General features: G+C 40.2%; 7 protein-coding genes across 8 annotated transcripts; all 7 read right to left on the bottom strand.

Moving 5' to 3' along the window:
- Positions 1-8,339: 8,339 nt before the first annotated feature.
- On the bottom strand, positions 8,340-14,180 carry LOC139166015 (proto-oncogene Mas-like). The gene is made up of 4 exons (XM_070749276.1): positions 14,109-14,180; positions 12,842-12,930; positions 12,347-12,407; positions 8,340-9,358 (listed from the first exon to the last, which is right to left on the bottom strand). Exons 2-4 carry the CDS (start codon positions 12,867-12,869, stop codon positions 8,359-8,361), a joined length of 1,089 nt encoding a protein of 362 aa, XP_070605377.1. The 5' UTR covers positions 12,870-12,930; positions 14,109-14,180; the 3' UTR covers positions 8,340-8,358.
- An 8,285-nt stretch (positions 14,181-22,465) lies between these two features.
- LOC139165235 (proto-oncogene Mas-like) lies at positions 22,466-33,090 on the bottom strand. Its single transcript, XM_070748337.1, has 4 exons — positions 33,010-33,090; positions 28,525-28,624; positions 27,527-27,587; positions 22,466-23,601 (listed from the first exon to the last, which is right to left on the bottom strand). Exons 2-4 carry the CDS (start codon positions 28,580-28,582, stop codon positions 22,599-22,601), a joined length of 1,122 nt encoding a protein of 373 aa, XP_070604438.1. The 5' UTR covers positions 28,583-28,624; positions 33,010-33,090; the 3' UTR covers positions 22,466-22,598.
- Positions 33,091-35,698: 2,608 nt separating this feature from the next.
- LOC139165237 (proto-oncogene Mas-like) lies at positions 35,699-43,835 on the bottom strand. The gene is made up of 4 exons (XM_070748341.1): positions 43,671-43,835; positions 41,865-41,934; positions 40,943-41,003; positions 35,699-37,056 (listed from the first exon to the last, which is right to left on the bottom strand). Exons 2-4 carry the CDS (start codon positions 41,890-41,892, stop codon positions 36,054-36,056), a joined length of 1,092 nt encoding a protein of 363 aa, XP_070604442.1. The 5' UTR covers positions 41,893-41,934; positions 43,671-43,835; the 3' UTR covers positions 35,699-36,053.
- A 2,457-nt stretch (positions 43,836-46,292) lies between these two features.
- Positions 46,293-68,760, bottom strand: LOC139165234 (proto-oncogene Mas-like). The gene is made up of 7 exons (XM_070748336.1): positions 68,686-68,760; positions 66,315-66,384; positions 64,501-64,552; positions 53,850-53,943; positions 51,978-52,047; positions 49,732-49,792; positions 46,293-47,650 (listed from the first exon to the last, which is right to left on the bottom strand). The coding sequence occupies exons 2-7, from the start codon at positions 66,379-66,381 to the stop codon at positions 46,648-46,650; spliced, it is 1,347 nt and encodes a 448-aa protein (XP_070604437.1). The 5' UTR covers positions 66,382-66,384; positions 68,686-68,760; the 3' UTR covers positions 46,293-46,647.
- Positions 68,761-70,522: 1,762 nt separating this feature from the next.
- LOC139165236 (proto-oncogene Mas-like) lies at positions 70,523-77,621 on the bottom strand. 2 transcript variants are annotated; one of them, XM_070748339.1, is made up of 4 exons: positions 77,457-77,621; positions 75,628-75,697; positions 73,009-73,069; positions 70,523-71,880 (listed from the first exon to the last, which is right to left on the bottom strand). In XM_070748339.1, exons 2-4 carry the CDS (start codon positions 75,653-75,655, stop codon positions 70,878-70,880), a joined length of 1,092 nt encoding a protein of 363 aa, XP_070604440.1. In that variant the 5' UTR covers positions 75,656-75,697; positions 77,457-77,621; the 3' UTR covers positions 70,523-70,877. The 2 variants fall into 2 exon arrangements, with proteins under 2 accessions (XP_070604440.1, XP_070604441.1); XM_070748340.1 differs by lacking the exon at positions 73,009-73,069 and adding an exon at positions 72,842-72,972 and having other exon boundaries at positions 77,457-77,532.
- Positions 77,622-79,742: 2,121 nt separating this feature from the next.
- Positions 79,743-88,365, bottom strand: LOC139166014 (proto-oncogene Mas-like). Its single transcript, XM_070749275.1, has 4 exons — positions 88,288-88,365; positions 85,533-85,638; positions 83,091-83,148; positions 79,743-81,047 (listed from the first exon to the last, which is right to left on the bottom strand). The coding sequence occupies exons 2-4, from the start codon at positions 85,588-85,590 to the stop codon at positions 80,045-80,047; spliced, it is 1,119 nt and encodes a 372-aa protein (XP_070605376.1). The 5' UTR covers positions 85,591-85,638; positions 88,288-88,365; the 3' UTR covers positions 79,743-80,044.
- Positions 88,366-97,257: 8,892 nt separating this feature from the next.
- LOC139165492 (mas-related G-protein coupled receptor member H-like) lies at positions 97,258-112,939 on the bottom strand. Its single transcript, XM_070748667.1, has 3 exons — positions 112,088-112,939; positions 110,659-110,739; positions 97,258-97,359 (listed from the first exon to the last, which is right to left on the bottom strand). Exons 1-3 carry the CDS (start codon positions 112,937-112,939, stop codon positions 97,258-97,260), a joined length of 1,035 nt encoding a protein of 344 aa, XP_070604768.1.
- Positions 112,940-115,436: the final 2,497 nt, after the last annotated feature.

The raw sequence follows: 115,436 nt of genomic DNA, 5'->3' as shown, positions 1-115,436 counted from the left end.
ATTTTTATTTTTATTTATTTTTATTTTTATTTTTATTTTTTATTGGATTTGTATGCCGCCCCTCTCCGCAGACTCGCGGCGGCTAACAACAATGATAAATACAACATGTAACAATCCAATTTAATAAAACAACTAAAAAACCCTTATTATATATATAAAAAAACATACACACAAACATACCATACATAACTTGTAATGGCCTAGGGGAAGGAATATCTTAACTCCCCCATGCCTGGCGACAAAGGTGGGTCTTGAGTAATTTGCAAAAGACAAGGAGGGTGGGGGACATTCTAATCTCTGGGGGAGTTGATTCCAGAGGGCCGGGGCTGCCAAAGAGAAGGCTCTTCCCCTGGGGCCCGCCAAATGACATTGTTTGGTCGACGGGACCCGGAGAAGGCCAACTTTGTGGGACCTTATCGGCCGCTGGGATTTGTGTGGTAGAAGGCGGTTCCGGATGTATTCTGGCCCAATGCCATGTAGGGCTCTAAAGGACATTACCAACACTTTGAATTGTGACCGGAAACCGATCGGCAGCCAGTGCAGGTCGCGGAGTGTTGCAGAAACCTGGGCGAATCTTGGAAGCCCCACGATAGCTCTCGCCACCGCATTCTGCATGATCTGAAGTTTCTGAACACTTTTCAAGGGTAGCCCCTTGTAGAGAGCGTTGCAGTGATCGAGCCTCGAGGTGATGAGGGCATGAGTGACTCTGAGCAATGACTCCCGGTCCAAATAGGGCCGCAACTGGTGCACCAGGCAAACCTGTGCAAACACCCTCCTTGCCACAGCCGAAAGATGATGTTCCAATGTCAGCTGTGTATTTATTGCATTTATTTATTTCATCAAGTACGTATTGGTAGTATACAAAGAAATAACGCTGTTTACATAATATACATGATATTGGCACTAATAAGAGAGAAACATTAGGACAGGGATGGTAGGCACGCTGGTGCACTTATGTCATCATCACCACCCAGTAAGAGTCAACCAAGCCTGGGACTTAAAAGACAACCTACAAAGTTACCCCTGCATGGCCCCATGGGAGTCTGACAACCAATCAGAACACAAGCTCAGATTCAAAGCCCAACAGAGGGCAAAAAAGGGAAGAGAAGCTGGAAATCCCTGGCTTTTTTACCCTCTGTTGGGCTTTGAATCTTCCCTTCCCTTTTTTGCTCAGGATCTCAAACCATGTCATCCTGTTCATTAATAAACCATCTTTCCAATCAGCCTCCATGTTTTCAGTGTCTTTCTCCGCACTTGGAACTGAACCCAGGTGGATATTTCTTCCAAAAATATAAATAATATAATATCCAGTAGGGTTTTTTGCTCCTGTAATGATCATTAGCCAATAATCAGTTTGTGATCTTCTAAGCTGGCCCAGAATTATTAAACCTGACAATTAATTCAACATATTTTTTTTTTTAAAGTCCACTTTGAAAATGAAACTACCCCCCTCCCCATGCCCCACCCTGGTTTTTTCATTATATTCAGAATTACTTTTGGGCTTCTAATTGTTTCTTTTTCTAGTTAAATAAGAACACAAATATTGATTTTGTCTGTTGTGTCCTTCCAAAGGACCATTCAGGAATGAGGTTGCTTGCAGGAGTATCAGCATGTTGATATTCTTAAACTCTACATAAGACTTATTTTATGAAAAGTACCATCCTAAACCATTTTATGAATGTATTCACTGAAAGCTTCACAGATTTATAAATTAACAGAGTTGGAAGAGACCTTGTAGGATACATGGGGCTACCTTTGAAAAGTGTTCTGAAACTTCAGATCGTGCAGAATGCAGCTGCGAGAGCAGTCATGGGCTTTCCCAAATATGCCCATGTTACACCAACACTCCGCAGTTGATAGTTGCCGATCAATTTCCGGTCACAATTCAAAGTGTTGGTTATGACCTATAAAGCCCTTCATGGCATCGGACCAGAATATCTCTGAGACCGCCTTCTGTTGCACGAATCCCAGCGACCGATTAGGTCCCACAGAGTCGGCCTTCTCCGGGTCCCGTCAACTAAACAATGTTGGTAGGTGGGACCCAGGGTAAGAGCCTTCTCTGTGGGAGCCCCGACTCTCTGGAACCAGCTCCCCCCAGAGATTAGAATTGCCCCTACCCTCCTTGTCTTTCGTAAACTCCTCAAAACCCACCTTTGTTGTCAGGCATGGGGGAATTGAGATATCTCCCCTGGGCCTATATAATTTATGTATGGTATGTTTGTAGGTATGTCTGCTTAAAAATGGGGTTTTCTTAACTACTTTAAATTTTAAATTGTAAATTATTAGATTTGTTATGAATTGTTTTATTATGTTGTGAGCCGCCCCGAGTCTATGGAATGGGACGGCATACAAATCTAATAAATAAATAAATAAATAAATAAACAAACAAACAAATAAACAAATAAATAAATAAATAAATAAACAAACAAACAAACAAACAAACAAACAAACAAACAAACAAACAAACAAACAAACAAACAAACAAACAAATAAGAAGTAAGTAAGTAAGTAAGTAAGTAAGTAAGTAGGGGATCCTGCACCATTTCCGACAAATGGCAATCCAATCCAAGCTTCCAGTGATAAAATGCCAATGCAACCCCGAACCTCAGGATTTGTGGATAGAGTTTCAATTTTGGAATAAGGTCACAAAGCATTACAAAAGGTTTCTGTTAACAGTAGTTTCCACAAAGGAAAGGAAAGTTTATATATAATATAGTCTTCATTCTGCTCATACCTTTTGAGAATTTAAATCGCTGCAACATTGTATAAAAAGGGTTGTTTGCTTGCTTAGAAGAGTTCAAATCCGTGGACAGAGTGGACCACCTGGGGCACATTGTTTAAGGGGAAATACAATTATTAACAGAAAACAAACCTCTGATTGACAAAAGGGCTGAAAGGAATTGTGTTCTTGGGGAATCCAAAGTCATTCTTGGTTTGCTGTCCACAAAACATAGGTGTAGCCTTCCTACCTTTCAATCAAGTAATACATTTTATTTGTAATTCAAAACGAAGGAAATCCAAAGACCAAGAATACCATACCTGAACCTTAGCCCACTTAGTAAAGCACCATGTAGAGGTACAGTTTACCAGAGGCTTCTCCCTGCCTTTTCTGGCCCCGTTTCCTCCCAGGAGATTCCTAGAGAGGCCCCACAGAGGCCTCTTCCCACCTTTTCCAGCCGTCTTTCCTCCCAGGAGATTCCTAGAGAGGCCCCACGGAGGCCTCTTCCCACCTTTTCCAGCCGTCTTTCCTCCCAGGAGATTCCTAGAGAGGACCCACGGAGGCTTCTCCCCGCTTTTTCTGGTCCCGTTTTCTCCCAGGAGATTCCTAGGGAGGTCCCATGGAGGCTTCTCTCCGCCTTTTCTGGCCCAGTTTCCTCCCAGGAGATTCCTAGAGAGGCCCCACGGAGGCTTCTCCCTGCCTTTTCTGGCCCCGTTTTCTCCCAGGAGATTCCTAGAGAGGCCCCACGGAGGCTTCTCCCCGCCTTTTCTGGTCCCGTTTCCTCCCAGGAGATTCCTAGAGAGGTCCCACAGAGGCTTCTCTCCGCCTTTTCTGGCCCAGTTTCCTCCCAGGAGATTCCTAGAGAGGCCCCACGGAGGCTTCTCCCTGCCTTTTCCGGTTACAGTTTCTGAGGCTTGGGTTTGTAAGTGGAAAATGGTTCTTGAGAAGAGGCAAAAAAATATTGAACACCCGATTCTTATCTAGAAATGTTCGTAAGTAGAGGTGTTCTTAGGCAGAGGTACCACTGTATAAGTCTAAGTGCTATTGCTAAATTGCTGGCATCCAGGCCATTTAAAGGAGGAATATCTTATGGAAGCAATTGTTAACTGTGACAGCAATTTTCTTTTATTAACTTAATGGTGAAGATAGTTATGTGTCTCTTTCTTCTTGTTGTCTTTGACATCTTAAAACACGTGGTGTCGGGAGAAAAGACCGAAAAGTGACAAAGATATTTACTGAGAGCTGTTTCTTTATAGTTGCTCACCCAATGACAGGAATCTCACCACACTGGAGCACAATACACATAACTACAGTGTTCCCTCGATTTCCGCGGGGGATGTGTTCCGAGACCGCCCGCGAAAGTCAAATTTCCGCGAAGTAGAGATGCGGAAGTAAATACACCATTTTTGGCTATGTACAGTATCACAAGCCATCCCTTAACACTTTAAACCCCTAAATTACCATTTCCCATTCCCTAAACAACCATTTGCTCACCATTATTACTGGTACTCACCATTGAATAAGACACTTAGTGATCCTGATATTTATAAACATAATAATTTATTAAAAATAATTATTTTTTTTGTTATTTATTTGCAAAAATTATTAGTTTGGTGATGACATATGATGTCATTGGGTGGGAAAAACCGTGGTATAGGAAAAAAAACCGCGAAGTATTTTTTAATTAATATTTTTTAAAAAACCATGGTATAGGCTATTCGCGAAGTTCGAACCCGCGAAAATCGAGGGAACACTGTATTAAATATACTCCAAGAAAGAGTTCAGGTACGTTTACTCTTCCTTCATTCCAATTTGCCTTTTGCTCTTCAGCAAAGACCCCCTCCCTCCTACAGTAATGCACATTCCACCACATGTGATAAATCCATGAGAACTTTCCCTTATTCAATGAAGCATGATGGATAAATATTGACATGCATGAAAGTGTAGGAGAAGAGGAGGTGAAACTGGAGTGGGGGTGGGGGTGGAATAAAGTAAATAATAATAATAATAACAGAGTTGGAAGGGACCTTGGTGATCTTCTACTCCAACCCCTTAGTTGGGTATAACTATCAAGTGGTCAAGTGCAGGAAATGAAGACCAGTACAATAATTTGTTTAGAACAGCTTCTTTACTGCTGTTTGCATATATACAGGTCGTCTAGTCCAGTGATTTTCAACCTTTTTTGAGCCGCGGCACATTTTTTACATTTACAAAACCATGGGGCACATTGAGCGGGGGGGGGGGGAGTTTGGACAAAAAAATTATCTCTCTCTTCCTCCCTTTCGCTCTATTTCTCTCTCTCTCCCTCTTTCTCTCCCTTTCTTTTTTCTCTCTCCATCCCTTTCTTTCTCTTCCTTCCTTCCTTCCTCTTTTTTGCTCTCTTTCTCCCTCCCTCCCTCTGTCTTTCTCTCCCACCTTCTCTCCCTTTCTCTCTTTCTTTCTCTCTCTTGCTCTCTCTCTCATTCTCTTTCTTTTTCTTTCTTGCTCTTTCTCTTTCCCTTTCTCATTTTCTTTCTCTTTTTGTTGCTTTCTTTCTCTCTCTTTTGCATTCTTTCTCTCTTGCTTTCTCTCTCTTGCTTTTCTCTCTTTTTCTTTCTCTCTCTGAGCTTCGCGGCACACCTGACCATGTCTCACGGCACAGTAGTGTGCCGCCGCACACTGGTTGAAAAACACTGGTCTAGTCCAACCCTCTGCCGAAGCAGGAGACTCTTACACTTCCCTCTATCTAAGATCGACTTATCCTGAACCCAAAATGGAGCATTTTGGAAATAGCAAATTACCACAACACAAGCTTTGCCTTTATTACAGCCATACCTGGGAATGATAGGAAGAATCTCCAGAAGGAACAACAGGTCTTTCCCACAATCTAAGGACAAGATCTCTTTGGTGTGAGCCCCGTTGGTGTTCACTTGAAGCAAATACAGTCGAAAAGGAGAAGTGAGCCGGGTCAAGCCGCAAACTTTCTCAGTAAACTTGTGCAATATTCTAAATTCCGCATTTTTAAGTGTTATCGCACACAATATGCAAAAGACGTGGTTAAAGATGCAATCATATTTTGAAAGAAGAAACATCCAGAAGGGACCTGAAAGAAAAGCAGCCTATACTGGACCTCAATCAGGCTCTGTTCTGTTTGCTGCAAGGAGGTAAATTGCTGGGGGGCAGAGACCAAAGGGTGGGGGTGGCTGGGTGGGGCTAAATGCGGTGTATAAGACACACCCAAGTTTTCACTCTCTTTTGAGAGGTAAAAAGATGCATCTTACACTCCAAATCATACAGTAAGTTCTTGTGCAGTAACAATGATGGTGGCTCTACCATCCACCTGACTTTCAGCATCAAGAGCTGTTTCCAAGCTTGTAAGCCTTTCCCTTTGCCCGTAGAGTTCCCAAAAGAAAATAATCCATGATGCGATTGCTGGGTATAACTATCAAGGGGTCAAGTGCAGGAAATAAAGACCAATACTGTACAACAATTTGTTTAGAACAACTTCTTTATTGCTATTTGCATGCAGACAGGAATCTTTCCAGAGCAAAGCACCCTCTGTATATTTATCAGATAAATACTATGCAGATTTTAGAGAAAATCCCTTTTGAGCCTCTTTCTGCACTCCAATGACTCAAGGCTGATTTCACTTTTAGCTCCTTGAAAAAGAAGTCTTCCCTTCTACAAACATGTGTCCAAGTCCATAACCCCAACCAAATTAAATATTTATTTTGGTCATAGACCAGAATGAAAAAGCTAATATGCAAACAAAAGCTAAGAAATTATAAGATACATAAAGCACAAAAATATTTGGAAAAACTTAATATCTTCATGTATTATCTAACTACAGTAGATAGTAGTATCTACAGCTACAGGTATATATATGTATGTCTTTCTCTACCTCTACCATCTCTATCTCTATCATCTGTCTCTATCACTATCACTATCTTTATCATCTACAATGATATCTATGTCACTATATTTGTCTATTTATCATCTGTCACCTATCTCTATCCTGTGTCTATGTATCTATGTATCATCTCTCTCTTTCTCTCTCTCTCATTTGAATAATCTATATTTATACAGTTATACAATATTACTCATCATTAATTGGCTCCAATTGCTCAAAATTATTATTTTTTATTATTTATTAGATTTGTATGCTGCCCCTTTCCGTAGCAAACAAATGATGAGTAAAGGGACAAACTTTTTGCATCAAAATGTATTGAGCAACAAACTTGATGAGTTTTAAAGCAGTTGCATAACAAAATACCACTGTATGCCTCTATCTATCTATCTATCTATCTATCTATCTATCTATCTATCTATCTATCTATCTATCTATCTATCTATCAACCAGATAACACCAAGCTGGCAGGAATGGCCAACACTCCAGAGGATAGGCATAGGATACAGAAAGATCTAGACAGACTTGTACTGTGGGCCGGAATGAACAAAATGAAGTTCAATGTAGAGAAAAGTAAAATCCTGCACCTAGGCAAAAAAACAAAAAAAATGCATACAAATTAGGTGAAAACACACTCACCATAAGTGACTGTGAAAGGGATCTTGGAGTCTTGGTGGATAACCAGCTAAACATGGGCCAGCAATGTGCAGCAGCGGCTAAAAAAGCCAACACAATCCTAAGCTGCATGAACAGGAGGATACACTCCAAGACCAGAGAGGTAATATTACCACTCTATAAGGCCCTGGTCAGACCACACCTGGAGTATTGCAACCAGTTTTGGTCACCACACTTCAAAAGGGATATAGAGACTCTGGAAAGGGTGCAGAAAAGAGCAACTAAAATGATAAGGGGACTAGAGACCAGGCCATACGAGGAAAGGTTGCTGGAACTGGGCATGGACAGTCTAGTAAAAAGAAGGGCTAGGGGGGACATGATAGCTGTATACAGGTACTTAAGGGGTTGCCATGGAGAGGAGGGGGGTACACTATTTTCCAGGGCACCAGAGGGTCGGATGAGAAACAATGGTTGGAAGCTGACCAAGGAAATATTCAACCTGGAGATAAGGAAGAACTTCCTGATGGTGAGAGCGATCAACCAGTGGAATGGCCAGCGGAGGTTGTGAACTCTCCAACTTTGGACATTTTCAAGAGGAGATTGGACTGCCATTTGGCTGGAGTGCTGTAGGATTTCCTGCTCAAGCTGGGGGTTAAACTTGATGACCTGTAAGGTCCCTTTCAACTCTAATAATATCTATCTATCTATCTATCTATCTATCTATCTATCTATCTATCTATCTATTATCTATTATCTATTATCTATTATCTATTATCTATTATCTATTATCTATTATCTATTATCTATTATCTATTATCTATTATCTATTATCTATTATCTATTATCTATTATCTATTATCTATTATCTATTATCTATTATCTATTATCTATTATCTATTATCTATTATCTATTATCTATTATCTATTATCTATTATCTATTATCTATTATCTATTATCTATTATCTATTATCTATTATCTATTATCTATTATCTATTATCTATTATCTATTATCTATTATCTATTATCTATTATCTATTATCTATCTATCTATCTATCTATCTATCTATCTATCTATCTATCTATCTATCTACCTACCTAAATAACGTATGTTATGACTCTTCATAACTGGCTTTCCTTCATGGTTTCTGATTTTCCAGGCTTCCTTTCTCATCGTTGAAGACCCTTTGCAGAGCAACCTTATAAGATGTTCTGGGCTGGCCTTTCCCTCCCTTCTTCCTCCCCACTAAGAAATAAAGGAGTGGGTTGATGCTGCTGTTGAGAGTGGCACATGCTATTGCAATGGTCATGAGGAGGAGATTATAAGTATCAAAATATTCAATGACATAAAGGACAATCATTGGGAGAGAAAGCAGGAGGTAGAAGAAGAGAACCAGCAAGATGGTGGTGAGCAGTTTCCTTTGATTTTGTTGCATTTTAGATCTTATATATATCAAGAGAGTCACAGTAGACAGAACCACGAGGGGTGTGCAAAATAAACCATTCACAAAAAGCTGGTAAAGCACAGGTGAACTTCCAAAGCTTCTGGTCTGGTGGAAAATGAAGTGCACCGCAGAGAGCAGGAAGGAGAGGATCCAGATGAGGCTGCAAACAAGTGTGGACAAATATGCAGGACGATGGCAGCGATACCAGAATGGGAAGAGGACACCCACACATCTCTCCAGGCTGATGGCCGTCAGCAGAAACTGGCTGGCAGAATAGGTGAAGAAAAAGAACTCAAAGAGTAAGAAGTAAAAAGTATCGATTATGTATGTTCTGTGGGTCAGAGCAAACACTGTCACAAATATAGTTGCAGTGATCAGGGATGTGAGGACCCCAGAATCAGCGATGGAGAGGTTCAGGATGAAAGTGGTGAAAGGATTCCTCTTAATGGAAAAGGCCAGGAGGTAAATTGTCCTTCCATTTCCCACCAGGCCCAAAAGGCAAATGAGGGCAATGAAGCCATTGAGAACATTACGGGTTAAATTATCGAACAGATGATCATAAGGAGAAGAAAAATATTCTGGTGTTAGAGAAATGTTTGAAACAATTCCAGTAGCATTGAAGGGAAAGTCAACCGATTCAGAACCATTCCCAGGACTTTTAGGAATTTTTAATTCGCTCTGTATCCTAATAACACTAAGAGACAAAAAGAGAATCAGTCCTTGTTAGTGAAATACATACATATTGTAGAAAGGCCCACCCTCCTTCCCAGATTAAAATAGTATTTATTCTTAATATTAAAAAGAGGCAGAATATTATATTTCCCAAAAAGGAGAAATGGAGAGAAATCTTCTTAAGAGCCTTGGTGGTGCCATGGTTAGTGTGCAAGCTATTTCTGCTGATCTTTGGCTGCCAGCAGTTTGGCAGATCAAATATCAGTAGGCTCAAGGTTGACCCATCTTTTATTTATTTATTTATTAGATTTGTATGCCACCCCTTTCCGGAGACACGGGGTGGCTCACAACAACAATAAAACAATGTCCAACAAATCTAACAATTTAAAACACTAAAAAACCCTTATTAAAAGCAAACATACACACAAACATACCATGCATAAACTGTATAGGCCCAGGGGGGATGACTCAAATCCCCCATGCCTGACGGCAGAGGTGGGTTTTAAGGAGTTTACAAAAGGCAACGAGGGTGGGGGCAGTTCTAATCTCCGGAGGGAGCTGGTTCCAGAGGGTTGAGGCCGCCACAGAGAAGGCTCTTCCTCTGGGTCCCGCCAAATGACATTGTTTAGTTGACGGGACCCGGAGAAGGCCAAGTCTGTGGGACCTAACCGGTCACTGGGATTCATGTGGCAGAACGCGGTCCTGGAGATATTCTGGTCCGATGCCATGAAGGGCTTTATAGGTCATAACCAACACTTTGAATTGTGACCGGAAACTGATCGGCAACCAATGCAGACTGTGGAGTGTTGGTGTAACGTGGGCATACCTAGGGAAGCCTATGATTACTCTCGCAGCTGCATTCTGCACGATCTGAAGTTTCCGAACACTTTTCAAAGGTAGCCCCATGTAGAGAGCATTACAGTAGTCGAACCTCGAGGTGATGAGGGCATGAGTGAATGTGAGCAGTGAGTCACGGTCCAGATAGGGCCGCAACTGGTGAACCAGGCGAACCTGGGCAAAAGCCCCCCTCGCCACAGCTGAAAGATGGTTCTCTAATGTGAGCTGTGGATCGAGGAGGATGCCCAAGTTGCAGACCCTCTCTGAGGGGGTCAGTAATCTATGAAATTGTCCCTGGGAGGCAGAACCCATAGCCACTCCATCTTATCAGGGTTGAGTTTGAGTCTGTTGACACCCACCCAGACCCTAACAGCCTCCAGGCACTGGCTCATCACTTCCACTGCTTCGTTGACTGACTCCAAGGTTGGTAAAATGGGGACCCAGGTTTTTTGGGTAATATGTTTATTCTCTGTAAACCATTTAGAGAGGGCTGTAAAGCACTGTGAAGCGGTATATAAGTCTATCTCTGAGACCGCCTTCTGCCGCACGAATCCCAGTGATCGGTGAAGTCCTACAGAGTTGGTCTCCTTAGGCTCCCGTCGACCAAACACTGCCCCCACCCTCCTCGCCTTCCGAAATAGTTTAAAAACTCATCTTTGCCCCCAGGCTTGGGGCTTTTAGATCTTCCCCTTGACCAATGGATGTTTTAAGTATGATTGTTGAATGATTGGTTTGATAGGTTTTCTTTTAATTGAATTTAACTATTGTTTTTTAATGTATTATTAATTGGGTTCATATTATTGTCCTGTTTTTGTACATGCTGTTAGACACCCTGAGTCCTCGGAAAGAGGCGACATACAAATCCAATTAATTAAATAAATAAATGCCATTGTTATTGGTATTAAATGGAGAAAATGGCCCCAATGTTCCTGCCTAGAATAACAGTCTCAAGGAAAAGAGGTTGGTCTTTTGGTATGTGCCGTAAATTGTGCATCCATGCAGAATGACTGGGCCAGTCTATGCATAAACAAAACACCTTCAGCCACAGCTCTGGAGCTGATGGAATTAATCATGCCGCCTTGATTGCATCAGCAGAATTCTGCCCGGCCGCTCTGTTTAGGGTGACCCGCTCCCTTCTTAACCAGGGGGGAGTTGGGGAGCCCTTGCAGAGTAGTGCCGAGGATTTTAACTCATTTTTCGCTGATAAAATCGCTCGGATCTGGGCGGACTTCAACTCCAATTGGATATCAGAGTCGACTGACAATGACTCAGTCGAGGTGACTGGGGCACATACTTGTCCACCTGTCTGGGAAGAGTTTGATCTGGTGGCACCTGATGAAGTGGACAAGGCCATTGGAGCTGTGAGTTCTGCCACCTGCTTACTGGATCCATGTCCCTCCTGGCTGGTTTCGGCCAGCAGGGAGGTGACACGGAGCTGGGTCCAGGAGATTGTCAATGCCTCCTTGGGGAGGGGGTCCTGTCCAGCTCCTTATAAGGAGGCACTTGTGTGCCCCCTCCTCAAGAAGCCTTCCCTGGACCCAGCCGTGCTTAATAACTACCATCCAGTCTCCAACCTTCCCTTTATGGGGAATGTTGTCTAGAAGGTGGTGGCGCTCCAACTCCAGCGATCCTTCGAAGAAGCAAATAAATAAATAAATAAATAAATAAATAAATAAATAAATAAATAAATAAATAAATAAATAAATAAATAAATAAATAAATAAATAAATAAATAAATAAATAAATAAATAAATAAATAAACAAACAAACAAACAAACAAACAAACAAACAAACAAACAAACAAACAAACAAACAAACAAACAAACAAACAAACAAACAAACAAACAAACAAACAAACAAACAAATAAATAAATCTTTAGAGAGTAAGGGATTGCAAGTGTGCAACCAGACACACAATGGAAAATGCTGCTCAATTTTAGTTGGAGTTTGTTAACTAATATAGATAGGGTTTGTTAGAGAAAAGCTGCTTACTTCGATACCCAAAAAGTCAGACGATTTTAAACAACATTTGTTAGGTGGAGGAAATGAGGGCAACAAATAGCACATATCACCTTACGTAACCAAAGAGATTTTCCTTTTGGAATATTTTGAAACAACTGGAAGGCTGACTCCATTCTTGCAAAGAAAATAATGTGTGTCATAATATACTTACTCTTTCACTGCGTGCCAAATAGAAGGGATGTGTTGTGATGGTATTCGGATGGATCTATTACCTAAAGAAGCAATTATAGTAAATCCTTATTTTTGTCAATAACAGGAGGTGTCAAAAATACTAATGTGCTTTAGAAACTTCATCCACACAGTTTTGTTTCTTCCTGAATGGAAGTTTGTAAATATATTGTAGGAAGTTGTCACCTACCACTCTCCTAGAAAAATGAAATATTTTAGGAAATATTAAAAGGACAGAATATTTCCCCTAAAAGGGAGGCAGAAAGTCAATGTGCCATTATGGCATGGGACAGTCTATTCTACATAACAAAGATCTACCAGTGATAAAATGCCAATGCAACCCCCAACCTCAGGATTTGTGGATAGAGTTTCAATTTTAAAATAAGATCACAAAGCATTAGGAAATGTTTCTGTTAACAGCAGTACCCACAAAGAAAAGGAAAGTTTATATATAATGTAGTCTTATTTTTGTCCATACCTTGTAAGTAATTAAATTGCTGCGACATTGTCTAAAAAGTGTTGTTTGCTTGCTTAGAAGACTTCAAATCCGTGGACAGAGTGGACCACCTGGAGCACATTGTTTAAGGGGAAAATACAATCATTAACAGAAAACAAACCTCTGATTGACAAAATGGCAGAAAGGAATTGTGTTCTTGGGGAATCCAAAGTCATTCTTGGTTCACCGGCCACACAAAATAGGTACAGTAGTCCCTCGCTATACCGCGCTTCACCTACTGCGGCTTCACTTCATTGCGGGTTTTCAAGAAATATTAATGAGAAAAATCATTCACGGATCTTCGCTGGTTCGCGGGTTTCTGAGGAAGTCGATCGGCAGATTTAAACAGCCCGCCGAACTCGATCGGCAGGTTTTTCAAAAAAATATATATCTAAAATTGTAAATACTGTATTTAAATACTGTATCTAAAATAAATACTGTGTGGGAAGGGTTTATAAACACTTAAAACAATGAAAACTTACCAAACTATTACAATATAAATACTTAAATAAGTACTATCAGTCGATAAATTCCCCATCGCGGATTTCACCTATCGCGGCCACGTCTGGAACGTAACACCAGCGATAGGTGAGGGACTACTGTATAGCCTTTCCTACCTTTCAATCAAGCAATACATTTTATTTGTAATTCAAAACTAAGGGAATCAAAAGACCAAGAGTACAATTCGATAACCATAAAAATTATCCTTTTTGAAACCTTGGTAGGACTAGATAGATATATGAATGTAAATAAATAAATAAATAAGGGAGGGAGGGAGGGAGGGAGGGAAGAAGAAAGAAAGAAAGAAAGAAAGAAAGAAAGAGGGGAGGGGGATAGAGAGAGAAAGAAAGAAAGAAAGAAAGAAAGAAAGAAAGAAAGAAAGAAAGAAAGAAGTGTGATTGGACACACACAGAATTTGTGTTTGATGTATATGCTCTCTGTGTACATAAAAAGAAAAGATACATTCATCAAGAATCATAAGGTACAACACTGATACAATGATAGTCATAGGATACAAAGAAGCAATCAAATCATACTAGGCAACAATCAATATAAATTGTAAGGATACAATCAACAAGTTACAGTCATACAGTCATAAGTGGGAAGAGATGGGAGATTTGAATTATGAGAAGATTAATAGTAATAGCAATGCCGACTAGGAGCCCATACTAATGACTCCTATCCTGGTCTCAAAAAGGAAAGTTTTTTAGATAGTAAATGACCTTAACAGCTTTTACTGCAGACATACCTGGTGATGATAGGAAGAATCTCCAGATGGAACCAGCCGGTCTCCTTTGGAATCTAAAACTGAGATCTTTTTCTGATTAAGCCCATTAATCTTGTTAGCTTGTACTTGATGCAGTTACAGTCAGAAAGAGGAATGAGACCAAGCTACAAACTTTCCCACAATAATAAAAAGAATGCGTGGGACATTTTTCTCTGAATTTTGCAACTTCAAGTGCACATAATATGTGTTCTGGTTTCTGGTAGAACTTTATCTATTACAACTAACTCTTACTAAATGCAGTATTTCATAAACAAAGAAACTCCATTTTTATTTCTCTTCCCTTCCGTATTCACTACAGTTCACTCTGCCACATTCCTCTTCCTCCCCCTTATCTTTCTTAATTGCATTACTCATACATTGCTCCCAGTGTTCTCCGTTTAACAAGATTTATTTACTCACAACATGATTCACGAACATGATTCACGAATATGCAAAAGGAATAGTTAAAAATATGATATCTTAAAGAAGTAGTAACTGAAAGTTGTTAGACTGAGATGCAGCCTAACCTGAACCTCTACTTAGCCCACTTAGTAAAGCACCATGAAGAGGTATATAAATCAAAGTGCTATTGCTAAATTGCTGGTGTCCAGGCCACTTAAAGGAGGAATATCTTATGGCAGCAGTTATTAACTGTTACAGCAATTTTCTTTTAATTCAGTTTTTCTTTTAAGTTCAGTTTCTCTTAAGTTAAGGAGAGCTATACAGAAGAAAATATATTTATATAGTTCTGGGCTGAAATGTGAAGTTATTGATTGTGGGCTTCCAGAAATTTTCCCTGTATCACATCATTTTGTTATTTCTATGCTTCCTATATCATCATTAACCTGATTCTGATTGGCTTGTGAAGCAAATGACGCCAGGAAACAATGCGAACTTTCACACTTTTGCCCATTTAATCCCGTGCGCAAATGTTACTGGTTAGTGTGTCTTTGTGTGAGATTTCGGCAATTTCACTGATTTCTTTGCTTCCATGCATGCCTGGAAGCAAATTCTCATGCGGGTGTGTGTGTGCTCATTTCAGCCTCCGGGACCGATCCAGTAGAGAAAGGTAAATACAGCCCTTCAGTGATCAGAACAGAAGCTTATTTTAAAATAGGCGCTATCAGAATAGTTTCAATAATCAGATAGTGAAAATATGTCATTCAAACCCTCAGGGATTTGAGCACAGAATCAAGCAGAAAAGCTCAATGAGGCTTCTTGCAAAAACAGGGAGCAACTCCTTTAATTGAAGAGCTGGATGTAATTTGAGTTAAAGAGAGAGTGCTGACCAGTCCAGTTTCTGGATTGGAAGCAATTATCTCTTTCCCTGTCCTTGTGTTTCAGTACAATGTACCCTCTAATTTTTTTTCGGTGTGGGCGGAAAAGTATAGTGTCTGAGCGACAGTTCCTTTGGGACTGGGCGGTATAGAAGAATAAATAAATAAATAAATAAATAAGAAAAAAATCCCTTCTTTTTTATTAAAAGAAATTAATAATTAAAAAAAATCAAAATCCATTACTATTAAAACTAAATCAACCAGCAAAACCAAAAACATAACTATTAATAAAAACAGGTGAGGGCTGGGTTTTTTTCTTCTGTTTTTATTTTACCATATGTGCTTTTACCATATGATTTAAATCAAGAGTCACTTCTCTCTCTGTTTCTCTCTCTTTCCTGTCATTCTCTGCCTCAAACATTTTCTCATTTCTCTCTTCTCCCCTTTTTTCTATCATTTCTCTCTATCTCTTCCTTCCACTCTTCTCTCTCTCTTGCTTTTTTCCTCTCTCTCACTCTCTTCCTTCCTCTCTCATCTCTCTCTTTCTCTCCCCCTCTTTCTCTCTCTTTTTCTCACTTTCTCTCTCTTGTTTTCTTTTTCTCTCTCTTGTTTTCTTTCTCTCTCTCTCACTCTTTCTCTCTTGTTTTCTTTCTCACACTCTTTCTATCTCTTGTTCTCTCTCTCTTGCTATCTCTTTCTCTCCCCCCTTTCTCTCTCTCGCTCTTTCTCACTTTCTCTCTATCTTGCTGTCTGTTGCTCTCACTCACTCTCGTTCTCTCTCCGTTCTTCTCAGCGGAGGCTGGCAAAGGTGATATTCAATGTCGGGGGCGCGCGGGCAATTGTGCGCGCTCCCTATCCCCCTGGTAGCCGGCAAAAGCTTTTCTTATTTTGAATATTCCGAGCGGGCTAGCAGGGGGATAGGGTGCACGTGCAACTGCCCACGCGCCCCCGACATTGAATATCAACTTCGCCGGCCTCCGCTGAGAGAACGCCTGCCCCGCCTCTCCTGCAAGCCCCTTGCTGAGAGCCCGGGACGAAAGTGCTCTCGGCAAAGGTGAGACGGGCAGGGCGTGCATTCCGGGTGCGGGAGGAGCCGTGCCGAAAGGCAAGAGGTGGCGGAGGAGCAGAGGGGGCAGGCGGGGGGCAGCGCTGAAAGGCCGAGGGGGCCGGAGGCACTGTGGGGAGGTAGGGGCGGCAGTGGCTCCCTTCCCTTCTGCTGCTGGCGCCTCCACACCCCCGCCCCCCAGCGGGCTGGCAGGGGGATGGGGAGCGCGCAGCCGTGAAAAAGGGTGCGCACAGGGGTATTTTGGGGTGCGCACACGCGCGCAGCTTTCGGGTAACGGTGTTTCAGTATAGTGTATTTTTTGTGTAAGCCAACTCACCACCCCAACCGCCAAGAAATTCTGATCATTGGACTGGCTGGCAAATCTTGTTTGGCTCTCTGGATGATTTTGACTTCTGCTTTGTGTGTTCCTGTTGAAAGTGAAACTACCCAACACAGTATTTCTTTCCCAGAGACTTTGGTATTTAACATCCTTTTCTTCTTCTGCAGTTTCTTTATTCAGTAGCTAATTACAGTGGTCCCTTGACTTTCAAGGGTCTGACTGTTGCGGAAAGACTATACAACAGGTTTTCAAAAAATATTAATATTAATATCCGGGACCATCTTCTACCGCACGAATCCCAGCGACCGGTTAGGTCCCACAGTGTGGGCCTTCTCTGGGTCCCCTTGACGAAACAATGTCATCTGGCGGGATCCAGGGGAAGAGCCTTTTCTGTGGTGGCACTGACCCTCTGGAATCAACTCCGCCCAGAGATTAGGACTGCCCCACCCCCCTCGCCTTTCGCAAGCTCCTTAAATCCCATCTCTGCCTTCAGGCATGGGGAAATTGATTCCCCCGGGGCCGTTCCCGCTTCATGTATGATTTTTTTTTGTCTGGGATGTAAGACTTTTTTATATTAAGGGTTTTAAATGGCTTTTTAACTATTGGATAAATAAATAAATAAATAAATAAATAAATAAATAAATAAATAAATAAGTAAGTGAATGAATGAATGAATGAATGAATATAAAAAATAAAACAATTATAAATAATAAATAAATAAATAGATAGATAGATAAACAAACAAACAAACAAACAAACAATACCGTGCATATTAACTCCTCCCCTCCTCCTCCCCCTCCTGCTTCTTTAAATAAAAACTCCACTTCTGCCCCAGCCTCCCAATCCTTTCCCTTTAATTCTCGGAGCATTGGTACACTCCACTTGAAGCTGAGTCTTACTGCCACCCAAAGCCACACAGCAAAGCCCCCAGCTTGTCACCCTGTTGCCCCTGTGGCTTCTGGGGGTAAGTAAAACCAGGAATGGAAGAGGGAGGGGGAGGGAGGAATGAAGGGAGCATCTCTACTTTGCAGAAATTTGACTTTTGTGGGCGGTCTTGGAGCATAACCCCTGCGAAAGTCAAGGGACCACTTTACTTACTTTTAGCTAATAACAGCATGTGTATTATTTTGAAGTTGAAGCAGGACCATTAATATCTCAGGGAAAACTGTGTCTTTCAATGGAGATTCACAAAATCTAAGTTAATATGTCTATACAGAAGAAAATATATTTATATAGTTTTGGGATGAAATGTGGAGTTATTGGCTACTGGCTTGCAGAAACTTCCCCTGTATCACATCAGGTAAAATCAAGCAACAAAATAATTGCAATCCAGCAACCAATTTCCGATAGCACCAGAGACAGACTCCACGGGGTATATTATTATTTATTGGATTTGTATGCCGCCCCTCTCCGCAGACTCGGGCGGCTAACAACAGTGGTAAAACAACATGAACAATCCAATTAATTAAAACAACTAAAAAACCCTTATTATAAAAAACCAAACATACACACAAACATACCATGCATAACTTGTAATAGCCTAGAGGGAAAGGATAACTTAACTCCCCCATGCCTGGTGACAAAGGTGGGTCTTAAGTAATTTGTGAAAGACAAGGAGGGTGGGGGCCATTCTAATCTCTGGGGGGAGTTGGTTCCAGAGGGCCAGGGCCGCCACAGAGAAGGTTCTTCCCCTGGGGCCCACCAAATGCCATTGTTTGGTTGATGGAACCCGGAGAAGGCCAACTCTGTGGGACCTTATCGGCCGCTGGGATTCCTGCTGTAGAAGGCGGTTCTGGATGTATTCTGGCCCAATGCCATGTAGGGCTTTAAAGGTCATTACCAACACTTTGAATTGTGACCGGAAACCGATTGGTGGCCAGTGCAGGCCGTGGAGTGTTGCAGAAACGTGGGCGAATCTAGGAAGCCCCATGATGGCTCTCGCGGCTGCATTCTGCACGATCTGAAGTTTCCAAACACTTTTCAAAGGTAGCCCCATGTAGAGAGCATATATACAGTGTTCCCTTGACTTTCGCGGGTCCGACATTCACGAAAAGTCTATACAAGTGTTTTTCAAAAAATATTATTTAAAAAAATACTCTGGTTTTTTTGCATACCAAGGGTTTTCCGGGGACGCCCAATGTACAATACTGTGTGTTTTAACTCTCCTCCACCCCCCAAGCCATCCTGCTTCTTTAAATAAAAGCTCAGTTTCTTCCCCAGTCTCCCAATCCCTCTCCTTTAATTCTCGGAGCATTGGTACGTTTCACTTGAAACTGAGCCTTACTGCCGCCCGCCACCATCTCAGCGAGCGCAGCAAAGCCCCCAGCTTGCTTCCCCGTTGCCCCTGAGGGTTCTGGGGGTAAGTAAAACCAGTAATGGAGGAGGGAGGTGGAGGAAGGAAAGAAGGGAGCATCTCTACTTCATGGAAATTTGACTTTCGTGGGCAGTCTTGGAACATATCCCCCGCGAAAGTCAAGGGAACACAGTATCAATGTGTGATACTGAAATGGAATGAAAGCTTTACAGCTTGGGAAAATGTTACATAGATGGTGGTGTCTGTGTTATAATGCCCTTTGTTAATAATATTGGTTGACGCCAAGAAAATAGTTAAAATCGTATCCTATGAATCAAAAGTAGGCATTGCAGCTTTTATAAATCAAACCTTACCCAGTAATTCTCAGACATTTGGTGCAACCTTGTTAAAACAGGTCTATTGCAATCATACAAAATATGCATTTTGTGTATCAATATGTCCTTTAATGTAGTTTTTAAAAAATTAAGAATGAAATAAACTAAGAAAGGAGAAAAATTACACACAAAAAAAATAGATTGAAGAAATTCAAAATACCTGAAATTTGGTTATACATATGACTGAATAATAACCGTTGGTAGTAATCACCACATGATTACTCAATGAATTTAAATTAAGCTGTGAATGAGATAGCGGGGGTGGGGTGGGTTATGTAGAGTCTGTTTTTGTCCTGTCCATGGTTTTCTCTGTCACTTACCTTTTTATGTCTGTTTTGATGAATGTAAAGATGGTATGATTGAGAAAATGTCTTTTTAACTGTATATATTTGAAATAAAAAATATCTTTTAAAAAAACAAAAAGAAGGAAAGGAAAAAAAATTAAATTTTGTGCTCATCATTAGCGATTGGTTCACAATGAAATATAAATAATACAAGATCGCCAATGTGTTGACTAAGGGACCACATTTGAACCTAGAATTACAATTAATCTTTGTTAAAATTAAATGAGGCGCTTTGTAATTCCTTGTTCAACAACAAGAATCCTAGGAGTTTCAGATGTTGTTGTTAAATCATTTAACTATTGCTCAAGTCGTTCAATGGATAGAGTCCCAAATAAGAATCATTTCTTACTATGATCTCATTTCCATTTACCGTATTTGCCTCCTTGGAACTGGTTTAATTTTTAGTGCTAGCACGTGGCTTGCCTGTGTTGAATCAGCTATTAGTCAGGAGGTGGATATCAGTTGTTAGTGCTAATCAGGCTCTGTTCTGTTTGCTGCAAGAAGGAAATTGCTGGGAGGCAGAAGCCAAAGGGTGGGGGTGGCTAGGTGAGGCTACATTCGGTGTATAAGAAGCATACGAACTTTCACCCTCTTTGGGGAGGCAAAAAAATATGTCTTAACTCCAAAAAAGACAGTATGTTCTTGCATACTGACACTGATGGTGGAACTTGCAGGAACTCTACCACCCACCTGACTTTCAGCACCAAGAGCTGTTTCAAAGCTGGAAAACCTTTCCCTCTGCCCGTAGAGTTCCCAAAAGAAAATAATCCATGATGAGGCTGCTGGGTATAACAATCAAGTGGTCTAGTGCAGGAAATCAAGACCAATACAACAATTTGTTCAGAACAACTTCTTTATTGCTGTTTGCCTATAGACAGGAATCTTGCCAGAGTAAAGCACACTCTGCATATCTATCAGATAAAGACTACACAGGTTTTAGAGAAAATCTCCTTTGAGCCTCTTTCTGCACACCAACGAGTCACGGCTGATTTCACTTTTAGCTCCTTGAAAAAGAAGTCTTCCCTTCTGCAAACAGGCATCCAAGTCCATAACCCAAATCAAATTAAATATTTATTTTGGTCATACACCAGAATAAAAAGGCTAATATGTAAACAAAAGCTAAGAAATTATAAAATACATAAAGCACAAAAATATTTTGAAAAACTAATATCTTCATGTATATGTAACTACAGAATCTACAGCTACAACTATATGTCTGTATCTACTTCTCTACCTCCACCATCTCTACCATCTCTATCATCTTTAGCACTCTCACTATCTTTACCTCTATATCTATCATCTACAACTATATCTATGTCACTATACCATCTATATTTGTCTATTTATAAACTATTCTCTCTCTCTCTCCTCTCTCTCTCTCTCTCTGTCTGTCTGTCAGTCAATCTATCTATCTATCTATCTATCTATCTATCTATCTATCGTCTGTCTATCTATCTATCTATCTATCTATCTATCTATCTATCTATCTGTCGTCTGTCTATCTATTTATCTATCTATCTATCTATCTATCTATCTATCTATCTATCTATCTATCTATCTATCATCTGTCTGTCTGTCTGTCTGTCAGTCAATCTATCTATCTATCTATCTATCATCTATCTATCTATCTATCATCTGTCTATCTATCTATTTATCTATCTATCTATCATCATCGTTTGTCTGTCTGTCTGTCTGTCTGTCTATCTATCTATCTATCTATCTATCTATCTATCTATCTATCTATCTATCTATCTATCGATCGCTCCCTCCCTCTCTTTCCCCTCTGTCTGTCTGTCTCTCCCCCATCTGAATCATCTATATCTCTACAGTGATACCATGCTACTCATCATTTATTGCCTCCAAAAGGTGCAATTATTACTTAAAACAAATGTTTGCTGTAAGAAATAATATATTTCTTCAGTCATATATTATATTATATATTCCGTGAGTCACAAGGAAGCTGCCACCCACAAGTGCTGAGTAGCAAATAAAGGATGAATACTGGGACAAACTATTTTCATCAAAATGTATTGAGCAACAAACCTGATGAGTTTCAAGCCAGTTGCAAAGATTTAAAGTGCATTCTCTCTCTCTCTCTCTCTCTCTCTCTCTCTCTCTCTCTCTCTCTTTCCCTACCTCTCTCTTTTGACACCTATACATTCACAACAAACCCTTTAAAACCCTTCTATTCCAAAAGCAGCCATACCAAATGAAGAATACAAATCCAGAAGAAATTTGCAAATGAAAAGGAAAGTTTACAAAAGTTCTTCTTTTCCAGATTTCTGCCAGGTGAGTTTGGTGCCAGCTAGAAATAAAGTCTTAAAATCAACATAAAAGAGTGGCAGGGGGAAGGCTTATATTTATAAAGAATAGAATAGAGTAGATTAGTGCAGAATAGAATAGAATGGAATGGAGTAGAGGAGAGGAGAGGAGAGGAGAAGAGAAGAGAAGAGAAGAGAAGAGAAGAGAAGAGAAGAGAAGAGAATAAATTTTTTCTTGTCACTTTGAATGTACACTAATTGGCATACATTAAAAGGAAATTAAGTTGTATACAGCTCTCAAAAGGTAACAATGTCCAATATACACTATGGGAACATGACATTATTGCAAAAGCTACATATACTTAGTCAAAAAAGAAAGCCACTAATTAATGATTATTAAAAATAATAAACTGATTATAAAATATAATTGAATTATGTATGTTTTTAAAGAAAACACCTATGACATGCCAAATAAGCTTGTAGGTTAAAATCTAGTATTTGTAATATTTATGACTCTTCACAACTGGCTTTCCTCAGTGGTTTCATGGTCTTCTGGGCTGGTTTTCTCATTCCTGAAAACTCTTTGCAGAGCAACCTTGTAAGATGCTCTGGTCTGACCTTTTCCTCCCTTCTTCCTCCCCACTAAGAAATAAAGGAGTGGGTTGATGCTGCTGTTGACAGTGGCACATGCAATGGCAATGGTCATGAGGAGAAGATTAGGAGAATGAAAATGTTCGATGACATAAAAGACATTCATTGGGAGAGAAAGCAGGAGGAAGAAGAGGAGAGCCAGCAAGATGGTGGTAAGAAGTTTCCTTTGGTTGCGTTGAGACTTAGACCTCATATGAATCCAGAGAATCACAGTAGACACAACCATCAGAGGTGTACAAAGTAAGCCATTCACAATAAGCTGGTAAAGCACAGGTGAACTTCGAAAGGCCCTGGTCTGGTGGAGAATGAAGTGCAGCGCAGAGAGCAGGAAGGAGAGGAACCAGATGAGGCTGCAAACAAGTGTGGACAAATATGGAGGCCGATGACAACGATGCCAGAGGGGGAAGAGGACAGCTACGCACCTGTCCAGGCTGATGGCTGTCAGCAGAAACTGGCTGGCAGAATACGTGAAGGAAAAGAACTCAAAAAATAATAAGAAAAAGGCATTGACGACGTATGTTCTTTGGTTCAGAGTAAACACTGACACAAATATGGCTGAAATAATGAGGGATGTGATGACCCCAAAATCAGCGATGGAGAGGTTCAGGATGAATGTAGTGAAAGGATTCCTCTTAATGGAAAAGGCCAGGAGGTAAATGGTGGCTCCATTTCCCAGCAAGCCTAATAGGCAAATAAGGGCAATGAAGCCATTAAGAAGATTTCGTGTTACATTATCAAACAGATGATCGTAAGGAGAAAATTCTGGTATTATAGAAATATTTGAAGCAATTTCAGTAGCATTGAAGAGAAAGTCAATCGATTCAGGAACATGCTCAGGACTTACATAAATTACACGTTCGCTCCATATACTGAAAACACAAAGAGACAAAAAGAGAATCAGTCCTTGTTAGCGAAATACATACATATTGTAGAAAGGGCCACCCTCTTTCCCAGATTAAAATAATCTCTCTCTCTCTCTCAACTATCTATCTATCTATCTATCTATCTATCTATCTATCTATCTATCTATCTATCTATCTATCTATCTATCATCTATTTATCTAAGCCGAGGTGGCGCAGTGGGTAAAGTGCAGTACTGCAGGCCACTGAAGCTGATTGTAGATCTGTAGGTCAGCGGTTCAAATCTCATCACTGGCTCAAAGTTGACTCAGCCTTCCATACTTCCGGGCTGGGTAAAATGAGGACTCGGATTGTGGGGGCAATATGCTGGCTCTGATAAAAAGTGCTATTGCTAACATGCTGTTATGCCCTTTGTTAAAAGGACATTATAAATAAACATTATTATTATTGTTATTGTTGTTGTTGTTATTGTTGTTGTTGCTGTTGCTGTTGCTGCTGTTGCTGCTGTTGCTGCTGTTGCTGCTGTTGCTGCTGTTGTTGTTGATGATGATGTTTTGTTGTTTTGTTTTGTTGTTGTTATTATTATTATTATTGATTTGATCTGATCTGATCTGATCTGATCTGATCTGATTTGATTTGATTTGATTTGAATTGATTTGATTTTTATTTTCCTGCCCTTCTCCTTACACTCAGGGTGGATTACAACCTGCTGTGGCCAAGGAGGTTTCTGGAAATCAAATAAAAAGTGTCCTTCTTTCCCATCAGCCAGCCTCCATTTTATTTCCAGCGTCTTTCACCTGGCTTGGAACCAGACTTGATTTCTCTTCCCACAGTATGTATGTATATATGTATACATATATACATACATACATGCTTACACACATACATACAGTGAAGTCCTGGAGGCTGGCAGTTGGGGGCGCACACCTTCACATGAGAATTTGCTTCCGTGCATGTGCCAAAGCAGACAAAATGGTCAAAAATTGCCGAAATCTCACATGAGGATATTAGCGCATGTGCAGAAGCAAAGAAATGTCAAAGATCGCTGATTTTCATCGACTTCTTTGCTTCCGTACATGCGCTAAAGCAAAGTCCTTGGAGAGGGTCAGGATAGAAATCTAAATAATAATAATAATAATAATAATAATAATAATAATAATAATAATAATAAAAATAATAATAATAATAATGATAATAATAATAATAGTAGTAATAGTATGGGGAAGGTTGTTGAGAAGGTGGTGACGCTCCAACTCCAGTGGTCCTTGGAAGAAGCCGATTATCTGGGCCCTCAACAGTCAGGATTCAGACGCGGCTACAGCACGGAAACTGCTTTGGTCATGCTGATGGATGATCTCTGGTGGGCCCAGGACAAGGGCTTGTCCTTTGTCCTGGTGCTTTTTGACCACTCAGCGGCTTTCGATACCATCGACCATGGTATCCTTCTGCGCCGGCTGGAGGGGTTGGGAGTGGGAGGCACTGTTCTTCAGTGGTTCTCCTCCTACCTCTCCGGTCGGTCGCAGTCAGTGTTAGTGGGGGGTCAGAGATCGACCTCTAGGTTGCTCCCTTGTGGGGTGCCTCAGGGGTCGGTCCTTTCCCCCCTGCTATTTAATATCTACATGAAACCGCTGGGTGAGAGCATCCAAGGGCATGGGGTGAGGTATCATCAGTATGCTGATGATACCCAGTTATACATCTCCACCCCATGTCCACTCATTGAAGCAGTGGAAGTGATGTTCCAGTACCTGGAGGCTGTTGGGGTCTGGATGGGTGTCAACAAGCTCAAACTCAACCCGAACAAGATGGAGTGGCTGTGGCTTTTGCCTCCCAAGGACAATTCCATCTGTCCGTCCATTATCCTGGGGGGGGGGGATTACTGCCCCACTCATAGAGAGTCCGCAACTTGGGCATCCTCCTCGATCCATAGCTGACATTGGAACATCATCTTTCGGCTGCAGCGACGAGGGCGTTTGCCCAGGTTCGCCTGGTGCACCAGTTGCGGCCCTATTTGGAAAGGAAGTCATTGCTCACAGTCACTCATGCCCTCATCACCTTGAGTTTTGATTACTGCAATGCTCTCTACATGGGGCTACCTTTGAAGAGTGTTCAGAAACTTCTGATTGTGCAGAATGCATCCGTGAGAGCAATTGTGGGGTTACCTAGGTTTGTCCACGTTTCTTCAACCTTCCGTGGCTTGCACTGGCTGGCAATCAGTTTCCGGTCACAATTCAAAGTGTTGGTAATGACCTATAAAACCCTACATGGCATAGGACCAGAATATCTCCAGGATCGTCTTCTGCCGCATGAATCCCAGTGCCCAATAAGGTCCCACAGAGTTGGCCTTCTCCAGATCCCTTTGACTAAACAATGTCGTCTGGCGGGCCCCAGGGGATGAGCCTTCTCGATGGCGGACCTGGCCCTCTGGAACCAACTCCCCCAGAGATCAGAACTGCCCCCACCCTCCTTGCCTTTTGTAAATTGCTCAAGACCCACCTATATCGCCAGGCATGGGGGAATTGAGACATCTCTCCCGGGCTTATATAGTTTACGTATGGTATGTTTGTGTTGTATGATTTTTTTAATGATGGGTTTTTAGATAATTTTTAATATTAGATTTGTTACATTGTATACTGTTATTATTATTGTTGTGAGCTGCCCCGTGTCTTTGGAGAGGGGCGGCATACAAATCTAATAAATTATTATTATTATTATTATTATTATTATTATTATTATTATTATTATTATTATTATTATTATTCTATACCGCCTTTTTCCGCAGACTCAGGGCAGCTAACAAAAGTGAGAATAAAATACAATATAAATATAGTAAGAGAAAGCCAACCTAAAACTAATATTAAGACCTCCAAGATATAAAACAGACATTCATATTCACTCAACCACAATCACACAATCACATCTTTCCTGGAGCGAGGTGTTAAGCTCAATGGCTTCAAACCTGCCAGCAAAGGTAAGTTTTTTAAACATTGTGAAAGGCAAGTAAGGTGGGGGCGGTGTGGATCTCTGGAGGGAGTTGGTTCCAGAGGGCTGGGGCAGCTACAGAGAAGGCTCTTCCCCTAGGCCCCACCAGCCGGCATTGCTTAGCTGACTGGACTTGGAGGAGGTCAACTCTATGGGACTTAACTGGCCGCTAGGATACGTGAAGCAGAAGACGGTTCCATAAGTAAGAAAATATGTGATGGTTTATTTATTTATTTATTGTTAGAGTTGAAAGGGGTCATGAAGGCCATCGAGTTCAACCCCCTGCCCAAGCAGGAACCCTACAGTACACCAGTCAAGTGGCAGTTCAATCTTCTCTTAAAAACGTCCGCTGGTAGGTTGTTCCATTGGTTGATCGCTCTGACCGTCAGGAAGTTCCTCCTTATCTCCATGTTGAATCTCTCCTTGGTCAGCTTCCAGCCGTTGTTCCTCGTCCGGCCCTCTGGTGCCCTGAAGAATAAAGTGATCCCTTCCTTTCTGTGACATCCCCTCGTATACTTGTAGACTGCTATTATGTCCGCTCTGGCCCTCTTTTTCTCTAGGCTATCCATGCCCAGTTCCCTCAGTCTCTCTTCGTAAGTCTTGGTTTCCAATCCCTTAATCATCTTGGTTGCTCTTTTTTGCACCTTCTCCAGAGTTTCAATGTCTCTTTTGAAGTGTGGTGACCAGAACTGAATACAGTACTCCAGGTGTGGTTGTCATATGGTAAAGAAAGTCCCATGGATTTCAACAAAGACGAAATATTCTCCTGATTGTGTGGAGAGATTACATGGAGAATTGAGCAACCTCCATCACAGAAGATTCCGTTCAACAGAAAGAGACCCTGTTCAAAGTGAGCAGAGCACCAAAGCAAGTTTCTTTTTGGAATATTATGAAGCAACTGGAAGGCTAACTCCATTCCTGCAAAGAAAATATTTTGTTTCATAATATACTTACTCATTGTATACGCTCCAAACTTGAGGGATGCGTTTTCCTGATGCTTGGCTTGACCCACCACCTAAAGAAGCAATTATAGTAAATCCTTTATTTTGATCAATAACAGCAGGCGGCAAAACAATGCTCATGTGCTTTAACAACTTCATCCACACAGATTTGTTTCTTTCTGAATGGGCGTCTGTCACTATATTGTAGGAAGTTAGCACCTACCAGTCTACTAGAAAAAATAAAATGTTTTAGGAAATATTAAAAGGGAAGAATATTTCCCCTAAAAGGGAGGCAGAAACTCAGCACCCTTTTGTCAATGGGACATTAAGGCCTTGAAACAGTCTATTCTACATTAACAAAGATCTGCCTCCTTCAGGCCGAGTCATAGTAGGAATTGCCCAAAGCCCTTTCATTACATCATCACCCAGTAAGAGTCAACCAAACCTGAGACTTAAAAAAAAAACCCTACAAAGTTATCACTGCATGGCCCCATGGGACTCTGACAACCAATCAGAACTCAAGCTGAAATTCAAAGCGCAACAAAATGTATAAAACCCAGGTACTCCCAGCACAGCGGTGGGCTACAAGCCGGAATGCTAAATTGCACTCGCTGCCACGGCTTGTAAGTGCTTGTGGGGCCAGCGTAATTTTGCTTCTGCAATTTTTGTGGTAGTAAAATCATGCATGGTGCCGCAGGTGCACCCATGTTTCGGCATGCGGGGAAGCAAAAAAACCTAACCGAAACACGGGCGCACCTGCGGCTCCATGCATGATTTTGCTAACACTATATAATAAATAAATAAAGTAAATAAATAAATCGCACGAGAAGCCATTTTGTGAATGCACCCTCGGAACGTTTTCAAAATGGGCCTCAGGAGAGAGGGGGAGAAACAGGAAACTCGTGATTCTGTGAGAGACTTTCAATTTTGGAATCAGCTCAGAAAACATTTTCAACCCTTGAGGTTTTTTTGTTATCTGTAGTACCCACAAAGGAAAGAAAGTTTACATACTGCCTAGCATTGTTTCCAGGAAGTCCTCCTCTTCTGAGTAATTAAATTGCTGTTCCATTGTGCAAAATGTGTTGTTTGCTTGCTTAGAAGAGTTCACGTCCTGGAGTATTGTAATTTAAAGGGAAGTACAATTATTTTTTTAAAAGCAAAATTGACTGTTCTTCTGATTTTCAAAATGGCCGAAAGAAATTGTATTTTTGGAGAATTCCAAGTCATTATTGGGTTTGCCATCCACACAAAACAGGTGGGGGCCCCTCCTAAATTTCAATGGAGCAATAAAATATATTTACAGCTTGAGACCAAATGCAATCAAAAAAACAGGAATACATTACAGTAACCCTAAGAAAGAAGTTTTTAAAAAACAAGGAATTTTTTTCCCAAAAAAATGGCAGTTTTTCAATTAATATCAATTCAGAACATGAGAAAAGAACTCATAAAAATATATTAAGGTTTATTGGAGTCAGTGATCAGGAGACTGGGGTCATTCATACCAATCTGGAAAGAATTGGATGGGAAAATTGAGTTTAATTACTATGGAGATTCTAAATCATCCAAATCATGGTTGTCCCATAAGTCAACTGGGCTTCCCTTGAATTTTCTTTGAAAACATTCTGCTTTCTGTTAATCTCCATGTTCTATTGAGATTAATGACATATACTGTTGTGGTTAGCTCTGGCCCAGCTCCTGCCCCAAGGAATGTGGAGGTGGATGTAGGGGAGACATCCACATGCCGCAGGCCTGTTTTGCTCCCAGTAGAATCTGCCGACGAAGTCTCCTCTGACCAAGGAAGCGTGAGTGACAGGGAAGAGGGGAGTTTGGCAGACAGCCCAGGAGGAGATTAATCATCTGTATCATCCCTGGATTCTGAATAAGAATTAATGACACACCCACGCATGCGTAGAGTGATGCATAGGAGACAACAACTGAAGGATTATTACAAGAGAAAATGAGGCCACCTGTGGTCGGGTGGGGCTGCTGTAATTTGTGCTACAGATAAAAGTGCAGCTTGGTGTTTTAGCCTCATAGCAGTTTACCTGATTCATTGTTTAGTCCAAGATCGTGGTTTTTGCTGTTCAGGATTGTGTGTGTGGGACTCTCTGGACTTTAGAATTGGACTCAATTTCCCAGTTATTGGGTGAGCAATTGATTGCATTTAACCTGTGCCTTGTGTGGACCAGAAAATCCCTTTGACATTTAAAAAAGGGAGCTGTTTCTGTTTTTCTGTTTAGAAAAACTTTTGGGTTTTCCTTTTATCCTGTGGTGTGTGTCTTCCTGGACTAATTACCCCTGTAATTAAGGGCAGTTGAGACACACCGGCAGAACATATACCAAGAGTAACGGATGTGAAATTAACAAGTATTCATGATTATATTTAATAGAAGATACATGTTTATTCAGCTGTATTGAAGTATATGATAGGCTATGTATGTTTTCAGTGGGGAGAAAAATAATAATTAAAAATTAATACAGTGATCCCTCGATGTTCGTGATCTCGATCTTCGCGAAACGCTATATCACGATTTTTTCAAAAAATAATAAATTAAAAATACGTCCGCGGTTTTTCTCTCTTCCTTCCACTCTTCTCTCTCTCTCTTTCCTTCTCCCCCCCCTCCACTTGCCCCATGAGAAGAAAAAAAAGCAACCTCTGTCGGGCAGCTCCCCTTGTGCCCTCACTTTGTGCCTGCCTCTTGTCCCCTCTCTTTTGGGGATTTTTTTTTCTTTTCTTTTTTCCACCTTTGGTCTCCCATTACTGTAAACCTGCTGCTTGGGCTGCCGCCGAGGAGAAGCGCGGGGAGGGCGAGAGAGGGAGATCGTGGCATGCAAGGTCCCTGCAGAGCAGAGGGGGTGGCTGAGGCGGCGGAGGCGTAGCGGCGGCGGCGGCAGGCGAGCTTGGAGCCTTGCTTCAAGGGGGTCAGACTCAGCCTCGGCGAGCCGAAGGTTTCCGCGGCTCTGACCCCAGAGCAGGAAGGGGCTGGTGGGGGCAGCGAATCCACCTCCCCAGCCACCGGCTCCAACCATCTGCGCATGCACGGCCATGGGGAAAAAAAGGGCGCACATGCGCAGATGGTGTTTCCACTACATCGTGAAAAATCGATTATCGCGAGAGGTCTTGGAATGTAACCCTCGCGATAATTGAGAGATCACTGTAATTCGAATTATCCACTCAGGGAAGGATTTAGAAGGTGTAAGAGGAAATAGGAGAGAAGGAGAGAAAGGAGAAAGAGTAGAAGATGACATAGAGAAGCAAAAAGGAAAGAAGAGTAGATGGTGGTAGGAAAGGGGAGAGAAGGTATTAAGAACTAAGAAGAACCATGCTGAATCAGGCCAAAGCCCATGGAGTCCAGCATTCTGTGTCACACAGTGGCCCACCAATTGTACATGGGGATCTTGAACAGAAAGAGAAGGCAAAACTCTCCCTTTCCCTTGACCCCCAACAAACGCTACCCAAGGGAACCCTGCCTGCCTCAACTAACATAGAGGTGGGCACATGGACATCCGTTTCAATAACCGTCAATACACTTCCATGAATCTGTCTAATGTTGTGGGAGTGTCGGAGAGGGGCGGCATACAATTTCAATTAATAATAATAATAATAATAATAATAATAATAATAATAACAACAACAACAACAACAACAATAACAATGACAACAAACAAATAGAATAATAATAATAACATAATTTTGACACTACATCATGCAATCCTAGGTGCCTGGGAAGCGTCCGATTGGTGATGAAATGCAAAAATCCAGCATAGTGATCTTGTGTATTGTATTGTTGGATAATGATGATGATGATGATGATGATGATGATGATGATAATAATAATAATAATAATAATCACCATCATCATAACAACAACAATTACAATAACAATAATTAGTTGTTTAGCAGAGTGATGGCATCGTAGAAAAAACTGTCCTTATCTCTAGTTGTTCTGATGGGCACTGCCTCATAGCATTGTTTTGGGGGTAGAAATTGAAACAATTTATGTCCAACTTCTCAGGGGTCTGTAGATATTTTCACAGCGCTCTTTTTGACTCGTGCAGTATACATGTCATCAATGGAAGGCAGGCTGGTAGCCATTACTTTTTCTGCTGTTCTGTAGTAAAGCGAGTTCCACCTGTGGAATTATCTGATAACACCCCAATGTTCCCCAAGTAACAGACTAACAGAGTTGGAAAAGACTTTGCAGGTCATCTAGTCCAGTGATTTTCAACCTTTTTTCAGCCGCGGCACATTTTTTACATTTACAAAATCCAGGGGCACACTACCAACCAAAATGACACAAAATAACACTCTAAGACATTCTCCTCTCTTTTCCCATCCCTGCCTCCTCCCCCCTTGTGTGTGTGTGTGTGTGTATGTGTGTATACTCTTGAACCATTTCCCTTTCTCTCTTTCTTTCTCTCTCTCTCTCTTTCTTTCTCTCACTTTCTCATTCACTCTCTCTTGCTATGTCTCTCTCTCTCTCTTGCTTCTCTCACTCTCTTTCTCTATCTCTTTCTCTCTCTTGCTTTCTTTCTCTCTCTCTTTCTCTCTTGCTTTTTCTCTCTCTCTCTCTTGCTTTCTTTCTCTTTCTCTCTCTCTTGCTGTCTTTCTCTCTCTCTCTCTTGCTGTTTCTCTCTTTCTCTCTTGCTGTCTTTCTTTCACTTTCTCTCTCTCTCTCTTGCTGTCTTTCTCTCTTTCTTGCTTTCTCTCTCTATTTCTCTCTCCCCCTCTCTCCCTCTCACTTTCTCTCTCTTTCTCTCTCTCTTTCTCTCTCTCTTTCTTGTACACCACGCCACAGCAGCAGCATTGGGCAGTAGCCGTGGGGTGGCGGCAGGGCAGTCAGCTGTGAGGGGGAGCTCTGGAAGGGAGGTACCAACGGCGGCAGCTGGATGTGTTGCTAGATGCCGTACATGCTGGCCCTGGGCATGAGCATGGGGCTGGAGCCTCCGTCCCGGCCCAGCCAGCGGGCCAGTGCAAGCCCCGCAGTGCCAGCATGTACGGCATCTAAAAACACATCCAGCCACCGCCATCCTCACAGCTGCTGCTGTGGCGTGGTGTCCACTGTTGTTGATCGCTCGCAGCAGCCACTGCACAGCTACTGCCCGGTGCCGCTGCTGCTAGTGCTCTCCTGCCGGGCCCCAAAGCTCACCTGCTACCGCTGCCAAGGAAGCTCCAGCCGGGCGGAGCGCTGCAGCTGCCGGAAAGCTTAGAAGGCGCGAAGAAGGAAGCTCAGCTTCCAGTCTTGCAACTTTTTGCTCTTTGCATCCTCAGCAAAAAGTTGTGAGACCGGAAGCTGAGCTTCCTTCTTCGTGGCACACCTGACCATATCTCACGGAACACTGGTTGGGAAACACTGATCTAGTCCAACCCTCTGCCGAAGCAGGAGACTCTTACACTTGCCTCTATCTAGGATCGACTTAGCCTGAACCCAAAATGGAGTATTTTAGAAATAGCAAGTTACCACAACAAAAGCTTTGCCTTTATTATAACCATACCTGGGAATGATAGGAAGAATCTCCAGAAGGACCAACAGGTCTTTTCCCCAATCCAAGGACAAGGTCTCTTTGGTGTGAGTCCCGTTGGTATTCACTTGCAGCAAATACAGTCAAAAAGGAGAAGTGAGTCGGGACAAGCCTAAAAGTTTCTCAGTAAACTTGTGCAACATTTTTCTCTAAATTCAGCAGTTTTTAAGTGTTATCGCACACAATATGCATAAGAAGTGGTTAAAGATGCAATCAGATTATAAAAGAAGAAACAACCAGACGGGACTTGAGAGAAAAGCAGCTTATTTTGGACATCAGATTTTTGAATTCTTTGGTTTTTTTAAACAAAGAATTGTTTGTTAAACTTTGTTGTTTAACATTCTTTTCTTCTTTTGCAGTTTCTTTATTCAATAGCTAATTACTTACTTTTAGCTAATAACAGCATGTGTATTATTTTGAAGTTGAAGCAGGATCTTTAATATATCAGGTAAAACTTTGTTTTCAATGGAGATTCACAAAATCTAAGTTAAGGACAACATATGTCTATACAGAAAAAATATATATTTATTTAGTTTTGGGCTGAAATGTGGAGTATTTAGTTGCTGCTTGCAGAAATTTCCCCTGTATCACATCAGGTAAAATCAAGCAACAAAATGATTGCAAGCCAACAACCAAGTTCAGACAGCACCAGAGAGGGACTGGATATATATGATGTGTGATACTGCACTGGAATGAAAGCTTTACAGTGTGGAAAAATGTTGCATAGATGGTGGTGTCTATGTTATAATGACCTTTGTTAATAATATTGGTTGACGCCAAGAGAGTAGTTAACATCTTATCCTATGAATCAAAAATAGGCACTGCAGATTTTAGCAATCAAACCTTATCCAGTAAGTCTCAGCCATTTGGTGCAACCTTGTTAAAACCTGTCTATTGCAATCTTCCAAAATATGCATTTTGTATATCCCTTTTTTTCAAATAAAACCTTTATTTTTCATATAAAAATATCCTTTAATCTTGTTTAAAAACAGTTAAAGGTAATATAATAATAATAATAATAATAATAATAATAATAATAATTTATTAGATTTGTATGCCACCCCTCTCCATGGACTCAGAGCGGCTAAGAAAGGAGGAAAAATAAATTTTGTGCATATCATTAGTTATCGGTTCACAATGGAATATAAATAATGCAAGATATATTACAGCTAGCCATTGTCTTGACTTAAGGATCACATTTGAACCTAGAATTGAACTCGTTAATCATTGCTAAAATTAAATGAGGCACTTTGTGATTCCTTGTTCAACAACAAGAATCCTAGTACAGTAATACCTCGTCTTACGAACTTAATTGGTTCATAAGGTGAAATGTTCATAAGATGAAACAATGTTTCCAATAGGAATTAATGGAAAAGCCAATAATGTGTGCAAGCCCATTAGGAGAATCCAAAATATTAAGGCTTTAAAAAAAAAAAGCGGCGGCCAGATAAAGCTGAGGCGAACACCTTTCTCCTCCCTTGAGCTCCATGAGTCTCTTCTTCCTGTTTTTGTCTCTCTTACTCTGCCCACCAGAGCACCCGTTTTTGCGATCCTGGGATTCCCCTCCTGGGATTTCCCTACAGCATTGCAAAAACGCGGAAGTCAGGAGGTGGGGTTTCCCATGGAGGGGAGCCTCAGGGGATCCCAGGATCGCAAAAACCTGGGGTGGCTTCCAAGGAAAGTCCGGAGGCGGGGAAGCTCAGTGGTGGCTTGGCAGATTCGTAAGGTGAAAAATGTTTATAAGAAGAGGCAAAAAAATTCGGAACCCTGGGTTCGTATCTCGAAAAGTTCGTATGATGAGGGGTTCGTATCATGAGGTACCACTGTAGTTCCAGTCATTGTTAAATCATTTAACTATTGCTCAAGTCATTAAATGGATAGAGTCCCAAGTAAGAATAATTTCTTACAATCATCTCATTTCCATCTGCTGTATTAGTCAAAGTATAAGATGCACCAGAGAATAAGACACACCTTAGTTTTAGGGGAGGAAAAAAAGGGGGGATCTACCTCTGCCCCCCCAGCAATTTGCCTCCCAGCAAACAGCAAACAGTACAGATCATATACACTGTTTGCTTTGTATTTTTGTGTAGGTGTGTCTGACCCATAGAAATAGTAAAGAATTGGGGAAATGTACAATACGGCAGTATATTAATGCGAGAATGTTTTCTTAAATGGAGTCACACTAACTCCTCCCCATTACTTAAATAGATCTACTCCAAACATGACTAGGTCAGGATTTAACTCAGCTGCATTATATTATGTACGCATTATATCATGTACGCTTTTCTTTTATGTACACTCAGAGCATATGCACCAAGACAAATTCCTGTTCTGTTTGCTGCAAGGGGGTAAATTGCTGGGAGGCAGAGACCACAGGTTGAGGGTGATGCATCCAAGTTTTCACCCTCTTTGGGGAGGTAAAAAGGTGGGTCTTATACCCCTCCCCCCCCAAAAAAATACAGTATGTTCTTGCTCACTGACAATGATGTTGGCAGTTCCATATGCTCTACCACCTAGCTGACTTTCAGCACCAAGAGCTGTTTCCAAGCTGGTAAACCTTTACCTCTGGCCATAGAGTTCCTAAAAGAAAATAATCCACGATGCAGTTGCTGGGTATAACTATCAAGTGGTCAAATGCAGGAAATCAAGACCAATACAAACATTTGTTTAAAACAACTTCTTTATTGCAGTTTGCATGCAGACAGGAATCTTGCCAGAGTAAAGCACACACTGCATATCTATCAGATAAAGACTATTCAGGTTTTAGAGAGAATCCCCTTCGAACCTCTTTCTCCACACCAATGACTCAAGGCTCATTTCAAGTTTAGCTCCTTGAAAAAGAAGTCTTCCCTTCTACTAACAGGTGTCCAAATCCATAACCCAAATCAAATTAAACATTTATTTTGGTCATAGACCAGGATAAAGGCTAAAATGCAAAGAAAAGCTAAGAAAAACACATATGCTATGCCAAATAAAAGTGTTGGATAATACATTTATTATGCAATATTTATGACTCTTCACAACTGGCTTTTGTTCGTGGTTTTGTGGTCTTCTGGGATGGTTTTCTCATTCTTGAAAACTCTTTGCAGAGCAACCTTGTAAGATGCTCTGGTCTGACCTTTTCCTCCCTTCTTCCTCCCCACTAAGAAATAAAGGAGTGGGTTGATGCTGCTGTTGAGAGTGGCACATCCTATCCCAAAGATCATGAGGAGGAGATTAGGAGAATAAAAACGTTCGATGACATAAAAGACATTCATTGGGAGAGAAAGCAGGAGGAAGAAGAGGAGGGCCAGCAAGATGGTGGTGAGTAGTTTCCTTTGGTTGCGTTGAGACTTAGACCTCATATGAATCCAGAGAACCACAGTAGACACAACCATGAGAGGCGTACAAAGAAAGCCATTCACAATAAGCTGGTAAAGCACAGGTGAACTTCCATAGGTTCTGGTCTGGTGGAGAATGAAGTGCAGCGCAGAGAGCAGGAACGAGAGGATCCAGATGAGGCTGCAAACAAGTGTGGACAAATATGGAGGCCGATGACAACGATGCCAGAGGGGGAAGAGGACAGCTACGCACCTGTCCAGGCTGATGGCTGTCAGCAGAAACTGGCTGGCAGAATACGTGAAGGAAAAGAACTCAAAAAATAAGAAGAAAAAGGCATTGACGACGTATGTTCTGCGGCTCAGAGTAAACACTGACACAAATATGGCTGAAACAACGAGGGATGTGATGACCCCAAAATCAGCGATGGAGAGGTTCAGGATGAAAGTGGTGAATGGATTCCTCTTAATGGAAAAGGCCAGGAGGTAAATGGTGGCTCCATTTCCCACCAGGCCAAAAATGCAAATAAGGGCAATGAAGCCATTGAGAAGATTTCGTGTTACATTATCAAACAGATGATCGTAAGGAAAAAATTCTGTTATTATAGAAACATTTGAAACAATTTCAGTAGCATTGAAGGGAAAGTCAATCAATTCAGGAACATGCTCATAACTTACAGGAATTAGAAATTCGCTCCGTATCCTGAAAACACAAAGAGACAAAAAGAGAATCAGTCCTTGTTAGCAAAATACATACATATTGTAGAAAGGGCCACCCTCTTTCCCAGATTAAAATGGTATTTATTTATTTGTTTGTTTGTTTGTTTGTTTGCTTGCTTGCCTGCCTGCCTGCCTGCCTGCCTGACTTTCTTTCTTTCTTTCTTTCTTTCTTTCTTTCTTTCTTTCTTTCTTTCTATCTATCTATCTATCTATCTATCTATCTATCTATTTAACTTAGCTGAGGTGGTGCAGTGCGTAGAGTGCAGTACTGTAGGCCGCTGAAGCTGACTGCTAAGATCTGCAGGTCAGCAGTTCAAATCTCATCACTGGCTCAAGGTTGATTCAGCCCTCCATCCTTCCGGGGTCTGTAAAATGAGGACTCGGATTGTGGGGGCAATATACTGGCTCTGTTAAAAAGTGCTATTGGCAGCATGCTGTTATGCCCTTTGTTAAAAGGGCATTATAAATAATAATAATAATAATAATAATAATAATAATAATAATAATAATAATAGTTGTTGTTGTTGTTGTTGTTGTTGTTTTGTTGTTTTGTTGTTTTGTTGTTTTGTTGTTTTGTTGTTTTGGTGTTTTGGTGTTTTGGTGTTTTGGTGTTCTGATGTTCTGGTGTTCTGGTGTTCTGGTGTTCTGGTGTTCTGGTGTTCTGGTGTTCTGGTGTTCTGGTGTTCTGGTGTTCTGGTGTTCTGGTGTTCTGGTGTTCTGGTGTTCTGGTGTTCTGGTGTTCTGGTGTTCTGGTGTTCTGGTGTTCTGGTGTTCTGGTGTTCTGGTGTTCTGGTGTTCTGGTGTTCTGGTGTTTTGGTGTTATTGATTTGATTTGAATTGATTTGATTTTTATTTTCCTGCCCTTCTCCTTAGACTCAGGGTGGATTACAACCTCCTGTGGCCAAGGAAGTTTCTAGAAATCAAATAAAAAGTGTCCTTCTTTCCCATCAGCCAGGCTCCATTTTATTTCTTTCTCCTGGCTTGGAACCAGACTCGATTTCTCTTCCCACAGTACATAAGTATGTACGTTATTTACATATATACATACATACATACATACATACATACATACATACATACATACATACATACATGCTTACACACATACATACAGTGAAGGGCCGCACTTACCTTTCCCTACCAGATCAGTCCTGGAGGCCGGCAGTTGGGGGCGCACACCTTCACATGAGAATTTGCTTCCGTGCATGCACCGAAGCAGAATAATGGTCAAAAATTGCCAAAATCTCACACGAGGATATTAGCTCATGTGCAGAAGCAAAGAAATGTCAAAGATCGCTGATTTTATCGACTTCTTTCCTTCCGCACATGCGCTAAAGCAAAGTCCTTGGAGAGGGGCGGCATAGAAATCTAAATAATAACAATAATAGTAGTAGTAGTAGTAGTAGTAGTAGTAGTAGTAGTAATAATAATAATAATAATAATAATAATAATAATAATAATTATTATTATTATTATTATTATTATTATTATTATTATTGTTATTATTATTATTTATAATACCCTGTTAACAAAGGGCATAACAGCATGTTGGCAATAGCACTTTTTAACAGAGCCAGCATATTGCCCCCACAATCTGAGTCCTCATTTTACCCACCCTGGAAAGATGGAAGGCTGAATCAACCTTGAGCCGGTGATGAGAATTGAACCGCTGACCTACAGATCTACAATCAGCTTCAGTGGCCTGCAGTACAGCACTCTACCCACTGCGCCACCTCGGCTCAGTTAAATAGGTAGGTAGGTAGGTAGGTAGGTAGATAATAATAATAATAATAACAGCAACAACAACAACAACAAAACTACAACAATTATAATTATAATTAGCTGACTGGACTTGGAGGAGGCCAACTCTGTGGGACCTAAGCAACCGCTGCGATACGTGAGGCAGGAGATCGTCCCGTATGTAAGTAAATTATTATAATTAATAATTATTATTATTATAATAATTAATAATATTATATATATTAATATAGGCTAGCTGATGAGGCCAGAACAAGGCCGAAATGGGACCATCCTAGTCTCCCTTAATTTTAAAATTCCAGCTAAAAAAAACCCAAAACATTTGACACATACAGAATATAGTTGTCGGCTATAAATAAAAATTAACTGCCTTGTAATGGTCCTGGGTTGGACCTAGAGGCAAAAAGGAGCTGTGACGTTCCTTCAATATACCAGGGTGATCCAACATAAAAAAACCCACATATATACTGTATATAATTATATATATATATATATATTATATAATTATTATATAATTATATAATTATAATATATATTAAATAATAATAATAATAATAATAATAATAATAATAATAATAATAATAATAATAATATTTGTTATTGAGCAGGGGCATGGTGAGGATGAGCGGATGTGCACGCATCGCCATTTCTGTTAATGGATTAGGGGTTTCCCGCTGTACTGGGGGCAGCCCAATACTGAATACATACACACATCAATATGCATAGACACACACTTTTTTCACTTACACATATCAACACATACCCCTTTTTGACTGCCTGATGGTAAATACAGCCACAAAAGTTTCTTGCAAAATTGGAGAATTGCTACACCCAATAGGAGTGAGGTGGCATAGTGGTTAGAGTGCAGCAGTGCAGGCTACTTCAGCTGATGACAAGCTGCAGTTTGGCAGTTCAAATTCACTTGTTCGAGGTTTGACTCAGCACTCCATCCTTCTGAGGTGGGTCAAATGAGGACCCAGATGGTTGGGGGTAATATGCTGATTTTGTAAACTGATTAGAGGGGGCTGTAAAAGCATTATGAAGCTGTATATAAGTCCAACTGCTATGGCTATTGCTAATAGTGACAAAGACTTATAGAGATTCAGTATATATCTTTGACTGGAGCAAGGTGTTAAGCTCAACGGCTGCAGGCCTGCCAGCAAAGGTAAGTTTTTAAAACTTTGTGAAAGGCAAGTAGGGTGGGGGTGGTGTGGATCTCTGGAGGGAGTTGGTTCAAGAGGGCTGGGGCCAGTGTTCCCTCTAATTTTTTGGGGGGGTGGGCGGAAAAGTATAGTGTCTGAGCAGCAGTCACTTCAGGACTGGGCGGCACAGAAATAATAAACAAACAAACAAACAAATAAAAAACCCACCCTGTTTTGCCTCAGAGAATTTCAAAATAAAATACTGTACTGTGTGTCTATAACAGTGAGCTCATAATAGGGCAACTCTATCAATATCAAAATGCCACTTAAATAGTTGAGGTAGTTTCAAACTAGATTTTGATTTTCTTTCTCTCTTCCTTACTCCCATTCTTTTTCTTTCTCTTTTCCTTCCTCTCTTTTTTCTATCTGTTTCTCTCTCTTCCTCTCTCTCTCCTTCCCTCTCACTCTTTCCCTCTCGGCTTCTGAGCAGGTTTGGAAAACTCTGAGTTGATGATGATTTTTAAGTGAGCGATTGCTCACTGCTCAGCTTAGAGGGAACTATGGCTGGGGCAGCTACACAAAAGGCTCTTCCCCTAGGCCCTCCAGCCAGCATTGTTTAGCTGACTGGACTTGGAGGAGGCCAACTCTGTGGGACCTAAGCAACCGCTGCGATACGTGAGGCAGGAGATCGTCCCGTAAGTAAGTAAATATGTGACAGTTGTCCTATGATCAAGAAAATCCCATGGATTTAATCAAAGACTAACAAAGCCGAAATGTTCTCCTGATTGTGTGGAGAGATTACATGGAGAATTGAGCAACCTCCATCACAGAAGATTCCGTTCAAAAGAAAGAGACCCTGTTCAAAATGGGCAGAGCACCAAAGCAAGTTTCTTTTTGGAATATTATGAAGCAACTGGAAGGCTAACTCCATTCCTGCAAAGAAAAAAAATTGTTTCATAATATACTTACTCATTGTATCCGATCCAAACTTCAGGGAAGTCGTGTGCTATGATTTGGATGGATCTATTACCTAAAGAAGCAATTATAGTAAATCCTTATTTTGATCAATAACAGCAGGCGGCAAAAAATGCTCATGTGCTTTAACAACTTCAACCACACAGATTTGTTTATTTCTGAATGGGCGTCTGTCACTATATTATAAGACGTTAGCACCTACCAGTCCCCTAGAAAAAAACCTTTGTGTTTCTCAATATGTTGTAAACCGTCCTGAGTGCTCAGCACATAAATCAAATCAAATCAATCAATCAAACAATCAAACAATCAATCAATCAATTCCCTCAGAAGCCATTTTGTGAATGCACCTTTTGAACGGTTTCAAAATGGCCTCAGGAGAGTGTGGACATCTCATGATTCTGTGATAGATTTTCAATTTTGGAATAAGCTCACAAAGCATTTTCAACCCTTGAGGCAGGGGTGGGCTTCTGCCCGGATGGGGGGGGACATAGAGGGGTAGCAAAAATGGAGCTCCATCCCAGAGCACCCAACTTGCACTGAAATATGTTGAAGGAAAATGCATAAGCCACGCCCACAATGTAGTAGTAAAATTTTTGGTAGCCCTTCACTGGCTTGAGGTTTTTGTTATCTGTATGTTGTAAGCTGACCTGAGTCCTCGGAGAGGGGTGGCATATGAACCCAATAGATGAATAAATAAATTCCATGAGAAGCCATTTTGTGAATGCACCCTCTGAACATTTTCAAAATGGTCTCAGGAGAGAGAGGACAACAGGAACTCGTAATTCTGTGAGAGACTTTCAATTTTGGAATAAGCTCACAAAGCATTTTCAACCCTTCAGGTTTTTAATTATCTGTAGTACCCACAAAAGAAAGTAAGTTTACATACTGTGTAACATAGTTTCCATGAAGTCCATACCTTCTGAGTTATTAAATGGCGGTTCCATTGTACAAAATGTGCTGTTTGCTTGCTTAGAAGAGTTCACGTCCTGGAGCATTGTAATTGAAAGAAAAGTACAACTATTTTAAAAGAAGCAAAATTGACTGTTCTTTTGATTGTCCAAATAACTGAAAGAAATTGTATTCTTGGAGAATTCCAAGTCATTATTGGATTTGCCTTCCACACAAAACAGGTGTGGCCCCTCCTAGCTTTCAATAGAGCAATAAAATATATTTACAGTCTGAGACCAAATGCAATCAAAAATCAGGAATACATTACAGTAATCATAAAAAAGAGATCTTTAAAAAAGGAGAAAAAACCTTCAAAAAATGGGGCACTTTTTCAATTAATATCAAGTCAGTGATCAGAAGACTGGTGTCATTCATAGCAATCTGGAAAGAATTGGATGGGAAATTGAGTTTAATGACTCAATTCTAAATCATCCAAATCATGGTTGTCCCAAAAGTCCACTGGACTTCCTTTGAATTTTCATTGAAAATGTTCTGCTTTCTGTTAATCTCCATGTTCTATTGAGATTAATGGCATATACCAAGAGTAGCAGGTATGAAATTAACAAGTATTCATGATTATATTTAATAGATGATACATGTTTATTAAGCTTTATTGAAGTATATGATAGGCTATGTATGTTTTCAGTGGAGAGAAAAATAATAATTAAAAAAATTAATTAGAATTATTCACTCAGGGAAGAATTTAGAAGGTGTAAGAGGAAATGGCAGAGAAGGAGAGAAAGGAGAAAGAGTAGAAGAGGACGTAGAGAAGCAAGAAGGAAAGAAGAGTAGATGGTGGTAGGAAAGGGGAGAGAAGGTATTAAGAACCTAAGAATAACCATGCTAAATCAGGCCAAAGCCAATCGAGTCCAGCATTCTGTGGCCCACCAATTGTCCATGGGGATCTTGAGCAGAAAGAGAAGGCAAAACTCTCCCTTTCCCTTGACCCCCAACAAATGGGACCCAAGGGAATCCTGCCTGCCTCAAGCAACATAGAAGCGGCACTTGGACATCCGTTTCAATAACCACCGATACACTTGGCATCCATGAATCTGTCTAATGAATCTACACTCTGTTGTGTGAATGTCGGAGAGGGGCGGCATACAAATCCCAATAATAATAATAATAATAATAATAATAATAATAATAATAACAACAACAACAACAACAACAACATAATTCGATACTACATCATGCAATACTAGGTGCATGGGAATGACATGTGAAATCCATCATAGTGATCTCGTGTGTTGTATTGTTGGATAACAACAACAACAATAATAATCACAAAAACAACAACAGAAACAACAACAATAATTAGTTGTTTAGAAGAGTGATGGCATTGTAGAAAAAACTGTCCTTGTCTCTAGTTGTTCTGATGGGCACTGCCTTATAGCATTGTTTTGAGGCTAGAAGTTGAAATAATTTATGTCCAAGTTGTCAGGGGTGTGTAGTTATTTTCACAGCGCTCTTTTTGACTTGTGTAGTATTCATGTCCTCAATTGAAGGCTGATTGGTAGCAATTGTTTTTTCTGCTGTTCTGTAGTAAAGCGAGTTCCACCTGTGGAATTATCTGATAACACCCCAATGTTCCCCAAGTAACAGACTAGCTGAGTTGGAAGGGACTTTGCAGGTCATCTAGTCCAACCCTCTGCCGAAGCAGGAGACTCTTACACTTGCCTATATCTAGGATCAACTGAGCCTGAACCCAAAATGGAGTGTTTTAGAAATAGCAAGTTACCACAACAAAAGCTTTGCCTTATTATAGCCATACCTGGTAATGATAGGAAGAATCTCCAGAAGGAGCAACAGGTCTTTCCCCCAATCTCAGGACAAGATCTCTTTGGTGTGAGTCCCGTTGGCCTTCACTTGAAGCAAGTACACTCGAAAAGGAGAAGTGAGCCGGGTCAAGCCGCAAACTTTCTCAGTAAACTTGTGCAATATTCTTCTCTAAATTCTGCACTTTTAAGTGTTATCGCACACAATATGCAAAAGAAGTGGTTAGAGATGCAATCAGATTATGTAAGAAGAAAAAAACAGAAGGCACCTGAAAGAAAAGCAGCCTATTTTGGACATTAGATTCTTGAATTCTTTGGGTTTTTTAAACAAAGAATTGTTTGTTAAACTTTGTTGTTTAACATTCTTTTCTTCTTTTGCAGTTTCTTTATTCAATAGCTAATTACTTACTTTTAGCTAATAACAGCATGTGTATTATTTTTGAAGTTGAAGCAGGACCATTAATATCTCAGGGGAAATTGTGTCTTTCAATGGAGATTCACAAAATCTAAGTCAAGGACAACATATGTCTATGCAGAAGAAAATATATTTATTTAGTTTTGGGCTGAAATGTGGAGTTATTGGTTGCTGGCTTGCAGAAATTTCCCCTGTATCACATCAGGTAAAATCAAGCAACAAAATGATTGCAAACCAACAACCAAGTTCACACAGCACCAGGGAGGGACTGGATATATACCATGTGTGATACTGAACTGGAATAAAAGCTTTACAGTATGGAAAAATGTTGCATAGATGTTAGTGTCTGTTTTCTAATGTCCTTTGTAAATAATATTGATTGATGCCAAGAGAGTAGTTAAAATCTTATCCTATGAATCAAAAATAGGCTCTGCAGATTTTATAAATCAAAACTTATCCAGTAAGTCTCCGTCATTTGGTGCAACCTTGTTAAAACCTGTCTATTGCAATCTTCCAAAATATGCATTTTGTATATCCCTTTTTTTCAAATAAAACCTTTATTGCTCATATAAAAATATCCTTTAATCTTGTTTTAAAACAGTTACAATAATAATAATAATAATTTATTAGATTTGTATGCCACCCCTCTCCATGGACTCAGAGCGGCTAAGAAAGGAGGGAAAATAAATTTTGTGCATATCATTAGTGATTGGTTCACAATGGAATATAAATAATACAAGATATATTACAGCTAGCCATTGACTTGACTTAAGGACCACATTTGAACCTAGAATTGAACTCGTTAATCATTGTTAAAATTAAATGAGGCACTTTGTGATTCCTTGTTCAACAACAAGAATCCCATTCGTTGTTAAATCATTCAATCAAGTCATTAAATGGATAGAGTCCCAAGTAAGAATAATTTCTTAAAATCATCTCATTTCCATCTGCTGTATTAGTCAAAGTATAAGATACACCAGAGAATAAGACACACCTTAGATTTAGGGGAGGGAAAAAAGGGGGGGGGGGTCTGCCTTTGCTCCCAGCAATTTGCCTCCCAGCAAACAGCAAACAGTACAGATGATATACACTGTTTGCTTTGTATTTTTGTGTAGGTGTGTCTGACCCATAGAAATAGCAAAAAATTGGGGAAATGTACATTACGGCAGTATATTAATGCGAGAACGTTTTCTTAAATGGAGTCACACTAACTCCTCCCCATTATTTAAATAGATCTACTCCAAACATGACTAGGTCAGGATTTAACTCAACTGCATTATATTATGTACGCTTTTCTTTTATGTACACTCAGAGCATATGCACCAAGACAAATTCCTTGTATGTCAAATCACACTTGGCCAATAAAATTCTATTCTATTCTATTCTATTCTATTCTATTCCATTCCATTCTATTCTAATCTATTCATGGTAAAACATGACACTATTACATTTCAGATTATACTTAAAATTAATGTGGTTTTCTGGAAATATATATTCACTGCTATTTAAAAGAAGATACAATAGCACTGGGCCTCTACAGATGAAGCATTTATTTTAAAAAGCTTCCTCATTTTGTTAAGTTCTCTAGAACAATAATAAAGCAGTCTTTTAAAAATAAGTCTACTACCTATTAAAAAATAAGTCTAATTGGAACAGTCTACAGATGTTTATAGCTATCGACTTACATCCTTGCATCCAGTTCAGCCGAAAAGAAAAACCTGCCTCTCTCTCATTCAGCAATTTGCCTTCTTGCAGCCAGTTTAATTTTTAGTTCTAGCACGTGGCTTCCCTGTGTTGAATCAGCTGGTGACCAGGAGGCTGATATCAGTTGCTAGTGCTAATCAGACTCTGTTCTGTTTGCTGCAAGGGGGTAAATTGCTGGGAGGCAGAGACCAAATGGTGGGGGTGGCTGGGTGGGGCTATATTCTGTGTATAAGACGCATCCAGGTTTTCACCCTCTTTGGGGAGGTAAAAAGGTGTGTCTTATACCTCCCAAAATACAGTACATTCTTGCTCACTGACCCTGATGTTGGCAGTTCCATATGCTCTACCACCCAGCTGACTTTCAACAGCAAGAGCTGTTTACAAGCTGGTAAACCTTTACCTCTGGCCATAGAGTTCCCAAAAGAAAATAATCCACGATGCAGTTGCTGGGTATAGCTATCAAGTGGTCAAGTGCAGGAAATAAAGACCAATACAACCATTTGTTTAAAACAACTTCTTTATTGCTGTTTGCATGCAGACAGGAATCTTGCCAGAGTAAAGCACAAACTGCATATCTATCAGATAAATACTATTCAGGTTTTAGAGAGAATCCCCTTTGAACCTCTTTCTCCACACCAATGACTCAAGGCTCATTTCAAGTTTAGCTCCTTGAAAAAGAAGTCTTCCCTTCTACAAACAGGCATCCAAGTCCATAATCCAAATCAAATTAAACATTTATTTTGGTCATAGACCAGGATAAAGGCTAATATACAAAGAAAAGCTAAGAAGAACACATATGCTATGCCAAATAAAAGTGTTGGATAATACATTTATTATGCAATATTTATGACTCTTCACAACTGGCTTTCGTTCGTGGTTTCGTGGTCTTCTGGGCTGCTTTTCTCATTCTTGAAAACTCTTTGCAGAGCAACCTTGTAAGATGCTCTGGTCTGACCTTTTCCTCCCTTCTTCCTCCCCACTAAGAAATAAAGGAGTGGGTTGATGCTGCTGTTGAGAGTGGCACATCCTATCCCAAAGGTCATGAGGAGAAGATTAGGAGAATGAAAATGTTCGATGGCATAAAAGACATTCAGTGGGAGAGAAAGCAGGAGGAAGAAGAGGAGGGCCAGCAAGATGGTGGTGAGCAGTTTCCTTTGGTTGCGTTGAGACATAGACCTCATATGAATCCAGAGAATCACAGTAGATGCAACCATGAGAGGCGTACAAAGTAAACCATTCACAATGAGCTGGTAAAGCACAGGTGAACTTCCATAGGTTCTGGTCTGGTGGAGAATGAAGTGCAGCGCAGAGAGCAGGAACGAGAGGATCCAGATGAGGCTGCAAACAAGTGTGGACAAATATGGAGGCCGATGACAACGATGCCAGAGGGGGAAGAGGACAGCTACGCACCTGTCCAGGCTGATGGCTGTCAGCAGAAACTGGCTGGCAGAATACGTGAAGGAAAAGAACTCAAAAAATAATAAGAAAAAGGCATTGACGACGTATGTTCTGCGGCTCAGAGTAAACACTGACACAAATATGGCTGAAACAACGAGGGATGTGATGACCCCAAAATCAGCGATGGAGAGGTTCAGGATGAAAGTGGTGAATGGATTCCTCTTAATGGAAAAGGCCAGGAGGTAAATGGTGGCTCCATTTCCCACCAGGCCAAAAATGCAAATAAGGGCAAAGAAGCCATTGAGAAGATTTCGTGTTACATTATCAAACAGATGATCGTAAGGAGAAAATTCTGGTATTATAGAAACATTTGAAACAATTTCAGTAGCATTGAAGGGAAAGTCAATCAATTCAGGAACACGCTCACGACTTCGAGGAATTAGAAATTCGCTCCGTATACTGAAAATGCAAAGAGACAAAAAGAGAATCAGTCCTTGTTAGCGAAATACATAGAAACATAGAAGACTGACATCAGAAAAAGACCTCATGATCCATCTAGTCTGCCCTGATACTATTTTTTGTATTTTATCTTAGGATGGATATATGTTTATCCCAGGCATGTTTAAATTCAGTTACTGTGATTTTACCAACCATGTCTGTGGGAAGTTTGTTCCAAGGATCTACTCCTATTTCAGTCAAATAATATTTTCTCATGTTGCTTTTGATCTTTCCCCCAACTAACCTCAAATTGTGTCCCCTTGTTCTTGTGTTCAGTTTCCTATTAAAAGCACTTCTCTCCTGAACCTTATTTAACCCTTTGACATATTTAAATGTTTCGATCATGTCCCCCCTTTCCTTCTGTCCTCCAGACTATACAGATTGAGTTCATGAAGTCTTTCCTGATACGTTTTATGCTTAAGACCTTCCACCATTCTTGTAGCCCGTCTTTGGACCCGTTCAATTTGTTCAATATCTTTTTGTAGGTGAGCTCTCCAGAACTGAACACAGTACTCCAATTGTGGTCTCACCAGCGCTTTATACAGCGGGATCACAATCTCCCTCTTCCTGCTTGTTATATCTCTAGCTATGCAGCCAAGCATCCTACTTGCTTTTCTTACCACCCGACCACACTGCTCACCCATTTTGAAACTGTCAGAAATCACTACCCCTAAATCCTTCTCTTCTGAAGTTTTTGATAACACAGAACTGCCAATGCAAAATTCAGATTGAGGATTCCTTTTCACCAACTGTATTATTTTACATGTGGAAACATTAAACTGCAGTTTCCATTGCTTTGACCATTTATCTAGTAAAGCTAAATAATTTACCATATTACAGACACATCGCCATTTCTGCTAATGGATTGGGGGATTCCAGCTGTACTGGGGGCACACCAATACTGCATACATATACACATCAATACGCATAGACACACACTTTTTCACTTACATATATCAACACATACCCCTTTTTGACTGCCTGATGGTAAATACAGCCGTAAAATTAAAGTTTCTTGCAAGATTGGAGAATTGCTACACCCAATAGGAGTGAGGTGGCATAGTGGTTAGAGTGCAGCAGTGCAGGCTACTTCAGCTGATGGCAAGCTGCAGTTTGGCAGTTCAAATTCAGTTGTTTGAGGTTTGACTCAGCCTTCCATCCTTCCAATGTGGGGCAAATGAGGACCCTGATTGTTGGGGGTAATATGCTGATTCTGTAAACTGCTTAGAGAGGGCTGTAAAAGGACTATGAAGCTGTATATAAGTCTAACTGCTATCTCTATTGCTAATAGTGACAAAGACCTATAGGTGGTCCCTATATTTTCTTTCTTTCTTTATTTGGTTGGATTTTCTATGCTGCCTTTTTCTGAAGACTAAGGGCAGCTTACAAAAGTGAGAATAAAATACAATAAAATATAGTAAGAGAAACCCAACTTAAAACTAATATTAAGACCTCCAAGATATAAAACAGACATTCATATTCACTCAACTACAATCACACAATCACATATTTGACTGGAGCCAGGTGTTAAGCTCAACGTCTTCAGACCTGCCAGCAAGGGTAAATTTTTAAAACCTTGTGAAAGGCAAATAGGGTAGGGGCATTGTGGATCTCTGGGAGAAGTTGGTTCCAGATGGCTGGGGCAGCTACATAGAAGGCTCTTCCCCTAGGCCCTGCCAGCCGGCATTGCTTAGCTGACTGGACTTGGAGAAGGCCAACTCTGTGGGACCTAAGCAACTGCTGCGATACGTGAGGCAGGAGATCATCCTGTAAGTAAGTAAATATGCGACAGTTGTCCTATGATCAAGAAAATCCCATGGATTTCATCAAAGACTAACAAAGCTGAAATGTTCTCCTGATTGTGTGGAGAGATGACATGGAGAATTGAGCAACCTCCATCACAGAAGATTCTGTTCAAAAGAAAGAGGTCCTGTTCAAAATGGGCAGAGCACCAAAGCAAGTTTCTTTTTGGAATATTATGAAGCAACTGGAAGGCTAACTCCATTCCTGCAAAGAAAAAAAATGTTTCATAATATACTTACTCATCGTATCCGATCCAAACTTGAGGGAAGTCGTATGCTATTATGTGGGTGGATCTATTACCTAAAGAAGCAATTATAGTAAATCCTTATTTTGATCAATAACAGCAGGCAGCAAAAAATGCTCATGTGCTTTAACAACTTCATCCACACAGATTTGTTTCTTTCTGAATGGGCGTCTGTCACTATATTATAAGACGTTAGCACCTACCAGTCTCCTAGAAAAAAACCACCTGCTGCCGCACAAATCCCAGCGACCAATTATGTCCCACAGAGTTGGCCTTCTCCAGGTCCCGTCGACAAAACAATGCCATTTGGCGGGACCTAAGGGAAGAGACTTCTCTGTGGCAGCCCCGGCCCTCTGGAATCAACTCCCCCCAGAGATTAGGATTGCCCCCACCCTCCTTACCTTTCCTAAACTCCTGAAAACCCATCTATGTCGCCAGGCATGGGGAAATTAATATACCCTTACCTGTTTTGTTGTATGTATGGTTTGCTCGGGTTGTATAATTATTTTTTAATAAGGGGTTTTAAAATTGTTTTAATATTGGATTTGTAGATGATATTTTTGCTTCTTGTGAACCGCCCCGAGTCCTCAGAGAAAGGCGGCATACAAATCTAATAAATGAATGAATGAATAAATGAATGAAAGAAAGAAAGAAAGAAAAAAAGAATGAATGAATGAAATGTTTTAGGAAATATTAAAAGGGAAGAATATTTCATCTAAAAGGGAGACAGAAATTCAGCACCCTTTTGTCAATGGGACATTAAGGCCTTGAAACAGTCTATTCTACGTTAACAAAGATCTACCTCCTTCAGGCCGAGTCATAGTAGGAATTGCCCAAAGCCCTTTCATTACATCATCACCCAGTAAAAGTCAACCAAGCCTGGGACTTAAAAGAGAACCTACAAAGTTACCCCTGCATGGCCCTATGGGACTCTGACAACCAATCAGAACACAAGTTGAAATTCAAAGCCCAACCATTTGGCATAAAACCCAGGTACTCCCAGCATCATGCCCCTTCTTTGCTCAGGATCTCAAACTGCGTGATCCTGTTCATCAATAAACCACCTTTCCAATCAGCCTCCATGTTTCCGATGTCTTTCTCCCCACTTGGAACTGAACCCAGATGGACATTGCTTCCCAAAAATATAAATAAAATAATATCCAGTAGGATTCTTTATCCCCTATCCCAGTGATGGGCTGCTAGGGGTTGGGTCAAGTACGGAGAACCGGTATAAAAATGTTGGTCAGGTATGGAGAACAGTAGCAACATTTTTGGTTTTTTTTTTTGGTTTTTTCCCCTTCTGGGTTGTGTGTATGTTTTTCCTATTGCAGTAAATGAGGTTGAATGTGTATAATTTTAGAAGAGCCGTGCATGTGTGTATGTGTGTGTGTGTTTACATACACATACAGTTTATATAGCAGATAATGTATAGTTTTGTGTGCCTGTCTGTAATATGTATGTACACATATGGCATATATTTTATTTATTTATTTATTGGATTTGCATGCCGCCCCTCTCCGCAGACTGTACATAGAATTAAATAGTATATTTTGAATGTTCATTAATAGTAAATTAATAGGGAAATTGTATCTCGTTGAGGCGAGGAGAGGCCAGGCACCCTAACTCTAACCCTTGATGTGAATGATGTCAAGTTGGCCACCTTTAAGCCAGTCACATGATCATTAAGTCAGCCCAGTCACATGATCATCAGGTCACTCCCGCCTGGTCACATGGCCTGCAAGCCACGCCCACAGTGTGGTAGTAAAAAAATTTATAGCCCTGCATTGCCCTATCCTTACCATTAGCCAATAATCAATTTGTGAACTTCTAAGCTGCAACGGAATTATTTAACCTGATAATTAATTCAAAATATTTTTTTTAAGTGTTCCCTTGGAAAATGAAACCATTTTCATTGCATTTTCAGAAATGCTTTTTGGCCTCTAACTATTATTTTTCTAATATGAAGAAGAACACAGGCATTTATGTAAGAAATCCATTATACTAAAATCAAGGATGTAATTTGGAACTTGCAGCATGGTCTCTATATAAAGAAACATAATTGCACACAGCCAGGGGGGAGGCCCTTTTATGAGCAAAATAAACAGCTAAGCATTAATTTTTTATTTCATTTTTCATTTGTTTATGATCAAGCATTTTCAACCCTGCAGGTTTTTAATTATCTGTACTACCCACAAAAGAAAGTTTACATACTGTCTAACATAGTTTCCATGAAGTCCATACCTTTTGAGTTATTAAATGTCTGTTCCATTGTGCAAAATGTGTTGTTTGCTTGCTTAGAAGAGTTCACGTCCTGCAGCATTGTAATTGAAAGAAAAGTACAACTATTTTAAAATAAGCATAATTGACTGTTCTTTTGATTGTGCAAATAACTGAAAGAAATTGTATTCTTGGAGAATTCCAAGTCATTATTCAATTTGCCATCCACACAAAACAGGTGTGGCCCCTGCTAGCTTTCAATGGAGCAATAAAATATATTTACAGTCTGAGACCAAATGCAATCAAAAATCAGGAATACATTACAGAAATCCTAAAAAAGAGATTTTTCAAAAAGGAGGAAAAAAACTTTCAAAAAATGGGGCACTTTTTCAATTAATATCAATTCATAACATAAGAAAAGAACACATAAAAACATATTAAGGTTTATTGGAGTCAGTGATCAGAAGATTGGTGTCATTCATAGCAATCTGGAAAGAATTGGATGGGAAATTGACTTCAATGACTCAATTCTAAATCATCCAAATCATGGTTGTCCCAAAAGTCCACTGGGCTTCCCTTGAATTTTCTTTGAAAACATTCTACTTTCTGTTAATCTCCATGTTCTATTGAGTTTAATGGCATATACCAAGAGTAACAGATATGAAATTAACAAGTATTCATGATTCTATTTAATAGATGATACATGTTTATTCAGCTGTATTGAAGTATATGATAGGCTATGTATGTTTTCAGTGGGGAGAAAAATAATAGTTAAAAAATAATAATTAGAATTATCCACTCAGGGAAGAATTTAGAAGGTGTAAGAGGAAATGGCAGAGAAGGAGAGAAAAGAGAAAGAGTAGAAGAGGACGTAGAGAAGCAAGAAGGAAAGAAGAGTAGATGGTGGTAGGAAAGGGGAGAGAAGGTATTAAGAACCTAAGAAGAACCATGCTGAATCAGGCCAAAGCCCATCGAGTCCAGCATTCTGTGTCACACAGTGGCCCACCAATTGTACCTGGGGATCTTGAGCAGAAAGAGAAGACAAAACCCTCCCTTTCCCTTGACCCCCAACAAATGGTACCCAAGGGAATCCTGCCTGCCTCAACCAACATAGAGGCGGCACTTGGACATCCGTTTCAATAACCGACAATACACTTGGCATCCATGAATCTGTTTAATGAATCTACACTCCGATGTGGGAATGTCGGAGAGGGGCGGCATAAAAATCCCATTGATAATAATAATAATAATAATAATAATAATAATAATAATAATAATATAAAAATAATAATAATAACAACAACAACAACAACAACAACATAATTTGATACTACATCATGCAATCCTAGGTGCATGGGAATGAAATGTGAAATCCAGAATAGTAATCTCGTGTGTTGTATTGTTGGATAACAACAACAACAACAACAATCACAAAAACAACAACAGAAACAACAACAACAATAAGAGTGATGGCATGGTAGAAAAAACTGTCTTTGTCTCTAGTTGTTCTGATGGGCACGGCCTTATAGCTTGTTTTGAGGGTAGATCTATGTCCAAGTTGTCAGGGGTCTGTAGATATTTTCACATCCCTCTTTTTGACTTGTGTAGTATTCATGTCATCAATGGAAGGCAGGTTTGTAGCAATTGCTTTTTCTGCTGTTCTGTAGTAAAGCGAGTTCCACCTGTGGAATTATCTGATAACACCCCAATGTTCTCCAAGTAACAGACTAGCAGAGTTGGAAGGCGCTTTGTAGGTCATCTAGTCCAACCCTCTGCCGAAGCACGAGACTCTTACACTTGCCTCTATCTAGGATCAACTTAGCCTGGACCCAGAATGAAGTATTTTAGAAATAGCAAATTACCACAACCCAAGCTTTGCCTTTATTATAGCCATACCTGGTAATGATAGGAAGAATCTCCAGAAGGAGCAACAGGTCTTTCCCCCAATCTCAGGACAAGATCTCTTTGGTGTGAGCCCCGTTGGTGTTCACTTCAAAACAGTCAAAAAGGAGAAGTGAGTCGGGACAAGCCTCAAACTTTCTCAGTAAACTTGTGCAATATTTTTCTCTAAATTCTGCATTTTTAGGTGTTATCGCAGACAATATGCAAAAGAAGTGGTTAGTGATGCAATCAGATTATGTAAGAAGAAGCAACCAGACAGGACTTGAGAGAACAGATTCTTGAATTTTTTTATTTTTTTTTTAACAAAGAATTGTTTGTTAAACTTTGTTGTTTAACATTCTTTTCTTCTTTCGCAGTTTTTTTATTCAATAGCTAATTACTTACTTTTAGCTAATAACAGCATTTGTATTTCTTTGAAGTTGAAACAGGACCATTGATATCTCAGGGAAAATTGTGTCTTTCAATGGAGGTTCACAAAATCTAAGTTAAGGACAGCATATGTCTATACAGAAGAAAATATATTTATTTAGTTGTGGAGTTATTGGTTTGGCTTGCAGAAATTTCCCCTGTATCATATCAGGTAAAATCAAGCAACAAAATGATTGCAAGCCAACAACCAAGTTCAGACGGCACCAGGGAGGGACTGGATATATATCATGTGTGATACTGCACTGGAATGAAAGCTTTACAGTGTGGAAAATTGTTGCATAGATGGTGGTGTCTGTGTTATAATGACCTTTGTTAATAATATTGGTTGATGCCAAGAGAGTGGTTAACATCTTATACTATGAATCAAAAATAGGCACTGCAGATTTTAGAAATCAAAACTTATCCAGTAAGTCTCAGCCATTTGGTGCAACCTTGTTAAAATCTGTCTATTGCAATCTTCCAAAATATGCATTTTATATATCCCTTTTTTTCAAATAAAACCTTTATTTTTCATATAAAGATATCCTTTAATCTTGTTTAAAAACAGTTAAAGGTAATACAATAATAGTAATAATAATTTATTAGATTTGTATGCCACCTCTCTCCATGCATTCAGAGCGGCTAAGAAAGGAGGGAAAATAAATTTTGTGCATATCATTAGTGATCGGTTCACAATGGAATATAAATAATACAAGATATATTACAGCTAGCCATTGACTTGACTGAAGGACCACATTTGAACCTAGAATTGAACTCATTAATCATTGTTAAAATTAATTGAGGCACTTTGTGATTCCTTGTTCAACAACAAGAATCCTAGTACAGTAATACCTTGTCTTATGAACTTAATTGGTTTATAGGGTGAAATGTTCATAAGATGAAACAATGTTTCCAATAGGAATTAATGGAAAAGCCAATAATGTGTGCAAGCCTATTAGGATAATCCAAAATATTAAGGCTTTTTTAAAAAAAAGCGACGGCCAGATAAAGCTGAGGCGAACACCTTTCTCCTCCCTTGAGCTCCATGAGTCTTTTCTTCCTGTTTTTGTCCACCTCTCTCTCCTCATCTGCCCCACACCTTTCTCCTCCCTTGAGTCCATGAGTCTTTTCTTCCTGTTTTTGTCTCCCTTACTCTGCCCAGCTGAGCACCCATTTTTGCGATCCTGGGATTCCCCTCCTGGGATTTCCCTACAGCATTGCAAAAACGCGGAAGTCAGGAGGTGGGGTTTCCCATGTAGGGGAGCCTCAGGGGATCCCAGGATCGCAAAAACTTCCAGGTGGCTTGCAATGAAAGTCCAGAGGCAGGGAATCTCAGTGGTGGCTTGGCAGGTTCGTAAGGTGAAAAAAGTTTGTAAGAAGAGGCAAAAAAAATTCAGAACCCTGGAAAAGTTCATATGATGAGGGGTTCGTATCATGAGGTACCACTGTAGCTCCAGTCATTGTTAAATTATTTAACTATTGCTCAAGTCATTAAATGGATAGAGTCCCAAGTAAGAATAATTTCTTACAATCATCTCATTTCCATCTGCTGTATTAGTCAAAGTATAAGATGCACCAGAGAATAAGACACACCTTAGTTTTAGGGGAGGAAAAAAAGGGGGGGATCTACCTCTGACCCCCTCCCAGCAAACAGCAAACAGTACAGATGATATACACTGTTTGCTTTGTATTTTTGTGTAGGTGTGTCTGACCCATAGAAATAGTAAAGAATTGGGGAAATGTACATTACGGCAGTATATTAATGCGAGAATGTATTCTTAAATGGAGTCACACTAACTCCTCCCCATTACTTAAATAGATCTACTCCAAACATGACTACATCAGGATTTAACTCAGCTGCATTATATTATGTACGCATTATATCATGTACGCTTTTCTTTTATGTAAACTCAGAGCTTATGCACCAAGACAAATTCCTGTTCTGTTTGCTGCAAGGGGGTAAATTGCTGGGAGGCAGAGACCAAAGGTTGAGGGTGACACATCCAAGTTTTCACCCTCTTTGGGGAGGTAAAAAGGTGGGTCTTATATCCCTCCCCCCCAAAAAAAATACAGTATGTTCTTGCTCACTGACAATGATGTTGGCAGTTCCATATGCTGTACCACCCAGCTGACTTTCAGCGCCAAGAGCTGTTTCCAAGCTGGTAAACCTTTACCTCTGGCCATAGAGTTCCTAAAAGAAAATAATCCACGATGCAGTTGCTGGGTATAACTATCAAGTGGTCAAATGCAGGAAATCAAGACCAATACAACCATTTGTTTAAAACAACTCCTTTATTGCTGTTTGTATGCAGACAGGAATCTTGCCAGAGTAAAGCACACACTGCATATCTATCAGATAAAGACTATTCAGGTTTTAGAGAGAATCCCCTTCAAACCTCTTTCTCCACACCAATGACTCAAGGCTCATTTCAAGTTTAGCTCCTTGAAAAAGAAGTCTTCCCTTCTACAAACAGGTGTCCAAGTCCATAACCCAAATCAAATTAAACATTTATTTTGGTCATAGACCAGGATAAAGGCTAAAATGCAAAGAAAAGATAAGAAAAACACATATGCTATGCCAAATAAAAGTGTTGGATAATACATTTATTATGCAATATTTATGACTCTTCACAACTGGCTTTCGTTTGTGGTTTCCTGGTCTTCTGGGCTGGTTTTCTCATTTCTGAAAACTCTTTGCAGAGCAACCTTGTAAGATGCTGTGGTCTGACCTTTTCCTCCCTTCTTCCTCCCCACTAAGAAATAAAGGAGTGCGTTGATGCTGCTGTTGACAGTGGCACATACTATCCCAATGGTCATGAGGAGGAGATTAGGAGAATGAAAATGTTCGATGACATAAAAGACATTCATTGGGAGAGAAAGCAGGAGGAAGAAGAGGAGGGCCAGCAAGATGGTGGTGAGCAGTTTCCTTTGGTTGCGTTGAGATTTAGACCTCATATGAATCCAGAGAATCACAGTAGACACAACCATGAGAGGTGTACAAAGTAAGCCATTCACAATAAGCTGGTAAAGCACAGGTGAACTTCCATAGGTTCTGGTCTGGTGGAGAATGAAGTGCAGCGCAGAGAGCAGGAAGGAGAGGATCCATATGAGGCTACAAACAAGTGTGGACAAATATGGAGGCCGATGACAACGATGCCAGAGGGGGAAGAGGACAGCTACGCACCTGTCCAGGCTGATGGCTGTGAGCAGAAACTGGCTGGCAGAATACGTGAAGGAAAAGAACTCAAAAAATAAGAAGAAAAAGGCATTGACGACGTATGTTCTGTGGGTCAGAGTAAACACTGACACAAATATAGTTGCAGTGATCAGGGATGTGATGACCCCAAAATCAGTGATGGAAAGGTTCAGGATGAAAGTGGTGAAAGGATTCCTCTTAATGGAAAAGGCCAGGAGGTAAATGGTGGCTCCATTTCCCACCAGGCCCAAAAGCCAAATAAGGGCAATGAAGCCATTGAGAAGATTTTGTGTTACATTATCAAACAGATGATCGTAAGGAAGAAATTCTGGTATTACAGAAACATTTGAACAAATTCCAGTAGTATTGGAGAGAAAGTCGACTGGTCCAGAACCAATCTTATGACTTAGAGGAATTGGAAATTCTCTCCGTATCCTGAAAACACAAAGAGACAGAAAGAGAATCAGTCCTTGTTAGCGAAATACATACATATTGTAGAAAGGGACACCCTCTTTCCCAGATTAAAATAGTATTTATTTGTTTGTTTGTTTGTCTGCTTGCTTGCTTGCCTGCCTGCCTGCCTTTCTTTCTTTCTTTCTTTCTTTCTTTCTTTCTTTCTTTCTTTCTTTCTTTCTTTCTTGCTATCTATCTATCTATCTATCTATCTATCTATCTATCTATCTACCTACCTACCTACCTACCTACCTACCTACCTATTTAACTGAGCCGAGGTGGCGCAGTGAGTAGAGTGCAGTACTGTAGGCCACTGAAGCTGACTGCTAAGATCTGCAGGTCAGCGGTTCAAATCTCATCACCGGCTCAAGGTTGACTCAGCCTTCCAACCTTCCGGGGTGGGTAAAATGAGGAGTCGGATTGTGGGGGCAATATGCTGGCTCTGTTAAAAAGTGCTATTGCCAGCATGCTGTTATGCCCTTTGTTAAAAGGGCATTATAAATAATAATAATAATAATAATAATAATAATAATAATAATAATAATAATAATAATAATAATAATAATTATTATTATTATTATTATTATTATTATTATTATTATTATTATTATTGTTGTTGTTGTTGTTGTTGTTTCTTTGTTCTTGATGTTGTTGTTATTATTGTTGTTGTTGTTGTTATTACTATTATTATTATTTTGATTTGATTTGATTTGATTAATTGATTTGATTTAATTTCATTTTTTATCCTGCCCTTCTCCTTAGACTCAGGGCAGATTACAACCTGCTGTGGCCAAGAAAGTTTCTGGAAATCAAATAAAAAGTGTCCTTCTTTCCCATCAGCCAGGCTCCATTTCATTTCCAGTCTTTCTCCTGGCTTGGAACCAGACTTGATTTCTCTTCCCACAGGACGTAAGTATGTACATTATTTACATATATATACACACACACATACATACATACATACATACATACATACATGCTTACACACATACGTACAGTGAAGTCCTGGAGGCCAGCAGTTGGGAGCGCACACCTTCACATGAGAATTTGCTTCCATGCATGTTCCGAAGCAGAAAAAATGGTCAAAAATTGCCAAAATCTCACACGAGAATATTAGCGCATGTGCAGAAGTAAAGAAATGTCAAAGATCGCTGATTTTCATCGACTTCTTTGTTTCTGCACATGCGCTAGAGCAAAGTCCTTGGAGAGGGGCGGCATAGAAATCTAAATAATAATAATAATAGTAGTAGTAATACTGATAATATTAATAATACTACTACTACTACTAATAATAATACTGATAATACTGATAATACTGATAATACTGATAATACTGATAATACTAATAATACTAATAATACTAATACTGATGATGATGATAATGATACTACTACTACTACTATTAATAATAATAATAATAATAATAATAATAATAATAATAATAATAATAATATTTCTTGAGCAGGGGCATGGTGAGGATGAGCGGATGTGCACGCATCGCCATTTCTGCTAATGGATTGGGGGATTCCCCCTGTACTGGGGGGAAGCCCAATACTGCATACATACACACATCAATACGCATAGACACACACTTTTTTCACTTACACACAGGGCCGCAATCAGGAATTTGGGGGCCCCATACAGCCTAAGTGTCTGCCCCCCCCATTTTAAAACTACTTTTTTAAAGTTTTTAAGAAGATGTTAGATAATCATCTGAAAATAGCTGTAAATAAAACCCGATTTTCCCAGAATTAACTTTATTCATAAGATTATGATAGCAACAACTTGACCTTAGTTTTACTGGAACTATAGAATAATCATATAATAACCGCTGATGTTACAGGCCGTATAACTATATAAAGAAGGAACTGTGAGGATAACAGTTCAAAAGGGACGGGGGTGGTGTTTGTTATGTTGTGTTGTTTTGTTGCTTGTCTTATAAAATGCAAATACAAAATTTAAACAAACAAATAAGTATATTGTAAAATGATAGATTATGAAATATCTTATTTTTTAAATGTTTACATAATAACTACTTTAAAAAAAAAATCATCTGTCTGAAGTAGTGTAGGATTCCTGTCTAAGCAGGGGGTTGGACTAGAAGACCTCCAAGGTGCCTTCCCACTGTTATTCTATTCTAATTATCCAGGGGGTTGTGTAGTTATCAGTGGTATTAAAATAGGAGCTGTTAAAAAAAAACCAAATAAAATTTCATATTGCTTCACATCTCAATATCCTTTTCGATCTAGTTTTTACGCCCATCGGTGAATGCAGGTCTGAACGAGCCCGTGGTATCCAAGTTAATTTCAAAGTACACTGCTCAAAAAAAAGTGAAGGGAACGTTCTGTTTTAAAAAAGTTACAAATCTTCTGTTCGCTGGTCACCCTGACCCGGACCGAAAACTCTTCATTTGGAGTGCTTATGTTTGGTCAATTTGAATACTTTTTTCACTTGGAAAGTAGTCTGAACATTTCTGCACACAATGATATGAAAATTGAACTGAAGAAATTAATCCTTATTGGTTTATTTTGCACATAAATATGCCTCCCCCCGTTTTTGTGAATTTTTTTTAGGTTTATTGATAATTATGCCTGCAAAATGCATTCTATTTTACTAAAGTTGGTGTGGGATTGGTAGCTTGAACATTTCTGAACATAATGATATGAAAATTGAACTGGAAAAATTGATGCATATTGGTTTATTTTGCACATAAAGTATGCCTCAATTATTTCAATTTATATAAAAATTATGCTGTTAATTTCAAACTTACATACTTTTTTTTAGTAAAATTGATTTCTTTCATAAAATTAGTTATCTGGCTACAATGTGGTTGATTTTCAAAAGGATATTCCAAATATTTCTAGCCAAATATGTATAAAAAGTGACAATAATGGCACACAGCAAGGCCGAGGGGGGGTGGCCCTTTTGTGGCAAAAATAAACCAATAAGAACCATTTTTTCCAGTTCATTTACATTTTTCTTATATTCAGAAATGTTCAATTTAGTATATCAAATCTTTTGGGGGAAAATTCCTTAGGGATTTGTAGCCTTAAAAAATAGAAATTGACACGAAATTCAGAAAGGATGTGGGGAGGGGCTTCTTGATCAAAATAAAAATATAAGTCTCAATTTTTCCAGTTCAATTTTCATATCATTATGTTCATAAATGTTCAAACTAGTTTTCCAGTTGAAAAAGTTTTCAAAAAGATCAAATTCAAGTACCTAAAAAAATTATTTTTGGTCCGGTCACATACGAACAGAAACAGACTCAAAGTGATGATTTTTTTTTGCCCAGAAAACAATTAGCCACCACCCCAAAAATATTTTTTGATGATCAGCATTGTTAAATTGAGTAAATGAATGCCTAAGATTTTAAAGAATATTTCGGATTTGGAGCATAAAAAAATAAAAAAGTGAAAATGGTTGCAAGCAGCTGAGGGGGGGGGAGGCCTTATTTCTGATGTTAAAAAACCAGTAAGAATCATTTTTTTCAGTTCCTTTATATTTTTCTTATATTCAGAAATGTTCAAGCTACCAATCCCACACCAACTTCAGTAAAATAGAATGCATTTTGCAAGCAAAACTATCCATAAATTGAAAAAACTTTCACAAAAACGGGGGGGCGTGCATTATATCAGCAAAATAAACCAATAAGAATTACTTTTTTCATTTCAATTTTCATGTCATTGTGTGCAGAAATGTTCAGACTACTTTCCAAGTGAAAAAAGCTTTCAAAAAGACCAAACATAAGCACTGCAAATGAAGAGTTTTCGGTCCGGGTGACCCGGGAACAGAAGATTTGTAACTTTTTTTGCCCAGCAAAAACTAAGCCCCCCACCCCCCAAAAAATTATCATAGAGAGAACCCCTGAAATGATGAAAAGTCATGAAATTTCAAGTTTCAGATATGCAGGGAAAATTTTTTACAGGGTCTCAAACTTTGATTTCGGGTCTCACTGACCCGAACAGAACAGCAGGGTTTTAAACAACACAATATAAACTCCAAGTTGTCAATCAGCGTTGCTTCCTAAGTGGACAGTTTGATTTCACAGAAGTTTGATTTACTTGGAGTTATATTGTGTTGTTTAAGTGTTTCCTTTATTTTTTTTGAACAGTGTAGATCAGGGGTCCCCAAACTTTTTACACAGGGGGCCAGTTCACTGTCCCTCAGACTGTTGGAGGGCTGGACTATTAAAAAAACGTGTGAACAAATCCCTATGCACACTGCACATACCTCATTTAAAGTAAAAAACAAAATGGGAACAAATACAATATTTAATATTTATTCTTCCTCTTTCTCTCTCTCTCCCTTTCTCTCTGTCCTTCTGTCTTTCTCATTCTCTCTCTCTTTCTCTCTGTCCTCTCTTTCTCTCTCTTCTTTCTCTCACTCACTCTCTTTCTATCTCTCCCTCTTTCTCTCTCCCTCTTTCTGTCTCCTCCTTTCTCTCTCTCTCCCTTTCTATCTCTCTTCTTCCTTTCTCTCTCCCTCTCTATCTTTCCCTCTTTCTCTCCCCCATCTCTCTTTCTTTCTCTCTCTCTTCTCTTTTTCTCACTCACTCTCTTTCTATCTCTCCCTCTTTCTCTCTACCTTTCTTTCTCTCTCTCCCTTTCTCTGTCCCTCTCTTTCTTTCTCTCTGTCCCTCTTTCTTTCTCTCTGTCCCTCTCTTTCTCTCTCTCTGTCCCTCTCTTTCTTTCTCTGTGTCCCTCTCTTTCTTTCTCTCTGTCCCTCTCTTTCTTTCTTTCTCTCTTTCCCTCTCTTTCTTTCTCTCTGCCCCTCTCTTTCTTTCTCTCTGTCCCTCTTTCTTTCTCTCTCTTATCTCTCCTTCTCTCACTCACTCTCTTTGTATCTCTCTCTTTCTCTCTCCTTCTCTATCTCTCCCTCTTTCTCTCTCCCCCTTTCTATATCTCCTCTTCCTTTCTCTCTCTTTCTTTCTCTTTCTCTCTCCCTTATTTTTTGTGTTTTTCTGCTGTGGGCGGAGAGCGTGCGGCCCAGACCCTGAGCAGAAAGGGGCCTCCGTGGCTCCCGAGTGGCGTCCGAGACCTCCTCTCGGCATCAAGGAGGCGCAGCGGCGGGCGGAGAGAGGGAAGGGGGGGCAGCGGCGTCCCTCCTTGCCTTGGCGGGCCGCCCGACCCTCCCCACCTCCTGCAAACGCGGCGGGCGGCGGGGGGAGAGCGAGGAGCCAGCTCCGGTGGGCGCGGGGCTTGGCTGGCTGGCTGGTGGGGGGAGCGCCGCTGGTGGTGCGGAGGGAGACCCTCCTCCAGGAGGGAGGGGGCCAGGCAGCAGCTAGCCAGCCAGCCGGCGGGATGGCACTTCCGAGTTCGCAAGCAAACTTTGCACAGGCGGCGGCCGATCGAAAGGAACGCTAGAGCGGGCGCACCTACAGCCACAGCAGCTGGGCTCAGCAGGAGAAGCGCCGGGGCCCCCCCATTATTCAATTTCCCCGGGGCCCGGTACGCCCCTCCCAGTAATACCCATCTATCGGCGGCCCTGCTTACACATATCAACACATACCCATTTTTGACTGCCTGATGGTAACTACAGCCATAAAATTAAAGTTTCTTGCAAGATTGGAGAATTGCTACACCCAATAGGAGTGAGGTCACATAGTGGTTAGAGTGCAGCAGCGCAGGCTACTTCAGCTGATGGCAATCTGCAGTTTGGCAGTTCAAATTCATTTGTTCGAGGTTTGACTCAGCCTTCCATCCTTCCAAGGTGGGTCAAATGAGGACCCTGACTGTTGGGGGCAATATGATGATTTTGTAAACTGCTTAGAGAGGGCTGCAAAAGCACTATGAAGCTTTATATAAGTCCAACTGCTATGGCTATTGCTAATAGTGACGAAGATCTATAGGTGGTCCCTATATTTTCTTTATTTATTTATTTGGTTGGATTTTCTATGTCGGCTTTTTCCGCAGACTCAGGGCAGCTTACAAAAGTGAGAATACAATACAATACAAATATAGTTAGAGAAAGCCAACATAAAACTAATATTAAGACCTCAAAGATATAAAACAGGCATTCATATTCACTCAACCACAATCACGTAATCACATCTTTGACTGGAGCGAGGTGTTAAGCTCAATGGCTTCAGACCTGCCACTAAAGGTAAGTTTTTAAAACCTTGTGAAAGGCACCTAGGGTGGGGGCGGTGTGGATCTCTGGAGGGAGTTGGTTCCAGAGGGCTGGGGCAGCTACAGAGAAGGCTCTTCCCCTAGGCCCTGCCAGCAAGCATTGTTTAGCTGACTGGACTTGGAGGAGGCCAACTCTGTGGGACCTAAGCAACCGCTGCGATACGTGAGGCAGTTGATCGTCCCGTAAGTAAGTAAATATGTGACAGCTGTCCTATGGTAAAGAAAGTCCCATGGATTTCAACAAAGAGGAACAAAGCCGAAATGTTCTCCTGATTGTGTGGAGAGATTACATGGAGAATTGAGCAACCTCCATCACAGAAGATTCCGTTCAAAAGAAAGAGATCCTGTTCAAATTGGGCAGAGCACCAAAGCAAGTTTCCTTTTGGAATATTATGAGGCAACTGGAAGGCTAACTCTATTCCTGCAAAGAAAATATTTTGTTTCATAATATACTTACTTATTGAGTGCGATCAAAAAAGGAGGGCCGTGAGCTCCTCGTCTCCCACCACCTAAAGAAGCAATTATAATAAATCCTTTATTTTGATCAATAACAGCAGGCGGCAAAAAATGCTCATCTGCTTTAACAACTTCATCCACACAGATTTGTTTCTTTCTGAACCGGCGTTTGTCACTATATTTTAGGAGGTTAGCACCTACCAGTCTCCTAGAAGAATGAAATGTTTTAGGAAATATTAAAAGGGAAGAATATTTCATCTAAAAGGGAGACAGAAACTCAGCACCCTTTTGTCAATGGGACATTAAGGCCTTGAAACAGTCTATTCTACATTAACAAAGATCTACCTCCTTCAGGCCGAGTCATAGTAGGAATTGCCCAAAGCCCTTTCATTACATCATCACCTAGTAAGAGTCAACCAAGCCTGGGACTTAAAAGAAAACCTACAATGATATCCCTACATGGCCCCATAGAACTCTGACAACCAATAAGAACACAAGCTGAAATTCAAAGCCCAACCATTTGTCATAAAACCCAGGCACTCCCAGCATCATGCCCCTCCTTTGCCCAGGATCCCAAATTATGTGATTCTGTCCATCAATAAACCATCTTTCCAATCAGCCTCCATGTTTCCAATGTCTTTCTCCCCACTTCAAACTGAACCCAGATGGACATTGCTTCCCCAAAATATAAATAAAATAATATCCAGTTGGATTCTTTATCCCCTATCCCAGTGATGGGCTCCTCTGCGTAAGGTCAGGTATGCAGAACCAGCATTTTTTTTCTTTTTTTCCCTTCTGGGCTGTGTGTATGTTTCTCCTATAGCAATAAATGAGGTTGAATGTGTATAATTTTAGAAGAGCTCTCTCTCTCTCTCTCCCTCTGTCTCTGTCTCTCTCTCTGTGTACATACACATACAGTTCATATAGTAGATAATGCATATATTTGTGTGCCTTTGTGTAATATGTACAACTTCTGCAAGGCTCTCTATAAGGGGCTACCATTGAAGAGTGTTCAGAAACTTCAAATTGTGCAATATGCAGCCGTGTGATTGGTTATGGGCCTCCCAAGTGATGCCCAAGTTTCTCCAGCACTCCGTGGACTGCATTGGCTGCCAATAGGTTTGTGGACACAATTCAAAGTGTTGGTTAAGACCTATAAAGTCCTACATGGCATCGGACCAGGTTACTTGCAAAACTCCTTCTTCCGCATGACTCCCAGGGACTGGTTAGGTCTCACAGAGTTGGCCTTCTCCCGGTCCCATCAATTAGAAAATGTCACTTGGTGGGGCCTAGGGGATGAACCTTCTCTGTGGGGCCCAGAGATTTGGACTGCCCCTCCTCACCTTCCGTAAGAATCTAAAGACTCTTCTGTATTGCCAGGCTGGGGGCCATTAGAGTCTAGCCCCCTGGCCGACGAGTGCAGGTATGTTTGCTGTTGAATGGGAATGAGTGATTTTTAAATGCTATTAGGGTGTTTAAATTTAATTAGCTAAATTAATTGGATTCTAGATATCTGTACTGTATATTGTGTTTCTTGATATGTTGTAAGCTGTCCCAAGTCCTTGGAGAGGGGCGGCATATGAATCAAATAAATAAATTCCATCAGAAGCCATTTTGTGAAAGCACCATCTGAACATTTTCAAAATGGCCTCAGGAGAGAGAGGACAACAGGAACTCGTGATTCTGTGAGAGACTTTCAATTTTGGAAAAAGCTCACAAAGCATTTTCAACCCTTCAGGTTTTTAATTATCTGTACTCCCCACAAAGGAAAGAAAGTTTACATACTGTCTAACATAGTTTCCATGAAGTCCATACCTTTTGAGTTATTAAATGGCGGTTCCATTGTATAAAATGTGTTGTTTGCTTGCTTAGAAGAGTTCATGTCCTGGAGCATTGTAATTGAAAGAAAAGTACACCTATTTTAAAAGAAGCAAAATTGACTGTTCTTTTGATTGTCCAAATAACTGAAAGAAATTGTATTCTTGGAGAATTCCAAGTCATTATTGGAGTTGCCGTCCACACAAAACAGGTGTGGCCCCTCCTAGCTTTCAATGGAGCAATAAAATATATTTACAGTCTGAGACCAAATGCAATCAAAAATCAGGAATACATTACAGTAATCCTAAAAAAGTGATTTTTTAAAAAGGAGGAAAAAAACTTTCAAAAAATGGGGCACTTTTTCAATTAATATCAATTCATAACATAAGAAAAGAACTCATAAAAACACATTAAGGTTTATTGGAGTCAGTGATCAGAAGACTTGTGTCACTCATACCAATCTGTAAAGAATTGGATGGGAAATTGAGTTTAATGACTCAATTCTAAATCATCCAAATCATGGTTGTCCCAAAGGTCCACTGGGCTTCCCTTGAATTTTCTTTGAAAACATTCTACTTTCTGTTAATCTCCATGTTCTATTGAGATTAATGGCATATACCAAGAGTAGCAGATATGAAATTAACAAGTATTCATGATTATATTTAATAGAAGATACATGTTTATTAAGCTGTATTGAAGTATATGATAGGCTATGTATGTTTTCAGTGGAGAGAAAAATAATAATTAAAAAATTAATTAGAATTATCCACTCAGGGAAGAATTTAGAAGGTGTAAGAGGAAATAGGAGAGAAGGAGAGAAAGGAGAAAGAGTAGAAGAGGACGTAGAGAAGCGAGAAGGAAAGAAGAGTAGATGGTGGTAGGAAAGGGGAGAGAAGGTATTAAGAACCTAAGAAGAACCATGCTGAATCAGGCCAAAGCCCATCGAGTCCAGCATTCTGTGTCACACAGTGGCCCACCAATTGTACCTGGGGATCTTGAGCAGAAAGAGAAGACAAAACCCTCCCTTTCCCTTGACCCCCAGCAAACGGTACCCAAGGGAATCCTGCCTGCCTCAACCAACATAGAGATGGCACATGGACATCCATTTCAATAACCACCAATACACTTGGCATCCATGAATCTGTTTAATGAATCTACACTCTGTTGTGGGAATGTTGGAGAGGGGCGGCATACAAATCCCAATAATAATAACAATAATAATAATAATAATAATAATAATAATAATAATAATAATAATAGAAGAAGAACAACAACAACAACAACAGCAGCAACAATAACAAACAACATAATTCGATACTACATCATGCAATCCTAGGTGCATGGGAATGAAATGTGAAATCCAGCATAGTGATGTCGTGTGTTGTATTGTTGGATAACAACAACAACAACAACAGTAATAATCACAAAAATAACAACAGAAACAACAACAATAATTAGTTGTTTAGAAGAGTGATGGCATGGTAGAAAAAACTGTCCTTGTCTCTAGTTGTTCTGATGTGCACTGCCTTATAGCTTGTTTTGAGGCTAGAAGTTGAAACAATTTATGTCCAAGTTGTCAGGGGTGTGTAGTTATTTTCACAGCCCTCTTTTTGACTTGTGTAGTATTCATGTCCTCAATGGAAGGCAGGTTGGTAGCAATTGTTTTTTCTGCTGTTCTGTAGTAAAGCGAGTTCCACCGGTGGAATTATCTGATAACACCCCAATGTTCCCCAAGTAACAGACTAGCAGAGTTGGAAGGGACTTTGCAGGTCATCTAGTCCAGTGTTTTTCAACCACTGTGCCGCATCACACTAGCGTGCCGCGAGACATGGTCAGGTGTGCCGCGAAACTCAGCAAGAGAGAGAAAGAGAGAGAGAGAAAGAAAGAAAGAGAGGGAAAGAGAGAGAGAAAGCAAGCAAGAGAAAGAAAGAGAGAGAAAGCAAGCAAGAGAGAGAGAGATAGATAGGCTGGGAAGGAGGGAGAGATAGAAAGAGCAAAAAAGAGAGGAACGAAGAAAGATAGAAAGAAAGAAGGATGGAGAGACAAAGGAACGAAGGAAGAGAGAGAAAGTGGTTGAGAAATGGAGCGAAAAGGAGGAAGACAGAGAGAGAGAGAATTTTTTTGTCCAAACTTTTTTTAGCCCCCCCACTCCCCCCCCCGCTCAATGTGCCCCATGATTTTGTATATGTAAAAAATGTGCCGCAGCTCAAAAAAGGTTGAAAATCACTGATCTAGTCCAACCCTCTGCCGAAGCAGGAGACTCTTATACTTGCCTCTATCTAGGATCGACTTAGCCTGAACCCAAAATGGAGTGTTTTAGAAATAGCAAATTATCACAACAAAAGCTTTGCCTTTATTATAACCATACCTGGTAATGATAGGAAGGTAGATCTCCAGAAGGACCAACAGGTCTTTCCCCCAATGCAAGGACAAGATCTCTTTGGTGTGAGTCCCGTTGGCCTTCACTTGAAGCAAGTACACTCAAAAAGGAGAAGTGAGCCGGGTCAAGCCGCAAACTTTCTCAGTAAACTTGTGCAATATTCTTCTCTAAATTCTGCACTTTTAAGTGTTATCGCACACAATATGCAAAAGAAGTGGTTAGAGATGCAATCAGATTATGAAAGAAGAAACAACCAGAAGGGACCTGAGAGAAAAACAGCCTATTTTGGACATCAGATTCTTGAATTCTTTGTTTGTTTGTTTGTTTGTTTTAACAAATAATTGTTTGTTAAACTTTGTTGTTTAACATTCTTTTCTTCTTTCGCAGTTTCTTTATTCAATAGCTAATTACTTAATTTTAGTTAATAACAGCATGTGTATTACTTTGAAGTTGAAGCAGGGCCATTAATATCTCAGGAAAAATTGTGTCTTTCAATGGAAATTCACAAATTCGCATATGTCTATACCGAAGAAAATATATTTATTTAGTTCTGGGCTGAAATGTGGAGTTATTGGTTGCTGGCTTGCAGAAATTTCCCCTGTGTCACATCAGGTAAAATCAAGCAACAAAATGATTGCAAGCCAACAATCAAGTTCAGATTTAGAGTGTGGAAAAATGTTGCATAGATGGTTGTGTCTGCGTTATAATGACCCTTGTTAATAATTGTATTGGTTGACGCCAAGAGAGTAGTTAAAATCTTATCCTATGAATCAAAAATAGGCACTGCAGATTTTAGAAATCAAACCTTATACAGTAAGTCTCAGTAATTTGGTGCAACTTTGTTATAATATGCCTATTGTATATCCCATTTTTTTCAAGTAAAACCTTCATTTTTTGTTTAAAAATATCCTTTAATCTTGTTTAAAAACAGTTCAAGTTAATACAAACTAAAAAAAGGAGAAAAATTAAACTTTGTGCTCATCCTTAATGATTGGTTCACAATGGAATATAAATAATAAAAGATATATTAGAGCTAGCCATTGACTTGACTTAAGGACCACATTTGAACCTAGAATTGAACTCGTTAATCATTAAAATTAAATGAGGCACTTTGTGATTCCTTGTTCAACAACAAGAATCCTAGTAGTTCCAGTCCTTGTATGTCCAGTCACAATTGGCCAATAAAATTCTATTCTATTCTATTCTATTCTATTCGTGGTAAAACAGGACACTGTTACATTTCAGATTATACTTAAAATTAATGAGGTTTTCTGGAAATATATATTCACTGCTATTTAAAAGAAGTTACAACAGCACTGGGCCTCTACAGATGAAGCATTTATTTTTAAAAGCTTCCTCGTTTTGTTAAGTTCTCTAGAACAATAATAAAGCAGTCTTTTAAAAATAAATTGCTGGGAGGCAGAGACCAAAGGGTGGGGTTGGCTGGGTGGGGCTACATTCTGTGTATAAGACGAATCCAGATTTTCACCCTCTTTGGGGAGGTAAAAAGGTGTGTCTTATACCCCCCAAAATAAAGTACGGTCTTGCTCACTGACCCTGATGTTGGCAGTTTCATATGCTCTACCACCCAGCAGACTTTCAGTGCCAAGAGCTGTTTCCAAGCTGGTCAACCTTTACCTCTGGCCATAGAGTTCCCAAAAGAAAATAATCCATGATACAGTTGCTGGGTATAACTATCTTCAAAGAGGGGCGGAATACAAATCTAATAAATTATTATCATTATCATTATCATCATTATCATCATCATCATCATCATCATCATCATCAACTGGTCAAGTGCAGGAAATAAAGACCAATACAACCATTTGTTTAAAACAACTTCTTTATTGCTGTTTAAATATAGACAGGAATCTTGCCAGAGTAAAGCACACTCTGCATATCTATCAGATAAATACTATTCAGGTTTTAGAGAGAATCCTCTTTGAACCTCTTTCTCCACACCAATGATTTAAGACTGATTTCAACTTTGGCTCCTTGAAAAAGAAGTCTTCTTTTCTACAAACAGGCGTCCAAGTCCATAACCCAAATCAAATTAAACATTTATTTTGGTCATAGACCAGGATAAAGGCTAATATGCAAAGAAAAGCTAAGAAAAGCGCATATGATGTACGAAATAAATGTATTGGATAATACATTTATTATGCAATATTTATGACTCTTCACAACTGGCTTTCCTTCGTGGTTTCATAGTCTTCTGAGCTGGTTTTCTCATTCTTGAAAACTCTTTGCAGAGCAAACTTGTAAGATGCTCTGGTCTGACCTTTTCCACCCTTCTTCCTCCCCACTAAGAAATAAAGGAGTGGGTTGATGCTGCTGTTGAGAGTGGCACATCCTATCCCAAAGATCATGAGGAGGAGATTAGGAGAATGAAAATGTTCGATGACATAAAAGACATTCATTGGGAGAGAAAGCAGGAGGAAGAAGAGGAGGGTCAGCAAGATGGTGGTGAGCAGTTTCCTTTGGTTGCGTTGAGACTTAGACCTCATATGAATCCAGAGAATCACAGTAGACACAACCATGAGAGGTGTACAAAGTAAGCCATTCACAATAAGCTGGTAAAGCACAGGTGAACTTCCATAGGTTCTGGTTTGGTGGAGAATGAAGTGCAGCACAGAGAGCAGGAAGGAGAGGATCCAGATGAGGCTGCAAACAAGTGTGGACAAATTTGGAGGCCGATGACAGCGATGCCAGAGGGGGAAGAGGACAGCTACGCACCTGTCCAGGCTGATGGCTGTCAGCAGAAACTGGCTGGCAGAATACGTGAAGGAAAAGAACTCAAAGAATAAGAAGAAAAAGGCATTGATGACGTGTGTTCTGCGGCTCAGAGTAAACACTGACACAAATATGGCAGAAACAATGAGGAATGTGATGACCCCAAAATCAGCGATGGAGAGGTTCAAGATGAATGTGGTGAAAGGATTCCTCTTAATGGAAAAGGCCAGGAGGTAAATGGTGGTTCCATTTCCCACCAGGCCCAAAAGGCAAATAAGGGCAAAGAAGCCATTGAGAAGATTTCGCATTAAATTATTGAACAGATGATCATAAGGAAATAATTCTGGTATTACAGAAACATTTGAAACAATTTCTGTAGTATTGGAGGTAAAGTTGACTGGTCCAGAACCAATCTCACGACTTTCAGGAATTCTAAAATTGCTCCGTATACTAAAAACAGAAAGAGACAGAAAGAGAATCAGTCCTTGTTAGTGAAATACATACATATTGTAGAAAGGCCCACCCTCTTTCCCAGATCTATCTATCTATCTATCTATCTATCTATCTATCTATCTATCTATCTATCTATCTATCTATCTAAGCCGAGGGGGCGCAGTGAGTAGAGTGCAGTATTGTAGGCCACTGACGCTGACTGCTAAGATCTGCAGGTCAGCAGTTCAAATCTCATCACCAGCTCAAGGTTGACTCAGCCTTCCAACCTTCCGAGGTGGGTCAAATGAGGACCCAGATGGTTGGGGGCAATATGATGGTTTTGTAAACTGCTGAGAGAGGGCTTTATATAAGTCCAACTGCTATGGCTATTGCTAATAGTGACAAAGACCTATAGATGTTCAGTATATTTTATTTATTTATTTATTTGGTTGGATTTTCTATGCCAGCTTTTTCCGCAGGGCAGCTTACAAAAGTGAGAATAAAATGCAATATAAATATAGTTAGAGAAAGCCAACATAAAACTAATATTAAGACCTCAAAGATATAAAACAGGCATTCATATTCACTCAACCACAATCACGCAATCACATCTTTGACTGGAGTGAGGTGTTAAGCTCAATGCCTGCAGACCTGCCAGCAAAGGTAATTTTTTAAAACCTTGTGAAAGGCACCTAGGGTGGGGGCGGTGTGGATGTCTGGAGGGAGTTGGTTCCAGAGGGCTGGGGCAGCTACAGAGAAGGCTCTTCCCCCAGGCCCTGCCAGCCAGCATTGTTTAGCTGACTAGACTTGGAGGAGGCCAACTCTGTGGGACCTAAGCAACCGCTGCGATACGTGAGGCAGGAGATCGTCCCGTAGGTAAGTAAATATGTGACATTTGTCCTATGATCAAGAAAATCCCGTGGATTTCATCGAAGACTAACAAAGCCGAAATGTTCTCCTGATTGTGTGGAAAGATTACATGGAGAATTGAGCAACCTCCATCACAGAAGATTCCATTCAAAAGAAAGAGATCCTGTTCAAAATGGGCAGAGCACCAAAGGAAGTTTCTTTTTGGAATATTATGAAGCAACTGGAAGGCTAACTCCATTCCTGCAAAGAAAAAAAAAAGTTTCAGAATATACTTACTTATCGTATGCGATCCAAACTTGTGGGAAGGAGTATTCTATTATTTGGATGGATCTATTACCTAAAGAAGCAATTATAGTAAATCCTTTATTTTGATCAATAACAGTAGGCGGCAAAAAATGCTCATGTGCTTTAACAACTTCATCCACACAGATTTGTTTCTTTCTGAATGGGCGTCTGTCACTATATTATAAGACGTTAGCACTTACCAGTCTCCTAGAAAAAAACCACCTGCTGCCACACAAATCCCAGAAACCGATTATGTCCGACAGAGTTGGCCTTCTCCAGGTCCCATTGACAAAACAATGCCGTCTGGCAGGACTCAGGGGAAGAGACTTCTCTGTAGCGGCCCCGGCCCTCTGGAATCAACTCCCCCCAGAGATTAGGATTGCCCCCACCCTCCTTGCCTTTCGTAAACTCCTGAAAACCCATCTATGTTGCCAGGCATGGGAAAATTAATATGCCCTTAGCTGTTTTATTGTATGTATTGTATGCTCGGGTTGTATGATTGTTTTTTAATAAAGGTTTTTAAAACTGTTTTAATATTGGATTTGTACATGATGTTTTTCCTTGTTGTGAGCTGCTCTGAGTTCTCGGAGCAGGGCGGCATACAAATCTAATAAATGAATGAATGAATGAATGAAAGAAAGAAAGAATGAAAGGAAGAAAGAAAGGAAGAAAGAAAGAAAGAAAGAAAGAAAGAAAGAAAGAAAGAAAGAAAGAAATAATGAACTTCCAGCAGACGTGGTTGGTAAATCCACAGTAACTGAATTTAAACATGCCTGGATAAACATATATCCATTGTAAGATAAAATACAGGAAATAGTATAAGGGCAGACTAGATGGACCATGAGGTCTTTTTCTGCCGTCAGTCTTCTATGTTTCTATGTTTCTAAGAAGAACACAGACATTTATGTAAGAAATCCATTATACTAAAATCAAGGATGTAATTTGGAACTTGCAGCATGGTCTCTATATAAAGCAAACATAATTGCACACAGCCAGGGGGGGGGGAGCTTTTCTGAGCAAAATAACCAACTAAACATTATTTTTCTCCTTTCATTTTTCATTTGTTTATGATCAGGAGTGTTCAAACTAGTAAACCAATGAAAAAGGTATTTTAAAAAATGGGAAATTGTAGCCTAATCTATATATAAATAAACATATTTGCACACAGCCAGGGGGGAGGGCCTTTTATGAGCAAAATAAACAACTAAACATTATTTTTTTATTTCATTTTTCATTTGTTTATGATCATGGTTGTTCAAATTAGTAAACCAATGCAAAAGGTATTCAAAAGAAATTGGAACTTGCAGCCTAATCTATCTATAAATGAACAAAATTACACAAAAAGGGTGGGGGGCTTTTCTGAGCAAAATAAACAAATAAACATTATTTTTTTATTTCATTTTTCATTTGTTTATGATCATGGTTGTTCAAATTAGTAAACCAATGCAAAAGGTATTCAAAAGAAATTGGAACTTGCAGCCTAATCTATCTATAAATGAACAAAATTACACAAAAAGGGTGGGGGGCTTTTCTGAGCAAAATAAACAAATAAACATTATTTTTTTCATTTCATTTTTCATTTGGTTGTGATCAGGAAGCTTTAAAATAGTAAACCAATGCAAAATGTATTTTTTAAAAAAATAATTAGCTAAAATCAATCTTTTTTAGTCCGGGTCAAAATGATCCGGGAACAGAATAAGTGTAAATTGTTTCGCCCAGCAAAAACTAAGCACCCCCCCGCCCCCCAAAAAAATACTCATAGAAAGAACCTCTCAAATGAGACAATATAATTTCAAGTTTCAGATATGCAGTAAAAATTTTTTACAGGATCTCAAACTTTGTTTTGGGTCAAATATGACCCGAAGAGAAGAGCAGGGTTAAATTTAATTAGGTAAATTAATTGGATTTTAGATATCTGTACTGTATATTGTGTTTCTCAATATGTTGTAAACCATCCTGAGTGCTCAGCACATAAATCAAATCAAATCAATCAATCAATCAATTCCATCAGAAGCCATTTTGTGAATGCACCCTCTGGACGGTTTCAAAATGGCAATGCAACCTCTGACCTCAGGAGAGTGTGGACCACTCATGATTCTGTGATAGATTTTCAATTTTGGAATAAGCTCACAAAGCATTTTCAACCCTTGAGGCAGGGGTGGGCTTCTGCCCGGATGGGAGGGGACATAGAGGGGTAACAAAAATGGAGCCCCACCCCAGAGCACCCAACTTGCACTGAAAGATGTTGAAGGAAAATGCATAAGCCACGGCCACAATGTAGTAGTAAAATGTTTGGTAGCCCTTCACTGGCTTGAGGTTTTTGTTATCTGTATTTTGTAAGCTGACCTGAGTCCTCGGAGAGGGGTATGAACCCAATAAATAAATAAATAAATTCCGTCAGAAGCCATTTTGTGAATGCACCCTCTGAACGTTTACAAAATGGCGTCAGGAGGGAGGGGTCAACAGGAACTCGTGATTCTGTGAGAGACTTTCAATTTTGGAATAAGCTCACAAAGCATTTTCAACCCTTCAGGTTTTTAATTATTTGTAGTACCCACAAAAGAAAGTAAGTTTACATACTGTCTAACATAGTTTCCATGAAGTCCATACCTTTTGAGTTATTAAATGGCTGTTCCATTGTACAAAATGTGTTGTTTGCTTGCTTAGAAGAGTTCACGTCCTGCAGCATTGTAATTAAAAGAAAAGTACAACTATTTTAAAAAAGCAAAATTGACTGTTCTTTTGATTGTCCAAATAACTGAAAGAAATTGTATTCTTGGAGAATTCCAAGTCATTATTGGATTTGCCATCCACACAAAACAGGTGTGGCCCCTCCTAGCTTTCAATGGAGCAATAAAATATATTTACAGTCTGTTGTGGTTAGCTCTGGCCCAGCTTCTGCCCCAGGGACTGTGGATGTGGGGGAGACATCCACATGCTGCAGGCCTGTTTTGCCCCCGGTAGAATCTGATGATGAAGGCTCCTCTGACCAAGAAGATATGAGTGACAGGGAGGAGGAGAGTGTGGCAGACAGCTTAGAAGCAGATCAATTATCTAGCTCCTCCTTGGATTCAGAACAAGAGTTAATGATACAGCCACGCATGCGGAGAGCGATGCATACATATTTTCAAACGTGTATGTGTCTGAACTTTGTACCTGTGAATTTTTGGGAGGATTCTACCAGAGAGCCCGACAGAACACAGTCTGAGACCAAATGCAATCAAAAATCAAGAATACATTACAGTAATCCTAAAAAAGAGATTTTTAAAAAAGGAGGCAAAAACTTTCAAAAAATGGAGCACTTTTTCAATTAATATCAATTCATAACATGAGAAAAGAACTCAAAAAACATATTAAGGTTTATTGGAGTCAGTGATCAGAAGACTGGTGTCATTCATACCAATCTGGAAAGAATTGGATGGGAAATTGAGTTTAATGACTCAATTCTAAATCATCCAAATCATGGTTGTCCCAAAAGTCCACTGGGATTCCCTTAAATTTACATTGAAAACATTCTGCTTTCTGTTAATGTCCATGTTCTATTGAGATTAATGGCATATACCAAGAGTAAGAGATATGAAATTAACAAGTATTCATGATTATATTTAATAGATGATACAGGTTTATTCAGCTGTATTGAAGTATATGATAGGCTATGTATGTTTTCAGTGGGTAGAAAAATAATTATTAAAAAAAATTAATTAGAATTATCCACTCAGGGAAGAATTTAGAAGGTGTAAAAGGAAATAAGAGAGAAGGGGAGAAAGGAGAAAGAGTAGAAGAGGACCTAGAGAAGCAAGATAATAATAATAGCAACAACAACAACAACAACAACATAATTCGATACTACATCATGCAATCCTAGGTGCATGGGAATGAAATGTGAAATCCAGCATAGTGATCTCATGTGTTGTGTTGGATAACAACAACAACAACAATAATAATAATCACAAAAACAACAACAGAAACAACAACAACAATAATTAGTTGTTTAGCAGAGTGATGGCATGGTAGAAAAAACTGTCCTTTTCTCTAGTTGTTCTGATGGGCACTGCCTTATAGCTTGTTTTGAGGCTAGAAGTTGAAACAATTTATGTCCAAGTTGCCAGGAGTGTGTAGTTATTTTCACAGCCCTCTTTTTGACTTGTGTAGTATTCATGTCATCAATGGAAGGCAGGTTGGTAGCCATTGCTTTTTCTGTTTTTCTGTAGTAAAGCGAGTTCCACCGGTGGAATTATCTGATAACACCCCAATGTTTCCCAAGTAACAGACTAGCAGAGTTGGAAGGGACTTTGCAGGTCATCTAGTCCAACCCTCTGCCGAAGCAGGAGATTCTTACACTTGCATCTATCTAGGATCGACTTAGCCTGAACCCAAAATGGAGTATTTTAGAAATAGGAAATTACCACAACACAAGCTTTGCCTTAGTATAGCCATACCTGGGAATGATAGGAAGAATCTCCAGAAGGACCAACAGGTCTTTCTCCCAATCCAAGGACAAGATCTCTTTGGTGTGAGTCCCGTTGGCCTTCACTTGAAGCAAATACAGTCAAAAAGGAGAAGTGAGCCGGGTCAAGCCGCAAACTTTCTCAGTAAACTTGTGCAATATTCTTCTCTAAATTCTGCACTTTTAAGTGTTACCACACACAATATGCAAAATAAGTGGTTAGAGATTATGAAAGAAGAAACAACCAGAATGTTAGATCCTTACAAGAATCAACTGCAGACTCTTTAAGTAAGAACGGATCTGTTTTATTAGAACACAAAGTAACGGTTTACACTAAGGAACAAGACAACAACAACATGGCCGTGCCTGCCAGCTATATATATCCCGGGCTGCCAGGCTGAGCCAACCAATCACCTTGCAGTATTTTCCCGCCCAAGGAATATGGGGCGGGTACAAGGCCTAACTGTCCTCTGGACAAAACAAAGAAGGCACCTGAGAGAAAAGCAGCCTATTTTGGACATCAGATTCTTGAATTCTTTGTTTGTTTTTTTAACAAAGAATTGTTTGTTAAACTTTGTTGTTTAACATTCTTTTCTTCTTTCGCAGTTTCTTTATTAAATAGCTAATTACTTACTTTAACTAATAACAGCATGTGTGTTATTTTGACGTTGAAGCAGGACCATTAGTATCTCAGGGAACATGGTGTCTTTCAATGGAGATTCACAAAATCTAAGTTAAGGACAACATACGTCTATACCGAAGAAAATATATTTATTTAGTTCTGGACTGAAATGTGGAGTATTTAGTTGCTGGCTTGCAGAAATTTCCCCTGTATCACATCAGATAAAATCAAGCAACAAAATGATTGCAAAGCCAACAACCAAGTTCATACTTATAGTGTGGAAAATTGTTGCATAGATGGTGGTGTCTGTGTTATAATGACCCTTGTTAATAATTGTATTTGTTAATGCCAAGAGAGTAGTAAAAATCTTATCCTATGAATCAAAAATAGGCACTGCAGATTTTAGAAATCAAACGTTATCCAGTAAGTCTCAGTCATTTGGTGCAACTTTGTTAAAATCTGTTTATTGCAATCCTCCAAAATATGCATATTGTATATCCCATTATTTTCAAGTAAAACCTACATTTTTTCTATTAAAATATCCTTTAATCTTGTTTAAAAACAGTTCAAGGTAATACAAACTAAAAAAAAGGAGAAAAATTAAATTTTGTGTTCATCATTAGTGATTGGTTCACAATGGAATATAAATAATACAAGATATATTACAGCTAGCCATTGACTTGACTTAAGGACCACATTTGAACCTAGAATTGAACTCGTTAATCATTGTTAAAATTAAATGAGGCACTTTGTGATTCCTTGTTCAACAACAAGAATCCTAGTAGTTCCAGTCCTTGTATGTCCAATCACACTTGGCCAATAAAATTCTATTCTATTCTATTCCATTCCATTCCATTCCATCCCATTCTATTCATGGTAAAACATGACACTGTTACATTTCAGATTATACTTAAAATTAATGTGGTTTTCTGGAAATACATATTCACTGCTATTTAAAAGAAGATACAACAGCACTGGGCTTCTACAGATGAAGCATTTATTTTAAAAAGCTTCCTCATTTTCTTAAGTTCTCTAGAACAATAATAAAGCAGTCTTTTAAAAATAATAATTCAATAATAAGTCTATTTGGAACAGTCTACAGACTTTTATAGCTATCGACTTACCTCCTTGCATCCAGTTCAGCAGAAAATAAAAATCTGCCTCTCTCTCATTCAGCAATTTGCCTTCTTGCAGCCAGTTTAATTTTTATTTCTTGCACGTGGCTTGCCTGTGTTGAATCAGCTGTTGGCCGGGAGGCTGATATCAGTTGCTAGTGCTAATCAGGCTCTGTTCTGTTTGCTGCAAGGGGGTAAATTGCTGGGAGGCGGAGACCAAAGGGTGTGTGTGGCTGGGTGGGGCTACATTCTGTGTATAAGGTGTGTCTTATACCCCCCAAAATACAGCATGTTCTTGCTCACTGACGCTGATGTTGGCAGTTTCATGTGCTCTACCACCCAGATGGCTTTCAATGCCAAGAGCTGTTTCCAAGCTGGTAAACCTTTACCTCTGGCCATAGAGTTCCCCAAAGAAAATAATCCACGATGCAGTTGCTGGGTATAACCATCAACTGGTCAAGTGCAGGAAATAAAGACCAATACAACCATTTGTTTAACACAATTTCTTTATTGCTGTTTGCATGCAGACAGGAATCTTGCCAGAGTAAAGCACATACTGCATATGTATCAGATAAAGACTATTCAGGTTTTAGAGAGATTCCCCTTTGAACCTCTTTCTCCACACCAATGACTCAAGGCTGATTTCAACTTTAGCTCCTTGAAAAAGAAGTCTTCCCTTCTACAAACAGGCAACCAAGTCCATAACCCAAATCAAATTAAACATTTATTTTGGTCAGAGACCAGGATAAAGGCTAATATGCAAAGAAAAGCTAAGAAAAACACTTATGATGTGCCAAATAAATGTGTTGGATAATACATTTATTATGCAATATTTATGTTTCTTCACAACTGGCTTTCCTTCGTGGCTTCCTGGTCTTCTGGGCTGCTTTTCTCATTCTTGAAAACTCTTTGCAGAGCAACCTTGTAAGATGCTCTGGTCTGACCTTTTCCACCCTTCTTCCTCCCCACTAAGAAATAAAGGAGTGGGTTGATGCTGCTGTTGAGAGTGGCACATCCTATCCCAAAGGACATGAGGAGAAGATTAGGAGAATGAAAATGTTCGATGACATAAAAGACATTCATTGGGAGAGAAAGCAGGAGGAAGAAGAGGAGGGCCAGCAAGATGGTGGTGAGAAGTTTCCTTTGGTTGCGTTGAGACTTAGACCTCATATGAATCCAGAGAATCACAGTAGACGCAACCATGAGAGGCGTACAAAGTAAGCCATTCACAATAAGCTGGTAAAGCACAGGTGAACTTTGAAAGGCCCTGGTCTGGTGGAGAATGAAGTGCAGCGCAGAGAGCAGGAAGGAGAGGATCCAGATGAGGCTGCAAACAAGTGTGGACAAATATGGAGGACGATGACAACGATGCCAGAGTGGGAAGAGGACAGCTACGCACCTGTCCAGGCTGATGGCTGTCAGCAGAAACTGGCTTGCAGAATACGTGAAGGAAAAGAACTCAAAAAATAATAAGAAAAAGGCATTGACGACGTATGTTCTGCGGCTCAGAGTAAACACTGACACAAATATGGCTGAAATAACGAGGGATGTGATGACCCCAAAATCAGCGATGGAGAGGTTCAGGATGAATGTGGTGAAAGGATTCCTCTTAATGGAAAAGGCCAGGAGGTAAATGGTGGCTCCATTTCCCACCAGGCCAAAAATGCAAATAAGGGCAATGAAGCCATTGAGAAGATTTCGTGTTACATTATCAAATAGATGATCGTAAGGAAAAAATTCTGGTATTATAGAAACATTTGAAACAATTTCAGTAGTATTGAAGGGAAAGTCAATCGATTCAGGAACATGGTCACGACTTACAGGAATTATACGTTCGCTCCATATACTGAAAACACAAAGAGACAAAAAGAGAATCAGTCCTTATTAGCGAAATACATAGAAACATAGAAGACTGACAGCAGAAAAAGACCTCAGGATCCATCTAGTCTGCCCTTATACTATTTTTTGTATTTTATCTTAGGATGGATATATGTTTATCCCAGGCATGTTTAAATTTAGTTACTGTGGATTTACCAACCATGTCTGTGGGAAGTTTGTTCCAAGGATCTACTCCTCTTTCAGTCAAATAATATTTTCTCATGTTGCTTTTGATCTTTCCCCCAACTAACCTCAGATTGTGTCCCCTTGTTCTTGTGTTCACTTTCCTATTAAAAACACTTCCCTCCTGAACCTTATTTAATCTTTGACATATTTAAATTTTTCGATCATGTCCCCCCTTCCCTTCTGTCCTCCAGACTATACAGATTGAGTTCATTAAGTCTTTCCTGATACGTTTTATGCTTAAGACCTTCCACCATTCTTGTAGCCCATCTTTCGACCCGTTCAATTTGGTCAATATCTTTTTTGTAGGTGAGGTCTCCAGAACTGAACACAATATTCCAAATGTGGTCTCACCAGTGCTCTATACAGAGGGATCACAATCTCCTTCTTCCTGCTTGTTATACCTCTAGCTATGCAGCCAAGCATCCTACTTGTTTTTCTTACCGCCCGATCACACTGCTCACCCATTTTGAGACTGTCAGAAATCATTACCCCTAAATCCTTCTCTTCTGAAATTTTTGCTAACACAGAACTGCCAATACAATGCTCAGATTGAGGATTCCTTTTCCCCAAGTGCATTATTTTACATTTGGAAACATTAAACTGCAGTTTCCATTGCTTTGACCATTTATCTAGTAAAGCTAAATCATTTACCATATTACAGACTCATCGCCATTTCTGCTAATGGATTGGAGGATTCCAGCTGTACTAGTGTCAGCCCAATACTGCAAACATACACACATCAATAAGGATAGACAGACACTTTTTTCACTTAAACATATCAACACATATCCCTTTTTGACCGCCTGATGGTAAATACAGCCATAAAATTAAAGTTGCTTGCAAGATTGGAGAATTGCTACACCCAATAGGAGTGAGGTTGCATAGTGGTTAGAGTGCAGCAGTGCAGGCTACTTCAGCTGATGGCAAACTGCAGTTCAGCAGTTCAAATTCACTTGTTCGAGATTTGACTCAGCACTCCATCCTTCCGAGGTGGGTCACAGGAGGACCCAGATGGTTGGGGGCAATATGATGATTTTGTAAACTGCTGAGAGAGGGCTTTATATAAGTCCAACTGCTATGGCTATTGCTAATAGTGACAAAGATCTATAGATGTTCAGTATATTTTATTTATTTATTTATTGGGTTGGATTTTCTATGCTGCCTTTTTCCGTAGACTCAGGGCAGCTTACAAAAGTGAGAATTTATTTATTTATTTATTAGATTTGCATGCCGCCCCTCTCCATAGACTAAAGAGAATAAAATACAAATATAGTTAGAGAAAGCCAACATAAAACTAATATTAAGACCCTCCAAGATATAAAACAGGCATTCATATTCAAAGGTAAGTTTTTAAACCCTTGTGAAAGGCACGTAAGTTGGGGGCAGTGTGGATCTCTGGAGGGAGTTGGTTCCAGAGGACTGGGGCAGCTACAGAGAAGGCTCTTCCCCTAGGCCCTGCCACTCCGCATTGTTTAGCTGACTGGACTTGGAGGAGGCCAACTCTGTGGGACCTAAGCAACCGCTGCGATACGTGAGGTAGGAGACTGTCCCGTAAGTAAGTAAATATGTGACAGTTGTCCTATGATCAAGAAAATCCCATGGATTTCATCAAAGACTAACAAAGCTGAAATGTTCTCCTGATTGTGTGGAGAGATTACATGGAGAATTGAGCAACCTCCATCACAGGAGATTCCGTTCAAAAGAAAGAGATCCTGTTCAAAATGGGCAGAGCACCAAAGCAAGTTTCCTTTTGGAATATTATGAAGCAACTGGAAGGCTAACTCCATTCCTGCAAAGAAAAATAATTATTTCATAATATACTTACTAATTGTATTCCTCCCAAACAGGAGGGAAGTGTTGTGGTATTTGGATTGACCCATCACCTAAAGAAGCAATTAAAATAAATCCTTTATTTGGATCAATAACAGCAGGCGGCAAAAAATGCTCATGTGCTTTAACAACTTCATCCACACAGATTTGTTTCTTTCTGAACGGGCATTTGCCACTACTGTATATTGTAGGAAGTTAGCACCTACCAGTCTCCTAGAAAAATGAAATGTTTTAGGAATATTAAAAGGGAAGAATATTTCATCTAAAAGGGAGGCAGAAACTCAGCACCCTTTTGTTAATTGGACATTAAGGCCTTGAAATAGTCTATTTTACGTTAACAAAGATCTACCTCCTTCAGGCAGAGTCATAGTAGGAATTGCCCAAAGCCCTTTCATTACATCATCACCTAGTAAGAGTCAACCAAGCCTGGGACTTAAAAGAAAACCTACAAAGTTATCCCTACATGGCCACATGGGACTCTGACAACCAATCAGAACACAAGCTGAAATTCAAAGCCCAACAGAGGGAATAAAACCCAGGTACTCCCAGCATCATGCCCCTTCTTTGCCCAGGATCTCAAACTATGTGATTCTGTCCATCAATAAACCATCGTTCCAATCAGCCTCCATGTTTCCGATGTCTTTCTCCCCACTTGGAACTGAACCCAGATGGACATTGCTTCCCAAAAATATAAATAAAATAATATCCAGTTGGATTCTTTATCCCCTATCCCAGTGATGGGCTCCTCTGGGTAAGGTCAGGTATGCAGAACCAGCAGAATTTTTTTTCTTTTTTTCTCTTCTGGGCTGTGTGTATGTTTTTCCTATAGCAGTAAATGAGGTTGAATGTGTATAATTTTAGAAGATCTCTCTCTCTCTCTCTCTCTCTCTCTCTCTCTCTCTCTCTCTCTCTCTCTCTCTCTGTGTGTGTGTGTGTGTGTACTCACACATACAGTTTATATAGTAGATAATGTATATTTTTGTGTGCCTTTGTGTAATGGGTATGTACATATATGGCATATATACGTAGAATTAAATAATATATTTTGGATGTTCAGTAATAGAAAATAGATAGGGAAATTGTATCTCTTTGATGCAAGAAAACGCCAGGCACCCTAACCGTAACCTTTGACGTGAGTGATGTCAAGTTGACCACCTTTAAGCCAGTCACATGACCTTTAAGTCACCCTGGTCACATGATCGTCAAGCCATTCCCAACTGGTCATATGGCCGTCAACTTACACCCACAAAATAAGCCACAATCACAGAATGGTAGTAATTTTTTTTACAGCCCTTATCCAGATGACCATTAGCCAAAAATCATTGTGATCTTCTAAGCTGCCACAGAATTATTTAACTGATAATTAATTCAAAATATTTTTAAAAAATGTGTTCCCTTTGAAAATGAAACTATCTCTGTCTAACACCCCCCCCCCCCCATCTTTCCTTCCTTTTCATAAATGCTTTTTGGGTTCTATTTTTTTTCTAATTAAAGAAGAACACAGGCATTGATTTGATCTCTTGTGTCCTTCCAATGGACAATTCTGGGAGGATGTGGCCTTCGGGAAGTGACAGGTGTCAGTGTTTTGATATTCTTAAATTATCCATTAGATTTAGCATATGAATAAAGTTTGATTTCTGCAATGCTCTCTACAAGGGGCTACCTTTGAAGAATGCTCAGAAACTTCAAATTGTGCAATATGCAGCCGCCTGAGTAGTTATGGGCCTCCCAAGTTATGCCCATGTTTCTCCAGCACTCCGCAGATTGCATTGGCTGCCAATTGGTTTCTGGACACAATTCAAAGTGTTGGTTAAGACCTATAAAGTCCTACATGGCATCGGACCAGGTTACTTGTGGAACTGCTTCTTCCGCATGAGTCCCAGTGCCTGGTTAGCTCCCACAGAGTTGGCCTTCTCCAGGTCCCATCAATTAGAAAATGTCACTCGGTAGGGCCTAGGGGATGAACCTTCTCTGTGGGGCCCAGAGATTTGGACTGCCCCTCCTCACCTTCCGTAAGAATCTAAAGACTCATCTGTATTGCCAGGCTGGGGGCCATTAGAGTCTAGTCCCCTGACCGACGAGTGCAGGTATGTTTGCTGTTGAATGGGAATGAGTGAATTTTAAATGCTATTAGGGTGTTTAAATTTAATTAGCTAAATTAATTGGATTCTAGATATCTGTACTGTATATTGTGTTTCTCGATATGTTGTAAGCCGCCCCGAGTCCTTGGAGAGGGGCGGCATATGAATCAAATAAATAAAGCCTATCAGAAGCCATTTTGTGAAAGCGCCCTCTGAACGTTTTCAGGAGAGAGAGGACAACAGGAACTCATGATTTTGTGAGAGACTTTCAATTTTGGAATCAGCTCAGAAAGCATTTGCAACCCTTGAGGTTTTTGTTATCTGTAGAACCCACAAAGGAAAGAAAGTTTACATACTGTCTAATATTGTTTTCAGGAAGTCCTCCTCTTCTGAGTAATTAAATTGCTGTTCCATTGTGCAAAATGTGTTGTTTGCTTGCTTAGAAGAGTTCACGCCCTGGAGCTTTGTAATTTAAAGGGAAGTACAATTATTTTTAAAAAAGCAAAATTGACTGTTCTTTTGATTGTCAAAATAGTTGAAATAAATTGTATTCTTGGAGAATTCCAAGTCATTATTGGGTGTGCCATCCACACAAAACAGGTGGGCCCTTCCTAACTTTCAGTGGAGCCACAAAATGTATTTACAGTCTGAGACCAAATGCAATAAAAATCAGGAATACATTACAGTAACCCTAAGAAAAAAAAATGGGGAAAAAATCTTCCAAAAAATGGGCCTGTTTTTCAATTAATATCAATTCATAACATGAGAAAAGAACTCGTAAAAACATATTAAGTTTTACTGGAGTCAGTGATCAGAAGACTGGTGTCACTCATACCAATCAGGGAAAAAATGGATAGAAATTGAGTTTAATGACTATGAAAATTCTTAATCATCCAAATCATGGTAGTCACAAAAGTCAACTGGACTTCCTTTGTATTTTCTTTGAAAACATCCTGCTTTCTGTTAATCTCCATATTCTGTTGAGATTAATGACATATACCAAGAGTAACAGATATGAAATAAACAAGTATTCATCGTTATATTTAATAGATGATGCATGATTATTAAGCTGTATTGAAGTACAGTATATGATAGGCTATGCATGTTTTCAGTGGGGAGAAAAATAATAATTTTAAAAAATGTAATTAGAATTATCCAGATTTAGAGGGTGTTAGAGGAAATAGGAGAGAAGGAGAGAAAGGAGAAAGAGTAGAAGAGGACATAGAGAAGCAAGAAAGAAGGAAGATGAGATGGTGGTAGGAAAGTGGAGAGAAAGTGTAAGAGGTAGTGAGAGAAAGGAGAGAGAGTAGAAGGGGACGTAGAGAAGGGGGAAGGAGGAAGAGATTGTAGTAGGAAAGGGGCGAGAAGATACAAGAAAGTAGGTAATAGAGGTGGAGTAGCCACCTGAGATAGAAAGAGGGGAGTGAAGAGAAAGAATATTGAGGTAGATTAAATAACAAAATTAAAATTGGAATATAATTTAGGTTATTGTATTCTTGTTTTTAAGTGATAATATATGCATATTAAGATATATTTGATGTTATGTGTGTTTCTGATATGGAGAAAAATAAAAAAATTACAAAAAAGAAAGAACCTTCTTGGGTTCTCAGTTAGAATAGAATCAAATAGAATTCTTTATTGGCCAAGTGTGATTGGACACACAAGGAATTTGTCTTCCGTGCATAATCTCTCAGTGTACATAAAAAATATAAGTGATAAATCACGATCATAGTCATAAATACATTCCTCATGAATCATAAGACATGGCACTTTGTGATAGTCATTGGATGCTAAATAAGCAATCAAAATCATACTAGTAAAACAATATAAATGTAACTTGTTGCTTGTATCCTAAGATTTTTATTAATATTGATTGTTTCTTCATTGCTTATTTCACCCCATGACAATCATTAAGTGTTGTACCTCATAATTCTTGACTAATGTATCTTTTTCTTTTATGTACGTTGAGAGCATATGCACCAAGACAAATTTATTTTGTGTCCAATCTCACTTGGCCAATAAAATTCTATTCTATTCTATTCTAATTCATAAACATACAAGCAACAAAGCTATAGTCATCAGTAGAAAAGGATGTAGGTAATAGAAAGGATGAGAAGAAAAAATAGTAATACAATTTTAGTAAATAATTTGTCAGTGTTGTGGGAGTATCAGAGAGGGCCGGCATACAGATCCAAATAATAATGATAATAATGATAACAATGACAATGACAATGATAATAATGATGATAATAAGAACAAGAACAAGAATAAGAATTTACTGGGAACAGCACACATAATTCACCACTATGTCACACAGCCCTAGGTGCTTGAGAAGTGCCCGACTAGTGATGAAATATGAAATCTAGCATAGTGACCACATCCGAGTCTTCGGAGAAGGGCAGCATACAAATCTAATAAATTAGATAGATAGATAGATAGATAGATAGATAGATAGATGGATGGATGGATGGATGGATGGATGGATGGATGGATGGATGGATGGATGGATGGATGGATGGATGGATGAATAATAAATAAATAAATACATAAATACATAAATACATAAATATGCTATGTTGTATTGTTAGATAATAATAATAATAACAATAATAACAACAGTAATAACAATAACAAGAACAACAGCAGCAACAACAATAACAACAACAACAATTATTATTTGCTTAGCAGAGTGATGGCATGGTAGAAAAAACTGTCCTTCTCTAGTTGTTCTGATGTGCACTGCCCTACAGCATTATTTTGAGGGAAGGAGTTAAAACAATTTATGTCCATGATATGAGGGGTCTGTAAATATTTTCACGACCCTCTTTTTGACTCGCGCAGGATACATGTCGTCAGTGGAAGGCAGATTGGTAGCAATTGCTTTTTCTGCTGTTCTGCAGTAAAGCGAGTTCTACCTGTGGAATTATCTGATAACACCCCAATGTTCCACCAGACTAGCAGAGGTGGAAGGGTCTTTAAAGATCATCTAGTCCAAGCCGGAGATTGTTACACCTGCCTTTACCTAGGATCAACTTAGCCTGAATCCCAAATGGAGTATTTTAGAAATAGCAAATTACCACAACACGAGCTTTGTCTTTATTACAGCCATACCTGGTAATGATAGAAAGACTCTCCAGAAGGACCAACAGGTCTTTCCCACAATCTAAGGACAAGATCTCTTTGCTGTGAGTCCCGTTGACTTTCACTTGAAGCAAGTACAGTCGAAAAGGATAAGTGAGCCAGGTCAAGCTGCAACCTTTCTCAGTAAACTTGTGCAATATTCTTCTCTAAGTTCTGCATTTTTAAGTGTTATCACACACAATATGCAAAATAAGTGGTTAGAGATGCAATCAGATTTTGAAAGAAGAAACAACCAGAAGGGACCTGAAAGAAAAGCAACTTATTCTGGACATCAAATTCTTGAACTCCAGTACAGTGCTGGTTCAGACCGATTCTTTAGAACCTGTAGTGGAAATTTGTCACGGCTTGTCAAACCGGCAGCAATGGCTGGCTGTCCACGCTCCTAAACGGTCCACTGGTCATCACGGATTGCAAAAAACCCTTCATTTCAATGAAGTGACACGTGCTCCCATGTGAGAGAAGTGAGCACACAAAATATGCACTTCCATCCCAATACAAATTGGAAGGGAAAGCAAATAGAGCCACCACCACCCACGCTCCAGTACCGTTAAAGCAGTGGTTCTCAACCTTTCTAATGCCGCAACCCCTTAATACAGTTCCTTATGTTGTGGTGACCCCCAACCATAAGTCTAGTGCCAATTCTCCCAACAGAGCTTTAAGCTGATTGGCAGAAAGGTCAGAGGGACACCCCCCCACTGTAATCGTCTGATTGGTCGGATTGTAAAAATATGTTCCAAGGCGCCAGAATAGAAGCTTTAGTTCCTAACACCATGGGAAATTTGTTCTTTTCCCGTGATCTTAGGCGACCCCTGTGAAATGGTTGTTCGACCCCCAAAGGGGTCCTGACCTCCAGGTTGAGAACTATGGCGTTAAAGGAAAGGAACATCTTATGGCAGCAATTGTTCAATGTGACAGCAATTTCCTTTTATTATTTATTAAATTGATACGCTGCTGATATCACTGATAAGGTGATTCTGAGTAGCTTGCTCAGCAAATGATTCCAGGAAACAGTGCAAGCTTCTATCATTTTGCGAATTTTGTTTTGTGTGCAAATATTGCTGTTTCCTGTACATTTTTGACCAAATGCACTTTTTGTTCTGATTGGTTTAACCGAAGAGTCAAAATCTTGAAAGGCCATTTTTATAGCTGGAAGGAGAGGATTCCTGAAAGGAGCAATAGGTCTCCAGGCCTTATGGGGATGTAAAACTCGATGATGTAAAACTCTTCAACACCACCGATAACAGGTCAAAAAGACCTGAACTCTGTTTCTGAGTGGTCCAACACATGGCAACTCCAAATCTCAACTAGCAAATGCTCTGTCCTACACATTGGGAAAAAGAATCTGAACTCCAAATATGAACTGAATAATCAAATTATCATAGATAACCCCCACTCGGTGTTAAAAAAATTCCCCAGACCATGAGAATAAAAGCTAAAAGACCACATGATATATATATCATACCGTGTTTCCCCGATAGTAAGGCAGTGTCTTACTATCTTTTTACCCCCAAAAGCCCCACTGTGTCTTACTTTGGGGGTATGTCTTATATTGTCTCGGGCAATTTTTTAATTTCTTATTTTAAAATATTTAATAAATAAAATCTAGAAGTGGCAGAAGCGCGGGTGAGTGGAGGCGGGCAGGAAAGGCACGAACCGAGGGTTTTAAGCAGAAGGCGGGGGCGGTTCAAGCAGCATTCCGCCGTCGCCGCCGCTCCTGCGTCTTTCGCAGAAGTTCTTGAATGGTGGCGGCGGCCCTTGATCGCAGCTGATGAGGTTCGGCTTTCTTTGCTTCTCCTGCTGCTTCCTTTGCTTTTCTGCTGCTGACTAAGGCGATGCCGGCCGGGCAATTGGAAGGTACCCGATAGCCCTTTTCGTCGCCTTTCCCGGCAGGGAGAGCAAAGGCGGCGGCGGGAGTAGTGGAGGCAAGGCGGAGAAGAAAGAAGCCGCGGATAGCTGGCGAGGCGCCGGCTAGAGGGCTGGACCCCGCCGCTCCCGCCGCCGCCTTTGCCTCTTGCCCGGCGGGAAAGGCGACGAAAGGGGCTATCGGGTCCCTTCCAATTGCCCGGCCGGCGTCGCCTTAGTCAGCAGCGGAAAAGCAAAGGAAGCAGCAGGAGAAGCGAAGAAAGCCGAACCTCATCGGCTGCGATCAAGGGCCGCCGCCACCATTCAAGAACTTCGCTTCTCCTGCTGCTTCCTTTGCTTTTCCGCTGCTGACTAAGGCGACGCCGGCTGGGCAATTGGAAGGGACCCGATAGCCCCTTTCGTCGCCTTTCCCGCCGGGCAAGAGGCAAAGGCGGCGGCGGCAAAGCGGCGGGGTCCAGCCCTCTAGTCGGCGCCTTGCCAGCTATCCGCCGCTTCTTTCTTCTCCGCCTCGCCTCCACTACTCCCGCCGCCGCCTTTGCTCTTCCCGCCGGGCAAGAGGCTGGGTGAGCAGGCCGAGGTGCTGGAACTGGGGCTGCCTGTCCTTGGCATGAACGGCGGGCAGGTGGCGCTCGGCACTCGGAATCCCGTCTTCTCGCCACCGCCCGAGCTCCCTCCGGAGCCTGCTGCCGCCGCCGCACTTCCTCTGCCGGCCGAGGAGTCCTTATCCCCACCGCGAACTGCTCCGACGCCTCTCTCGCTTGCTTTTAGTACCGTGTTTCCCCGAAAGTAAGACATATGTCTTACTTTCGGGGTATGGCTTATATTAGCCAACCCCCCTGAAACCCCCCATATGTCTTACAATCGGGGGGGTCTTACTATCGGGGAAACACGGTAGAAACATTTATTAAACATAACATATATCAACACATAACATATATCAACACATAACATAAAGACACCAATATGATAACACTGTATCATATTGGGACCAATTGAAGACACTCAAAAGGTGTACTCAAAAAGGTAAAGTACCTAACTTCAAGAACCATCTTTTATAGTAGTTTCATGTCTAATTTACACCCCCTTCCTCCTGTCCATATATGGGGTTGTCTTGCATCCAATTTCATCATAGTTCCTTGGAACTCTCTAGATTAATCCATCAAGTTATTTATCCTGTTTATGAATGTTTATTGGCCTCAACAATAGGATTTCTTCATCTTGATACAGGATGTAAACATGTTTTTGTACTGTTTGTTTTTCTGGCAAGGACCGCTGTCCAAAAGGTCGGAAGTTTAGTACTCTAATAAGAGTGTTTTGTATCCATCTAGGCCTTAGATGCCTAGATTCTATAGATTCTTCTCTCACTCGGTTAAAGACTTTGGTATAGTAATAACAAAAGATTTAAGTGCCAAAGCCCACTGCAACAACATAGCCAAGAAGGCTTCAAGAGTTGTAAACCTAACTAAACCCAGTTAAAAGCGGTGTTCCCCAAGGTAGTATACTGGGACCAACGCTCTTCATTCTCTACATCAAAGACCTTTGCGGTTACATCACAAGCAACTGTGTCCTCTTCGCCAACGATGTAAAAATCTTCAACACCACCGATAACACAACTACTCTCCAAAAAGACCTTGATGCTGTTTCTGAGTGGTCTAACACATGGCAACTCCAAATCTCAACTAGCAAATGCTCTGTCCTACACATTGGGAAAAAGAATCTGAACTCCAAATACGAACTGAATAATCAAATTATCATAGATAACCCCCACTCGGTTAAAGACCTCGGTATACCAATAACAAAAGATTTAAGTGCCAAAGCCCACTGCAACAACATAGCCAAGAAGGTTTCAAGAGTTGTAAACCTAATCCTAGGTAGCTTCTGCTCTTGCAATCTCACACTACTTACCAGAGCTTACAAAACTTTTGCCAGATCCATCCTCGAATGCAGCTCATCCGTTTGGAACCCATATCGCATCTCAGATATTAACACCCTTGAAAATGTCCAAAGATACTTCACCAGAAGAGCCCTTCACTCCTCCACTCGAAATAGAATATCCTACGAGACTAGACTTTCAATCCTGGGCCTAGAAAGTTTAGAACTAAGATGCCTTAAACAAGATCTAAGTACAGTATTGCCCACAAGATCATATGCTGCAATGTCCTGCCTGTCGGCAACTACTTCAGCTTCAACCACAACAACACAAGAGCACACAACAGATTTAAACTTAATATTAACCGCTCCAAACTTGACTGTAAAAGTATGACTTCAGTAACCGAGTTGTCGAAGCGTGGAACTCATTACTCCATAGACACTCCATAGTGTCATCCCCAAACCCCCAACACTTTACCCTTAGATTATCCATGGTTGACCTATCCAGATTCCTAAGAGGTCAGTAAGGGGCGAGTACAAGTGCACTAGAGTGCCTTCCATCCCCTGTCCTATTGCTCTCCTATATCTCCTATACCTGTCTTCTATTCCTATATCTCTTCTTCTATTCTTTCATTGATATGTTCTATTCCTAGATCTTCTTTTCTTTCTTAGATATATTTTACTATGAGTATCTCCTCTATAACCTTCATCATGTATTTTACTATGTGTATACCCACTAAAATCCTCATTGTGTATTGGACAAAATCAATCAATAAAATAAATAAATAAAAGATGCTGAGGAGGATTCTTTCTATTTATTTACCTATGATATCCTTTAAAAAGAAAGTGTAGGAGCAAGGAAGCAGGAATGATGCAGAAAACTCTGAATATTTTATTTATTGTTGCTTGCCCCTAGTCAGGAATCTTGTCAGACTAAAGTGCATAACTGTTAGACATGCTCTATTATAAGGAGAGTCTACTGTGGATCTCTTCGTGCATACAAAAAACCCAAGGCAGGTTTGCATTTTAGCTTCTTTGCAAGGATACTGTCCCTTCAATGACCATACACATCCCACCACATGCACTGGATTCGCAATAATCTTCCTGTATCTCTTTCCAAACATTTCTCATTAAATCTGAAGAAGAAATACTTTCAACTTTTTGCCCAAAGAGGAGAGGACTTTGGTGAACTTCTCATGAGTGGAACCCCGAAGCCTTCCACTTACTTGATTATATATTGGATATGTATTAGAAGGCTTGGATTGAAAGGCCTGGATAGGAATGATTCGATTCTCTCTGTAGAATCACCTTCAAAAGACCTGTAGCCCCTCTGTTTTCTCACTTTTGAATTCAACCCCAAAGCATAGAAGGAGAGGAAACTAAACCTCTGGTCCTCATGACTGACCTAGATTGGATCCTTATATTTGCCTTCAGCCAAGAGAGGTAACTCCTCTGATTAAGCTTTCTCATCTTGGGAAGAATGGGAAGCTTAGGACACAGCACTGTGACCAAAACAAATGTAATGGAAGAAAACTCCTCAATCATCTCCAATATGAAATGATGTTCAAAAACATCACCACAAAAGGGAAGGGAAGGGAAAGAAAAAGGGATAGGAGGGAAAGAAGAAAAGAGAGAGAGAGAGAAAGAAAGAAAGAAACAAACAAACAAACAAAGAAAGAAAGAAAGAAGTAAGTCTGATAATTATTTTCATTTCAAGCAAGAATGAGTTGTAGAGATCATCAGTAGTGTTGCAGTCAGAGAATAGAGTTTGCCAGTTTAATGTTGAGAGATGGGCTTCAATGAGTTCATAGTTCACTTTTTAAAAATTGAATTTGGGTGCCGCATTATTTGGGTGGATCTTAGTGTAGCTTAGGTTGAGACTGAAGTCCACAAGTCTTAAAGTTGCCAAGTTTGGGGATCCCTCTACATAAGAGCAGCAGATGTATTTCTAAGAGGCATTTTAGAGAATAAAACAAGCATTTGTTGATATCTCAAGATCTGGTATATCTCACACAGACAGGAAAAAGAAAATTACATCAGTCAGGGTTGTTATCTTTCAGTCTTCTGTGTTTCCTAGAGCACCCACAGCTAATCTCAAATGGCAGAGCAACACAATAGCTTTATGAGCCTAAAGTACCATTCTAGCTTTGTACATGAAAGTTTTTCTCTAAAGGAGTGAGGAAGATCATTCAAAATATTAAAATGGCTTATAGAAATTGAATATATAGTGTGAAACAATAGTTATTGTTGTGGTTAGCTCCGCCCCAGCTCCTGCCCCAAGGACTGTGGATGTGGGGGAGACATCCACATGCTGCTGGTCTGTTTTGCCCCCGGTGGAATCTGCTGATGAAGGCTCCTCTGACCAAGACGACATGAGTGACAGGGAGGAGGAGAGTGGGGCAGACAGCTCAGAAGGAGATCAATTATCTAGCTCCTCCTTGGATTCAGAACAAGAATTAATGATACAGCCACGCATGCGGAGAGCGATACATAGGCAACAACTGAGAGATTATTATCAAAGAAAATGAGGCCACCTGTGGTTGGGTGGGGCTGTGGTCATTAGTGAGGCTGCTATAAATAGCAGCCTGTGGGTTTGGCCATTGTGGAGGATTATCTGATCCTTGTGTTTCGTGACTGCTTTACTGACTTTGACTTTGTGTGCTGATTTTTCCCCGCTTTGAAACTAAACCAGAGCAAAGTGTGTTTCACTTTGTGAAAGGACTGTGAATTACCTCACAGCTGCAAGCTAAGTATCACAGAACTAATAAGGGACTTATATAAATTACCAGTTTGTTTGTAGACGAGTGCTCTTTTGTATACCAAAAGAGGGCTTAGTTTAAGTTAATTTTCATTATAAAGAACATTGTTTTGAATTTTCAAACGTGTGTGTGTCTAAAATTTGTACCTGTGAATTTTTGGGAGGAGTCTACCAGAGAGCCTGACAGAACAAGTTATATTGTTAATACAGATAGAGCATGCTTTTAAATGTTTGTGTGTTTGTATGTTCGAATTAAATAACAAAATATTTTTATTTAAAAAAACCCAAAATATTAAAATGGCTGTACAAAAATGGCTGCATTATGTTCTGCCGGGCTTTCTGGTAGGAGCCTCCCGAAAATTCAAGGGTACAAATTTCAGACACACACACGTTTGAAAATTCAAAACAATGTTTTTTATCACAAAATTCAAAATAAACTAAGCACTCTTTTTGTATTGCAAAGAGCACTCTTCCCAAAACAACCCGGTAGTCTGTACAATTTCCCTTAAGCAGTCATTAAGTACTTAGCTAGCAGCTGTGAAGAGCTCAATAGACACGTACAGAACCCAGTTTCCACAAAAACTGTTCGAAGGGAGCTTCACAAATCTGGATTCCATGGAAGAGCTGCAAGGTATTTCCATTGTTTTGTCCACCCCCTGTATCTAGAATAGTCAGAGGCATAAGTATGCAGGCCCTTTACAACAACACTTGAAATTTAATTCAGGTGCCTCTTGTTTCGCTTGATCATTGCTGACATGTTTCTATGCCTTCTGAAATGGAAGTTTGGCCCAACCTGAACTTTTCCAAGAGCTGGCTGTCCAGTCAACCCAAGCAACTAGGGGAGAAGGGCATTAGTAAGAGAGGTGACCAAGAACCCAATGGTCACTCTGATTGAACACCATAGATCCTATGTGGAGATGTGGATGTTGTGGTTGGCTCTGCCCCAGCTCCTGCCCCAGGGAATGGGGAGGTGGATGCAGGGAGAAATTCAACATGTCACAGGCCTGTGTTATTGCCGACAGAATCAGTTCAGAGTTTAGTTCCCTCGGACGAAGAAGAAGGTGGGAGTGACTCGGCAGAGGAGGGCTTGGCACACAGCCCAGGCAGTCAATCTCCCTTATCTTCCTTTGATTCAGATGATGACATTTTGGACCCACGCAAGCACAGAATTATGCGCAGAAGAGACCAAGTAAGAACATATTACAGGAAATAAGGGAGGCCACCTGTGTTTGGGTGGGGCTCCAGTAATTAGGGCTGCTGCTATAAATAGCAGCATGTGAGTTTGGCCATTGTGGAAGAATATCTGATCGGAGTTCGTCAGGAATCCTGTGTCTTCTGGACTTTGTTGCTTTTTCACGCCTTTGAAAACAAAGCAGAGCAACGTGTGTGTGTGTGTGTCCCTTTGTTGGAAGAAGAAGGGGTGTGAAGTTTCTTCACAGCTGCTAGCTAAGTACTTAATGACTGCTTAAGGAAAATTGTACAGACTACCTGGTTGTTTTGGGACGAATGCTCTTTGCCATACAAAAAGAGTGCTTTGTTTATTTTGCATTTTGTGATAAAAACATTGTTTTGAATTTTCAAACGTCTGTGTTTCTGAAATTTGTATCCTTGAATTTTCAGGAGGCTCCTTCCAACAGAGAGCCCAGCAGAACAGAACAGAGTTCCAGAAGGACAACTGTTGTAATCTTAGGTTTATAGGCACTGAAATTTGGGATGGAATATTGCTGGAGGGTGATGTTTTAGCCTAATTGGGTGCTGAATAAAACCTTATTCTTCCTCTATGAAAAGCAGCAAAATCCAGGCTGAGTAAGCAAGTTGCAGAATCCATGACCACGTGGAAAATAATTAACTTGATATACAACATGAAGAAAACCTATAGCTAACTTCCATATAAGGAAATATATGCCTTACTCTCATTCCTTTGCCAATCACCAGTAAACACACAATCCAGGAAAAGGCAAAGAATGGAGCTTCCGTTAATTATCTATAGGGAAGTCACGAAGAGGTTGCCTTATACAGTGCATGAGTGAATGGTAGTTGGAGGATGGTTTAATGTATGTGGGGCTTGCGAATTGGTTATTCTGTACCACATGTCAGGAAAAGTGAAATACAATAAAAGGAGAGATCTCAATACAATAGAGGTTGTCTCATTGAGAAAATTCTCTTCGTTGCTTCATTCTGATGTGGCAATCACAGCACCCTGTGCCTTCCTAGAGGTCGGCCCACTGGGGAAGGGCAGTTTGCCTTTAGACAACATCACTGCAGCCCTCCACTGATCTGGGCTTTATGGCAAAGTGACTCTCCAAAGTGCAAAATGTATGAAAAACTACTAGAAACCTGCAAACAAAAAAGTACCCAAATGACTGACTGTGAGAAACAAGATTTTCTTATCGGATGCAACCAAGATTGAACTGTTTGGCCTCAATTATCAAGGTTATATCTGGAGGAAATCAGGAACCACTCATCTCCTGCCCAATACCATCCCAGCGGTGAAACATGGTGGTTGCAGCATCATGCTCTGGGGTGTTTTTCAGCAGCAGGGACTGACAAAACTGAATGGAGCAAAATACAAGGATATTAGACTATAGAATATAATTCTTTATTGGCCAAGTGTGATTGGACACACAAGGCATTTGTCTTTGGTGCACATGCCCTCATTGTAGATAAGATACATTTGTCAAGAATCATAAGGTACAACATTGAAGTTAGTTGGGGTAAAGATCAAAAGCAATGTGAGAAAATATTATTTTACTGAAAGAGTAGTAGATCCTTGGAACAAACTTCCAGCAGACGTGGTTGGTAAATCCACAGTAACTGAATTTAAACATGCCTGGGATAAACATACTGTATATCCATCCTAACATAAAATACAACAAATAGTACAGTATAAGGGCAGACTAGATGGATCATGAGGTCTTTTTCTGCTGTCAGTCTTCTATGTTCCTATGTTTCTATTTGTAAATTGTAAGGAAACAAGCAACAAGATGCAGTCATACAATCGCAAGATGGGTGATGGGAACTATGAGATTAATAGTAATAGTAATTCAGACTTAGTAAATAGTTTGACAGTGTTGGGGAAAACATTATTATTATTTCCAACTCTCTCTGTGTCTCCCTCCCTCTCTTCTTTCTCACCTCTAATCTATAGTGGTACCGAAGGGAAACTAAGATCTTTTAGTAAATAGCAGAATAAGCCTTGCGATCCACCATCTGTACCATTATTCTTTTGTGTAGCTCTAATCCTCTTGGTTTTTTAACATCCCCACTCTCTTTCTTCCTCCCTCCCTTCCTCCCTCTCCTGCCTCTCTTTCTCTTTCTCTCTTTTTCTCCCCCCCTCTCTCCCTCTTTCTCACTCCCTTCCCCTCTCTCCTCACCTCTAATTTATAATGGTACAGAAGGGAGACTAAAGATCTTTTATTTAAATGGCAGAATAAGCCTTGCAATCCACTATGTGTACCATTATTCTTTTATGTAGCTCTAATTCTCTTGGTTTTGAAAAACACTTCTCTCTCTCTCTCTCTTTCTTTCTTTCTCTCTCTCCCCTCCCTCTCTTCCCCCTCTCTTTCTCTCTCTTTTTCTTTCTCTCCCCCTCTCACTCTTTCTCCCTCCCTCTCTTTCCCCCTCTCCCTTTCTCCCTCCCTCCCCCCTCTCTCCTCACCTGTAATCTATAATGGTAGAGAAAGGAAACTAAGATCTTTTATTTAAATGGCAGAATAAGCCTTGCAATCCACTATGTGTACCATTATTCTTTTATGTAGCTCTAATTCTCTTGGTTTTGAAAAACACTTCTTTCTTTCTTTCTTTCTCTCTCCCCTCCCTCCCTCTCTTCCCCCTCTCTTTCTCTCTTTTTCTCTTTCTCTCCCCCTCTCACTCTTTCCCCCTCTCTCCCTCCCTCTCTTTTCCCCTCTCCCTCCCTCCCTCCCCCACTCTCTCTCCTCACCTCTAATCTATAATGGTACAGAAAGGAAACTAAGATCTTTTATGGCAGAATAAGCCTTGCGACCCGCATCTTCAGCTCCCATTGATTTTTATTTTCATTTTTCCCCTGCCGGGAGACATCGCGATTTTAATTCCCTTTTGTTAAAACCTAAGAACAACCGCGACACTCTCCGGCCGGGCGGAGTCCAACCATCCTTGCAACGGGTTCTGGAGAAAGGGTGGGTCTCTGTAGGCGTCGTGCAAGCTCCACTATTCGCTCGGTGGCCCCGAAGGAGGCTGGGCTGATTTGGCTGCCTCTATATAAACCAACTCCGGTTCCTCTTTTTGCCACTTCGGAGCGGAGTTTTGTCGGCTGAAGTTTGGGTGAGCCATGGAAATACCGAGCAGCCGCGTAGGAAAGGTGCTTGGGAAGCGGCGCTTTCGGGCTGGCAAAAGCGCGCACTGTCGTCCCAGGAGGGGCTTGGAAGAGACCCCCGTCGCCTGTGTAGCTGAGAGATTGGGAGGGTCTGACTCCGGATCAGCGGTCAACGGTGCTAACGGGATTGAAACAAGAGGTGAAACCTGTGGATTATTAACAGCAACAGCCGTACATGTCCATGGAGATTCTCCGTTATCCAGGGTGTGGTTTTGTCCCAAAGGTGTTTTTGCAAGAAACCATTCGACTTTTCTTTTTTCCTTTGAAAAAAAAAGTACCTTTGGGGGCAGCGGCCATAACATCGCTCGTTGGGAGGAAATGATTTTTATACTATTTATTTATTTGACGTATGGCAAGTACATGGATTTATAAATACATAGCAGCGGAGCAAAGGAAATACAACTGCACCATAAAAGCCTGGGTGAATTTTCGCATCGCGAGAGAACGGATATCGGTAGCCAAAATGGATGTTTGTTTGTTTGTTTAAAAAAGGAGGAAGTTTACATTTCTGGACATTTTTGTTTGTTTTTGTTTTCCTTTTGCCCTTGGGGCGCGTTTCTTTCTTCCAAAGAGAAATTTTTCGCCCGGTTAATGGAGTTTTCTCCCTAAACAGACTCACACTGGTATCGTTTTTTAAGCAATCGGGTGAAGGTTTTAATATTTTCCCTGGGTTTGTTTGTTTTGTTGTTGTTGTTGTTGTTGTTGTTAGTTTTGACTTTAATTTTGAATGACTGGCGTGCAAGCTGCCTAGTCCTTTGTTTGCACTGTATTGCTTTTATTCTACACCGGTGTTTTTTTTAAAGTATTTTATTTATTTTATTTATTTATTTATTTATTTATTTATTCCAATACACAATGAGGGTTTTAGTGGGTATATATGTATACACACACACACATAGTAAAATACATGATGAAGGTTATAGAGGAGATACTCACAGTAAAATATATTTAAGAAAGAATAGAAAAGAAGATATAGTAATAGAACATATCAATGAAAGAGTAGAAGAAGAGATATAAGAATAGAAGAAAGAACAATCAATATTAATAAAAATCTTAGGATACAAGCAAAAAGTTACAGTCATACACTCCTAAGTGGGAGGAAAAGGATGATAAGAATGATGAGAAAAAGCTAGCAGACATAGAAGTGCAGACTTGGTAAAAGGTTTGACAGTGTTGAGGGAATTATTTGTTTAGCAGAGAGATGGCATTCAGGAAAAACCTGTTCTTGTGTCTAGTTGTGTAGATGTGTTTCTCTAAATGTGATGGGTCAGTAAATATTTTCACTGCCCTCTTTTTGACTCGTGCAGTACACAGGTCCTCAACGGAAGGCAGGTTGGCAGCAATGGTTTTTTCTGCAGTTCATAAACAAACATAAGATTCATGTACCACGCAGTGATTTATTATTAATTTATTTGCTACGTTTATATCCTTTAGTCAACATTCAGAGTGGATAGCAATATATAAAACAGAAAGTATAAGCCAAAAGAATTGTTACAATTTTAATTAAAGCAAAATTAAAAACAATGTCACTGAAATTGAAATCTGTTATGCGGTATAATAAAACATGCATACAATTTGGACGTTAACTCAGATTTAGTTTTCCAGGGTCTCAGATCAATTATCACAGTTAAATGAATTTTTCTGGGGAGCTGATTGTGACGATAAAAGAGCAACATCAAAGCATTTAAAAAACTGTTGGCAGCATTGGAATTTGTGCTTGCAAATAGACAAACAGCAAGTGCATAAATTTAAAGATAGGGAGAATCTTTTTTTCCCCAGATGCTCCAGGATAATAACCAAGGGTGGGTCCCTCACAGTTTGGGACGGTTCACCCGAATCGGTAATGACTCACTGATGATGTCACAATGACATCACTGACCCGGTTCGGGCATTGTCAGTCCGTGGGTGCCGCCATCTTGAATTATTTTCAATTTCTTTTTTATTTTTTTTTTAAAAACATTCTGAGCATGTGCAGAAGCCAGGTTTCTGGCATTGTCTGATTGCTTATGATTTGTTTTTTACATGTTGTGAGCCGCCCCGAGTCTTCGGAGAGGGGCGGCATACAAATCTAAGTAATAAATAAATAAATTGTGCATGCAGTCGCCATGTTTTTAACTTTAAAAAAACCAGTTTTGGCACCGCACAGAAAGTGGGCACATGTCCACAAACCACGCCCATGCAGCGTGGGAGGAAGCAAACCGCAGTGAGGTAAGTTAGAACCCACACCTGATAATAACTGAGAAATGAATAGAAACATAGAAGACTGATGGCAGAAAAAGACCTCCTGGTCCATCTAGTCCAGTGGTCCCCAACGTTTTTTCTACCAGGGACCAGTTTCAACAAGGCAATTTTTCTATGGCCCGGTGGGGGCGGAAAGGGGTGTGGTTGGGGGCGGGATTAAGCATGGGGGTGCTGGTCCTTCCCGCCCTCTTTTCCGCCATCGCCCTGTGGCCGGCAGAACCTGCCTCCCAAACCCTCTTGCCCAGCGGCAGGTGAAGCGCTGGAGGGAGGGGGTCAGGCCGGCCCTCCTGCCTCCCCCCCCCAGCCAAAAACGCAAAGGCGTGCCACGGCAGAAGCCAAAAGAGGCTTGAGCCTCCCGGTCCTTCCCGCCCCCCTGTCCCGTCCATCGCCCTGTGGCCGGCAGAACCTGCCTCCCGAGGCCTCTTTCCCAGCGGGAGATGAAGCACTGGAGGGAGGGAGCGGCGGCAGGAGGACTGGCAGCTGCTGACTCCACGGACCGGTGCAACATGCCCCGCGGCCCGGTACTGGTCCGCGGCCCGGTGGTTGGGGACCCCTGATCTAGTCTGCCCTTATACTATTTCCTTTATTTTATCTTAGGATGGATATATGTTTATCCCAGGCATGTTTAAATTCAGTTACTGTGGATTTACCAACCACATCTGCTGGAAGTTTGTTCCAAGGATCTACTACTCTTTCAGTAAAATAATATTTTCTCATGTTGCTTTTGATCTTTCCCCCAACTAACCTCAGATTGTGTCCCCTTGTTCTTGTGTTCACTTTCCTATTAAAAACACTTCCCTCCTGAACCTTATTTAACCCTTTAACATATTTAAATGTTTCGATCATGTCCCCCCCCCCCCTTTTCCTTCTGTCCTCCAGACTATACAGATTGAGTTCATGAAGTCTTTCCTGATACGTTTTATGCTTAAGACCTTCCACCATTCTTGTAGCCCGTCTTTGGACCCGTTCAATTTTGTCAATATCTTTTTGTAGGTGAGGTCTCCAGAACTGAACACAGTATTCCAAATGTGGTCTCACCAGTGCTCTATATAGCGGGATCACAATCTCCCTCTTCCTGTTTGTTATACCTCTAGCTATGCAGCCAAGCATCCTATTTGCTTTTCCTACCGCCCGACCACACTGCTCACCCATTTTGAGACTGTCATAAATCACTACTAATAGTATAGAATAGAATAGAATAGATTTTTTTATTAAATCCCAACCCCTTTAAATCTTATTAATAAAGTATTTAATGTGCAGAATTAACTAAATTGATATATAAATTACAAGATAGAGATAAAACAGATTTTTATACAGCTTGGGAAAGATGGTATTGGTACAATTGGCTTAAACATTACAAATGCCTAAATACCCCAGAAAATGAGTAATTGAAAATGAATTCTATACCTCTTACCCTGAAAAGAGCGAGAACCATAACTACAGATAAGAAGATGGGGGCAGGGAAGAGAGAGAGAGAGATGAATACATAAAATATTGATAAAAGTTTTTTCTTTGCTCTGGGCACACCTGGTGTTGTGGTTAGCTTTGCCCCAGCTCCTGCCCCAAGGACTGTGAATGTGGGGGAGACATCCACATGCTGCAGGCCTGTTTTGCCCCCGGTGGAATCTGCTGATGAAGGTTCCTCTGACCAAGAAGACATGAGTGATAGGGAGGAGGAGAGTGGGGCAGACAGCTCAGAAGGAGATCAATTATCTAGCTCCTCCTTGGATTCAAAGAAAATGAGGCCACCTGTGGTTGGGTGGAGCTGTGGTAATTAGCGAGGCTGCTATAAAGAGCAGCCTGTGGGTTTGGCCATTGTGGAGGATTATCTGATCGTTGTGTTTCGTGACTGCTTTACTGAGTTTGACCTTTTGTGTGCTGATTTTTCCCTACTTTGAAACTAAACCAGAGCAAAGTGTGTTTCACTTTGTGAAAGAAGAAGGACTGTGAATTGCCTCACAGCTGCAAGATAAGTATCACAGAACTGATAAGGGACTTGTACAAATTACCAGTTTGTTTGGAGACCAGTGCTCTTTGCTATACCAAAAGAGGGCTTGGTTTAAGTGAATTTCCATTATAAAGAACATTGTTTTGAATTTTCAAACGTGTGTGGGTCTGAAATTTGGACCTGTGAATTTTTGGGAGGATTCTACCAGAGGGCCCGACAGAACACCTGGTGATGATTTTCAGTAATCCCTAGTGAGAACCAACAGATGTCTTTGAGAATCCAAAGACATCCAAAAGGTGAGCTTCTTTGATGAATCCAGTTAGGTTTGGATTTGATGTAGATGTGGGGGAGAAACAGAATTTATTCAGATTCAGGAGCACTTTTGTACAGAAAAGAGGAACTTGCTTAACGTTTTGTTATTCTGTTGGAACAAGGAAGTGGTTCTACAAATTTTACACAAGCAAACCTTTGAGGACTTACTCATCACTTCAAAGAAAAAACAAGATGCCTTGCTGAAATTATTTCCAATCCCTGTTTATAATGTGTGGAAGATTGAAAATAAATAAATAAAAAAACAAAACCTCTACTTGAAATTGGATCTAAAGTCTGTTTCATCCTTTGCCTGCCAACGTTACTGTTTTTTTGGAAATTTTGCATGAAATGTTACAGTTATTTGAATGGATAAATACACAAATTTGTTTATCTTTATTAATTGTGAGTTTTAATAGAAGACTGGACAGATTTTTATACATCAGGATATGTTCTTGGGAATGTATACTGGATTGAAAAGGATTATTTGAAGCAATAATCCCAGCGTGAATCCCAGCGATCGTTTAGGTCCCACAGAGTGGGCCTTCTCCGGGTCCCGTCAACTAAACAATGTCGTCTGGCGGGACCCAGGGGAAGAGCCTTCTCTGTGGTGACTCCGACCTCTGGAACCAGCTCCCCCCAGAGATCAGGATTGCCCCCACCCTCCTTGCCTTTTGTAAATTTCTTAAAACCCACCTCTGCCATCAGGCATGGGGGAATTGAAACACCTCCCCCTTGCCCATGTAGTTTTTGTGTATGATTCGATTGTGTGTTTTTTTATATATATTGGGGTTTCTTTTTGGACTTTTTAATCTAAAACTGTAATCTAGATTTTTAAATGTTAGATTTGTTACTATGTATGGTTCTTCACCATTGTTGTGAGCCGCCCGAGTCTGCAGAGAGGGGCGGCATATAAATCCAATAAATCAAATCTAATCTAATCTAATCTAATCTAATCAATAGGTTAAAGAAGCTTTAAACTTGTGGTCCTTTTAAAGATGCAAAAAGCATCACAGATGGGGAGGCCTTTGAAGTGTATTCAGAATGACAGCTGATCCAGAATGTATGGGGGAAGTGATCACCTTGGCGTCCTTAGCAACCTGCCGGTGACGTCAAAGCTCCAAATGCCGAACACGACCCCAAACTTTGCCCGAACTTTGGAAAAATTTCAGGTTCGTGTTCGGTATACCGAACACTGCAAAATTAGGTAAGGACCCGAATTATGCAGGTTCAGTTCACCCATCACCACAGAGCACCAAAGATTCCACAATTAAACTCTGAGATATAGATGTTGCTTTCTATGGAAATTAGTCATTTCCTATTGCCACCTCTGTAGTTACCAAAAAAACCAAGATCCAAAGTAAACTCACTCAACCTATGTGGCCTGGGGGGGGGGGATGGATTATTAGAGTTAGATGGAGATCTGAAAAAAATGCCCCCCCTCCCATAGCCATAAGGAACAGCTAAATGAAGCTGGGGCAAACTCCAATTGCATGCAGGAGAGCACACTGGAAAAGCACAAAGACGGGGTGTGTAGAACAATGCAGACCCAATACATGATCATGGGCAAAAAGGATGCTAGAGGAGACAATGTGGGTACCTAAGGAAGGGAGGAACAACAATAAGGGGAGAAAAGTGGTGATTAGCACACCCCAAGTATTGCCTCATAACCCTACTCTAACCCTTGGGGAGAGAAAGAAGCAATAGGCAAAAGATAAAGAAGGAACAGCAATTATTATTATTATTATTATTATTATTATTATTATTATTATTATTATTATTATTTTATTGGATTTGTATGCTGCCCCTCTCCATGGACTCGGGGCGGCTAACAACAGTGACAAAAAACAGAATGTAAAATATCCAATATTACAACAGCTAAAAACCCTTGTTATAAAAACCAATCATACATACAAACATACCATGCATAAATTGTAGAAGCCTAGGGGAAAAGATTATCTTAATTCCCCCATGCCTGACGGCAGAGGTGGGTTTTGAGGAGTTTACGAAAGGCAAGGAGGGTGGGGGCTATTCTAATCTCTGGGGGGAGTTGGTTCCAGAGGGCTGGGGCCGCCACAGAGAAGGCTCTTCCCCAGGGCCCCGCCAACCGACATTGTTTAGTTGATGGGACCCGGAGAAGGCCCACTCTGTGGGACCTAACTGGTCACTGGGATTCTTGCGGCAGAAGGCGGTCCCTGAGATAATCTGGTCCGGTGCCATGAAGGGCTTTATAGGTCATAACCAACACTTTGAATTGTGACCGGAAACTGATCGGCAACCAATGCAGACTGCAGAGTGTTGGTGTGACATGGGCATATTTAGGAAAGCCCATGACTGCTCTCGCAGCTGCATTCTGCACGATCTGAAGTTTCCGAACACTTTTCAAAGGTAGCCCCTTGTAGAGAGCGTTACAATAGTCGAGCCTCGAGGTGATGAGGACATGAGTGACTGTGAGCAGTGACTCCCGGTCCAAATAGGGTTGCAACTGGTGCACCAGGCGAACCTGGGCAAATGCCCCCCTCGCCACAGCTGAAAGATGGTTCTGTAATGTGAACTGTGGATCGAGGAGGACGCCAAGTTGAGGACCCTCTCTGAGGGGGTCAATAATTCCCTCCCCAGGGTAATGGATGGACAGATGGAATTGTCCTTGGGAGGCAAAACCCACAGCCCCTCCGTCTTATCAGGGTTGAGTTTGAGTCTGTTGACACCCATCCAGACCCCAACAGCCACCTGTTTACATGACTAAGGTAGCAACAGTTAAGCTAATTCCAGGAGGGAGGGAAAGGTGTGGGCCTGAGCAAAGTGAGCCGCATTATATAAAATCAACTGTCTTCAGTGGGGATTTTAAAACTCTGAGGACTTTATTTTTTTTTAATACATAAATGGTAAAACGAACAAACAGATAAACAGATAAACAAAACAGTAAATAAAACAAAATATATAAATACAAACATTTTGGGGGGGAAAAGTTTCCCCACTCTTTTAGAATGCTCAATCAGAGAGTTTTTCCTCATAACTTATTTTTGTTTTATTAACATATTGCTTTGCTTATATTTTAATCTGTTGTGTGAAAGCTTATAATTTGTTTATTTTATCATTGTTCTTTTCTCTAGCCAGTCATGGAGGTTTCCCCATATCTTAAAATATTCTGAGTCTTCTTTCCCTTCTAATTTTTTGGACATCCTGTCAAACCTCTGACGACTTTAGTAGAGGACTAATGGAAGCTTAACTAATTTTAGTAGTTTTTAATAAATTTTAAACTTTCTGGAAATCACAATGGCTCTTGCCTCTTTATTTATAAATACACCTGGAGCTCACATTTTTAGGACAATTCTTGGTACACACACACACACACACACACACTGCTCAAAAAAATAAAGGGAACACTTAAACAACACAATATAACTCCAAGTAAATCAAACTTCTGTAAAATCAAACTGTCCACTTAGGAAGCAACACTAATTGACAATCAATTTCACATGTTGTCAGCACAGAACTAAATATTCAATGAGAATATTTCATTCATTCAGATCTAGGATATGTTCTGTAAGTGTTCCCTTTATTTTTTTGAGCAGTGTATATATGAAGAAACTCCGGAACATTTAATTGGTTTTTTTACTATACTAAGCTTTCGTCAGCCCCTGATGACATCATCAGCGTGTAAAATCCCCATTAAAGAGATGCTTGCTTTTATGTAATGCTGATCAATTTAGTCATTGCACGCATAATAATTTTTCTTTTATGGCAACATTCTGGAGATCATGATGTGTATCATTTCTTCATCTATAACTATACCTGGAACTCGCATTTTTAGGATCATTTGTTGAATGTAGAATAGAATAGAATGTATATATGTATACACATTGCTTGAATATATGCTTGAGCAGGAGGTTGGACTTGGTGACCTGCAGGGTCCCTTTCAACACAAACATACATACATACATACATACATACATACATACATACATACATACATACATACACATGTGTAGCAGGGGTGAAAGTTCTGGAGAGCTGGTAGCAGAAATTTTGAGTAGTTTGGAGAACCGGTAAATAGAGTGGTGGGCTATAAGCCGGAATGCTAAATTGTGCTCACAGCAGCGGCTTGTAAGTTCTTGCAGGACTAGCATGATTTTGTTGCTGTACCTGTGGAGGTAGTAAAAATGCACCCGTGTTTCGGCAAGGTTTTACCCGCGGCTCCATGCACAATTTTGCTGCCTCCATAGATTCAGCAGCAAAATCGTGCTGGTCCCGCAAGAACTTACGAGCCATGCTGGTGACTGCAATTTAACATTGTGGCTCGTAGCCCACTGTTGGGTAAATACTACCTCTGGCTGGCCCCAGAGTGGGGTGAGAATGGAGATTTTGCCGTACACCACACCCACCAAACCATGCCCACAGAACTGGCAGAAAAAAAAAAGGGGGATTTCACCACTGATTTACATGATTTCCTTGTTGTAATAGTTATCCACCTTTTAATACAGAGAGGAGAGGAGAGGAAAGGAGAGACGAGAGGAGAGATGAGAGGAGAGGAGAGGAGAGATGAGGGGGGAGGGGAGGGGAGAGGAGAGACGAGAAGAGAGGAGAGACGAGAGGAGACGAGAGGAGAGACGAGAGGAGACGAGAGGAGAGACGAGAGGAGACGAGAGGAGAGACGAGAGGAGACGAGAGGAGAGACCAGAGGAGAGGAGAGGAGAGACCAGAGGAGGGGAGAGGGGAGGGGAGAGGGGAGAGGGGAGAGAAGAGGACAGATGAGATGAGAGGAGAGGAGAGGAGAGACGAGGGGAGAGGAGAGAGGAGAGGAAAGACGAGAGGAGAGGGGAGGGGAGGGGAGGGGAGAGAATAGAATAGAATAGAATAGAATAGAATTCTTTATCGGCCAAGTGTGATTGGACACACAAAGTATGTCGAGTATGTCGAGACGAGAGGAGACGAGAGGAGAGGAGAGACCAGAGGAGAGGAGAAGGGAGAGAGGAGAGGGGAGAGGAGAGAGGAGAAGAGAGAGGAGAGGAGAGGGGAGAGGGGAGAGAAGAAGACAGATGAGATGAGAAGAGAGGAGAGACGAGGGGAGAGGAGAGGGGAGAGGAGAGGAAAGACGAGAGGAGAGGAGAGAGGGGAGGGGAGGGGATGGGAGAGAATAGAATAGAATAGAATAGAATTCTTTATCGGCCAAGTGTGATTGGACACACAAAGTATTTGTCTTTGGTGCATATGCTCTCAGTGTACATAAAAGAAAATATACATTTGTCAAGAATCATGAGGTACAACACTTAATGATTGTCGTTGGGGCACATGATTCTTGACAAATGTATCTTTTTCTTTTATGTACACTGAGAGCATATGCACCAAGACAAATTCCTTGTGTGTCCAATCATACTTGTCCAATAAAAAAAACTATTCTATTTTTTTGTTTCAGTCTTTCTCTGATTCTTTTCTTTTGGAATAAGCCAAAATTGTTTGCATTTAAACGTGATTTTCTTGTTGTAACAGTTAGCAACCTTTTATTATAATTGAGGAATCCTGGTCTCAGATACAGATTTAGAATTCTCCAGGAAGTATAGAGCTGCAGTTCTATTATCCTTCACTGTTGGTCATGTACCTGATAAAACTTGGGACATTTTAAAAGTTACATGTGTGGCTCCTTGGCTTCACTTTTCAAGTCAGGAAAGGCTGAACTAAAGCAAGCTCATTAATCTGTTGTGGTTAGCTCTGGCCCAGCTCCTGCCCCAAGGACTGTGGATGTGGGGGAGACATCCACATGCTGCAGGCCTGTTTTGCCCCCGGTGGAATCTGCTGATGAAGGCTCCTCTGACCAAGAAGACATGAGTGACAGGGAGGAGGAGAGTGTGGCAGACAGCTCAGAAGGAGATCAATTATCTGTCTCCTCCTTGGATTCAGAACAAGAGTGAATGATACAGCCACGCATGCGGAGAGCGATGCATAGGCAACAACAACTGAGAGATTATTATCAAAGAAAATGAGGCCACCTGGGGTTGGGTGGGGCTGTGGTAATTAGTGAGGCTGCTATAAAGAGTAGCCTGTGGGTTTGGCCATTGTGGAGGATTATCTGATCGTTGTGTTTCGTGCCTGCCTTGCTGACTTTTTGTGTGCTGATTTTTCCCCGTTGTGAAACTAAACCAGAGCAAAGTGTGTTTCACTTTGTGAAAAAAGAAGGACTGTGAATTGCCTCACAGCTGCAAGCCAAGTATCACAGAACTGATAAGGGACTTGTACAAATTACCAGTTTGTTTGGAGACAGTGCTCTTTGCTATACCAAAAGAGGGCTTGGTTTAAGTGAATTTTCATTATAAAGAACATTGTTTTGAATTTTCGAAAATGTGTGTGTCTGAAATTGTCTCTGTGCATTTGTGGGAGGATTCTATCAGAGAGCTCGACAGAACATTAAGTAAATAGGTTGTTTGAAAAATGTTTTGATATTCCACAAAGAGAATGGTCTGCACAAATTGAGGATTCCTGCACAAATTATTCAGAATATAGATTTTGGAACCTTCTGATGGATCCTCCAAAGGTGTGAATGTCAACTTTCAAAATTCTCAACAATGAATCTACTAGCTAGACATTGAAGTTCACATAAGCCATTTTATTCAGACTAACAAGGTCAAACTACTGTCCTTATTTCAAACCATAAAAACTAGTAATGAGGACAGAATTGATCAGTTTTGCCATTTGGTGTCAAGTATAACCAAAACCCAATTTGACTTCAAGCGTTCCCATTATTTTTTATTTTATTTATTTATTTTGTCCAATACACAATGAAGGTTTTAATGGGTATATATCTATATACACATAGTAAAATACATGATGAAGGTTATAGAGGAGATACTCATAGTAAAATATATCTAAGAAATAATAGAAAAGAAAGTATAGTAATAGAACATATAATGTTTTGTTTTCCACAAAGATAATTATCTGTACAAATTCAAAATACATGCAGAAATTAAAAAGCATAAAACCAGTTTTTGTTAAATAAATACAAACATAGACTTGCTTGGAAACAAACAATTGCATTTTTGATTGACAACCTTCTGAAGTTTCCCGTTCATCAGTAGAGAGTTCTTCCTATTGGGTATTGATTATTAATAACAGAGTTTTGCACTATTTAGTTTGCAGTAGATATATCACGGCAAGAAGAAAAACACCTGGCTGGCAATCCCCTTTGTTTAGTAGCAAATAATCACTCCTTGCATAAGATGAGAAGTATAATCTTTTACTCACAATTCATGATTGAATTATAATGTATGATTCTTTTCAGTATCATAAATTACATGATGCAGGTAGTAAGGCTTACATTTCAGTCCATTTTAATAAAGCTAGCTGCTCCCATGTGTGAAGATGGCATTGGATTGTACACCCCATACATTTTATTTTATTTATTTATTTTGTCCAATACACAATGAGGGTTTTAGTGGGTATATATCTATATACACATAGTAAAATACATGATGAAGGTTATAGAGGAGATACTCATAGTAAAATATATCTAAGAAATAATAGAAAAGAAGATATAGTAATAGAATAGAATAGAATAGAATTTTTATTGGCCAAGTGTGATTGGACACACAAGGAATTTGTCTTGGTGCATATGCTTTCAGCGTACATAAAATAAAATATACTTTTGTAAAAATCTTAGGATATAAGCAACAAGTTAATATAACATATCAATGAAAGAATAGAAGAAGAGATATAGGAATAGAAGAAAGGTATAGGAGATATAGGAGAGCAATAGGACAGGGGACGGAAGGTACTCTAGTGCACTTGTACTCGCCCTTTACTGACCTCTTAGGAATCTGGATAGGTCAACCATAGATAATCTAAGGGTAAAGTGTTGGGGGTTTGGGGATGACACTATGGAGTCCGGTAATGAGTTCCAGGCTTCGACAACTCAGTTACTGAAGTCATATTTTTTACAGTCAAGTTTGGAGCAGTTAATATTAAGTTTAAATCTGTTGTGTGCTCTTGTGTTGTTGTGGTTGAAGCCAAAGTAGTCGCCAACAGGCAGGACATTGCAGCATATGATCTTGTGGGCAATACTTAGATCTTGTTTAAGGAGTCTTAGTTCTAGGCTTTCTAGGCCCAGGATTGAAAGTCTAGTCTCATAGGGTATTCTGTTTCGAGTGGAGGAGTGAAGGGCTCTTCTGGTGAAGTATCTTTGGACATTTTCAAGAAGCTGGAGCCATCAGAACAAGAAGTTAAAGGAAGTCAGCATGGAGAAGTATTAAGAAAAGGGAGGAGTCTTTCGCTCTGCAGTGGAATATATAGGCTAGCAGAACTCATGCCCCATAGTGTCATCAAAATGCGGCTCACCAGTGGAAGGGTGTTCCTCTGCATTTGCCTCCTCTTCCACTGTGTCAGGGAGGTGTTTTTTACAACACAGGGCAAACATGCTATCAACAGTATCTCCCAACACTTCCTCCTTGAAAACTTTCTGAAAGAAGTCTTTGATGCCTTTGCCCCCCTGTCTCCCCACCACGTAATAGATCACGGGGTTAATGCAGGCGTGGATGTAGATACACAAGCAGTCACGATGTATAATGTCATAAACTATATCTCTGGAAATAAGCAGGGAAAAAATTGAGGCATTTAGTGGGAAAACCAAGACTAAAAAGGAGAAAAGCATAAGCAATATAACTGTCAAAAGCTTCCCCCACCTTTGCCTTTTGGATAAGAAGCAGATTTTGATAAATAAGGTGACAGTGGAGATGGTCATAAGTGAGAAAAGAAGCACAGCATTAATACTGATTGCATAGATCAAAATATTTTCCCATTCATATCTATGAAAAGTTTTATTTTTGAAGTAAATTGAAGAGAGGATGAAGGAAATAGCCCAGGTGATGACGCTCACAGCAGCGAACAGTTTCGCCAGCCGGTGGCTCCGATACCAAATTGGGAAAAGGACCGAAACACACCTGTCGATGCTGATGATGGTCAGGAGAAATTGCACCAAATTGTACATTAAAAGCCAGGCTATTCGGAAGAGTTCATAAGGAAAACCACAATACAAACCTGTAGAAAGCCAGTAGATTTCGATAATCAACTTAATGGTGAGCAAACCAAAGTGTGCAACAGAGAGGTTGATAATATAAATGGCAAAAGTGTTCCTCTTCACAGAGCAGCCCAGCAACCGGATCACAAGGCCGTTGCCCAACATTCCCAACACACAAAAAAGTATAGTGAAGATTGCAAAAATAAGCATTTCTTCTGTTATTTCAGAATTGTAACATTTGCTGGTTTTGCTACTGGAAGGAAAGGGCGATGTCATATTGATTATGCTCTGGTCTTTTCTCTTCCTTTGACAGCTGCAGAAACTCCTGTTGGGACAAAAGAGAAACAGTTGGAATGAGGCTTTATCGTAATTCTTTCTCTGGGTGCTTAAGATATTATAAAATGACTATTAATCTCACTCCTCTTTTCTCTTCAAATCAGGAAAGAATGTGTGGGCCAGGTCTCATCTCAAATCCCATCTCCCTTCGTTGCCCATTTTTACTGCCCATCATATTCTAGCCAAAATAATAATAATAATAATAATAATAATAATAATAATAATAATAATAATAATAATACAAACAACAACAACATCAGAGTTGGAAGGGTCTTCTAGTCCAATTCCCTGCTTTGGCAGGAAACCCTACACTATTTCAGACTAATGGTTGTCCAACCCCTTCTTAAAAACTTCCAGTGTTGGAGCGTTCACAACCTCTGGGGGCAAGCTGTTCCACTGATTAATTGTTCTAACAGTCAGGAAATTTATCCTTAGTTCTAAGTTACTACTCTTCTTTTTTAGTTTCCACCCATCGCTTCTTGTTCCACCCTCAGGTGCTTTGGAGAATAGGTTGATTCCTTCGTTGTGGCAACCCCTGAGATATTGGAAGACTGTTATCATGACTGTATTTTGATTGTTTTTCTTTTCAAAAGGAGCTTGGGATAGACTTTTTCCCCAGGTTTTCCTTCAGTTTCCAAAACAAAAGGTGTAGTACTTCTTCAAATCAACACCTTGAAGGAAATCATGGCATCTTATGTACACTGAGAGCATATGCACCAAGACAAATTCCTTGTGTGTCCAATCACACTTGGCCAATAAAAATTCTATTACAAACTCATCCCAACCCTTCTTTCAACCCATCCAGAACTAAAGTGGTCTTCTTTTTATATAATAGTTTCCAAGACACAACAGGTTTACCTTGTGAAGACAGCTAGGAGTTCCAAAGAGGATCAGCAGATCTCGTTGAAGACCAACGGATGAGCAGAAAATGCAATTTCTTTGATGAATATGTTTTCACCCTTTGAGAAACCAGAATATATACACCCAAGATAGAAAGAAAAGCAGAAGTTGTTTAATCTCTGCAAACTCAGTGAGATAAAGGTTTTTCCAGTAAAATATTTGATTATATCTTGCCCTTGGTCATCTGACATCTATAACTTTCGGGAACTTGACTTCTATAAAATAAACAACTTGGTTCATCTCAAAGCTTTTCAACACAAGCAAAGTTTTCCTCTTGTTCTTCCCAATAACTGTGTAATGTGCAAGGTGAAAAAAAAACACACAACATTAAAATGATCTGTCTGATGACTTACAGTATCTTATGGGTCTTTCCATCTTTTTAAAAATTAAATGTAATTAAAACAGCTGTTCAAAGTTATTGTTCATAATTCTTATCCTTCTAAAATGTTCCCTTTGGGACCACCTATAAATAACTAAATACCCTGTTTCCCCGATAGTAAGACACCCCCGATTGTAAGACGTATCGGGGGTTTCAGGGGGGGTCAGCTAATATAAGCCGTACCCCGAAAGTAAGACATATGTCTTACTTTCGGGGAAACACGGGGTATTGCCGCCTCCCTCTCATCTAGCTACGCGCCGCCTCCTGCCCACGTCCGCACCGTCCCCCTCTCCATACGTCGCCACGTCTGCCACCTCCCTCTGATCTTAATGAGCGCCGCCTCCTGCCCACTTCTGCGCCGCCCCCCCTCCATAGGTCACCGCGTCTGCCGCCTCCGTCTGATCCAAATGAGCGCCGCCTCCTGCCCACTTCCGCGCCATCCCCCTCTCCATACGTCACCGCGCCATCCCCTGCACTTGTCACTGCCGCCTCCTGCTTAAAATACGGTAATGCACATAGTATTAATCATACATCAGTAAAACATACACACTGGCATACTGGGGTATCATCTGCTGTTTTGTGGTGAATACAATACTGTTCAGGTTGTTAATAAATGTTAATTTTATGGTTAAAACAAAAAATTCTACAATTTTTTTCCAATATAAGACATACCCCGAAAGTAAGACATAGTGGGGCTTTTGGGGATAAAAAGAAAGTAAGACACTGTCTTACTTTCGGGGAAACACGGTATTTCATGATAGTCTGGTTGGTTTATATTTGGTCACTGGTGAAGAAAACGTTACTGTTTGGAAACACTAAGCAATTAAGTTCTCCCCTCCTAAATGTTTGCACTAATATGCAATTTTATTTATTTATTTATTATTTAGATTTGTATGCCGCCCCTCTCCGAAGACTCGGGGCGGCTCACAACAAGATACAATTTTACATTGTTGCTGACAGTTTAACAAGGCTGTTTACTGGCTGTATATATACATGTATTATATATAATATATTGATATTATTATATATTATATTAATGTGTTTTTAATCATTTTTAATATTAGATTACTATTGTACACTGTTTTATTGTTGCTGTTAGCCACTCCGAGTCTCAGGAGGGGCGGCATATAAATAAATAGATAGATAGATAGATAGATA

This window comes from Erythrolamprus reginae, chromosome 3 (assembly GCF_031021105.1).
Source record: "Erythrolamprus reginae isolate rEryReg1 chromosome 3, rEryReg1.hap1, whole genome shotgun sequence".
Taxonomy (NCBI): domain Eukaryota; kingdom Metazoa; phylum Chordata; class Lepidosauria; order Squamata; family Dipsadidae; genus Erythrolamprus; species Erythrolamprus reginae.
Note: the sequence above shows the minus strand (reverse complement) of the source record. Positions and strands in the feature narration are given on the sequence as shown.

What these genes read in the sequence shown, in the direction of transcription:
- LOC139166015 (XM_070749276.1), bottom strand. Translation starts at nt 12,869, where the DNA reads ATGTCGCAGCAATTTAATTACTTACAAG. An exon ending in GCAATTTAATTACTTACAAG is followed by an intron (nt 12,408 to 12,841) that starts GTATGGACAAAA and finishes TTGCTTCTTTAG; the next exon opens with GTAATAGATCCATCCGAATA. An exon ending in ATTTGGCACGCAGTGAAAGA is followed by an intron (nt 9,359 to 12,346) that starts GTAAGTATATTA and finishes TTTGTCTCTTAG; the next exon opens with TGTTATTAGGATACAGAGCG.
- LOC139165235 (XM_070748337.1), bottom strand. Translation starts at nt 28,582, where the DNA reads ATGGAACAGCAATTTAATTACTCAGAAGAGGAGGACTTCCTGGAAACA. An exon ending in CCTGGAAACAATGCTAGGCA is followed by an intron (nt 27,588 to 28,524) that starts GTATGTAAACTT and finishes TTGCTTCTTTAG; the next exon opens with GTGGTGGGTCAAGCCAAGCA. An exon ending in GTTTGGAGCGTATACAATGA is followed by an intron (nt 23,602 to 27,526) that starts GTAAGTATATTA and finishes TTGTGTTTTCAG; the next exon opens with TATATGGAGCGAACGTGTAA.
- LOC139165237 (XM_070748341.1), bottom strand. Translation starts at nt 41,892, where the DNA reads ATGGAACCGCCATTTAATAACTCAGAAG. An exon ending in GCCATTTAATAACTCAGAAG is followed by an intron (nt 41,004 to 41,864) that starts GTATGGACTTCA and finishes TTGCTTCTTTAG; the next exon opens with GTAATAGATCCATCCAAATC. An exon ending in GTTTGGATCGGATACAATGA is followed by an intron (nt 37,057 to 40,942) that starts GTAAGTATATTA and finishes TTGTGTTTTCAG; the next exon opens with GATACGGAGCGAATTTCTAA.
- LOC139165234 (XM_070748336.1), bottom strand. Translation starts at nt 66,381, where the DNA reads ATGAACTCTTCTAAGCAAGCAAACAACACATTTTATACAATGGAACCG. An exon ending in TTTTTGATCGCACTCAATAA is followed by an intron (nt 53,944 to 64,500) that starts GTAAGTATATTA and finishes ACTGTTTTGAAG; the next exon opens with TGAACACCAACGGGGCTCAC. An exon ending in GTTTGGATCGGATACGATGA is followed by an intron (nt 47,651 to 49,731) that starts GTAAGTATATTA and finishes TTGCATTTTCAG; the next exon opens with TATACGGAGCGAATTTCTAA.
- LOC139165236 (XM_070748339.1), bottom strand. Translation starts at nt 75,655, where the DNA reads ATGGAACAGCCATTTAATAACTCAAAAG. An exon ending in GCCATTTAATAACTCAAAAG is followed by an intron (nt 73,070 to 75,627) that starts GTATGGACTTCA and finishes TTGCTTCTTTAG; the next exon opens with GTAATAGATCCATCCAAATA. An exon ending in GTTTGGATCGCATACGATAA is followed by an intron (nt 71,881 to 73,008) that starts GTAAGTATATTC and finishes TTCTGTTTTTAG; the next exon opens with TATACGGAGCAATTTTAGAA.
- LOC139166014 (XM_070749275.1), bottom strand. Translation starts at nt 85,590, where the DNA reads ATGGAACAGCAATTTAATTACTCAGAAGAGGAGGACTTCCTGAAAACA. An exon ending in CCTGAAAACAATATTAGACA is followed by an intron (nt 83,149 to 85,532) that starts GTATGTAAACTT and finishes TTGCTTCTTTAG; the next exon opens with GTGATGGGTCAATCCAAATA. An exon ending in GTTTGGGAGGAATACAATTA is followed by an intron (nt 81,048 to 83,090) that starts GTAAGTATATTA and finishes TTGTGTTTTCAG; the next exon opens with TATATGGAGCGAACGTATAA.
- LOC139165492 (XM_070748667.1), bottom strand. Translation starts at nt 112,939, where the DNA reads ATGACATCGCCCTTTCCTTCCAGTAGCAAAACCAGCAAATGTTACAAT. An exon ending in AGAAAGTTTTCAAGGAGGAA is followed by an intron (nt 110,740 to 112,087) that starts GTGTTGGGAGAT and finishes AATACCCAATAG; the next exon opens with GAAGAACTCTCTACTGATGA. An exon ending in TTGTTTCCAAGCAAGTCTAT is followed by an intron (nt 97,360 to 110,658) that starts GTTTGTATTTAT and finishes TGCTCCATTCAG; the next exon opens with TTTTGTCAGTCCCTGCTGCT.